General features: G+C 38.1%; 1 protein-coding gene and 2 pseudogenes across 1 annotated transcript; 1 reads left to right on the top strand and 2 right to left on the bottom strand.

The window, feature by feature from the left end:
- Window positions 1-3,660: 3,660 nt before the first annotated feature.
- On the bottom strand, window positions 3,661-104,283 carry RNF145 (ring finger protein 145). The gene is made up of 11 exons (XM_036751812.1): window positions 103,929-104,283; window positions 95,707-95,921; window positions 59,943-60,051; window positions 49,863-49,954; window positions 46,361-46,596; window positions 42,990-43,165; window positions 31,535-31,675; window positions 30,518-30,700; window positions 12,060-12,207; window positions 7,389-7,745; window positions 3,661-5,285 (listed from the first exon to the last, which is right to left on the bottom strand). The coding sequence occupies exons 2-11, from the start codon at window positions 95,888-95,890 to the stop codon at window positions 4,848-4,850; spliced, it is 2,064 nt and encodes a 687-aa protein (XP_036607707.1). The 5' UTR covers window positions 95,891-95,921; window positions 103,929-104,283; the 3' UTR covers window positions 3,661-4,847.
- Window positions 17,125-19,030, bottom strand: LOC118841180 (annotated as a pseudogene).
- On the top strand, window positions 57,617-58,618 carry LOC118844003 (annotated as a pseudogene).
- Window positions 104,284-144,179: the final 39,896 nt, after the last annotated feature.

The raw sequence follows: 144,179 nt of genomic DNA on the forward strand, positions 1-144,179 counted from the left end.
GCATCTTTAATGGAATTTCTTTAATGGACTCTCAGGCATTTCTGAACAAAAGACCATATCTGAGTAGAAATTCTGAAATACAAACCCAAGTGAAGAGAAGCAGAGAAAGGTAAATTAATTTCATAAAAAGTGGCCATATGATACGGTGTTAACATTCTAATAAAGGGAAAAGAAACAAGTGTCCCTTCAGAACCTTTATGGCCTTACTATCTTCAAAGGCTATTTTTAGGGAGTTAAATAAGAAAAAGAGAGGATCTGGGGATAAAATGGTTCTGTTCTGAGGGTTTTTAAGAGGGGAAAGGGAGGGTTAAAAAGGAATACTGTAGAAAAGAGGAGGAAGGGACAGAATTTATTATTTCTCACATTAGAACTGCACAAAAATATAGAAGCATGAAAGAGGGTTTGGGAAGCAAGCATCGGAAGAATCTCACTCTTAATCTAAAACAAAGTAGGGGTTAGCAAAGAGTTGCTATATAAAAACACATGAAACTCATCAGAAAAATAAGGAAAGACGGGAGGGCATAACAACAGAGAAGGAATAGTCTCAAACAAAAACTTCCTGATCCTAAAGGGGCTATTAAGTGGGAGAAAAGGAAAGCAAAAAAATATAGGGTGCTACTCATCAATTAGGGAATGGTTGAACAAACAGTGATATATTGATGTAATAGAATATTATTATACTTTAAGAAATGAAAGAGACAATTTCACAGAATCCTGGGGTAGCATTGACTCAGCGAAGTGAGCAGAACCAGAATAACTGATACGTGGACATTATTTAAAAAGAAAAAAAACCTTAAAGACATTAACTTTAATTAATGCTGTAACCAACTGTGTCCTGAGGACTTATGATGAAGTATGTTACCCATTTCCCAATAAGCAATGGACTTGGAGTGCAGAAAGACTTTTTTCTTTTTTGGACAAGATCGCCATATGGATTCATCCCTTTGCTTGGTTATACTTTTGTTTTGAGGGTTTTTTTTCCTTTCCTTCTTTCTTGGGTTTTAATGAGGGAGTGGGAAGTAGCATCAGTGAAAAGAGAACCACTGAAACTTTTTTTAATGCACAGAAGGAAAAGAAGGAAGTTTAGATGGAAGCACACAAAAGCAGTATAATTTTTAAAGTAACATGGAATCTATAATATACTACTTATTCAGTTTCATGTATAATCCTCTTTGTTTTGCTATATGGGAATGCTTTTTAGTGTAAGTTCAGAATAAAAGAAAAAGATTTTTTAAAAATTCACCATAAACAACAATTAGGATAATGATCATGTCTCTAGATGGAAACTTGTATAGCATTAGGGTGATTTAACCCTAGGGTAAACATTCTCTTTTGCTCTGAGGCACCCATCTATAATACTGAAAAGGAAAGCACAACTCCTGGAGGGTGGAGAGTGAAAAAAAGAGAACAGGAAATTTTTTGGTGAATGAGCAGCCATGTAGGTACTAGATTCACAGGAAGAATGTTGGAGAGAAAGAAGAATTGGTCATCATTTTACCCAACATTTTTATAGCATTTACTATGTGTAAGGCACTGTCCTAAGCACTTTACAATTATTTTCTCAAATGATACTCATAACAACTGTGGGAAGTAGGTGCTATTATTATCCCCATTTTACAGAGGAAATAACTGAGGTAAACAGAACGGAAGTGACTAGTCCAGGGTCACATAGCTATTAAATGTCTGAGGCCAAATTTGAACTCACATCTTCCTGACCCCAGGCCCAGCACTCTATCCACTGTGCCACCTAGCTGACCATGTGCTCAAGATCTTACAATTGTGTCATCTAGGATACATCATTCGAGTTTTATGAATCTACTTCTTGATTTATAAAATGGGAATAACATATGTACCTCAGAGGGCTGTGGTAAGCAGCTTTGTAAGCCTTAAAATACTACATAAATCAGATTATCATTACTGTAACAAACTGCTTCTGATTATGCTGACTGGCTGTTTAGCATCTAGGTTTATGATAGATGTGAAATGTTACTGTATGTTCAAAGTGGGAGAAATTTATTTGAAAACTGCTAAATTACAAAATGTTTGATAAAACATATTTAAAATTCAGAGACAAGAGATAGTAGATTCTAAAAGGAGAAGTGAAAATAACTATTCTACATAGGTCACTGGGGTTAACAAGTTTAAAAAATGCATTAAAAATACAACCCAACATAATATTACACCTTTGGAATTCAAATATTCCCTTCCCATAATGCCAGAATCAGGCACTTTGTTAAGATTGTAGTTGAAATTAAGTGGCTCACAAAAATTCTATTTTCTTTTTAAAAGCTACTTTGTTTATAATACATACACCATTTATTTACAGCTTAAGAAGCCCCCCTTTTCTATCAGGCAAAGCCAAAACATTTCAAAACTATCAGTTAAATTGGCAATCTGACTTACCTCTCCTTTAGAGAACATCATCTTTCCTGTCATAAACAGGTATTAAAAATAAAGTGTATCATTTAAAAGGAAATAGTCCCTGCTAGAGCATGACCGTTCTGGAGTACAGCACAGACCAATGAGCAGAGCTAATACAAGATAGAAGAATGTGCAGGAGTTTCATGTAGCAAGTATTTAAAAATCACATAAACTCATGTTAAGAAAATAAAACCCTACATGTGACTTAGATGAGCATGGCCACAATTTCATGTGTTGAAAAGTAACAGAATAGTGAAGTAAACTTTCATCTGTCTCAGAGATAAAAATTACACCAGATCTCTTAGTTATAAAAGTGATTATTTACTTCAAATACTTTTGAAATGCTATGATTTCATCAATGGAGACACTCGCTCCACCAGTACAAACCAAAACCTTCTCCACAACTTCATGAGTTGATGCAGCCAAAAAACTTAATCAACCAATAGACAACATGCTGATGATGAGCCCCTCTGAAAGAAGCTTACATAGGCCTTAGATGACAGCCATACAGTCAAGCTTAGGACATCTCAAAGAGTTGACAGCTCAGTAGGACTTAACAAAGCTTATATTCTCCTTCCATAACCTTCAAAAATTAGGGTCATCGGCAGATCCCTGATTTACTCTTTTAATTGAACAATACAATTCTGAATCTATACCCTGACAAGGTAGAGGGAAAACTTAGTGGAATCCTATGTCTCATCACAAAGTGGTTAGTAAGTCATAAAGAAGGCAACATGGTTTAAAAGGCAAGGGCGTCTAGAATGATTTGTTATTCTCACTTAAGATAAAATGAATAATCTCTATAGAAAAGCACTGTGTAGATGCAAAAAATCAGGCAGTTCATTAAGAGCCAGTAAACATTAAGTGTGCCTAATTTTCTAAATCTAAAAGGATTATATTAATCAATGCCTCTCTCCTAACATATTATAAAGTAACACTAAAATTTGAAAGGCTCAAATCATGACATAGGAACGCTCCTTTCTAGTTAATCTCAAAGACAGAAAACATTGATTGAGATACCCAGGGGGTGGGGGTGGGGATGTGGTGTGGGGGGGGTGAGAGGCGGAGAGGAAATCAGTGCTAGGTGAATTTTGAAGATGATCATTACAATGAGTCAACATGCAAATATTTAGAAGTGGAAGAAATAAAATCCTAACAATTTTATTTCTGAGACCAGAGAATTTTTTAAAGACCTAACTCACTAAAATGCTTTGCAGCAATAATCACATGAGCAAAACATAAAATCTTCAAATTTAAATTTATTAAGACATTCAGCTATGTCTGTCAGTCTACATCCAAATTTGCTACTAAAAATAAAATAATGTCACATCTCACATTAGGAATACCAACTCTGAAAAACACTTTTTTGAGCCAAGCCTATTGTATAAATAAATGACTAGTTTCTTTTCATATCAAAATTCACATAAAAAAATTGCCAATCCCCCCCACCCCAGTTCTACCAGAAGCCATGATGAATGTAAAAATTTAAATATGACACAACCTTGTCAAAGAAAAGGTGCAAAGTCTATCAACAGCTTTAAAAGTGGCATTTGCGGCATTTGATCATACAATTAATTATGTACTCATTCCCAAAGTGCAAATATTGCCAGAATTTAACACTGTTTTGATTTCTGTTGCAAGAATTAAACATTACACAGAATTGAAAAGTACACCTAAGGCCTTTATCTGTTCCCTAAAGCTCATCCCACTTTAAGCCCCTAAACTATGTAGGACTCCAAAGTGTTCATTAGTGCTTTAGTTTACTTCACACAGGCAACACAGTATACAGTATATTAACAAAAGTTTCATATACATCAAAATATTAATGACTCCATCATAAAGGTCAAGAGTCACAGATTACATGAATGCAAATTGCAATGCCCACATGCCCACCCCGCCCCCACAAACGCCTAAAGCACATATGATGTATTAGCGTGCTTCAATTTTTCCATACAATCAACGCTTTTTACATCTTTGATTTTGCTTCAGTGCTATACAAAATTCAATAATCACCTGACTGAGTTCCATTTAACTGAGGAAAAAAAGGGGACAGGAGGAAGGGCAAATAACTCTCTGATACTCAGGAAAAAGACTAATCTTCCCCATGTAAAGTAAAATGTCCATTCAGCTTCTTCCCATACTGTCTTTATGATTTTATTTTCCTTTTCTTAGCCCTCAGAAAATACTCAATTTTCTGTCTGATTTATCCTCTCAATTCTATGGCAGTTCCTCAAGTAGCTGAGGTTGATTTTCCTTGGCAAAATACCAGCATGGGACACATATATACTTTTTGATTATTATAGATTGCCAAAACTCTCTCTCAATGCCTAGGGTTTGTAAAAGCAGGCGGTCTCTACTGAGAAAAGATTATCTTGGATCCCTGGAATGTCTCTGTTTGCTGTATAACGATCACATGTTCCTAAAATCTAGACATGACTTCTGTCTTGAATTAAATCTCCCTCTAAAACTCCAGGGTGTTCTTCTGTCTTCATATCGTCTTGGTTGACCACAATAGAGCACACCTCAACATGGAGGTTTGGAAGATGTGCCTGGGTTTCAAAAGTCCCCTCCTGGTGACCTATCACTGTGGTCAATTGTTCATTACTGTCTCTAGGGTCTTCTTTCAAACCAGCCCCTCCAGGGTGTTCCTGAACTGAGGGGTCAGTTCCTTCTTGAACCACAATATTTTGCTCTATTCCAGGGTTTGGCTGTGGAGCTGGTTCTGGTCCTAATCCTGGAGGATGGGAGGAATTTTTAAGGTGGCAGTGGCACAGAGGGCAAGTCTCTTGTACATACAACCATTTCTTAAGGCAACCTGCATGGAAGAAATGGCTGCATGGTGTTATCACAGCAGATTTCATGTCCTAAATGAGAGGGAAAGGAAAGATTAGATAATTGTCCATAGCTTCTAACTCTTTGGTGCTGCTTCAAAGTTTCTTTGATCCCAAAATTTCCCTTCCCACATCATTAAAATGAATTAGAATGTGGAGTACCAGGGCTTGGGATAGAATACTTCTTATGTAAGTACTCTTTTCACCACCAGAGGGCCCCCCACACCAATAAAAGAGCTTCAGAGAGTAATTTTAGATGCATGCAGAAACAAAAATGAATGGAACTAAAATGTTTTTTAAAGCTTTCTAAAATGAATTCTGTCTTAGCCTATAGCTGAATGGCTAAATAATTTCAGCAGTATCACATCAATAAAATTATATTTTTAAAAATCAGAAAGAAATAATCTGCATACTTCCATGACAGTACTGAGAATAGACTTACAATGATGGATTTTTTCCATGGGGATAAGATCATGTATAAGGAATTTCCTTTTAACTATAATCATAGCAATAGAATACTAGGGAAAAAACTGGTAGATTTGTTGGATTTCATGAGGACTATAGTATATGCCATGGAATAGTTTTCAAGGCTCTGTCTACACACAAAGCCATTTACTCTGGATATTAATTCTTTTCGAAGAAAGTGTTGAAAGTATGAAATGAAAACCTGTAGTGATCTATGCTGTTAAATAGTTGCCCATTGTTCTTCTTTTTTGTAAATATAAGAGAAATATAATATTTTTTTAAGTGCCAAAACTAGTTCAAGCAATCCTCTATACCAAGAGCTGGTAACACTTGGGAGTTACTTGAAAGCACAGTCATACAAAAAGCAGCAAATAGGAAGCTTAAGCAGTAGCTTATCCTCTTTTTGTGTTATCAGCAGTTGATTTGAGTCTCTCGACAAAAGAAATATTAAAATGGCAAGCAAGAAAAGGGGAAATCTAAACAGTTCTAACAGAAAGTCAAGAACTTCTACAGAGGGCTTCTGCAGCCAAAGGACCACATCTTTTTAACATGCATTTTCCTAATATGTGCAGAAGGGAATAATGTTTGGTGCATGATATTGCAGCTTATTTCCAGTAACTAAGAAAGTTAAAACTAGAACTATTTAAAATCTTTGATATATAACTTTTTGTACATTTCCTACCACCTTCTCCTCAACCATAACTACTAACAAATAAGCCATTTTGAAAAATACAATTTTAGAAACATATTCAAGGTCTAGGAGGCATGTTGTTTCTACTTAGAAAAAACTGAATGACCAATACACTTTAATTATATTTAGAAACAACTTTGGAAAAAAAAAAAGCCTATGCCATGCATGCCTGTTTCCACCTCCTCCCCTTTATGCTACTAGCAGACTAGAAAGGGCAAAATAATTTGGAATATAAGCCATTCTCAACTGGTGACCTCAACTATTGTCCCTGATGCAATGCTGTGTGTATAAGGTACTCTGTTGTTTACGTAGCTAAGTTGTGAGTCCGTTTTCCACTGCAAAGCTGATTTCAACATTAACTTTTAATTTATCTACAGCAGGAGCCAGCAACTTACAGCACATATGCCAAATATGGCAGACAAGCCAATTTTCACTGGCATGCAAATTGGCTGCTAGCATCATGCGCTTCCCTGAAGGGAGAAAAGTTAGGAGGGAAAAAACTTGTGAGAGTCACCAACTACGCACTAAAAGGACCAGCAGTTGGCATGTTCTCACTAACCTCCCTCTTGTGAAATTACATATCTCCTCACCCCCCAGCACACCAGAAGGAAAGGGGGGTCAGAACCTTGGCAAACACCATTTTTCCAAAGTTCCCAATCCCTGATCTATAGTATATGCACTCAAGAGTGAATATAATATACATCTGACCTGTTTTTCCTTCATTTGTGGGTGCACAACAAGTATTGAAAACAATAACAACAATGTATTAGTATCACAGTGGCCAAATGTTAAACTTTTAAATATTTTTAAAAAGACAAAACATTTCCTAAAAGTTGTTTAAGGTGCTTAAAGTTATTTAGTTGCTTAGGAGATATTCATTTCTTCTTGGGAATTTAAATTAAATGGATTTTAATAAAAACCCCAAGAGTAATTATACCACATTTCCCCAACCACTTAGACTTTTATGTTGTGCTGGGTACCTGATAACAGATGGCACAAATATCATTGTGTTTCTCTAGTTGCTCTTTTGTAGCAATGGGCAGCGATTTTATTTTATTCACAGCATCCCTGCGGAGAAGAAAGCTCTTCCACCCCAGCTGGGCCCGAAGCCACACATTGTAATAGGAATGAATAAAGATGATCATGGAGCCCATCACAGTCCATTCTCCAAAGATGGTCTCTGAAACACCATATGCTACAACACAGAGTGCCACAAGAAATTCCAGCAGACGGTAAGTGCCATTCACATAGTAGATGACATCATCCATGTTATCCACTGGCTCTTTTCTGAATTCTTCAACCATAAATAAGACATAAATAAAAAGTGTACCCAGAACCTGAAAGTACAAAGTATAATAAACAAACACTGAAAAATTTTGTTCACTGAATACAAAAAAGAAGCAACAATATTTCTTATTGTTTGTAGGTTGCCACATTTCATCTTGTCAGGGAAAGCTAGGTCACTTAAAATAAGTGCTGCTCTTGATGTTAAATTATACATGTTAATAAAATTATACACGGAAAAATGTGTAGCTTACTATCTGAAACTTAATAGCTTATTATCATTTCCCCAAAATTCTGTTTCTTGCTAAACACAAAGACTTTGGATAGTTAGGAATAGTAAGATAACAGGAAAAATTAGCAGGCAAAAATTTAAACAAAGGTTTAAGTTTCCATAGACCTTCAAAACAAGAAAAATAATTCCAAATTCTCTAGAGGATGTCTTTTCAACTAATTTTGAGTGATATGGTATGATGTTAATGGGACAGGAAGATCTTTCCTGTCCATTAATAGGCCTATGGTGAACTGCTTTGGGCTCTGGCCCAGCTCACGGCTGTGGTGCATCCTGAGTCACACTGAGACTTGAGTCACATGGAGACCACTGTTGGAGGAGATTGCCCAAAAGAAAAAAAAGAGCAGAAGTGAGAACAAGGCAGAGCTGAGGGAGAGAAGCTAGTGTGAGTGGGCAGATGGAGGAATTTTCCTGGGGGAACTTGTTTGTGGGGAGGCCTAACAGAAAGAATGCTTAAGATGTCAGTGCTCCCTGGATTGGTGATGAGTACAGACATTTTTGTTACCATGGTAAATTGTGCTTGCTGGTATGTGAATAAATATTTTGGTTTTGCCTTTAATGAAGAGAGTTAATTATATTTTGCAAATTTACCCTGGAAATACATATGCATATTCATAGCAGCTGCTATGGGTATCGCATTGGCGTTACATATGTGGACTGTACCAATTAATCAACCAACTAGTATTTATTGAGTTAGCGTAATGTGTGCTTAATATAGTAAAGAACACAGTTACAGAAAAAGGTATGAAGGGTCTGCTACCAAAAAAAGCTCCTCCTCCTACTACTAATCCACAGTTAGGATGACAAGAAAAACAGTAACACGGTTAGACAACATAAAGTGCCACCCTTTGCCGGAAAAACTTCAAGTAGAGTATTCTGAGATGTAGATCAAGGGAGGCTGAATCGTGGGCTTGTGGTAAAAGCCACAAGTATGGATGAGCTCTTTAAATAAGAGTGTAAAGAGATTACTACTGAACCTCAGGGAAGACACACAGAGTAGGAATGACAAAGAATCCAGTGAAGAAGACCGAGAAGTAATGTTCACAGGGTTGCGAGAAGAACCAGGTAAATGTAGTATTTACAGAAGCCCAGGGAGAAAAGTCAACAGAGTTAAAACATCAGAAAGGTAAAAGTAAAAGAACATTTGACTCAACAAGAAAATAGTCACTAGTAGTAATCTTTGAGATAGGTGTTTCAGTGGAGCATTAGGGATGCAAAATCAGAGCACATATTTATCAATTTTTAAGGTTAATTTGCTGTCTTAGAATGATGAATCAACCTAACCATTTTAGAAAACAACTTGGAATTATACAAGAAAAGTTACAAAGTTACTCATACTTTCTGATCCAGTAAGATACTTTTAAAAAGTAAAGATCTGTCTTTTAAAAACATTCAAAGCAAAAAGTTAGAGACTACTTGTCCAGTTATTGGAGAATAGCTAAATAAATTATGAAATTTTAATATTTGAGAATATTATTGTACCACAAAGAATGACAAATGTAAAAAACTGAAAGTAATAAGGGAAGACTGGTATAAAGTGACATGGTTAAGAAGGCAAATGTAAAAGAATAATACAACACAGTGACTACAGCTATATAAATGAAGACAATATTAAACAACAATAATACCTTGGCAAAATACAACAGATAATGCTGGTACTAACTTAAAAGTTAAAGGACAAACCTTTCTCATTCCTTATAACAAACAAATTACAAAAGAATACTTGTTATATCTACCACCACTGTCTTGTGCTTCTTTTCTTAACTGTTTTCAGGAAATATACTCTGTTAGTGGGTTTGTGTATTTGTTTAGACTCACCTCCTATGTCAAAACAAAATTTAACATAAAAGATTGTAAGCAGTTTTGGAAGGAGTAGGTGGTAAGGAAAAGAAAAAAGGTTGAGGGAAGAGACCATTCGTTTGAAATGTTCAACCATAAAAGATATTTGGTAACACATTTCATATACAGAAATATTATAGTGTACTAGAAACTGTCTTTCAGTAAATATGGGTCTCTGTACCACAATAAGGCTACTAAATAAGTATAGCAAAACCACTAAACTATAACCTCAAAAGCTTAAAAGGTAGTTTTTTTAAATAAAAATTTTTAATAATAAACTTTATTACATCAAGTAATAAATACATACAAAAATGCAAATAGCAGTTAGCTGTCATCCAGAATTTTAAAAAAATCTATGGCAAATTTAAGAGCGATATCTTACGATAAAAGGCAATGATAAGGTTTCTTAAGTTTTTGCTAGGTTGATTTGGTCCTCTGTATTTACAGCTCATTCATCTTAGACTGACTTTAAAACATGAATAACCATGAAAATTCTTACGTGCAAAAAAATAATAAAATGATAAAATTGTGTAGCCATTTGGGACATAAACTATCAGGTAAAAACATTATGGTTAGCATCTACTCATGAAAAACAAAATTCACATATCTGCTGGAGCTCTGGAAAAGGTTCAAAGAACAATTTGGCTGATGAAACGTGTATACAAAGGAAGAAAATCTTAGTAGGGCAATAAATCTTAAGCTTGCAGCAATGTAAACTGTTAACCAAAAAAAAATATATTACAAGTCCATGAGACATGTATTGCAATTGGATTTATTACAAGACAAATGAACATGCATGTGGTACTCCAGGTGCAATGAGATCCAAACAGAAGCCTGCATATTTATGATATTGCAACAAAGGGAGGAGGGACAGAAATTTCCTCCTAAATGGGAGTGGCATGGGAGGAGGAAAAGAGGAGTAGAGGTGGAGAAAGGACTGATCCCTCCCTGAAGGGGAAGAGAAAGAGGAGGAAAAAGTAGTATTCTTTTCCCATGGGAACTGCTAGATCATGAAGTTAGGATTGTCTGCTGATCTACAAAGACCTCAGCTGCAACAAGCAGTTTCTCAGTCTAGTGTACACTGACTGGTGCTGTCTTGATTCCCAAGGACACACAGTGAGTCCAGCTTGGGGTGCAAACAACATATTATGTCAGCTCGGGTGAACTTCAACTATGACATGTTCAGAGCCTCCTGCATACTCTGGGTCCAATGTTTCTGGAAAACATGGCAACTAAGAAGACAAGTTCAGGAGGCCTACGTCATTCCTAACTACATAAAATGAAAATTCTAATCATCTTTTCTTCTATTCTTATAGAAAGAGGAAGGAAACCAAACTGTTAGAATATTCAAAATAAAGGGGTTTATATTATTTTTTTGAAAGTCACTTGAGTGTTACACTATCTTCTTGACAAAGATACGGAACATCTTAGAAGTGAAATGGGAGATAAAGATTTTGCATTCCACCTCTTCTCTGTCAAGCCAAACAAATCTTTGAGCATGAAGGCTATTTCATTTTAGCCTCTTCACAGCATTTCTGATTCCCACCTATATGGGTCTGAACTCTTTCCTTAGTCTTTGCTGACAGCTAGAAATTCTGCATATTTGCTTTAGGATACCCGTACCCTGAGTATAACCTAGAGATGGAGGTCAGTAATCATTGATCAGCTACTAGTAGTAGATGGACGTCACCATACTAGCAGAAAGAAAGGAGAAGCTCCCAGTGCGGTTTAGGGAAGTTCCCCTCATGTAAGTGTTCAAATTGAGCTTGAAAGATGGCTTAAAAGGTTGCATTTAACATATATTAACATGCTATTAGCCTAGAAGCACAAAGTGCTTAAAAATCGGCAATGTTTCTAATTACAAACGTATTTTTGCAATGTTCTATTTGTTGCTAATATCCTGAAAAAAATAAATTAAACTGATTTTTCCAAGAGTATCTAGTTCTCTATTTTACATGATAGCTCTGTATCATGCCATTTAGAAAAACAGAAATGGGGATAGAGGGGGAAAGTAAGAAGAGGAGGAAAGCTACTTAAAAAGAATACAAATGGCAGTAGAACCAGAACACTAACATCAAATATCCCAATTATTGTAATCAAAATGACAAAAATGCAAAAGAATGGTAACTTACATGATAACTATACAATCTACAATAATTAACCTAAAGGAAATTCATTTTTCATCCCAAAAGAGAAAAAAATCAAGTAAAATGTTACATGAATCTATCCTTGGGCTTACCTGAAGAGAAGTGAGGATGCTACTGGAGATAATGATAAGAAGCCAAAAATCCATGTGGAAAAATTGGCATATCATGTAAGCCATGTAAGCAGGGAACACTAGTAAAAATAAACAAAGGCTAACAGCACGGAAGTGTTTCCATAAGCTCCTACAGATAAAAAAAATACACATTTTTTTTTTTGGTAAGACATCTAGTATTTCACAATTTATCAACAGTAACTATAATATAATATAACATTTGCATAGTGCTTGTCCTTCTGGCTTTCTTGTTTCTATCAATGTAATGGCTGGTATTTCAGAATCATTTTTTATTCCTCTCCCTCCCCCACATCTAAAAATCATGAGATGCTCTACATTTTCTACTTGTGCTATCTCGACTTATATTTTATTCTCTTTCCCACTGCCAATACTGAGTATGGGCTTTTGTATCTTTAAACCTAGATTATTACAACGCTCTTCTAATTGGTAACTTTACTTTTTAATAATGCCCCCTACTCCAATTCGATCAGCACACTGCTACTAGATAATTTTCATGATACAAAATTTTCTTCATTGTCATGCCTCCCTCAAAATTCTTTAGTGGCTCTCCATTTGCCTTTAATATGCCATAGGTGATGCATCTATCATATGAACTCAAGCCACATTTCCTAATTTCCTGTTCTCCTCAATATTAAATCTCTATTTTGGCCAGTAGAGTCTATTTTCTAAATGTGATGTACATGTTCCTCCTTCCTAAAATGTGCTCTTTGCTACCCATGAAGATGTTTTAAAATCTAGCCAAGAACTACATCCTTGAAAATAAATCCTATGGTAAACTCCATGTATAATTCACATGACACTTATATGCATTATACTACATTATCTATTATGTCTTATCTCCCTAAGTATAGTGCATATTCCTTAGCTTCAGGAAATCATACAATCACGAATTTCAACTCAGAAGGGACCCGAGAGGTCATTGATTTCATATTCATTCTTCGTACTTTATACATGAAGAAAGGAAGACTAAGAGAGGTTGAATGACACACCCATGATCACAAAGTTAATATCTGGGGCAGTATCTGAACTCAGTTCTTCCTATCTCCAAGCCCACCACTCTATCCACTGTATTACCTTTGTATTACACATAATATAGCACATCACATCAACTGAAGTGACCTGAGAAAAACAAGGAAGTTCTGCCCTTTATCAAGAAAAGTAGAAAGGAGGTATAGAATTAGACAATTAAACAGAGCCTTGCTTATGATTCAATTTCTGTTTCCATTAGGATTTGATAGTAAGTGCTAATCACCAATCAAGGCAAGTCAGCTTCATATCATAAAGAAAAAAGGGGATAATTCAATATGAAACAGCCTTGTTCAGGAACTGCCCATATAATTAATAGGCATTTAAGTACAAGAGCTACCAACAACCAACTGATGATCTTTCCTCTAACAAGTATGAGGCAGGGAGAGAGGGAGGGGAAGGAATTGTTTAGGGATTTGCAGAAAATATGATTATTTCTGCCAGTACCAAGGAAGAGCTACATATGCAAGAAAAACAACATGATATTCATTCCTAGAGAATATAAGGTGAAATTCAATTCAATGAACATTTATTATGTGACAACTACATGAAGAGCCTTGAGTTAGGCACTCTGGATACAAAAATGAAAATGGTCTCTCCTTTTAAGAAGCTAACATTCTTGGGCAGGGAGGGAGAAGGTATAACAATATAAACACACATAAGTAAATGCAAGGTAATTCAAAAGAGTAAAACAAAATTAACCTTAGGGGATACAGGTAGAAACAGGAAAGGTGGAACTTGGGCAATGTCTTGAAGCAAACTAAGGATTTTAAGAGACACAAGTGATGAAGACATACATTTCAGATATGGAGGGTAACCTGTACAAAGACAGGGTCAGGAGACAAAATGTCAAGGTCAAGGAACAGCCAGTAGTCCAGGTGGACTCAAACAGCGGTCTTGTAAAGCATAATAATATGAGAAAACATTGAAAAGGGTCCTGACAGACTGTAGTAGGCTTTAAAGCTGGGCTGAGGCTTTTATACTTCATCTTAGAGATAAAAGGGAACCACTGAAAATTTTTGTGCCCTAAGCTAACCAGATTCAATTTGTATTGCAGGATGATTTTGTCAACTGTGTGGAGGCTGGACTGGAGAGGGGAAAGACTGAGAGCAGGAAGATCAATTAGGAGGCTACTGTAATTGTCCAGAGAAGAGGTGAGCAAGGCTTAGACTAGAGGTTCATGTTGAAAAAATGGGAATTTTTCCATGGCCAGACATTTTGTGTAGCTACAACTGACAACACTTGGGAGCTAACTACATACCGGAAGTGAGGGAGAGAGAAGTCATGGTTGACTCTAAGATTGTAAACCTGGGTGACTGGAAGGATGATGTTGTCTTCAATAGAAATGATGAAGTCTAGAGAAGGGAGGGGTTTGGAGGAAAAGGAGTAGTTCTACTTCCAACATCTTCAGTTTGAGATGTAGACAGTTATCAGGATATACAGATAAAGATATCCAGAGAGTAGTTGATCATACTGAAGTGAAGTTCAGGAGACATATAGGATGTCTAAATAGATTTGAAAGTCTCTTCACTGAGATAATTACTAAACTCTTCAGAACCAATAAGAGAGAAGAGAGCAGGGCCAGCAGGATTGAGGATAGTGCCTTAAAGGATGTCCACACTTAATGAATAGGAGGAGGATCTCAGTCTATACAAGGAAACTGAGACAGAATGGTCAGGCAGGGAGAAGGAGAACTACGAGAGAAGTCTGTCACAGAAGACAAGAGAGGAAAAAGTCTCCAGAAAGCAGGGGTATTCAACAATACTGAAAGCTGTAGGGAGAGTAATTAAAAGAAGTATGAATAGGCCATTGCATTTAGCAGTTGAGATCTTTTGTAAAGAGAGTAATTTCAATAGACCTATGAGATAAAAAGCCAGATGGCAAAAGGTTGGAAAGTAAACAGGAGATGAAGAGATGGAGTTTAGATGACCTTTACTAAGAGTCTGGCTGTGAAAAAGAGAAGAGATACAGATAAGATGAAAGTTTAAGAAGAGGACTGGGTCAAGTAAAGGTTCTTTAAGATGGGGATAATAAGCTCTACTTATTCAGGCTACTGGAGAAAAGGAAGTTCTTCTTAAAAGAATACAAAGAACTTCAAGTAAGAAATGAAGAAAAAGGACCTGAAGAGCTATAGGGGAATCCTAACTTTTGTTAAAAGATTAGTCAGTTGGAGAATGTTACATTAAAAAAGGAAAGAAGGACCATTGAACTTTTAAAGTTAGGTAATACATATGAATTTTTTCTGTAGATGGGAGTTGAACACTCTCAAGAATAAGGAACTTCTTATGCTACAAAGAATGATGAAATGAATTCACAGGTGTCATAAGAAAGAGGCCACTCAGGAACGACCAGAGAAAGAGGAAAGGCATACTGCAGAATCATTGCTGAAGGGTACTGAATTGGCTATTTATCAACATAAACAGAGAGGTCTAGATATTCCCAGAGGATATACCTGGGAATATGATGAAGAGGCCTACAAGATTTGTCCAACCTAAGGACTTCCTTCTGAAGATTACAAATAGCACAATAAGTAACCTAGAAAACACTGTTAAGAAATTTGAATTTCAGAGCAAAACACTGAAAACATTAGGGGCATGGGTGCCATTTTTTTTTTATCACAGCAGCCAAAGGAAGGGCTTTAGTAGAAAAAAGCAGATTTTGTAAGCGCTTAGGCTCGTTAGTACTGAGATCAGGATTTGGATTTCCAGACCACAGCTAAAAATATAGGAACAATAAGGCTCACAGTCAGGATAAAGTATAACAAGCACTGATAAGAACCTATTAATCTGGAATCTTATGAATCTTTACATTAAAAAGGAAGTGGTAGGGGGGAAGAGAAAACTTCTTCCCCTCCCCTCATCTATCTATATCCATGAAACTAAATAACAGAATAACTACATATAGAAATTCATAGGAAGCAAAAATATAAGAAAGGATCCATTAATAAAACGCATGGCATCAGACAGCTGGCTACACACAAATGCACAACATATGAGTAATAAGCAAGACTAAAGATTATCATGCAAGGAATAGGGCAAATCTGTCAACACAGATATAAGTGAGAATAGGTGCAATGGGATATATGACTGGAATATGGCTCTAAAAGGGTATAATTTATTTAAAAGTCAACTCACAAATTATTTGTTAAGCACTCACTATGTGCCAAGCAATTAGTGCTTAATAAATACTTGGTTTTTCTTTTGATTTTCTATTCATACTTATTTCATTTTCTATTAATATTTCATTTTCTATTCATATTTAATGTTTAGGAAAAATCCAGAATGGATCAAAAGAGCAATTGTCAAGGAAGGAGGTACCTAAAGCAAAGGCTAGGAGGTAGAGAAAACAGGATGGCTTAAGTGAAATGAAGAGCCTCCTTAATCACCTTATTTCAAAAAAATACTTTTAGACAAAACAAAGAAAACACATCTCTTTCAAAATGGCTTCTCCTTCTCTAGCAGCTGGCACTGCATGGGCTATGGAAAGAGAGTCCACTAGTCACAGAAGACAAGTACTTGGCTAACTAGAAAGATCTGTCTCTACTGAGTCTTTTAAGGATTATGATTTCCAACCCTCAATTTCATGATGTAGTTTTGTTTCACTGCTTGGAATTAGTCACTGCTGCATACAATTGTGCTGAACCTTTATAATGATCAGTGAATCCAAACCACTCCATACCCCACTGCCATTTACATGCAACTGGAAAATAAAGATAGGTTGGGGGTGAACATTTAGAACTTTATGTTATCGGAATTACCTGTCAAATGATATTAGCTATATACTCACTAAGTTTACACTTTGAGGAAATTAAATATAGAATACTGCAAAAACACAGTAATTCTGAAGTTTGCCCATTTCTACCCAGGAAGGTTCTTGTGCCCCTTTGTTCCCAAGCTTCACAAATCTTTTCCCAATTTCTGCTCTACTCAAGGGGAGTACTACTCAATTGTTTCCTCTCCTTCTGATCTTCCCCAGAAGGAGAACTTCAGAGCGTTCTCAATCAGATGTCATATTTTTTATATACCATTTCAAAGAAATTTAATGATGCTTGTTGGAGAGTAAGTGTTGCCAGCCTGATATTTTTTCTTGTTTTCTTGTTTCACTAGCTTTGAGAGCTAAGAGCACTATCATTTTAGAGATTTCTTCTTTTAGTTTGTCACACTCATCCGCTAGAAGTTGGTCTTTGAATTCTTCCATCTTTGTTTCAGTATTACGAACAATCCCTTCTGCATATTGACAGCTTCTACATGTTTTTTCTTTCTCCTGTCTTCCCTGGCATACTTCTCTGCATCCTTAACCATATTCTCAACGTCATCTTTGCTTAACCCATTGGAAGACTGGAACACAAAGTTATTCACATTCTGTGCCATCAACTTTTTCAGAAACAAGTATAATCCCAATACCACCAATGCTAACTGTGACTTAAATCTGTGTAACTCCATGCAGAGCTGGTGGAATTACAGTCAAAGAAAACTATCCAAGAAGCTTGTTGTCTACAATGTCAGTCTCTCTCTCTGGCATACGCTTTAATTTCCACTTGTGTCTGACCAATAGCGGCTATAGAAAACACTTGGTCATCTTAGTTAGAACAGTTGTGTTCCTATTGATTAGTTTGGTGAAGACACCTCCTAATGTCTCAATGCCAAGAGAAAGGGGAGTGACACCCAGAAATAGCATATCTGTAGTAACACTGCTGCAACACCTCTTGAATGGCAGCTTCAATAGCCACGGCCTCATCAGGACTGATGGCTTTACTAGGGACCCAATCAAAGAGTTCTTGTACTGTCTGTTGAACCTTAAGCATTCGCATTCTGCTCATGCCACCAACTAGGATGATTTTTCCAATGTCACTCTTGCTGACTTCAGCATCTTGCATGGCCTTCTGGCACTGGGCAATAGTCCTCCTGTTGAGATCAGTGCTGATCCCCTCAAACTGAGCCCAAGTTTGCTTCACCTTCAAGTGTTTGGGCCCAGAAACATCCATAGTCAAATATGGTAAGTTGATATCAGTCTGCACAGAAGAAAAAAAGCTCATGGTTGGCCTTCTCAGAGACTTCCCATACTCACTGAAGAGCCACAATGTCTTTGGTCAGGTCAAGTCCTGTCTCTCTCTTGAACTCCTTCACAATGTGCTGAGAGAAGGCCTGGTGAAAGTCTTCACTACCTAGGAAAGTATCCCTTTTGGTAGATTTCACCTCACATATACCTTTCAGAATTTCCAGGATAGAAATATCAAAAGTTCTACCACTTAAGTTATACATAGTAATGATTTTGTCCTCATTATTTGTATATGCCATTAGCCAAGGCAGCAGCTCATAGGCTCATTAATCACTCGAAGTACATTTAGGGCAGATACTTGCCCATCTTTGGTTGCTGAGAATCACTGAAACAAGCAGGCACAGAGATAACAGCATTGTTGCTGAATAGGAATAAGCTTCCTATGGGCTTCTACATAGGCATCACTATTGGAGGAAGACAATTTTGAAAGGAACATTTTTAATGTCTTTCTGCACTTCAGTATCATCAAATTGATGGTCAACAAGGCACTTGGTAGGATAAAATGTTTGCTTGGGTTGGTGACAACCTCCTGTTTGGCTGGCAATGCCAACAAGGTGCTCACTGTCTACTGTGAAGGCCATAACTGAGAGAATGGTTACTGGCACCTTTGGCATTCTCCAATACCTTTGCTTGATTCCTTTCCATTACTGCCACAAAGGAGTTAGTTGTACTCAAGTTAATACCAGTAATGGCCCCCTTGATTACATGTGATGCATAGTCTCACCTTGAAATATTTGAAAAGCCTAGTGACTAAGACCATTCCAGTCATCCTGGGGGAGGCCAGCAGCTGGGTCCCAGGTGGTAGCTCTGGTGATGCAAGTAACTGTGGTGATGCTGTAGCTGAACATGGTGGATTGGCAGAGAAGTGGACTGATGGTGCTGGGAGGTACACAGCATGGCAGTTTCAGCTTGTTGTTAATGCATGTTGCCAAGCACATACTAAGTACCGGGAATACCCATATAAGGAAATAGAAACATGGTCCACTTCCAAATGGGAAAATGAATATAAGAGGGAAAAAAGACAGTGCATGTCCTCAAGGATTTTACAATCTAAAGAGGGACGACAACACATAAAAGAAAGCTTAAAGTGGGGGATGGGATAAGGGACTGGAAGCATGGGGGTGAAAGAACTCTGGAGAGTCAGAAGCAGAGTATGGAGAGGAATGAGGGTGTCTCTTTAAGATAGAGATTCAGGGGGTAAATGATCCTCAGAGGAAGGAGGCTGAAAGGGCAGAGAAATTTTTCAGTTTAAGAAGGTTGCTGGGGAAGAGTGATCTTCTAAGGTAGAAAACTGATGAGACAGGGTGAAGTAAAAGTCTAGAGAATCAAAGGCAACACCTCAAGAGGACTGAAGAACAAATAGGTAAGAGGAAGAAGGGTAGTATATTTAAGAAAATATACTTGTGTGAGTAAATGTAAGAATATGAGAACATCTGAGTGAAAACTAATGAAGGCAGATACAAAACTAATGCTAATCAAGGACTAAGGACAACCCAAACTATAAAAAAGTAAACAAGAAGTTTGAGGAAAAAATCACAAGCCCATCATGGAAGGATGATATGGTAGTGAGGAAAAGCTTTGATTATCTATACATCTATTGGAATTCTCAGCTAATGACTTCTTGACTTGTCTTAATGATAATTTCATATTTTATTTAATTTTTTTAATATTTAATTTATTTTCAGTTTTCAACATTCATTTCCATAAGTTGTAAATTTTCTCCCCATCCCTCCCTCCTCCCTCTGAGAAAGGCATCAATGAACTGAGCACGCAACTAAAAAAGCTAGATAAAGAACAAATTAAAAATCCCCAATACCAAATTAGAATTTCTGAAAACCAAAGGAGAGACTAATAAAATTGAAATTAAAAAAAAATGCTGAGCTAATAAATAAAACTAAGAGCTGGTTTTACGAAAAAATAAATAAAATAGATAAATCTTTGGTTATTCTAATTAAGAAAAAGAAAGAAGAAAACCAAATTGCCAGTATAAAAAATGAAAAGGGTGAATTCACCACCAATGAAGAAGAAATCAAAACAATAATTAGGAGTTATTTTGTCCATGTGTCAATAAATTTGACAGTCTCAGTGAAATGGATGAACATTCACAAAAATATAAATTGCCCAGATTAACAGAAGAGGAAGTTAAATACTTAAATAATCCCATTTCAGAAAAAGAAATTGAACAAATTATCAATGAACTCCCTAAGAAAAAAATCTCCAGGATCAGATGGATTTACAAATGAATTCTATCAAACATTTAGAGAACAATTAATACCAATACTATACAAACTATTTGGGAAAACAGGCAAAGGAGTCCTACCAAATTCTTTTTATGATACAAATATGGTGCTGATACCTAAAGCGGGAAGAGTCAAAACAGAGAAAGAAAATTATAGGCCAATTTCCCTAATGAATACAGATGCTATAATTAAAAAAAAAATCATTAGCAAAGAGATTATAGCAACTTATCTCAAGGAAAATACACTATAACCTGGTAGGATTTATACCAGGAATGCAAGGCTGGTCCAATATTAGGAAAATTATCATCATAACTGCCCATATCAACAACAAAACTAACAGAAATCATATGATTATCTTAACAGGGGCAGAAAAGGCTTCTGACAAAACACAATATCCATTCCTATTAAAAACACTAGAAAGCACAGGAATAAATGGAGTCTTCCTTAAAATTATAAATAGCACCTACCTAAAACCATCAGCAAGCATTATATGTAACGGGGATAAGCTAGAAGCATTTCCAATAAGATTGGGGGTAACACAAAGATGAGCATTATTGCTATTATTCAATATGGTACTAGAAATGTTAGCTTTAGCAATAAGAGAAGAAAAAGAAATTGAAGGAATTAGAATAGGCAAAGAAGAGACTAAGTTATCACTCTTCGCAGATGATATGATAGTATACTTAGAGAATCCCAGAGAATCAAGTAAAAAACTATTTGAAATAATAAACAAATTTAGCAAAGTTGTAGGATATAAAATAAACCTACATAAATCCTAGAGATTCCTATATATTACTAACAAAGCCCAACAGCAAGAGATAGAAAGAGAACTTCCATTTGAAGTTACTGTAGACATTATGAAATATTTGGGAGTCTACTTGCCAAAACGAACCCAGGAACTATATGAACACAATTACAAAACACTTTTCACACAAATAAAGTCAGATCTAAATAAATGGAAAAATATCAGCTGCTCAAGGGTAGGCCAAGCTAATATAATAAAAATGACAATTCTACCTAAATTAATTTGCTCATTCAGTGCCATACCAATTAAACTACCAAAACTTTATTTTATAGAGCTAGAAAAAATAATACTGAAATTCATCTGGAGGAACAAAAGGTCCAGAATATCAAGGGAATTAATTAAAAGAAATGCAAGGGAAGGTGGCCTAGCTGTACCAGATCTTAAATTGTATTATAAAGCAGCAATCATCAAAACTACTTGGTATTGGCTAAAAAAAATAGAGTGGTAGATCAATAGTGAGTGCTTATCCCAGAAGCTGGAGTCTTTTTATTTATTTATTTTATTTATTTATTTATTTATCAAACAATAGATTACTACTCACTATTTAACAAAAACTGCTGGGAAAACTAGAAAATACTATGGCAGAAACTAGGCACAGACCAACATCTTGCACCCTATACCAAGATAAAGTCAAAGTGGCTACATGATTTAGATACAAAGACTGCTATTATGAGCAAACTAGGAAAGCAAGGCTTAGTTTACTTGAAAGATCTATGGAGAAGGGAAGAGTTTATGACCAAACAAGATAGAAAACATTATGAAATGCAAAATGGATGTTTCTGATTATGTTAAATTGAAAAGTTTTTGCACAAAAAAACCCCAATATAACCAAAATTAGAAGGAAAGCAGAAACTAGGAAACAATTTTTAGAACCAGTGTCTCTGATAAAAGCCTCATTTCTAAAATATATAGAGAACTGAGTCAAATTCAGAACAATAAAATTCATTCTCCCAATTTATTAACGGACAAAGGATATGAACAGGCAGTTTTCAGATGAAGAAATTAATGCTGTCTATAGTTACATGAAAAAATGCTCTAAATCACTATTTAGAGAAATGCAAATCAAAACAACTCTTAGGTACCACATCACACCTATCAGATTGGTTAATATGACAAAACAGGAAAATGATAAATGTTGGAGGGGGTATGGGAAAACTGGGAGACTAATGTACCATTGGTGGAGTTGTGAACTGACCCAAATATTCTGGAGAGCAATTTGGAACTATGCCCAAAGGGCTATAAAACTGTGCATACCCTTTGACCCAGCAATACCACCTCTACATCTGTATCCCAAACAGATCATAAAAATGGGGAAAAAAGAAAACATAAAAAATATATAAAATTTTTTATAACAGCTCGTTTTGTGGTGGTGTAGAATTGGAAATTGAGGGGATGCCCATCATGGGGAATGGCTGAACAAGTTGTAGTATATAAATGTAATGGAATACTATTGTGCTATAAGAAATGATGAGCAGGCAGACTTCAGAAAAACCTGGAAAGATTCATATGAACTGATGATGAGTGAAATGAGCAGGACCAGGAGAATATTGTACACAGTAACAATCACACTGTGTGATGACTAACTTTCATAGACTTGGCTCTTCTCAGCAACGCAGGGATCTAAGACAACTCCAAAAGACTCATGATGGAAAATGCTGTCCACATCCAGAGACAGAACTCTGCAGTCTGAATACAGATGGAAGCATGCTATTTGCTCTTTTTTTATTTTTGTTGTTGTTGTTTTGTTTCTTCTCTCTCATGGTTCCTCCTATGGGTTCTAATTCACCTTTACAACATGACTAATATGAAAATATGTTTAATACGAATGTATATATAGAGCCTTTATCAGACTGCATGACATCTTGGGGAGGGTGGAGGGGAAGGAGGGAGAGAAAATTTAAAACTCAAAAGTTTATAAAACTGAATGCTGAATATTAAAAATAAATAAATAATTGATGAGTTCTTTTAAAAAGAAAAAATCCTTTGGCAGCTATGTAGAGGATGACCTGGAGTGGGGAGAGATTTAAGCCTGGAAGATCAATTAGAAAGTTACTGAAATAGTCCAGGTGAGGGTCTGAACTAGGGTAATGGCTATGTTATGCAAGAGAGTTTATAAAGAAAGTAATTACAAAGTTTGACAACTGCTTGGCTATGTGTTCTGAGCAAGAGAATTGAGGATGTCACCAAGCTTGTAAATTTGGGGTGACTGGAAGGATGGTAGTGACCTCAATAATAATACAGGAGTTTGAAGAAGAGTTTGAGGACAAAATCATAAGTTTTGGACATTCTGAGCTTAAGATGACTCCAGGATAAGTAGTTTGAAATAACCAACAGGCAACTAGTGATGCAAGACTAGAACTCAGAAGAGAGACTAAGTAGATTAGGGAATCATCAAAGAGATAATTGAAACAATAAAAGTCAATGAGATTACCAAGTGAGAGAGGATAAACAGAAAAGATAAGTAGGCCCAGGACAGAGGACCAGAGGACACTAACAGTCAGTGGAGATGACATAAAGAGCCAGCTAAAGAGACTGAGGAGTAATAAGACTCACACTAGGAACCACGAGACAATAGAGTCAGCAAAACCAAGAAAAGAGTACCCAGAAGGAGGCAGCCTACAAAGTCAAATGCTCCAAAGAGGTCAAGAAGGATGAAGACTTGATGTCATGAGATTTAGCAATTAATACAAAATTGGTAACTTTGGAGAATAGCTTCAGTTGAATGATGAGATGAGATGCTAGATTTGTGAAGGGTTTAGGAAAGCGTTAAGACTAGATGGGGGCACTGACTGTAGATGGCTTTTTCAAGGAATTTAGTTGAGAAGGGGATAAGATATTGGACAGTCTGTGGGAATAGTAGGGTCTAGTGTAGATTTTTAAGGATGGGAGAGATTTGTGTGTGTTTGTAACAGGGAAGCAGTAAGTACGTAAAGAGAAGAGAGAAAAGGATAGCTGGGGAAGGTGGTAAGAATGATGTGGGCAATATGTAGAAGACAGGAGTGGATGAGATCAACGGTATATGTGGTACAGTTATATCCAACTCAAATAGAAATAGATCCTTGCAGCTACACACAATGACTTAGAAAACCACATAATGTCGTATTGTATTTTTATTATTTTGCTAAACATTTCCCAATTACATTTTAATCTGGTTCCCTGCAGCCAGAGATGGACACTTCGAAAGGAATACCTTGTCAGGGACTGAAGTAAAGGAGTTGGCAGGGGATGGATGAGGTCAGAGGTAAATGAGATGAAGAGGCGAGGAGTAAGGAAGGAGCTCTCAAAGAACAGCCTCAATTTTTTCCTTCCAGTATGGAGCAAGTTACTTAGCAGGGAAGGGAGTGTCACAGGAAGCTTAATGATAGAAAAGGTTCAAATAGCTGCTCTGTTAAATAAGATAAGGAATTAGGGAGTAAATTTCTTTATGTGATCTTATCATAACGTGAAAAGGTGTACTATTTGCTTACCCCTGCCAAGCCCTCTACATGTACCCTTGATCCTATCCTGTGTTCTCCAAAAAACTGCCCATACCACTATTTTTCTCTTTTCTCTCTCCCTCACTGTTTTCCTCTTGTTCTTCCCCTTTCTCCCCTCTATTTTTTTCTTCTTCTCTCCTTGCCTCCTAGCTACTTAATTGCTGCATAAAAACATGAACAAAATTGAGGCCATTCTCCTCTCCTCATCTCACATCACTCGGGTGCTTTCTGCTACTCTCTCCTCTTTCACCCAACTCAAAGGAAGAGGTCACCCTTCTCCTTGCACAGCAAACCCTCTCCATGTACAAGTGATCCCATCCCATCCCATCTTCTCCAGCAGACTACCTCCTCTATCATCCTGCTCTCTCACTAATCTTCAATATTTCCTTGTAGGCTGCTTCCCTACTACCTACAAATATGCCCATATCTCCCTAATCTTCAAAACAAAATCCTTACTTGATCCATTGATTCCTGCTAAGTCTCTTGGAACATCTCTCCTCCCTTTCATGACAAAACTGCTTGAAAATTCTAACTACAATTAGTATTTTGCTTCTAACGCACTTTTTTCTTAACTCTCTGCAGTCTGGCTTCCTGCTCTCCCCAAAGTTACCTTAACTGCCATATTTCTGCAGCCTTTGATACTGTCAATCACCTCTTCTTGATATTTTATTCTTTTGGGGGTTTTTGCAACGTTGTTCTCTCCTGGTTTTCCTCCTCCCTGTATGACTGCTCCTTCTCAGTTTCCTTAATTGGATCTTCATCCAAGTCATGCCCACCAACCATGACTGCCCCTCCCCTCACAAGGCTCTGTCCTGGGTCCTCTTCTTTTTCTCTTCTATACCATTTTGCTTAGTGGTTGCCTTAGCCCCCATGGACTCAATTTCTATACTAATGACTCTCAAATTTACTTATCCAATCTCTCTTGACTTTAAGTCTCTCACCTCCAACTGCCTGAAAATGGATATCTCATAGAGATTTCAAACTCAACATGCCCAAAACTGAACTCATTATCTTTTCCCCAAAACTCTGACCTCCATACCAAGCTTTCCAATTATCGTTGAGGGTACCACCAATCACCCAGGCTCACAATGTAGGTGTCATCCTCAACCTCTCATTCTCCTTCACCAACTACAATATCCAATCAGTTGCCAAGTCCTACCATTATATAAGGCAGATATACCTCTTTCCTTCTCTAACACTGAAATCACCCTAGTGCAGAAGCTCATTACTTCACTCCCGAGCTACTGCAACAGCCCACTGGTTGGTCTCTCTGCCTCAAGTCTTCCCTCATTCTAACCCAACCTCTACTAAGCTGTCAAAGTAATCTTCCCTAAGCACAGGTCTGACCATGTCACCTTATACTCAAACAACTCCATCACCTCTCAATCACCTCCAGGATCAAATATAAAACTGTTTGGCTGTTAAAGGCCTTTCCACATTTTATATACCTTACTCTCCCCTTTGTGCTCTACAGTCCATTGACACTGGCCTTAGTGTCTCTCACACATTATACATGATCTCTCAACTCCATACATTTTCACAAGATGTACCCCTATAATTGGAATTCTCTCCCTCCTCTCTTATAGATTCCCTGACTTCTTTCAAATCCCAGCTAAAATCAGACTTTCTACAAGAAACACTTCCCAATCTCCCTTACTACTAATATGTTCCTTCTCAGATTATCACAGATTTAGCCTATTTTCATCTTGTTTGTACAGTTGTTTTCATGTTGTCTCTCTGATTAGATAGTGAGTTCCTTGACAGAAGGGACTTCTGTTTTGGCCTTTCTTTGAATCCCCAGAACTTAGTACAATGCCTAGCACACAGCAAAGTGCTTAATAAATGCTTGCTGATTTGACTACTGTGGGCAGTTGACCTAGTATAATTTGTAGTGGACGAGTTAGCAGAGTTTTATGATTTCCTACAGTTCTTTACAGTAGCAAGTCAGAACAAAAGAAGGGGATAGTGGGAGTAATCTAGCACTGGAATTTGGCAAAGCATAATTGGTAATAAGGCAAAGGAACAAAGGGATTTAAGAGAAGAGGAAAGAGTAGAGTTGAACTTGTTCACAAAGGGTTCATGACTGGAAAGGGAGAAGAGTATAGCCTGAGCAGAGATAATGGCCTAGGAAACTTCTGAGGGATAGAGGGATTACACAGGGTGTCCCTAAAGTCTGGACACATAGGCAAAAATGAAATCAATGAAATTTTCAACAATATTTTATTTGATTGGAATACTAACAGACCTCAGACCCCTTGACTTCTTTTTCTGGGGTATGCTAAAGGAGAAGGCGCACTCAATAAAAATCACAGATTCAACACACTTGATTGAACACATAAAGAGTGAATATGCTAAAAATGACAGCAATGTGGAGTTGCTGCATCGAGTTCATGTGAATCTTGCAAAGCACATTAACTTTTGCAACACAAATGATGGAAATCATATTGAAGATGTTATCTGTTAATATTCTAATTAAATGTTGAAAATTTCATTCATTTCATTTCTTGAAAATATGCATTTTTGCCTATGTGTCCAGACTTTAGGAACACCCTGTAGATAACAATAAGCATAAAGAGAAGGTTTAGGAGGCAGTGGGATAAATGGAAGTATAAAAGATTATGATCAGATGACAGAAATTTAGCTTTGGAAACTGGATATAGAACACTTGTGGGTGACAGCAAGATTAAGAGAATGACCTTCCCCATGTGTGGCTGAGATAAAATGGAGGAGAAGGTAATGGGAATTGAGTAGAATGAGGAACTGGGAGGCTAGGGTGTTACATAAAGAATAAATCATACTTCCTTATATCTAAACTTTCTTGTCTATAATGCCATACTCTTTTTTTCCCAAGAAGCAATGGATACACAATCTGACAATATATGCAACATTCTACCCTCATAATCTCCACCAAGGGACAACTTCATTATTTGTCCATTCATAGAACAATTATTATTATTTTGCTGGTATTTTTCAAAGTACTCCTCATCTATTTAATTAGATTATTTATATAATTTTTCATTTACATGTAGAAGTTGAGGCAGCCAGGAGATTAAACGATCTAAGAAACTTAGTGATAAGGCTAAGAACAGAAAATCCAGATCTCCAGGTTTTTTCCCATTAGTATCAAGCAAGGTATAGGGGTCTTCTGATTCAGACCATCAGAAAAGATGAAAATTGCAATAGTCTGGCATTATGGACAATAAAGTTAGCAGTTAAGGGGCAATTTTTTTTGCGTGTATGTCTTTATGTTACAACATTCTAATAAATGGATCTTCAAAACGGATGCTATTCAACACAAAATAAGACTACTTTCTTATCTGTCAATCCAGGATTGTCTGGGTTTTAATTGCTTTCTGGATAAATACATGAAGTTCCTCAGTTCTAAGAACAGAACATTAAAAAAACTTTTGCTATGCACTAGAAGAGGGTGAGTTTGAATTTTTCAGGTTTTCAAAAAATTAATACCGTGATTTTATATGTGGTTTAATTTTTTAAAAAATAAAATTTTATTTCTTTTTAAGAGCAACTTAAGAAATTATGGTGGCCACAAATCTAACCATTCAAAAGTTGCTATTAACTTTAAATTGAATTTCACTTACACAATATCCAAATTAAAGAAAGAAATACAAAATGGTAGCACACTGTACTAAGAGGCAGCCTCAGAGTCAGGAAGACTTGGGTTTAAGTTCTGCTTGGACATGTACTGGCTATGTGACTTTGGGCTAGTCACATAAAATTTCAATGCTCCACGCAAACTCTCTTAGACAATAAATTACAAAGCAGGTGCTGACCTGCACAGATAAGAGTTTCTTCATTGGGAGTTTCCTATACCAATGAAATTATAAGTCTAGAGACTAGACCAAAAGAATAACAAAAAAAAAAACTTAATGTTTATAAGGTAGTTGCAAAATTGTATTAAAAGGTCACTGCTTCAATAAGAACCTAAATTAATCTGAGATCACTTATCAAATAACAAATATTTACTGGCTGCAGTAAAACCTAAATTAATCTCAGATCACTTATCAAATAATAAATATTTACTGAAAACACCTATGACCAGAGAAGTGCTAAATGCCAAAGTACCTTCCACAAAACAAACAAACCTAAAACCTTATCTAGTTGAGATAAGACTAAGGGATATGCATCAATTAAACTGGAGGTTCTGATAAATACAATTAATAAAGATGAGAGCTAAGCATTTTGTTAATTGTTTACTTCTCTTGGCATTTGCTTCTTCTAACCACAGAGGGTACAAAGAAACAACTATTAAGACTGAAGCTCTGTTACAGGATTCAAACATAATCAAACAATTAAAAAATAGCAGTTCCATATCTGTATTTATTTACTTTGGTCTTATCTTAAAAGCTGAAGACTAAAAAAATCAAAGTGTTCCAACTTTTTCTCCTTGTTCCAAATCTAATACATATGTGTTAGGCAAACTTGTAACAAACTGAAGAAGTGAACTATGGACCTAAAAGAAAGTTTTGGCCAACTGTAAGAGATTCTGGATGCTAAAGTGGAAGTTCTCTCCAAGATTGTATTATATTGACATTGAACCAGGTTCAGGATTCTCTTTAAGGTAAATACTTTTTAAAATTAGTTTTATTTTAAGGGAAAATGTATGATTTAAATATTTCTTTGTAACACTGTGGGACTGATTTTGGCTCCAAGTACACAAAAAACTGACATCTGTCAGAGCCCTCAGAGTTATCAAGTTGTTATTTCCCTTCACATCTTACCTCCTAATCATCAGCCCTCAGAATCAAAACTCAAAAACCTATGTTTGTGATAATCAAGATACTTGAAATTTACTCAAGGACTATGTGTATTACTAAGCAATTATTTGGGGATTATTTAAAAAAAAAACTTGTCCTTCCAAATAGTATCTTCCACAGTTCCTTTCTTTTATAATGCAGTAATAGGTTCCTATAATTCTATAATCAATAACTATATAAACCCTCTCAAAAGTATGTATCTAAATAAAGGTTGTATGAAGACTTCATTTTAAGCTATCCTTTCCTGAATTGCTCTGTAACCATCTTATATTACTACATGAACCCAACTATTTTCTTGTCGAATTAAACAAAATAATTTAAACAATAATTTTTTTTTTTTTTGCTGTTTTTGCAGGGTAAAATCTCTATAACAAAGGCAGGCAGGGAAGGGGCCCATTTCCTCATTTAATTTCATCTAGTCTTCACTGGAAGTGCCAAGTACCTAAGGTTACAAGCAAAACATAGCTTGAATAATCTTTAACCCACAACTGCTTAAATGACCAAAAAATACAGTTATCCCCAATCTATCTTTCCTAGTATTTGCCTCTTTGCCTCTTTCTGTCTGTCTCCTCTCTCTTATTTCACTAATTCTCATCCCCTCCTCTAATCTGGTTTCTCTCTTACTTGGTGAAAATAGAGAACTTTATTTTTTATTTGTATTTATTTACTTAACTGCTTTATTTCCTGTTCTTCATTTTAATGGCTAAGTACAATATTTCATATATTTCTTTAAAATAAATTTTTTTATTTGTGTGACTTTCGATAATTATTATTACTGATTTCTTTTGGGTAGGTCAGTGATTCTAAGCTACTTTTAATAGGGCTATTAAAAAAAAGCCAAAGGGGGAAAATGAGCAACATAAAAAAGCCACAAAAAGATAAGGAGAACCACAAAATATATCCTTCTACCTTTTATTTTTCAACTTTTTTTTTTAAAAGAAAACATCAATTTTTATCTCTGGTTGTTCCCTAAATAATCACACTAAATTTATGCTAAAAAAAAGTTTTAAAACAAAAGATTTTCAAGGTTATTTCTTACTTGTCTCTTGATGCTCCCAGCGCCAAAACAATGGGATCTGCAATTTCTAACATAGACTGAAGGATAGAAGCTACCACAATGAAAAGTATAATACTAAGCAGGAATGCCCGATGAACAACTTGCAGTTCTATCAGACCGGTCTGCACTGCCAGAATTAAGAGTGTAACTCCCTCCGTCATCCCCCTATATTGTTTATTTGGGAGAGAATAAAAATAAAAATAAACAGAATTTTAGTTTATTTCCATTAAGTGGAGAAATACTAAACAGATATTTAGATAACAGATGCTAGTGAATACAGATACATTAATAAATTCCAACTAGCCAGAGTTAAAATAAACTACAAATGGTATATTAGTTTGCTACTTCTTTTTGCAAAGAGGACAGAAACACTATACTGTTCAGTGCTCCAGTTTTACTTCATGTATAAAATAAAATTTATTAGTTTAAAAATAAGTTTAGTGTTCTGCCTGATCTTCTTGGTGTTATATTACTTACACGTGCCTGTACTTTGCACACTTAAAAATAACTCTATCTGAATATAAAATACATAGACACAAACACACACACACACGAGAAAACCTGCTATATCACTTATGAGGATGGGGAGAAATAAGACATCAATATCTCCTCAATATAGATATATAGATACAGCTACATCCATCCTCCCAAGTGACACAGCAGGTTTTCTCACCTAGCACTGTCAATGTAAAAACCCCAATTCACTTAGTATCTATTGATTTCAAAGAAATTTGTTAAGATATAAGGCATTTGGGTTCTTCTGGTCCCATGGTAATAAATACTTTTATTTCAGGAAAATTGTGATTTCTTAATACTTTTTGCTAAACATAAAAACATTTGTAAAAGACAATCTTTTTTCTTTCTATATCCATTAAAAGTTTCTAATTAAAGTCATAATTTTTAAATTTAATAATCATTTCTAGGAGCTTAAATGTCTAAGCTATAAGATATTTGTTTCTAAATACATGCTTAGATTTTCTCTAAGAGTACTAAACTCACCGATTCATAGCAGGATCATTCATGAAAGCCCGATAGCCCTGCAAGTAAAACTTGCAGAGTGTCAAAACGCCCAAGGCAACAAAAGAGACTGTGAATACCAAACCCAAAAGTGAGTATGGAGTGCTACAGCATTCAGCAATACTGGAAGGAAGAAGAAAATAAAAACTTTAAGAAATATAAATACTTAAGTCATAATTAAAGTACTGGATCTGAAATGACCCCCTAAACAAGCTACTCAATTTCCTTTGTGTTAAAACATTACAAACCAAAACATTGTATAAGATGAACTCGACACTTTGAGAAAAAAACTAGTTAGTTTACTTATAAAATTTCTCATAGGAAAAAAGAACTGTGATGAAGTGCACTGAAAGCCCTGCTGAATACAAACAATAGAAAATGTACATTGTAGCTTTAAGGAAGCAAAAAAAGGAACTGGAGGAATTAATAAAGTTTCTTTGTTCCCTCCCCTTAACAAAAAACATTTTCCCCTCTATGCAGCCATTTCTTTCTGATTAAAGAAAACATGCTTTTTAAAAATATCATAGAACACTATTAGAACATGTAGTTTTAACTTCATATTTTGGTATATGTAAAATAAAAAATGAAGAAAAGTATTAACAGAAAACATGATGACTTTTTTGGTCTGAGATATGAAATAATGACTTAATGAACATGGAAGGATAACTTCTCTACGAAGGATGGGCTTTGAGTCAGGAAACCTGAGTTTGAATACTAGCTCTGAAGCTTACCAAGTCTGGATTAGATTACTTATTCTCTGAGTCTCCATTTTCTCATCTGTGAAATGGAACTAATATTACTTTCTAATCCATATGGCTAAAAGAAAAACACTTTATAAAAGTAAGCTATTATTATTTATAAAATTTTCTTTAAAAAACTTACTAGTAGATGTAAGCTTTTTGAGGGTGGGGGCTGGCTATTGTTTGTCTTCATATATCCCTAGCACCTAGCACAGTATTCAGCATATAGTAAGCACTTAATACAGGCCTTGGCATAAGGAAGGCCAAAGAACCCTGTCTACAGCCACTTTCTGGTTGTGCAACCCTGAGGAAGCCAATTAACCTCTATATGCTTTAGATTCCTCTATGATTTAGATTTTAAAAATTGGGATAACAGTTTTTCTTGTCAGCATCAAATAAGCACAATATGTAAAGTGCTTTGCAAGCTTTAAAGCTATATAAACGTCAGCTTTAATTTTTTGCTGAAGTGAATCGAGATACCAAATTGAATGGTTGTCCAGTTCAATGGAAAATATATGATTCTCCTTCAAATACCCTAACTAGTCAGTTCCTCAACCTACTTTCCCTCCCATATTCCTCTACCCCACACCTCAACCATATACAAAGACGGTCATAGCCTCAATCTTGCTATCAACCACAAATGTACCACTTTCATATTCAAGAATTCTGAAATTCCCTTATCATACCATAATCTATTGGCCTTTCACCTCTCTCTGCCTTCCCTTACATAATCTTATTCTTTATCCTCACTGTGACCTTCAATCCCTTGATCCCTCAATTCTTTCCCAGGCCACCTCCTTCGCACTAGCCACCCATTCTTCTTCTACCTATCTTGACTCTTTAATGAACAAATTCACTTCTACATTGTGTTCTCCTCTTGAATCCAAAACCCATTATAAAATCACCAATTATGCCCAACCAAGCCACACCCTGGATCACTCCTACCCTTCATCACCTTAATGTCTGCATACATGCTACTGAACAAAAGTGGAGAAAAACACACAACTGTTCTGATGGGATCCACTACAAATTTATGTTACATAATTTCAACTGGCCCTCATTACTGCTAGGCAATCCTACCATACTTCCCTAATCAACTCACTGTCCCACTCTTCAGAGAGACTCTTCCAAACCTTTTCATTCCTCCTATGGCCTCCCAAGGCTCTCCCTCCCTCCACTCTCTTAGCTGAGAATCTTAAATCATATTTTACCAAAAAATTGAGGGCATTTGCCATGAACTCCCTCTTCTCCCCTCTTCTTTATCTCCCATCACTTAGATGCCTTCTTTGCTCTTCTCCTCCTTCACCCGTTTTACATGAAATGGGCTTACTCCTCTACCCCTCTACCTGTCCAAGTGATCCCATTCTATCTCATCCCCTCCAACAGACTGCCCCTTCTTTCACTTTTCTTTTTTGGAGTGGGGAGGCAAGGCAATTGGGATTAAGTGACTTGCCCAAGGTCTCTCACTTATTTACAATCTATTATATCCCCACTCTTTCACTTATTTTCAATCTTTCCCTCTTTACTGGTTCATTCCCTACTACCTACAAACACACCCATGTCTCCCCTATCTTGAAAAAACCCTCACTTGATCCTTCCATTTTAGCTATCATCCTATTTCTCTTCTGTCCTTTGTGGCTCAACTCCTCAAATAGGTTGTCTACAATTGGTGCCTCCATTTTCTCTCTTCTTACTTTCTTCTTAACCCCTTACAATCTGGCTTCCAACCATAACATTCCACCAAAACTGCTCTCTCTCTCTCTAAAGTTACTAATGATGTTAACTTCAATAGCCATTTCTCAATCCTCATTTTCCTTGATATCTCTACAGCCTTTGTTTGATACTGCTATTCACTCTCTCTTCCTTGATATTCTCCTCTCTGGATTTGCGGGATACCACTCTCTCCTGGTTTTCCTCCTACCTGTCTGACAGCTCCTCTGTCTCCTCCTCCAGATCACACCCTTTAACCATAGATGTCCCTTAAAATTTTGTCCTGGGTCATCTTCTCTTCTCCTATACTTCTTTACTTGGTGATCTCATCAGCTTCCATGGATTTAATTGCCATTTCTATGATGATGATTCCCAGACCTACCTATCCTTCCCTAATATCTCTACTGATCTCCAATCTTGTATTTACAACTGCCTTTCAAAACATCTTGAACAGGATGTCCAGAAGACATCTTAAACTTGATAAAAACACAACTCACTATCTTTTCCCCTACTCCTCCCTTCTTCAACTTCACTATTATTGCAAAGGTAAATATTTCACCCAGTCTCTCAGGCTAAAAAACTAGAAGTCATCTGCCACCAGCGGCTGTGGTGCTAAAATGGCCGAATGCCACTGAGAGTGAAAAGAAAAACACGGGCCAAGCAGAAAAGTAAAGAACAGCAAAGAACAGCTCTGTTTATTTAACTGAGGGACAGGGCTTATATACCTTTTAGGCAAGCAGAATCAACAAATCCATTTGCATAATGCATGACTTCCTCATGCTTTTGTTCCCCTTTTGCCATAAACAACATTGTTTTAATAGCCCACAGGTGGTACTCAAAAACAGGGGTTTTTGAGAGAGCAAGTGTGTACCAAGGAGGCTTGAAGAGCTTTCATCCTGAGCAGCACGTGCATGGGAGGGATAGAGAGCCAACATGCGGAGTTATCAGCCCAAGGGCAAGAACAGGCCTCTGGCCTGTATCTTATCCCAGAATGGACTTTCTCAGAGCTGGCCCTCTACAGTAATCCTCAATTCCTCACTATCTCTCACCCCTCCATGTCCAAGTCGTTGCCAGCCTGTTGAATTCATCTTTGCCACATCTCTTGAATACATCTCCTTTCCTCCTCTGACACTCTCAGCACTCTACTGCAGGCCCTCATCATTTCATGCCTAGATCATTACAACAGCCTGCTGGTAGGTCTACCTGCCTCCAGTCTCTCCCCACTCCAATCCATCTCCATTTATCCACTAAAACGATTTTCCTAAAAGGCAGGTCTGATCATGTCACTACCATCACCCCCACTCAATAAACTCCAGTGGTTTTCTATTGCCTCCAGAAGCAAATACAAAACGTTGTTTGGCATTCAAGGCCCTTGATAATCTAGCCCCCTCTGACCTTTCCAGTCTTTTTATACCTTACTCCTCGATGTGAACAGATCTCCTGGCTGCTCCATAAACAAGACAATTCATTTCTCAGCTCTGGGCATTATCTCTAGTTGCCCCCATGCCTGAATACTCTCCCTCTTCTGCTCCAACTACTGACTTCCCTGGCTTCCTTTAAGTCCCAACTAAAATCCCACCTTCTGCAGGAAGCCTTAGCAAACTATTCTTTTTTTTCTGTTCAATTTTTTTTCTCTTTATTTTTTTGGTTAGATTTTAAGTTTTGAACTGTCTCCTTCTCTCTCTCCCTCCCCAACCCACACTAGGGAAGGCCACCATTTGATGCAGATTTATATATACATGTAAAACCATACTATGTGTACTTCTGTTTATCAGTTCTTCCTCTGGAGGTATATAGCATTTATTTTCCTTCATACATACTTTATAGTTGATTTGAGTACTTACAGTACTCAGAATAACTTGGTTGTTCACAATTACTCTTTGACTAATATGGCTATTACTGTATACAATTTTCTCTTGGTTCTGTTCACTTCACTTATCATTATTTCATGCAAGTTTTCCCACATTTTTCTAAAATCAACCAGCTCATCATTTCTTACAGTACAGTAGTATCTAACCTAACAACTCTTAATTTCAGAGTTTTCCTTCTTCTAATTATTTCCTATTTGTCCTGAATATAGCTAATTCTGCAGATATTTGTTTGCATATTGTCTTTTCCCCATTAGGTTGTAAGCACCTTGATGGCAGAGACTATTTTTGCCTCTTTTTGTATCCCTAGCACTTAACACAGTGCCTGGCACATAGCAGCATGTAATGTTTACTGAATTAAATATGCAATCTAGAGTAGTCTTCCTTACTGCTAAATAACTAAATTATTTTTGTGGGAGGTAGTGGATATACCAAATACTAACATATAAGGAAAAAATGAAATTGCCTGTCTTAGGAGATAAGAAATGACTCATTACCAAATTAGCTATGTATTATCAGAGCTCAGACTTGGTAGATCAATAGTCAAAACAGGAAAATAGAAGAAAAATGAGAAGATATAATATACAGTTAAAACAACTCCATCCTAACCTATTTATACAAACTATTGACAGCAAAAATGTGTAAAGAAGATGAATTAACAAATAATGACATGGACTGTTCTAATTCTTACAGAAATTGTTCTCAAATAAGACAACTACCCTAATGAAAAGTACAAGTGAGACGAGAAATAGCCTCAAATAGAAAACACTTGATATCCTTGCCAAGTAGAGATATATTAATAGCCAAAGACAAGGGTTGAGAATATAAGCTCATTTGCAAAGCATTAAAGAAGAGGGTGGTGCCAAAAATAATGATAAAGAAGAAAGGCTACATGTACACCAAAACATAGATCACAGAATGTTTAAATAAATTTTGCTAAGTTAATACAATGGCATGTTACTACTGCCACCTCTACAAAACCTTTATGAGATCAGTCTACACACATATTAGGGACATTCTTGATGGAAATATAAGGAAACTGACAAGTCCTCACAAATGATATTCTATTGCAAACCACAACTTAGGATGACACAAAATGAATGAAAGGTGAAGAGAATAAAAGTATTACTATTTTGTTTATGCTTATTATATTTACTATACATTATGGTTATTTGTTGACAAAAAAAGGATTTGATTACGAACAAAATGCAAACTTAAAAGCACTACTCCAACAGGATGTCTCTTGTTAAAATATTAACATGCAGAACTGCTTGAAGCTACATGCTGTACATGTTAACATATCAAGTACTCTGAGTGTTAACATATCAAGTAAAGCATGAAAAGGGAGATGTATCCTTGCCAAAAGTGTTTGCAATTGAAAGGAAAAATGTCAAGCACAGAGTCCAAATTGCAGGGGGATTACCTATAAACAGTAATTTTACACACACTCCTGTTTATGTATAACACTGCAATTTCAAGTGCTAAGATAATAGTTTCCTAAATTAGATTCACAACTACTCAAAAAATTACACAATTAACACAGGAAAAACAAGCAGATTATAGATTTAGAGTGGAAGAAATCTTAGGAGGTCAACTGGCCCAATCATTTTGCTATATAAATAAAGAAGTTGAGGCCCAAAGAGGTTAAGCACATTGCTGAAGGTCACATATAATAAATGGCAAAGTTAGTGCTCAGATTCAGTTCCTTTGACTCTGAATTCAAGAATCTTCCCACTATAACATAAAGTCATATTTGCTTATTGTCCACACTATGACCACTGAACTCATTCATTAGAACATATATCTGTAGAAGACATAATGCAGAGGGACAATAAGCATAGCTCCAAAATGAATAATGAAAACGGTGGGTTGGAATGAATCTGGGAAATTGTACCCTATTTTCAACTTCAGGCTTCTCCCTGAAATAAAGATCCATCTTTTTAATTGTAATATTCTTCCAAAGGCACAGTAGAGTAGTAGATAATGCTAGACTCAGAATCAGGAAGGTGTGGGTTCAACTAGGAGAGTAACTTATACAGTGACAATAACATTAAAGAGAAAAACAACTTTGAAACACTCAGTGTCTCTAGGCAATTCCCTAAGACTACAATTTGCAAAGCAGGTGCTGATTTGCAATGGTAGAATCAATTTTCTCATCAGGAATTGCTTACACTAATGACCTCCAGTCCAAAATCCAAAATTTCTTCCAGAAATGTATGATTAGAGTCATGAACACTACTACAACCTCCAAATAATCAAAATTGCAGGGGATGTATGGTGTGTATTAAAAAACTGCAACACATAACCAATGACACACAAGAATTAGTGTAAAAGATACAACTAAATAGATACATAACTAGAAAAGCTATTGGGCCAATTATGGAGTCAGACTGAGGCATTTGGTAATTTTCAGACATTTATGGGATGATCCACAGACTCATTAGGTAGATCAAGACATTTATAGAAGTACATGGACAAGTTGTACAGGATGAGAAGATACAGACGGGGTGCAATCTGCACCATAAGAAACAGTACCCACATCATTAAGATCATGCATCCATACAAGTCTTTCATTTGATTAAAAAAAAAAACTGTATAAGTATACAATGAAGGATGGTAGCCAAAACAACAGTTGCTGTTTTAAAAAAGGAAAATAAGAAAGAAAAAAGTTCTGTAGGTTTAAATGGTTAGAATCCTCAATTCTAGTCAGTAATTCAAGTGTGATATGGCACCAAAGTAGCCATTCTGATCTTAGGCTGCATAAAAAAAGCAACAAAAAAGTGTTTAGAATGACGGAGTTTCCTCTGTATTATTGGCCTGGTCAGGGCATATTCAAAACACTATAATCAATCTGAGCAGCACGTCTTAAGATGAACACTGACAAACCAGAATTTTTTGTGGCAAGAGTAATCAAGTAGTGAGGGGACTGATGATCACACTACATATGATCTATGAAGGAATTGTTAATGTTAGGCCTGGAGAAGAGAATACTAAAAGGGGAAGTTTAACACTTGTCTTCAATTATTTAAAGAACTGTCATGTAAAAGAAGAATTAGCCCTGTTTTACTTGGCCACAAAACCAGGAATGACAGACCACAGTTAGAAATCACAAAGGCGGCATGGTAGAGCTGATAGAAAGTTGGCCTCAAAGTCAGAAGGTCCTAGGTCAAAGTTCCAGCTCTGATACATCTTGGCTGTGTGAATCTGAGCAAGTCACTTAACTTCTCAGTGCTCAAGAGAAAACTCTCTAAGTCTATAAAAAGATGTAGGGAAGATATTGGCCTTTGCTAGTAGAGGGAGGTGGCTTGCTTGGGAGTTCTCTGTGCCGATGAAATTACAAGTCCAATCCCTATCATTATCATGTAGAAGAGGGATCAGACTTGTTCTGCTTAGTGCCAGAAGACAGAATATGGAGCAAGGGGTGAGTTACAGAGGTTACAGATTTTTGGCTTAATGCAAGGAAAAATCTCCTAGTAATTACAGCTAACCAATAGTGGGAGAGGCCATCTTCAGACACAGAGAGTTCCTTATTGGTCCTCATACAAAGGCTATATGAACACATGTAAAGATGCTATAAAGGGAATTCTTGCTCAGGTACGGTTTAGTCTACATGACGTCTGTGGCTTTGTTCAACTCAGAGATTCTGTGATTTAAGCCACTAAAGATTCTCATTTTCTACTTAGATAATTAGTCTGACAATCACACCACACACTACAATTTGACTGGCGAAGTAAAAGCAGACATTGCCAAAGATAAACATTTTTTCAAAAGCAACATGGTGTTACTACTAAAGCTTAGTGGGCATTATTTTTTTTTTTCCAATACTTCCAAAGATTTGTGATTTTACCCACTGCTGCAAACTGCAATTTCCCTACATCTTGAGATTCTGTGACTAAAACTTTTCATCACCTGGTGGTTTATCTTTTGGAAAAGGTTTCGCTGGTCTTTAGATGTCAGGCAAATATTCCATCACTGTCTTTATGCAGAACCTTTTTAGAGAAGACTTCCCAGAATTCGTATTCTTCTCATATCACTTTAGAGGACCCAGAGTTGCCTCATTTCAAAGAAAAGGAATCAGCACAGAACTTTAAGAGGAGGGATGTTAAATTAGGTATTAAAATCTGTTTCAGCAGAAATGGGGAGAAAAATCGGTACAAATGGGGAGAAAATTCGTAATTCAAACTCTTGTGAAAATCAATGCTGAAAACTAAATATATTAAATAAATTAAATTAAAAAAATTTGTTTCATCTTGATAGTCTGACTACATGCATATGAAATCTAGTTATCAAAAAGTCAAAATTGTTGTTTCTTTTCAGAAAACAAAACTTCACAGGATCATTGAAATGTTATTCAATGAAAATCACTTTATTATGTACTATAAGCATTTCAACTTTTCCCATAATTCTAGCATTGGTAGACTTCTTCAAACATACCATAGTTGTTTGTGTTTTTTTAATAAATTTTTATTTGTTTCTTTTGCATTTACACCACTTATCCCATCCCATTGCATTACTCCCCTACCCTTCCCAGAGTGCCATTCCTTAAAAGAAAGAAGGAAAAAAGTTCACATTGAAAAAATGTGACATTACATGCAGTTCCACACCCATAGTCTCACATCTCTACAAAGAAAGCATATGCGGAAAGTGGGTGTCTTCTCATAGCCAAGCATCATACTATAATAGTCTTCTAACCCTACTTTTGGGTTCTTTTATTTTGTTCAAAGAAGGGAAATTTACTTTTAAGGTCCCTTTAAAGGATAATTTCTCCTGGTCTAAATATGAATACATTTTGGCATGTTTTACTTTTTACTATTTCACACGAATGAAAACAAATTCGATAATTTATGACAGTCAATCAATCAACAAGCATTTAGAAAATAACTACTACAAAACAATGAATTTAAAAAATAATCCCAATTTGCAAGGAGCTCAAATTCTAATGGACCCTTAGTTAGGTTAGGTGTGGCAGCAGATAAGAGTCCAGGCCTGAAGTCAGGAAGACTCATCTTTCTGAGTTCAAATCTGGCCCTAGACACTTACTAGCTCGATAAGTCACTTAACTTTGTTTGCCTCAGTTTCCTTATCTGTGAGGTAAAGAAGGAAATGGAAAACCCCAAATGGAGTAAACAAAGAGTAAGACAAGACTGAAACAATTAAACAACAAAATAGAAGTTCCAATGGGGAAGACAAGTACATAAATAAATATAATACAGAATGACTATCAAGAGAACAAATGCAAACAGATATAAAGTTGTTAAATACAAGGTATTTTGGAAAAGACAGCACTAGAAGTTCAGGGGAATCGACAAAGGATTTTTCTGAAAGGCAGTGCATGAACTATGACTTGAATGAAGAAAAGGAATTTACAAGGTAGCAGTGAGAACAGAACATGCTTCAGGCCAGGTGGGTAGTGAATGCAAAGAAACAGAAATGGGAGGTGGAAGATCCTATACGACAAAAGAGAGGCGGCCAGTTTGTCTGGATCACAGAGTACTGGAGGAGGAGTAATGTACAATGCAGCTGGAAAGACAGGCTGGGACCAGTTTGTAAAAAGCTTTAAAAGCTAAACAAAGGAGTTTATATTTTATCCTTGAGGCAATAAGGAACTACTGCAATTGATTCAAGTAGAAAAGAGACTTTGGCAGCAAAATACAGGATGGATTTAAGCAGAAGGGCACTGGAGTAGAAACAAGACCAATAAGAAGGTTGCTGGTGCGTTGAAGGGTGTTGATGAGGACCTAAACTAAGGTTTAATAGCTGTGTGTATGTATATGCATGGATGGATACATGAATAGAAAAGTATTTATTAAGCACTTACTATGTGCCAAGCACTGTGTTAAGTGTTAGGGACATAGAAGCAAGCAATATGGTCCCTGCCTCAAGGATCTTACATTTTAAAGGGAAAGACTCAACTTATAAAGGGGAACTGTGGGGAGGACTAGTAAATATGCAACCAGCAGCACTGTTTGGAAATGGCCAGGAGCAAGTGGAGCAGTGGCCTGGTTCCAGGGCAAGATAAGGCAAAAGCTCACCTATCAGAACCCCAAGTTCCTAGGGATAGAGTCCAAGTTCCACTAGTTGGGGAATAAGGAGGCTGGCCAGAATGCAGTAATGAAATTAAAAGTCCAGTTCCTATCTCTTCAGCAACTTAACTATAAGTTACACTACAATATGTATTTTTGTGTCTGCCATAGTAATAAGCACACAGTGGGCATTCAAATATTTGATGAATAAAAAGTCATTTACTTTCTACCCATTAACTGGAATTACAACTGGTCTTTATTATAAGTTACAAATTACAATTTGATTTTCAGCACACACTTGAATCCTCACCTGTCTATTAAAGTGATTATGGGCCAAAGGAAACAACAAATGTCTGCTAGATTCTGGATATCTTTATGTTGGGAGTTCACAGCCCAGCATAGAAGACACAAAGGTAGAATGAGCAAAACCAAGTAAGAAGTAACTGGTTTGGGAAAAGAAAACAACTGACAAGGGGAGGCTAGATGGTGCAGTGAGTAGAGCATCAGCCCTGGAGTCAGGAGGACCTAAATTCAAATCCGGCCTCAGACACCTGACATACTTACTAGCTGTGTGACCCTGGGTAAATCACTTAACCCCAATTGCCCTGCCTTACCCCCTCCAAAAAACCAAAAGAAAGAAAGAAAAAGAAAACAAGTGACATTTGGGAAAATCCAAACCAAATTTTACAAATAATGTTTGACATTTCTTTGGATCAAATATTTAATGAATATGATATGTGTTATTTCACTAACCATGAGATAAGCAAACCGATTTTCCCAATAAAGAAAAAATACTTGTTTTTCATAAGTTAGTTCAATCTGAGTAATAAAAACATTTTAAAAATTGCTATATTTAGTGCTCTTATCCCAGTATGAAAATCATTATTAAACTTATTTCTCTAATGTATTTAATGTACTACAGAGTCTACAACTCACCTGTCATACCAGGGCTACCCATAAAATGTAAAAGCCAAATACTAATGCAACTCTATGATGTGAAACATTTGCTAGAATGAAGAATAACATCAAAGTTTACCATTCCTATATTAGAATTTTGTGTTCCTATGGAAAATGGTATCATATTCCTGCTAATTACCTTGTCAGAAAAAGGAAAAGAAGCCTCTCCCGTGATGCAGGCTGATCTCGTGTGCTGAAATAAGAGTAAATCTGAAGAGCAAATAAAACAAGCCAGAAGACCATGAAAAGAACGGGGACAACAAGCTGATTCCATAAGGACATTCCCAAAGCCAAAAGGCCATATACTTCCACTACCTGAATGTAGAAATAACACAAGTCCAATTAATTCATGAAATCATTTTATATTCAGACAAAATAACAATTATAATCATTATGGAATTACATTTCAAGAGGGAAAATTCTAAAGAAACTTATTTTGATTCAGAGAAAAATGAGCATAGTTTTTCTTTCACTGCAAGACTGCTTTGGTTAACACATTTCTTTAATAAAAATTAAAGGAACTCAACAATTATAAAATCTCTGGTTCTCAGTTTTACAACTACTACCTCATACATTGGCACAATCTAACTCATAACCAAAAACAATACTTCAATAAACTAAAATGACTTTTCTGATCAGTTATGAAGATATTATGACAATATTTTTATTTTAATATCTATAAATAATGATGCTTACTTTAGAACTTCCTTTGATCTCCTTTATGGTTTAGGATAGTGCTTAAAAATTTTAATGATTTTTGTTTCACAACAGATTACAGGGTTTAAAAAAATAGATTGTAGGCCATTATAAAAATAACATGGCTTAAAAAAAAGATTATTATTCCTTTTGTAAAAACTGGTACTGATCTATGATCTATATATAAAATATAAACTCCTAAAAACTATAGATCTACTGATCTACCTGGACATTATTAACTTATAATTAAATTACATAATCTTAAAACATTAAACTCATATTTCAAAAGCTGGATGAGTTAAAAAATATATAAAATAAGCTATTCAATTTACAATAGTTCATAGAAAACATCACCTGTATCTTTTATTACTACTTTACTCAAGCCAAGTATTTTCATAGGAATTTCTACTCTCTGGGTTTCAATTTCCTCCTTTGTACAATAAAAATTTTACACTACCTGATTTCTCAGAGTTCTTCAAACTCCGAAAGCCTATGATTCTAATCCTAACAATATCTTACCCTTCTTATCAAAGTAAGATCACTCAAAAATTACACAATTTCAATTTTTCTTCTATCCAACTTTTTCCAAGACATAAATATCAAAATCTCATACCTAAATCAATTTATTTCTAACCATTGTTTTAATATCACCCACACTATAGTGGTGCAATGTATCCAATAGCAACCAAAAAGAAAGTAGATTCAACCTTTGAAAATGGAGATTTAGTCCTTATGGTTTTCAAGTATGCAATGAAACAGAATAATTTTACCAAAGCAAATCTTAAGGAAAAATGTGTATCTCAAACTAAGTTTTATTGTTTTCAATTACAGTAAATTATAGAACAAAACAATAATATCATCTTTTCTGGTGAGATAAATTGTAATGTTCATGAAGAAATGTTATACTGAATCAATTTTTGTGAATAAGCAAAATTACAAATTCAGTTTTCTTTGTTAAAGTATTTCAAAATCAGTAATTTTCTTGGTTTCTAGAATAAGCTACTACTGATAACTATGATGACAGGGAACTGAATTTCACAAGGTTATACATAGAATTAATGAAATTTGTTCAGAGCTATAAATGAAACTACTAGTGTGCAGATCCTACAAAGCTTGTAGTAATTACTCTAGCTAAAATGAAGTTCCCAACAAACCAATGTTACTCTCAAACTATAAACTAAGTACTTCTATGAACACATAGGACACCCTTCCTTTTCATGGTGGATATAATGTAAACGGGAATCATGACTGCTATGATATACTATAGGAGTAACAGAGAACAAATAAGCCTAGACTACTGGGGACTATTTAAGGAGGAGACCTAGAACAAACACTTCATCATCTGCCATCTTACTACTCACCTGGACTTCATCATTGTCTCTAGAAACTCATCTTATTTGCAAGAATCTCCTTAGTACCCTACCTCCTTGGGTCCCTCCTACCTTCTGACTAGAATGGGAAGACAGCAAAGCTCAGAGACCTCCTCTCAGAATCTCTATTTAAGGACTGGGGCCCAGGGCAGATACTTGATCATTTCCCACTTGGTTTTAGGACTTCATTATGCTCCCAATCTGGTATGCCCCTCCTCCCAACACCTGCTCTTTATTGTCTTCTTATGTGCTGTCTTCCCCCATTGGACTGTGAACTGGACTTTGAGGGTGGGGACTGTCTCTTGCCTTTCTTTGTATTCTTAGAACTTAGCACAGAGCTTGGCATAGTGAGTGCTTAATAAATGTTTTATTAACTAACTAGTAAAAGATTCTCTAGTCCACAATTGTTTGGCAATTCTAATTCCTCCATGCCACTCTGCTCTCTAGCACTCCTATCTCTGCTTCCATCCTGGTGAGGAGAGCCACAGATCTTGTACTTCATAATGTGTTCCCCCAAAAAGGTACCACATAAGGGACATAGGGAGGAGTATTTCTTTTTCACATCGGTGCTTTAGGAAGCCTCAGTCTCTCAGAGACATGACTTCAAACTATCCAGGCTGAGAGAAGAAGGAAAAGACATGATATAGTATATGCTTCTATGGCTGCCAAGGAAGGATTTGCATACCATAAATTCTGGACACTGTACATCAAGAGAGCTTCCTGTATCTTTATGTAGTGGATACACATGCATATAATATACATGCACCTACATACATACATAAAATCAATAAATAGTACATAATAAATTTGTAGGCCACTTTTTAGCACTTCACTTTGTATTCATGACAGTTTTGAGATGACAAAATTGAGATATAACTAGGTTAATTTCTTAAGTATTTAATTTACTATATTTCTGAGATGATGATACATGTTTAGCACTTTCAAAAACATGATTTTAAAATATCAGCTAGATGGTCAAAATTTCTAATTTCTATTATTTGTGACTTGATTTAATCTGTTAGGGATCAAAACACTAAATGGAAGCATTCTGACACAATGGAAATTATATCACACGAAGAATATATATTAGGAAAAGTTTGACTCAAATTAAGTAAATAAAACAACTGAAATGTAGCCCTGCTTTTTACCTACATTAACAATTGAAAAATTACCATGAGAGAAAAAGTTATGCATGGTCATTTTACTTCTAGTAGAATAACCAAAGTTCAGGAAGCAATCAGGCTTTGGCCATCAAGTAACCAACACATCACACAAATCCCCACCAGAATTCTAATTAAGCTTTAAATCACTATCATAATTACATCAAATAATGTTATCACTAAGGTAGATTTGGTTCAAAAAATTTATGAAATGATGATAAATAATTAAATGCCAAGTGCATCTTGTGCTTAGGTAGTATTTCAATCAAATATGTGTTTCTTACCTGGACCAATTCCCTATAGGCAGATTTAGCAAGATTATATGGAACCAAAAGGTTGGATGCAAGAAAATAGAGAACTTCTAATCCAGTAAAAATCATTGCAAACTTGTTAATGACAACAATAGTCTCCAGTGGAACAAGGCAGAGTCGTGCCAGAAGAGGAAGCATGTGAGCAGAAAAGAGCCATATTTGTTTAGTTTTCATCACACATGAGCACAACGTACACACTACCAACTGACCTAAAGGGGAAAAGAAGATGCTAAAATTATTATCATTGAATAAAAATGAACTCAAGGAAAACATTCAACCTAATATTCTACACCAAGATAATGCCTTAATAATAAATCTAGAGTAACTAATGCTTTTTGCATTTGGTCTCTAGGATTATATTCATGTGCTTCAAATGTCAATCTTCTTTGAAAATAATTCCATATTCACATTATACATGAATCTTGCATCCTTCTGTCCTCTGTGAGTTTTTTTTTAAACATTATTAATTTCCATTGATTTTCATAACATCATTCCAAGCTGAAGTCAAGGATAGTAGTGGGGGAAAAAAACTGCAACATCTAATTCAGTATTATAATGCCACTGTTACTTTATTTTTATAACTCTGATTTCAGATGTACTCAACATTTTATGGGTAAAATTGTAGAGTTCACATTTTATGGGTAATATTGTAGAGTTAAGAGATAGAACAGACTCCTCAAGATTACCCTATAAAAATGAGCTAGGAAAAAATTCATATGTCCAATTTTCAAGTCCGAGTTATAGTATTATTAGATTGTACTGCCTCCCCAAATGACTCAGTCATGAAGGTTAAGTTTACATTCTAGTAGAATTTTAAGTTCTTTGAAGACAAACACTGTTTTCTTTTTATATCCCCAGAATCTATATACCTTACAATAATACAGAATAAGTACTTAATACATGTTGGATTTATATGACTTCTTTGAAAATGTTATGGATGATTTTTCGTTTTTAAAAAATATTTTCTAAAACTCTAGTCTGTTTCATAACGCCATAGAGATGGTCTAGGCTCTTCAAGATTATACTAGAGGGGCTGAAGTGTCTTATCATCTAGAGGAGGCCTTGAGGCTATGCTTAGTAATTCTATGTCTGTTGTGTAATGTAAACCTAACTAAATTCAAAAGGCTTGCTAGAAAATCAGTGGCCACTAGGTGAGTTTTTGGCCACACCAGCTCTGAAAGATCAACTAAAAAATTATAGAGGGTTAAAATCTACATCAACCAGTGGAGGAAGTATTCATACTAATGAAATCACAGCTCCTCAAAGTATTGAAGCATTTTTTTACAAATACTGATTTTTACCTCTAAGTATGAGGATATAAAAGAAAATTCATCTGGTTTTGCTTTTAACGTTTTTACACAGGAAGCAGATAAAACATTTTTAAAAATCGAGCTATTCTGAAAAAAAGCATGTGGCCTTATGTCTATAATGAGGTTGTTCTAGGTTTTTATGATCGATAATAAAATTAATAACCTGATCTTTCTGAGAAAATGCTAAATAGAAGCATTCCTAGAAACTAGAGGAAATGAAGTGCTACAAAAATATACTTTAAGACTTTAGGACTTCTAAGACCTAATCATTTGTACCCAAGTATCTCTTACTTTTATGCACTCAAAGCAACAGACTACCTGTCATACACTTGAGCTTCTCTGTACAGCATGATGCAAACTTCCTGCAAGCACAGAAAATTCCCATAAGTCTATGCGAGCATCATGTGGTGATGAGACCCAGGGTTACTGGTTTTGTCTTCTTTCATTGATGAGCATGACTCACATATGATATACTCTTTTAGAGAGTATAATTTGTTATGTGGGAGAAGGCAGGGGCCACAATGCTAATGCAATTCCTCACCCCAGCTCTAAGAAAACAGCTTTTTATTTTCTGATGTTCATTCGAACTGACTGTTCTAAACTGAATAAAAATTACACATTATTAGCTTTCAATTTGATAATATCACCTATTAAAATCATGTCCATGAACCTTATAATAATATTTGATGTTTTCAAATTAGGTAATGTTTCCTTAAAGTTTACCTCAGTGACAGGGGAAGACAGTCACTTTTTAAAAGGGAAAGTGAAACACCTTTGTAGTTATTTTAAAAGCAATGGACTTTTCCTCCCATATTGCTCTATTTTTGTTATAAGCATTTACTAAACACACCTATATGCAGACCACTGAAGTAATCCACATGGAAAATTTAGAGTAATGTTATTAATATCTTTGGATTATGCTAAATTAAAATCTTAACAAATTATACATACTAGGGCTTTTTCTTGCAAAACATTTCCATGACTTTGAAGAGTTCATAAGAACCAATTCAGTGTTTTAAAATTTATGATAATTACCTACATCAGTCTGAAGAAAACTCATTGCAAATATATAGACTCAAACCTAGAGTTACAATTCAATCCATTATCATAAATTGCTTTACTTAAAAATCAATCTTCCCCCTCCATTCCCACCAGTGAGAAGATATGCAGAAAAATGCTTTGATATATCTTATAAAAATACATATTTTATAAATAAAATATTTTACATATATAAAACTATAGTTTTAGCTTATAATTTTCAAATATATAAATGAAATGAAGACTTTTCCCAGCACGGTGATGACAGACAACAATGGTGATATCATATTTTTACAGCACTCATTAAAAAAGGTTTTTTTTACATACTATTTCATTTGATCCTCACAACAGCTATGTAAAGTAGATAGAGAGGTCTTATAATCCCTAATTTTAACAAAGGAGGAAACAGACATTCACAGAAGTAACTTCTGTACAGTCATAAAGCAGCTAGTTTCGTTATGCCAGGACTATAACCCAGGTGTTCAGAATCCTATTTTAGCACTTTTTATTACACCATGCAGTGATCTCCAGACAATCTATAAATAAAAACTGACTTACATAGAGCTTTAAAGTCTGCAAAGAACATTATCTCATGCAAGCTTTACAAAAGCCCTATGAGGTAGTTACTGTAAGTATTAAAGTTAAATAACTTGCTCATGGTCACACAGCATCACAGGCAGGATTTACTTTAGGTCTTTCTGACTCCAAATCTAGCACTCTACCTGCTCCAACATGCTGCCTCCTCCCTCCTAACCATTAACCTAGCACAGGACTGGAGAATCTGAGGCCTCAAGGCCACATATGACCCTCCAGGTCCTCAAGTGCAGACCTTTGACTGAACCCAAACTTCACAGAACAAACCTCCTTAATAGAAAGGATTTGTTCTGTAACACTTTGAGTCAAAAGACCACACCCAAGGACCTAGAAGGCCACAAGTGCCCTCAAGGTGGCACGTTCCCCACCCCGACCTATAAGTATAAAGAAACCTTAAAATATAAAAATTAAAATAGCTCATTAAAATCAAGAACTCATCTTCTCAAGAGAGAAGATTCCTAAATCATAATGTTCACTCGGCTCTAAATAAGTTCTTATCCATTATCTTACCTGTTTTTGCTAATTACACTTACCTATTAGGGCTGTGGTGAAACGATTCATGGACAAAGGCTCTAAGTACATTGGTCCTTCATAGGCTGACTCCAATTCACTTCTAACATAATCCCTAAAACATCCAAATAATGAAATTTTATTTTTATGTACATTCCAAGAACACGACTGAGGTGAAGAAGGGAAATTGACAGAGGCAAAACTGCACTCCACAGCTTAGACAGACAATTTCCTTACAAAATTAGATTATGCTAGTAAAATTCTTTCATACCCTGTCAGTCATTGCATTCCAAGCTCACACTGGACTGATCAACCACTTTAATATAAAAGTAGTTATAAATCATAGGATCGGTTTAGAATTGAAAATTTTATGTATATTAAAATACAGGTTTTATTTGCTTTTAATCAAAAAAAAATCTAGGTCATTTAATTTTGTACCTTATCGGTTAGAGAAACTTAAAAAGCAGGAAAATCTTTGGACATTAAATTAGGAAGATGAGATTTAATAATTTTTCCTTTCAAAAAACAATCTGTTGCATCTAAGCTTCCTTTGGGGGAAAAATATCTCTTCTGCTTCCAACCAGTTATTAGATAGCCTTCCTACTGCTAGGCACTCTAGAGCAGATGTATCAAACTCAAATAGAAAGCAAGCCACTACTCCCCACATAAGGATCCCTATCACCAACACATTGACTTATATTTTTGTTATATTTTTATTTATTGTTAAATGTTTCCCAGTTGGGAGTATATTGTGTAGTGGAACACATGTGCCTCACAGGATGCAGTTTGGTATCACGGCTCTACAGTACTACAGGGCTTGGCATCCAACTCAAATAGAAAAGATGCTAGCAGGCCCCATATTGCTTAGAAAACCACAAATTAACATTATTGATATATGGAGGCAGCTAGGTGGCTCAGCGGATAGATCAGTGGGCCTGGAGTTAGAACACCTGAGTTCAAATACAGCCTCCAACACTCACCCAGTGACCCTGGGCAAGTCACTTTTAACCTGTTTGTCTTTATCCACTGGAGAAGGAATGGCAAAGCACTCCAGTATCTTTACCAAGAAAACCCCATACAGAAAAGGACCTGTCTGTACAAAAATACTTATAATAGCTCTTTCTGTGGTGGTAAAGAATTGGAAATCAAGGGGATGTCCATCAATTGGGAAATGGCTGAACAAGGTGTGGTATATGTTTGTAATGGAATACTAATTGTGCTGTAAGAAATGATGAGCAGGGTGATTTCAGAAAAACTGGGTGTGACTTACATGAACTGATGCAAAGTGAAGTAAGCAGAACCAGGAGAAAATGTACACAGTAACAGCAATATTGTGTGGATGATCAACTGTGAATGACTTAGATGTTCTCAGCAATACAATGGTCTAAGACAATTCCAAAGGACTCATGATGAAAAATGTTATATACCTCCAGAGAAAGAACTGAAGAAGTCTGAATGCAGAATGAAGCATACTATTTTTCACTTGATTTTTTAAATTTTTTTTTTTGGGGGGGGGGTTGAGTCCTCTGTTTTCTTTCACAACATGACTAATAAGGAAATATGTTTTACACCACTGCACATGTATAACCTAACAAATGCTCTTCCTTCTCAATGAGGGGGAATGGGAAGGAGGGAGAAAATTTGGAACTCAAATTTTTTTTTAAAAAAAGAATGTTAGAAATTGCTTTTACATGTAATTGGGGGTACAATAAAATATTGTTTAAAAAAAGGAGGAAAGTTTGAAAAAAGAAAAGAAAGAAAGAAAACTCAATATAGGGTCACAAAGAGTTGGACACCTCTGTTCTTGGACTCTTAGGCAGATCAATCTTCAAACACTCCTTCGTATATTCATGTAGTATTGTGTACATTTTCAATTAATTTACTTCCCATTAGGAAATGAAATGATACTAATTTCAGCAAAACAAAACAAAGACTGGGCTCCTCTATGATCACTTGCTAGCCTGTTGTCAAAGAATATTTTTTTTAAGTGGAAAGCAGTTTTGGAGATCTTGTTCTTTTAAATACACCAAAAGATCTATGATTTGCATCAGTATGGGGTTAATCTCTTCACCAATGCCAATCAATCCTCCTTGATCACCTTCTTGAGTTTCTGTATCTCCCTCATCTCTCACAGAAAAATCTTTGGGTTACGAGACTTGCAAAACTTAGTTGAGATAATCTTTCAGCAATAGAAAAGATGCTGCTTGGCCCCCAAACTATCTGTCTGATAGCTTAGTCTCAATCTCCTTTGATGGATTTTTATCTAGATCATACTCCCTAATACTCGGTCTCCCTCAAGGGTCTATGTTGGGCCTTATTATCATCTCCCTCTATATTATCACATTTGGTGATCTCATCACCTCCCATGAGAGTTCAATTATCATCACTTACAGATGATTTCCAGAGCTATATATCTAGTCTCTCTTCTGAACTACACTCCCACATCAACAACCGCCTTTTGGACATCTCAAAGTGGATGTCCAGTACTAAACTCCTTATCTTTCTCCTCAAATCCTCTCCTCTTCCTGTTGAAAATACCAACATTCTCCAAGTTACCCACCCTTGCAAGCCTTCTCTCACACCTGGACTATTGCAATAGCTTTCTGACCTGTTTTCATGCTCAGTCTCTCCCCAATTCATGCTATCCTCCACTCAGTTACTAAAGTGATCTTCCTAAAAATTCAGATCTGAGTGTTAATCCCCTACTCAATAAACTCCTTCAATAAATTATTTATTATCTCCAGAATCAAATATAAAATCCTGTTTGAATTTTAAAGTTCTTCAAAACCTGATCCCTTCCTACCTTTCCAGTTTTTTTTATATTTGACTCTCTTCCATACACTCTGTGATTCAGCAACACTAGTCTCCTTGCTGTTCCTCTCACAGGAAACACCGTATCTCCGTTCCTTGATTATCTTCCACTTATACTCTATATATCTTATCTGTTCATAGTTATTTACACACTATCTTCCCCATTCAAATGTGAGCTTCCTTAGGTCAAGGACTATGTTTCTGCCTTTCTTTGTATCCTCAATGTTTAACACAGTACCTGGCATAAAATAAGCACTTAATAAATGCTTGGTCACTGACTTGAAGTCTTTCTGGTTTTTTTGACAGAGCTTGTGCACCACTGGAAAAACCTTGAAGAACACAAACGACACTTTTGCGCGATGATAAGCATCAGAGAAACACTTTAGTGGAAGTTAGGGTCATGAGAAGTAACAAATCCAATAACTATTATGCCCAGGGGACGTGATGCAGCAATTTTCTTTTATTCATTTATCCATTCAACAAACATTTATTAAGTGCCTACAATTATATCTCCTGCAATGATGACCATTTCTGATGCTTTAACAAAAACTATTATCAAGAGTTTGTGGTCACTTTCAATCACTCAAAAAAACCCAAAAGCTTTTAAAGTAGCAAATGGAATGAACAATTGTACATGTATAATTTATACATATAATCTAGTTGCTTTATCTTTTGTAATTAGCTTTCATTGCAATACACAAACACGAGTGTAAAATATAACTAATGCTTTATCTACTTTTTATGAAATCTTGATAATTGCTCCTGTGAATAAGTTTATAAAATCAATATTCATTTCATTAAGAGAGTCACTGGTGAACTTATTTTTCTCTCGGGAGATCCTAAATATTCAATGAAAGGGAGAAAAGAGGACCGAAACAAAGATTAGGTCCTTAACTAAAGGCTTAATTCCTATGTCTTATTTCATTCCAATAGACACAACAGTACTCTTTTCTTAATCAACCCCTACTGTCTTGCCACCATGGACAAAACAGAACACAACAAAAACGACAGAGGCTTATTTAACTGAAGCAATGTTTTACAGCATAATTTGAAGGACTGTTTGAAATAATTTAAGCCAAGAATAAGAGAATCTGGGACTGTAATTCTTCAATTCTATTTTTCATAAAGTTCAGTCTTTTTAAGAAACAAGAACTAAAAAACATAAAACAAAAAAATAAGAAGAATTGATGAGATGTCCCAAGAGCAAATTACAAACTTTTAACTCAGAAAACTTGCATAATGACATTTATTATTAGGTTTATCAGAGTAAAATAACTCTTATACTCTTACTCAACTGAATAACAATAGTTTGTTCCTCCCAAGTCTCCTCATTTGAACTATCTGCAGAATGTAAGCAATGCTGAACATTAACCAAAAAAAAAAAAACCACAACTTTTTACAACCTAGTCACCTAGTCACAGTATCCATGACAGTTTGTTCTCTCTTCTGATTTTAAGCTGTTTCTGAATGTGTTAGATGTACTGAAATTGTTTTCTTCAAAATAACCTGCAAGAAAAAGAAATGACTAAAGGAAGGAAGCAATGTGATATGGTGAAAAAAGTACTGGATTTGGAGTCTGAGGACCTAAGTTCAAATTCCACCTCTGTGATTTACTACCCTTGTGATACTGGGCAAGTAAACTAACCTCTCTGGTCCTCAAATTTCCTCATCCTTAAAATGAGGGGATTAGAATGAATGACTCCTAAATTCTCTTCCAACTCTAAATATAAGTCCTATAATATCATGTGATTTTATAATAAACATCCTTTCTTTCAAAGCTCAGATCAAGTACCACCTCCTACAAAGGACCTTGGCTTGATTCCCCTAAGTTACCAGTGACTCCAAAACTGCTTTGTATATTCTTAGTATATACTCTAATCTGAACTTAAAAGCTTACATCACAAAAAATTAGAAAAGAACAAGGTAAGATATTTTTATGGTATAAAAAGGAGAATGCTCATCCAAACAAGGGAGATCACAGAAGATAAAAATAGGAAATCTCTACTTCATGAAATTGAAAAAGCTTTGCACAAAAAAAAAAATAAATGTAGCTTGGGTAAGAAGGGAATTCATGGATTACAGAAAAAATATGTGCATCAAATGTTTCTGACAAAATTCTCACACCCAAGACACAAAGGGAATACAATATATTTCACCAATGGATATGATCAAAGGATATAAAACAACCTTTCTCAAAAGGACTGCAAACTATTACCAACAATATGAAAGAATGCTCTAAATCACGAATAAGAGAAATGAAATAAAAACTACACTAGGTTTTAACCTCACACACTGAAAATCAGTCAAAATTGTAGCCTTGCAATGGCAGGTAGAGGGGAGGAAGACAGAAAAAAGAACAAAGTAAAAAGTGTACAGCAGAGAACAAAAGAAAACTACAAGGAAGCAAAGAAAAGATGGACAGCTTTGACATAAAGAACAGAATTTAATGTATAGGCTTTCTTGAGATGATAAGTTATTACTATATATTCTGAATCCTCTATGTTCTGCTGTGCACATGATGCTTTTCTTTCTTTTTTATATTTAAGTTAATAATGTTTCTTTTTCTTTTCTTAATATGTATTTAAGTTTTAGTATTTGTCTAAAATTTAAAAAAAGTTAGAAAATTTAAAAAAAAAAAGAAAAGCAGTCAAGATGACAAAAAGATGAGAACAGTCTGCAAGATAGGCACATGAATAATACATTGCTAGTGAAACTAACCATTCTGGAAAGCAATTGGAAATTACACTAACAAAAAAAAAACCAAAACCTGAATAAAATATCCACATTCTTTGACACAGATCTCAGTGCCACACAAATCCCAGAGATATTCACAGTAGCATTTTTTTGCAGTAGCAAGGAACAGGAAGTCAATACTCATTGAATAGATGGATAAATACATTCTAAAAGGAAGAATGACCTAATATCAAAGATCATATTATTTTTAAAAAGAGAATAAAAGGAGATCATATACCTCTTACATCTCTGGGTAGGAAATTTATTCTTAGCCAAACAAGGAATAGAGATAATTATAAAAAGTAAACAATAACTCTGATGACGTGAAACTGAAAAACTTCTGCATAGACAGAATTAACGCACCTAGGTTAAGAAGGGAAGCAGTTAAGTGGGGGGAAAAATCTTTATATCAAATATGTGTCTGGCACATAGTAAGTGCTATATATGTTCGTGATTATTGTAAGAGAAATAAATATTAAAATAAGAATAATTCCGGCTGAATGTTGAGGTTGGAAGAATTCCTTCTAATTGAGGAATTAGAAGAGACTGAGGACACAGAAGCACTGACCAAGGCTTTTTCAAGGATTTTAGACACAAAGGAGAGGTGAGACATAGGATGGTAGCTAAAAGGGGGTGAAGTGAAGGTTTTTAGAGAACAGGGAAATGAATGTTATGTAGCTAAAAAAGGCATCATATGATGTTTGTTGTTTTAAAGAAAAAAAGAACAAATAGGGTCAAAGCTCTTGCATTTCTTACAATGAATCCTAACTTTTCAAAAATTTTAGCTCTTGTAGAGGCAGATGTCAAATATAAACCATGGTAACTTTCAAAGACCAAATGCTCCATCCTTAATATTTTACAAATGTATTATAATATTAATAATTAAATGCTGCATCTTATTTGAAGTATATTTTTGCTTAAAATAAAAATAAACCTTTGCCCCCACCCAATAAGAAAAAGAGTCTTTTTAAACATTAGAAAAACAAACCCATAAAGCACTGAAACTTCAAATAAAAAATGACTGTCAGAAAATATTTATTTTCCTCTGGTACAACCTTGCTCTCAGTTTGTCATCTTCCAAAAGCGTAATTTTTGTCCTCTCTGGACAAAGTATGAATAATACATAACTACATTACATAAATGTTGCAGCTGTCATGGTTTCAATCATCACTAAAATTCTATTTTTACTTGGAGGCTAAACATCTGCAGGAAAAGGCAGCATTATTGTTTATGTTAACATGATTTTAACACATTTCACTACTTCACTGGATCCAGGATCTCAAAGGCTGTCCATTTAAAGCGCTGAGTTCTTTACAGAGCACAAACTCTGAAAAGTTCTATAATAGATGTGAAGTACAGTTCCAAAAACAGACTTTTCAGAGGACCAGTCTAGTTCTAAGTATGGAGAGGTTTATTACCAATAGGCTGGGCACTAAGTAATAAGTATTCTGGCTACTAAGACCCATGAAACATTTTAGCATAAAAAGTCTTTAACTTAGTAAAACAGAACATTTATCTTTACTGATAGACAACTGCTCCTTGCTCTAAGTTCAAATGGATATTCTTCCTGTATTTGTTGATATTTTGTATACAATTCTATTAAATTATGAAACAACAGGATCATGATCAAGTGGAATACATTAAGCCATCACTCCTCATGGGCATGTGTAGATAGACTGCTATAGCTTTCAAGGTGACTTCCAATAATGACTGTCTGCAGGTCCATCAGTGTCAATTATGTTCCTATCACTCTATCCTGAGTGATAAGGAAAAATGGGAAAACAAGAGTTCTCTTAGTCTTTATATTTAACTTGTCTATGCAATTCCCTTCATCAAAAGAGGCAAAAAATTCCCCAACATTTCTATAAGCATTAGAACATTATCTGTTTTATATAAGTAAACTTATCCTAGCTAATTTTATTAAGATAATTAGAGGGTCATAAATGTAAAGCTAGAATACCAAACTACTCATTTTACAAATCAGGAAATAGAAGTCCAGCAAGGTTAAATGATTCACTTGAGGTCTTGAAGGTTTCAAGCATCAGAGGTAAGATTTGAACTCTGGTGCCCTGACTCCTGAGTTACCGCTCTTTCTACTTACTACCATACTCCCTTCTTACAAAGCAGTAAAGCAATAATATTTCACCATCACAGCCCCAGACCCAGGTTCACCAACACTCACCACAACTACCCCAGGAGGAGTCTGCAGGACCAAGATTTGTTCGATCCCTCTTCCGGATCCCCCTTCCCAGGAAGGAGTGGAACAAGAGGGTTCAGCCATGCCAGTGACCGTCACTCGGACCACCATGACCACTACTACCACTTCTTCTGGCCTGGGCTCACCCACCATAGTGGGCTCTCCTCGGGCACTAACATTCAGGCTGGGCCTCTTGCACCTGCTGCAACTGGTGTCCACCTGAGTGGCCTTCTCCTTAGTGGTCCATGTGAGTGCCTGGGATGGGGTTATGGGCCACTGGGCCATGTTTGCCTAGTGTTTTTGCTTTGCCATGACACTGGTGATTCTGTTGGTGGAGGTGGGTGGCTTCCAACCCCGATTTCCACTCTCCTGGCGCAATTTCCCCATCGCCTATGCCTGCTATGCCACCCTGCTCTGCCACCCTGCTCTGCCTCTCGGCCTCCATCATCTACCCTACCACCTATGTCCAGTTCATGGGCCAGGGCCAAAGACAAGACCATGCCATTGCAGCTACCTTCTTCTCCTGCGTGGCCTCCCTCGCCTATGCCACTGAGGTGGCCTGGACCAGAGCCCGGCCTGGGGAGGTCACAGGCTACATGGCCACTGTCTCTGGCCTCCTCAAGGTCTTTGAGACTTTTGTAGCCTGTATCATCTTTGCCTTTGCCAGTGACCCATCCATCTACCAGCGTAGCGCTGCCCTGGAATGGTGTCTGGCAGTCTACTGCATCTACTTCATCCTGTCTGCCATGGCCATCCTCCTGAGCCTGGGTGACTGCACAGGCCAATTGCCCATCTCCTTCCCTAGTTTTCTTATAGGCCTGGCCATGCTGGCAGTGGCTCTCTATGCCTCAGCCCTTGTGCTTTGGCCCCTCTATCAGTTTGATGACCAGAAGGGTGGCCGGCCCCGGAGGCGAGAAGATTCGGGCTGCGCCACTCGCCATACCTCTTCTGACAGCTGCCATCCTCATGGCTGTCAACTTCTTGGCCTATGTGGCTGACCTGGTACACTCGGCTCAGCTGGTCTTCATTAGGGTGTGAGGTGGGCACCAGCCTCCTGGCCTCTCCATTCCCAGTCTCCTCCTTTTTTTCTTTCTTTGGTCCTTTTGCCTGCTTTTCTCACTGTCTATATTTCCTTCTTTCCTACCAGCTCTTGGCCTCTTCTTTCTCTCTCTTCTTCTTTCTCCTGCCCTTCTGTCTATCTCAACTCCCCTCTAAGGTGCTAAGCTTCTTACCCCTGGCCCACTTCCCAGTAGCTATTCCAGAGTTACCTGGATACATGTCATCCCTCCCCACTCCCCACCCCCACCCAGGGCCATGGGTTCCCACTGCCAAAGCATGCTGGTCTGCCTGATCCCCTCCCCACCCAGTCCTGTGTGCCTTAGTCTGTGTGAATGTTGGGAGAGCTAGAGAAGGTGGTGGCCTCCTCCTTCATCCTCTTCCTGCCTGACTGGAGGTGGTGGGGGCAGCCTCTCCGTGCCAAATGCACCTCCTCTTCCAAGTGAAAAATGTATCCCAAGAAGTGTCTTAGGATTCTCAGTCAGAGAGTGAAGTCCTCAAGCCCTGCTCCACCTTGGTCTCTGTGATCACAATGCTGTGAACAGCTCCTCCTGGCTACCTGGGGAAAGGGAATGGAGGAGGGGGAGCACTACCCCTCCCCATCTGCCCTGGACCTTTCTGGTCTCAAGAGAATGGCAGTCAAGACCGAGACTCAAAGCAAAGGACGTCTGACCCAGAAACACCAGTAGGGAGGGATTTGGAGGACCAGAGAGAATGTTTTCCTCCCAACCTTCCCCTCTTTGGTGCCCTGTTGGGGTGTGTGTGTGTGTATGTGTGTGTGTGTGTGTGTTTGTGTGTGAGTGAGTGAAGGTTCTTGCGGCCGCTTCTGAGCACTCCACATTGCTTTCTCTGGGGAGATTATGTTGGGCTGTGTTGGATGTGATGGTGTATTACTATGCTGGCCCCTGCCTCCTCCCCACACATCTGCAGTTAGTGTTGGCAATTTTTTTCACCTCAATATAAAGACCACATATTAAAAAATAATAATAATAATAATATTTCACCATAAAGTAGGAACAAAATTTGAGCATAATTTTTAATATTAACCCTCTGCAGGGATTTTCATTTAGAAAGTAATTCTCATATCTCTCTCTCTCCTCTCTGTCTGTCTCACACACACATTTACTCACATACACACCACACTCACTCTCTTTTTCACACATTCCCCCAAAAGCATTTATTTGTTCCAAGAAGTTGTTGAGTTCACAAGTGAAATCATAGGTCTGGACCCCTACAAAGTATTTTATTTCTAAGAATAAACTTCAAGAATTCAAGCTATATATCAAAAATGATATTGCATTCTTACCTGGAGATCTGATGGCCAGCATAAAGTAATAGTGCAGTAAGAAAGTATAGGTAAAGCTGAACCAGATGCTGTCTAGGTAAGGTAAGGAGCACAACACTTAAGATATAACCTGTAGGAGAAATAAAAATAAAAGCTCAAGCAAAATGTAATATTAATTCACTCTTAGTTTAATTTAACATTATTTTAAAGTAACTAAATCTTCTTAAAGTGTTAAAGTCAAAACTCTGAGTCTTCTTAAGTCATTGCTAATGTTTCTATCAAGGGGAAAAAAGTATATGGCCATTCTATCACTATGTTATTTACATAGCTATGAATCATTTCCCAATTCATTAATTGCTAAAGAATAGGAACAGCAATTTTCAAAGGAAGAAATCCATACTGTCAACAACCATATGAAAAATGTTCCAAAATGCTAAAAATTAAAGAAATGCAAATTATATCAACTTTAAGCAACCTCATACACACTAGATTGGCAAAGTTGATCAAAAAAAGGAAAATAACACTTTTTTGAGGGGCTGAAGGAAAACAGGCACAGCAATAATGCTCTTGGTGAAACTGTCAACTGGTCTAGCCATTCTGTAAAGAAATTTGAAATTATGGCCCCAAAGCTACTAGATTGTAAATAGCCTTTCACCCAGTGATATCCCTAACCAGGCCTATACCTACTCCAAAAATATCCAAGAAGGAGAAAAGTCTAAAGATTTTATATTTAAAAAAAAAAAACTCTTACTTGATCTTTCTATCCCTGCTAACTACTGTTCTATTTCTCTCCTGCCCTTTGTAGCTCAACTTCTCGAAAAGATCTAAAATAGGTGCTTCTACTTTCTCTCCTCTCACTCTCTTAACTTTACAAACTTTACAATCTTGCTTCCAACCTTATCATTCCACTGAAACTGCTCTGTCTCTCTCCCTCTAAAGTTGCTAATGATCTCTTAGCTGTCAAATTCAAAAGGCCTTTTCTCAATCCTCATTCTCTTTGACCTCTCGGCAGCCTTTAACACTGTTCTACCTATCTGACCACTCCTCTGTTTCCTTTGCTGGATCCCCATCCAAATCATACCCTTTCACCACAGGTGTCCCTCAGGGTTCTGTCCTGGACAGGCTTCTCTTTGTGCTAAGGCAAAAACATATTCTCCATTACAGGTGCTAAGGCCAAAGATGTTCATTACCAGAGAATTATCCATCAAAGATACAACGAAAGGCAAAAAACAGTCCTGGCTCTTTACTCCCTGCTGGGGCTGAGGGTAGGGCGTGAACAACTAAGCTCCTGCCCCTAAACTGTCTCCCTTAAAAAACTACTCATCTATTTTCATGTTTTCAAATATTTTTTCTAAGATAACTAACAAAATCTACACACATACTAATTCATAATGCTCTCTCATTGTGGATATTCCCCAAAGTGCTGTCCTAGGGCCTCTTCTCTTCTCCCTCTACAACTTTCTCCTGGTAACATCACAAGCTCCCATTGGGTTTAAATATAATCTCTATACAGGTCACTTCCATACCTATATATCCAAACCCAGTCTCTCCCCTGAGCTTCAGTCCAATATCACGAATTATCTATTGGACATTTCAAACTGGATGTCCCAGAGACATTCTAAACTCAACATGTCCAAAATATAATTCATTATCTTTCCCCCTCAATCCTTTCCTCCTCTCCCAGCCCTCTCTATTTCTGTCAACTATTCTTCCAGGTCTAAAACTTCAGCATTATACTCTACTCCTCCCATCCCATGTCTCCAACTGCCAAACCTTGCTGTTTTTACTTTCACAACATCTTTATCATCTGACCACTTTTCTCCACTCACACAGCTACCATCTCAGTTCAGGCACTCATTATCTCCCACCTACATTATTTTAAGAGCTTTCTCATTGGTCTCCTTGCCTCAAGCCTCTCACAATCCCAGCCCATCCTACACACTGGTACCAAAGCAAATTTCTTTAAGTAAAGATCTGACCATGTTACTCTCCTACTCAATCAACACCTACTGCTTCTAGGGTAAGACATATGCCTGTTAAGTTTTTAAAACCATATATAACCTAGCACCAATCTATCTTTCCAACATCACTAGACATTACACCTTCACTCTGAGATTCTGCCAAATTTGGCCTTCTCTGTTCTTCACATGGTACTCCACTTTGAGTCTCCATGTCTCCGCACTGGTTGTTCCATACACCTGGAATGCATCCCCCTCTTACCTCCACCTCAACCTTTAAAATGCAGCTTAAGCATAAAAGCAGCTTAAGCATTAAATCTTCATGAAGCCTTTTGTGATTCTCCTTAATGGCTGGTGTCTTCCCTCCCAAACTACCTCACACTTAACTACTTTGTATATATTTGGTTTTATTCATTTTATATTTACGCTGCATATTTTTATATGTACTTGTTTTCTCGCCCATTAGAAGGTAAGTTACTTAAAAGTGGGATTTCACTCTTTGTGCTTGTATAAGTACAAAGTACCTAGCATCTAACAGGCACTTGATAAATACCTGTTGATTAATTAATTCATTATAAACACGTATCAAATGTTTACTATGTTCAAATCGTATGCATATATCTCCAGTCCTAACCTCACCTAGACTCTGAGCCTATATACCCATCTGCTTGGACATTTCTATTTAGATGTCCCAGGGGATCCATTCATCTTTAGTGGGACCATGTGACCAAATAGAACTCATCTCTTTCTTCACTCCCTTCCAAACTATCTCTCATCTCACTTTACTATTAAGACCAGCACCATAATTCTCTTAATAACCTGGGCTAAGAAGCTAGAAGAATTTAAATCAGCCCAAAAATGTTTATTCCTAAAGTGTATTGATATCTAGCTTTATTATTTTGTATGAACCACCCCTCAACCCCCAACACAAAGTATGATATTCCCTAGAGCAGCTGCAGTGCTCATATGCATTCAACCTAGGGGACCTAATCTAACTATGTTTAGGGGGAAAGAGTATAAAGAGAAGCGGGTTTGACTTTTATACTTTCAATCAACTGTCAATTCACATTTTTAGGCATTTGTTGGGATTTGGGAAAGACTATCACATTCCTTTTAGCCATTAAGAGCTGAGGTGGCAGAGGACTTCAACTTCAAACTCATACATCTTGTAATCAAATAGTTCTTTAGGTGAATTAAAAAGCACTGCAGAGATGTTTTCTACTTTTTGCCAATGCCACCTCATTTATGACCTTAAAAGATAACCTGCATTTCACATTATCTAATCACCAAGCAAGCTCCATGCCTTCATATTTTCATCTATCTTCTCACGTTAAACATTTTAGTTAATGAAACTGTAATTTCATTACTTTGATATTTAAGCTCTCCACATATTTTAATGCATTTTCACTATTTATAGTCAACCCCTGTAGAGTCTTTAAACATTTTCAGACCCAGTGTTAAGATTGTGTCTCCTTAAGTTTGAAATCTGTCACCAAATAGTATATGTAATTATTTGCTAGGTACCAAGTGAAGTGTCCTATGTGGTCATCAGCATATTAAAAATGTGAGGAAATTACACAAATGCAACATCAAGGTTTAATTAAAGAAATATTAGTTATCTATTAAGTACAAGGTAGTATGCTAGGAAGTGAAGACACAAAGACAGAAAGGAATAAGCTGTGGCCTCAACTTACTAAATGTATGTGTAGAGTGTGTAATTTTATGACATCTTTGGTTTTCATCTAAAGTTATTATACATTTTGTTCTATTAACAGGGGCATTTGAAAACTGGTTGTTTAATACAACTGACGTTAGTCTTTGGGGTATTTGGGAGAATTGAAGAATACTATACAGGAAGAGCAAGTAACGAGGGCAAAGGAGAAACTCAGGCAAAGGGAGCTAGGAATACATGAAGAGGGAGAGAATGTTTTCACAGTTTAGAGGATCAGGGAAGCCTTGATGGAAAAAGTGGTACATGGGCTGAGACTTGAAAGAAGATTACTGTTCAGTCATTTTTCAGTTGTGCCCAACTCTTCATGATGCCATTTGGATTTTTTGTTGGCAATGATACTGGCAGAGTGGTTTGCTATTTCCTTCTCCAGCTCATTTTTCAGATGAGAAACTGTAGGGTTCAATGACTTGCTCAATTACACAACTAGTAAGTATCTGAGGCCAGATTTGAACTCAGTATCCACCCACCTACCCGCCCTTGTTCATTGTTGGAATCCTTCAGACTGGAAACTTCCAAGAGTCACACTCCTAGAACAGGGTCATCACTTGCCAATTCCTGGCATCTCACTGCTTGCAACTTGAGATATGGGAAAACAATCAGATACATCTGACTTACCATTCCCTAAAAAGAAAAAACCCACAGCACTTTCTCTAGAGTCAGTCCAGCTACTCTAACATAGAGATAACAAAGGACTTAGTCATTCTACCCATCACCTTGTGGACTAAGCTGGGTATACCCAAGGGCAGAGGTAGGTCTTTGGCATACTGTAAAAACTTAATAAATATTTTTTCACCTATTCTCATGGGATTCACGTCTATATTTTCTTCCTCTTTCTGTCATTCATTACATATGCAACTGAGATTTGATTATAAAACTCTCCCTCAATCCAGTGGTATACTTTACCTAGAATCCTACCTTTCCCTAATGCATATGCCAACACCACTCAAGTAAAGTCTAAAGTTTTTCTCATGTGAGTTGAAAAGCACCAGTAATAAAGGCCTATCATTTTTAACACTACAGACCTTTCTGGAAGCCTCCAAGTCCCAAAACTACTTCAATAAACTAGAGAGGGGTGACAAGGTGTTATGATAATTAGGGTGGGGACTTTTTTGTTTTCTCTTTTAGAATGCTAAGGTAATGAAATACCTTTGATGAGTCTTGCCTTTCAAATGTAATGGCAAGCAACGTGGACTTTTTATTGTCTTTTGTTTCTTTGATTGAATCAAGAGTCTTTGACCAGCTTAAGAAACAAGAAAGCCTAGTACCCATAGTTTTGAGTAGCATGGTTGTGCTGCCCTCTGACCCTGAGAAGGATATATAAGATCTGAGGCTGGCGTTTTGTCTTGGGGCTCTCACTCTCTGGAAAGGTCATGTGATTTGACCAGAGAAGACTCTGGGTAGCTATTGTTAAGAGCATCCCCCCCACCCCACCCCCCCCCGGCTTTTCTTTTTGGTAACTATGTATGTGATGTCTTGATCAGACAAAGCCTGTTTGTTGATCTGTTTGTAGTTTCTGTTTGTATTTGCTCTGAAGTTCAGAGTGCTGATATTTTTCCCCTGAACTAAGTGAATGAGATATATATATATATGTTTAATTAAACTGACATTGTTAAGGTCTGTCAGATTCCTATAAAAAAGTGAATTTGAGCAGATTTGAGAGAGTCAGAAACTGTGAGCAGTCTGAGTGGGGCAAATTTCCAAGCCAGGAGAGTCTGAAAGGCTGAAGGCACGAATCTGTAGGCTTGGAGAGGGCTTGGTGTGGGGAATTGCTCCAGACCAAAGCAGAAGCGGCCGGCCAGGAAATCCACGTGGGAGACAGGCTGGGAGAAAGCTGGGTGCCCGAAACCGGCCTCCCAGGCCTCCCAACACAGGACGGCAGTCTGTGGAACCGAGGAGAGGCAGCGCAAGGCCACCGGCTGTGAAAACACCTACTCCTGAGGCTTGCAGCCCGAAGGGATGAAACGAGGCTTCTTGAACTTCCAGAAGAAATAATGGTGAGGTAAACGGCTCTAATCCCTCCCCCCCCTCACCCAGAGAATTCCTCAGAGAAAAAAAAAAAGAACGCTAGAACAGAGGAGAAAGAAGTGGGGCTTCATTGGTCAAATAGTAGAAGTTCATTAGTCCCAGAGGGGCAGAGTCAGCAGGGGTCAACACCAGGAGCCCAGACATAATCTTGCTCCCCCAGGGGAAGTGCCAGACATCAGCTCAAACAACAAACAGCTGAGACCACTGCTGAAGAGGAACAGTGCTGGAGAGCACCCATAGGGAGTGAGAAGTCAGGGAGCCAGACCCCTCCCCCACACCTCAGGAAACTGAAGGCTATAATTCTAGACTCGCAATCCCCAGAATAAGAAAGCTGGGACAGAAAACCCTGAGTCCCAAAGGCAGAAATTTGTTGTAAAGCCAGGAAAAGGCAAACCAACATGAGAAGAACACAAAAAAAAAAAACCCGAGGACAATAGATTCTTTTTATGGAGACAGGAATGATCAAAATACCAATTTGGAAGAGGACAGCAGTGACACTATAGATCCATCTGATACCTCAAAAGATAATGTGAACTGGTCTCCAGCCCAAAAAGCATTGCTGGAAGAGCTAAAGGAGGATTTTAAAAACCAAATTAGAGAGGAAAAAGAAAACATGGAAAAAATGGAAAAGTCCCTAAAGAATAAGATTGGCGAAATGGCCATGGAGATTCAGAATCTAAAAAGAGAAAATGACACCCTGAGAGGTAAAATCAACCAATTGGAAAAGGAGACTCAAAAGCAAAATGAAAACACTAACTCATTAAAAATTAGACTTCAGCAAGTGGAAGCTAATGAATCTATGAGGCACCAAGAAGTTGTAAAGCAAAATGTTAAGAATGAAAAAATAGAAAAAAATGTGAAATATCTGATTGGGAAAAAAACTGACCTGGAAAACAGATCCAGGAGAGACAATTTAAGAGTTATTGGTCTACTGGAAATCCACGATCAAAAAAGGAACCTTGACACTATCTTCGAAGAAATTATCAAAGACAACTGCCCAGAGGTCCTAGAACCAGAGGGCAAAATAGTCATTGAAAGAATTCACCGATCACCCCCTGAAAGAGATCCCAAACTGAAAACACCAAGAAATATTATACCCAAATTTCAAAACTATAAACTCAAGGAGAAAATACTGCAAGCAGCCAAAAAGAAGAAATTCACATATTGTGGAACTACAGTCAGGATCATGCAGGATCTCTCAGCTTCCACATTAAAAGACAGGAGAAACTGGAATATGATATTCCGAAGGGCAAAGGAGCTGGGACTACAACCAAGGATCAACTGCCCAGCAAAACTAAGCATACTTTTTCAGGCAAGTAGATGGACATTCAATGAAATAAGGGAATTCCAGACCTTCCTGATGAAAAGGCCAGAACTCAATGGAAAATTTGATCTCCAAATACAAAACTCAAGAGAGACATAAAAAGGTAACCAGGGGGAAAAACCCCACAAACCTTATTAACCAAAAAGGGCAGGTTGTTTGCATCTTTATGTGGGATTATATCATCTTATGTATGTTTAATATATATACATATATATGTCAGCCTTGAGAATGGTACAGCTATTATGACAACTGAAAGGGATATACATAGATTGTGAATGCCTGTATAAATTAACTGATATAAAGATAAAAAACATAAGTAAGAGATGTAAAGGGACGGCTATGAGAGAAGAGGTAAGAAGGTAGTAGAAAAGAGTAAATTACACCAAATGAAGCGGCACAAAAACATATTATAGTAGAGGGCAAGAAGGGAGGGAGAAGAGCAGTATTTGAGCTTTACTGTCATCTGATCTGGTTCAAGAAGGGAATAACATACCCTGATAAGTTTAGAAATCTAACTTGTCCTACAGGAAGTAGGAGGGGAAGGCGGGAAAAAAGGGAGGGGGGTGGTCAGAAGGGAGGGGAGAAGTAGCTAGTAGGAAATGGTAAGACAAGGGAGGGGACTAAAGAGGGAGGGTAAACTGAGGAAGGTGGCAGTCAAAAGCAAAACTTTGTTGAGGAGGAGAAGGGGAAAGAGAGAAATAAAAGCATAAACACGGGAAAATAGGATGGAGAAAAAGACACAGATTGAAATCATAACTCTGAACATGAATGGGATGAACACTCTCATAAAACAGAAGCAGATAGCAGAATGGATTAAAAACCATAATCTTACAATATGCTGTTTACAAGAAACACATTTGAAACAGGGGGATACACAAAGGGTAAAGGTAAAAGGCTGGAGTAAAATATATTGTGCCTCAGCTAAAGTGAAAAAAGCAGGTGTAGCAATCCTAATCTCAGACAAAGCAAAAGTAAAGATAGATTTAATTAAAAGAGATAAGGAAGGACATTATATCCTGCTAAAAGGCACCATAAACAATGAAGCAACATCATTGTTCAACATATATGCACCAAGTAGTAAGGCATACAGATTCTTAGAGGAGAGGTTAAGGGAGTTACAGGAAGAAATAGACAGCAAAACTATAATATCGGGAGACCTCAACCTCCCCCTTTCTGAACTTGATAAATCTAACCTCAAAATAAATAAGAAAGAAGTTAAGGAGGCAATCAGAATTTTAGAAAAGGCAGGTATGATTGACCTCTGGAGAAAACTAAATGGGGATAAAAAGGAATACACTTTCTTCTCAGCGGTACACAGCACATACTCAAAAACTGACCATGTACTAGGGCATAAAAACCTCACAATCCAGTGCAGAAAGGCAGAAGAAGTCAAAGCACACTTTTCAGATCATGACGCAATAAGAATTATTTGTAACAAAGAACCATGAAAAATAAGCTAAAATTAATTGTAAACTAAATAATCTAATTCTAAAGAATGAGTGGGCGAAAGAACAAATCAATTAAAAACTTCATTCAACAGAATGACAATAATGAAACAACATACCAAAACTTATGCGATGCAGCAAAAGCAGTTCTTAGGGGAAGTTTTATATCCCTAAATGCTTACATGAATAAAATAGGGAAAAAGGAGATCAATGATCTGGACATACAGCTGAAAAAGCTAGAAAAAAAGCAAAGTGAAAACCCCCAATTAAATACCAAATTAGAAATAATGAAAATCAAAGGAGAGATTAATAAAATTGAAACCAAGAAAACTATTGAATTAATAAATAAAACAAAGAGCTGGTTTTATGAAAAAACCAATAAAATTGATAAACCTTTGGTCAATTTGATTAAAAAAAAGAAAGAAGAAAATCAGATTACCAGTATCAAAAAAGAAAAGGGCGAGTTCACCTCTAATGAAGAGGAAATCAAAACAATAATTAGGAATTATTTTGCCCATAAATTTGACAACCTTAGAGATATAGATGAATATCTACAAAAACATAAACTGCCCAGGTTAACAGAAAAGGAAGTAAAATTTCTAAATAACCCCATCTCAGAAAAATAAATTGAGCATGCCATCGATGAACTCCCTAGGAAAAAATCTACAGGGCCAGATGGTTTTACATGTGAATTCTATCAAACATTTAAAGAACAACTAATTCCAATACTTTGTAGACTATTTGGGAAAATAGGTGAAGAAGGAGTCCTACCAAATTCTTTTTATGACACAAATATGGTACTAATACCCAAACCAGGTAGAGTCAAAACAGAGAAAGAAATTATAGACCAATTTCTCTAATGAATATTGATGCAAAAATTTTAAATAAAATATAAGCAAAAAGATTGCAGCAACTCATCACGAGAATAATACACTATGACCAGGTAGGATTTATTCCAGGAATGCAAGGCTGGTTCAATATTAGGAAATCTATTAGCATAATTGACCATATCAACAACAAAACTAGCAGAAACCATATGATCACCTCAACAGACGCAGAAAAAGCCTTTGATAAAGTACAACACCCATTCCTATTAAAAACACTAGAAAGCGTAGGAATAAGTGGAACCTTCCTCAAAATTATAAATAGCATCTACCTAAAACCATCGACAAGCATTATTTGTAATGGGGGTAAACTAGATGCATTCCCAATAAGATCAGGGGTGAAACAAGGATGTCCATTATCACCCCTATTATTCAATTTGGTACTAGAAACATTAGCTGTAGCAATAAGAGAAGAAAAAGAAATTGAAGGAATTACAATAGGAAAAGAAGAAACTAAATTATCACTTTTTGCAGATGATATGATGATTTATCTAGAGAATCCTAGAGAATCAAGTAAAAAACTACTTGAAATAATAAACAACTTTAGCAAAGTTGCAGGATATAAAATAAACCCACATAAATCCTCAGCATTCCTATACATTACTGACAAAGCCCAACAGCAAGAGATAGAAAGAGAAATTCCATTCAAAGTTACTGAAGGCACTATAAAATATTTGGGAGTCTATTTGCCAAGACAAACCCAGGGCCTATATGAACATAACTATGAAACACTTTTCACGCGAATAAAATCAGATCTAAATAAATGGAGAAATATCAGTTGCTCATGGTTAGGCCGAGCTAATATAATAAAAATGACAATTTTACCTAAATTAATATATCTATTCAGTGCTATACCAATCGAACTACCAAAAATTTTTTTTACTGAGTTGGACAAAATGATAACAAAATTCATTTGGAAAAACAAGAGGTCTAGAGTATCTAGGATATTAATGAAAAGACATGCTAGAGATGGTGGCTTAGCCACACCAGATATTAAACTGTACTACACAGCAGCAGTCATCAAAACTGCCTGGTACTGGGGTTAAGAAACAGGGGTGTGGATCAGTGGAATAGGATAGGTACACAAGTAGGTGAAATCAACAAGTTTAGCAATCTACTCTTTGATAAACCCAAAGAGGCCAGCTTCTGGGCTAATAACTCACTATTTCACAAAAATTGTTGGGAAAATTGGAAAATGGTAGGGCAAAAACTGGGCATAGACCAATATCTTACACCATATACCAAAATAAAGTCAAAATGGGTTCATGATTTAGGAGTAAAGCTGACTCCTGAGGGGGAAGAAATTTTAAATAAAAAGCGGCCAAAGAAGATCCAGAAGAAATACGAGGAGCAGAAGAATGCCAAGATCAGCCCACTTCTGGAGGAACAGTTCCAGCAAGGCAAGGTCCTTGCCTGCATCACCAGTGTGGCAGAGCAGCCAGCTACGTGCTCGAGGGCAAAGAGCTTGAGTTCTACCTGAGAAAAATCAAAGCCAGAAAGGGCAAAAAAACTCTAACTTGGACATTTTCCAATGGACTAAATCCCCAAATTGTTTAAAAAAAAAAAAAAGATTTCACCAACTCCACATAAGCATAAAGCATTGAATAATCAACATCCACCAATAAGTTATTGCAAATTCAAATAAGCTTCAGCCCCACATTAAAATTGTATATCACAACCTCTCTGAATCTCAGTTTCTCCCATATGTAAAAAATGGAGATAATAATACTTGCATTTCAACACTTTATCAAACCCGAAGGATTATGTAATTGTTAATTTGGAAAACGTGTAGAAAATACAGGCAGTGCAATGAAGACCTAATTAGTGCAAGGGTATTGTTGCAAGGAGAGAAGAAAGTACACAAAAAGCAATAGAAAAGCACCACAATACATTGTTGCATTGCTGGTGGAGTTGTGAGATGATCCAGCCATTTTGGACAATAATTTGGAACTATGCCCAAAGGGCCACAGGAATGTTCATACCCTTTGACCCAGCAATACCACTTCTAGGGTTGTATCCCAAAGAAATCACACAAGCGGGAAAAGGACCCATATGTACAAGGATATTTATAGCGGCTCTTTTTGTGGTAGCCAAGAATTGGAAATGAAAGGGATGCCCATCAATTGGGGAATGGCTGAACAAGCTGTGGTATATGAAGGTAATGGAATACTACTGTGCCATAAGAAACGGGGATGATACGGACTTCATGACAACCTGGAAAAACCTACACGACATAATGCTGAGTGAGCAGAGCAGAGCCAGGAGAACATTGTACACAACCATAGATATATGGATTCCATGAGGACCAACCCTGACAGACTTCGCTCTTCTCAGCAACACAAGGTGCAAGGACAACTCCAAAGGACTCACAATGGAGAATGCTATCTACATCCAGAGAAAGAACTATGAAGTTTGAATGCAGATTGAGGCACACTTCATGCTTGCCTTTTTCTTTTCTCTTTTTTTTTTTGTTTTTGGGTTTTGTTTTTTTTTGGTTCTGTTTCTTCTTCCTCACGATTCATTCCATTGGTCATAATGCTTCTCCGCAACTTGACTAGTGGATAAATTAATTCAATACGAAGTTTTACGTGGTAGTTATACGAGATTCCACGCCGTCTTGGGGAGGGAGGGGGAAGAGAGGGGAGAAAATCTGTAACTCAAAATTATGTAGAACCGTCTGTTGTAAGCTAAAAATAAAAATAAAAAAAAAACTGACATTGTTAACCCCTTAAAGTTGCTTTCCTTAGAAAAGCAGATCAAAGAACTTGTGCTAGCAGCCCTGCTATGTGCTCTTGTTGTTGGTCTTGTTATTGGTCTTTCATCTCCACAGCAGCTACTAGCAACGTTGTTGTTATACAAGTTCAGTCATAATTTAGGCATATTATTTTGGCAGCTATATTTGCAGGATTAGAATAAAGAGCAATTGAGCAAAGATAAATCAGGAAGCTATTAAGAGTAATACAGACAAAAAATCATAAGGGGCTGATGCAAGATCACAGGATCATAGATCTAAATCAAGAAGAGTTCTTACAGATGATTTAGTTCACCTCCCTCTTTTTATGATGGCCCAGAAAAGTTAATTGAATTGCATAAGGTCACACTGCTGACCTTAAGAGTTGGGAATCAGAGTGGGGCGGAACCAAGATGGCAGCTGGAAAGCAGAGACTAGCGTGAGCTCCCTGCCAAGTCCCTCCAAAAACCTATAAAAAATGGCTCTGAACCAATTCTAGAACTGCAGAACCCACAAAATAGCAGAGGGAAGCAGGGCTCCAGCCCAGGACAGCCTGGATGGTCTCTAGGTGAGGTCTATCCCACTCGGAGCTGAGAGCGGAGCAGAGCAGAGGCAGCGTGGGCGGCACGGACCAACCAGACCAGGAGCCAGGCGGAGCGTGCCCCAGCACTCTGAATCAGTGAGCTGCAGCAGTTACCAGACTTCTCAACCCACAAACACCAAAGACAACAGAGAAGGTTAGTGGGAAAAGCTGCGGGAGTAGAAGGACTTTGCGGATCAGCCACCACCCCAGGGGCAGGGGAGGTGGCCCAGCTACAGAACTACAGCTGCAGTTGCTTCCGGCCCCAGGCCCACCTGGTGGGAGGAATTAAGTGGCAGATCAGAGCAGGAGTGAAGAGCCTGCTGAAGATCTAAGTCCAGTCCGGGTTGGGGGTTCTTGGGGAAGGAGGAGTGCTGGTGTGGCAGGGCTGGCGCATCCCCCCAAGCTTGGAACATAGTTCTCTTAATTGTACAAGCAGTCATACCCTGCTGAAAAACTCAAGGGTCAAGTGAGTTGGCTGGGAATATGGCCAGGCAGCAAAAACACACCAAGATTCAGTCTCGGACTTTGGAAGCTTTCTTTGGTGACAAAGAAGAACAAAACATACAGCCAGAAGAAGTCAACAAAGTCAAAGAGCCTACAACAAAAGCCTCCAAGAAAAACATGAACTGGTCTCAGGCCATGGAAGAGCTCAAAAAGGATTTGGAAAAGCAAGTTAGAGAAGTAGAGGAAAAATCGGGAAGAGAAATGAGAAGGATGCGAGAAAACCATGAAAAACAAGTCAATGACTTGCTAAAGGAGACCCAAAAAAATACTGAAAAATACACTGAAGAAAACAACACCTTAAAAAATAGACTAACTCAAATGGCAAAAGAGCTCCAAAAAGCCAATGAGGAAAAGAATGCCTTGAAAGGCAGAATTAGCCAAATGGAAAAGGAGGTCCAAAAGACCACTGAAGAAAATACTACCTTAAAAATTAGATTGGAGCAAATGGGAGCTAGTGACTTGATGAGAAATCAAGATATTATAAAATAGAACCAAAGGAATGAAAAAATGGAAGACAATGTGAAATATCTCATTGGAAAAACCACTGACCTGGAAAATAGATCCAGGAGAGAGAATTTAAAAATTATTGGACTACCTGAAAGCCATGATCAAAAAAAGAGCCTCTCATTCTCCCAGTACATTCCTCTCACCCCTTAATTTTATTTTTTAGATATCATCCCTTCATATTCAACTCATACCTGTGCCCTCTGACTATATATATTCTCCTTTTAACTACCTTAATAATGAGAAATGTCTTATGAGTTACAAATACCATCTTCTCTTGTAGGAATGTAAACAGTTTAACATTATTAGGTTCCTTATAATTTCCCTTTCCTGTTTACCTTGTTATGCTTCTTTTGAATCTTGTATCAAAAAGTCAAATTTTCTATTCAGCTCTGGTCTTTTCATCAAGAATGCTTGGAAGTCCTCTATCTCACTAAATATCCATTTCTTTCCCCTGAAGGATTATACTCAGTTTTGCTGGGTAGGTGACTCTTGGTTGTAATCCTAGCTCCTCTGCCCTCTGGAATATCATATTCCAAATCCTTTGATCCTTTAATGTAGAAGCTGCTAAATCTTGTGGTAGCCTGACTCTGGCTCCACCATACTTGAATTGTTTCTCACTGGCTACTTGTAATATTTTCTCCTTGACCTGGGAACTCTGGAATTTGGCTATCATATTCCTGGGAGTTTTCATTTGGGATCTCTTTCAGGAGGTGATTGATGGATTCTTTCAATTTCTATTTTACCCTCTGGTTCTAGAATATCAGGGCAGTTTTCCTTGATAATTTCTTGAAAGAGCATGGCTAGGCTCTTTCTTTGATCATAGCTTTCACGTAGACCAATGGTTTTCAAATTATTTCTCCTGAATCTATCTTCCAGGTTAGTTGTTTTTTCCAGTGAGGTATTTTATGTTGTCTTCTTCTTTTTTTTATTCTTTTGGTTTTGGTTTATGGTTTCTTGATTTCTATAACGTCATTAGCTTCCATTTCCTCCATTCTAATTTTTAAGGAATTATTCTCTTCAGTGAGCTTTAGAACCTCCTTTTCCATTTGGCCAATTCTGCTGTTTAAGGCATACTTCTCCTCATTGGCTTTTTGGACTATTTCTACCATTTGGCCTAGTCTACTTTTTAAGGTGTTATTTTCTTCAGTATTTTTTGTGTCTCCTTTACCAAGCTGCTAACTCATTTTTCATGATTTTCTTGCATCACTCTCATTTCTCTTCCCAATTTTTCCTCTAGTTCTCTTACTTCATTTTCAAAATCCTTTTTGAGCTTTTCCATGGCCTGAGGCCAATTTATATTTTTCGTGGAGGCTTTGGATGTAGGAGCTTTGACTTTGTTGTCTTCTTTTGAGTGTGTTTTTGATCTTCCTTGCTACCATAGTAATAATCATTTTTTTTTCCCCATTGTTTCCTCATTTTCCCTTGATTTTTAACTCTTTGTTAAAGTAGTGCTCTGCTTCCAGGGTGGAAGAAGCACTGTCCCATGCTCTAGGGATTTTGTGCAGCTATTTTCAGAAACACTTCTAGGTACCTGTAAGTTTTCAGTTTTTTCAAGGTGGTAAGATCTAAGGACAGGTTTTTACTATTTTCCTGGCCTGTGCTCTTGTCTACAAGCAAGTACAAGCACTCTTTTTAGCCCTGGAACTATGAGGAGGGTCCTCCCCTCTACTGCAGCCACAAGCTCTGCTATGCTAGTGGTCCTCCTCACCCTGGGACTACCACCCAGGACTACAATCTGATCCAAGTATGGGCAAAGCAACAGAGTTCTGCCTCAGTGCTGACAAAAGACCCCCGTAATCTCCTTCTGAACAATTGTTTGACCCCCTTACTGTCTGTGGGCTGAGAGCTCTGGAAGCAGCTGCCGCCACCACTACTGCTGCTGATTCAGTCACTCCCAAGGTCTGCTCCTGGTGTGCTGTGTCAGGGACTATGCTGGTGTGGCCTGTGCTGGACTGCACTCCACTCTCACCTAAGTGCCCCAGACCTTTCCTGCTAACCTTCTAAGTTGTCTTCAGTGTCTGTGGGCAGAGAGGTCTGGAATCTGCCACTGCTGCCGGTGATTTAGTTGCCCTGAGACCTGCTCCAGGTTTGCTGGGGCCCAGTCTACACTCACCCTAGTGCAACAGACCTTTTCTGCTGACCTTCCAAGTTGTCTTGGGCTGGAAATTTGCTCACTCCATCTTTTTGTGGGATCTGCTGCTCCAGAATTTGTTGTCATTTTTTTAAAGGTATGTGGAAGGGGTTTGGGGGAGAGCTCAGGTGAGTCTCTGCCTTTACTCCACCATTTTGGCTCCACCTAAGACATAGTGCCTTTTTTTTTTCATACAGCGGCATTTATTATTTAAGTTCAAGAACAGGTTATGAAGGGGATGGGGTGGGGGGCCTAGGGGAGAAGGAAGAAGGGAGGAGACAGGCAGACAAGAGCCTCTCATCTGCGTCTGCTCTAGATGGGGTTGATCCTGATTTCTGAGCCTTGGTCCAGGGCACACGACAAAGCATGCAATAAGATGAGGTTCCAAGGGGTACAGGTTTAGGAAAACATGGGGGGGGGGGGTGGCCAGAGTTACACATCCAACCAGAGGTTGGGGCTGGGATTCTCCCTGGATCAGCAACACCTCTTCTTTTTAGGAACTGAAGATAGTGATAAGTTTTATCCCACTTATTTCGGCTCTTATAAAACATTCCTGTAATTAAAAGTCTTTGTGCTAAAGAATTCTTTCATTGCCTCTCTAACTTCTTGTACTTTGCTTCTAGTTTCTTTTAATATGCATCCAACTTGTAAGCTGCCTGCTCAAGAGCTGCTACTTGCTCCTCAATTAAGGTGATCTGATTCCAGATAAGGCTGAAGTGCTGCATATTTCTGGTTTAAGTCCTTTAGGTTTCTATTTATGTTTACTGCAATATCTTTCATTTCTAGATACTTCAAGCTAATCAGTTTGTTCATATTTTCCAGAATTTTATAGTCTTCACGGGTGGCTGTCAGCTCCCCCATCAGATATGTGGCCACTTTGGAGAACATGTCCCGGCACAGCCCCGTGATATCCGCCTCGGCGGGCTCCGTGGCCTCCTTGGCTGTCTCCACCACAGCATCATCTAGGCTGGGGAAGGGAGGAAGGAGAAAAAATGGAGGGAAGGATGGGGGAGAAGAGGGAAAGGGAGGGGGAGGGAGGGGAAGGGAGAGGGGCAGGAGGGGAGGGGAAGGGAGAAAAGGGGAAGAGTGAACAGTGGGAGAGGGAGATATCCATAGTGCCTTTTTTAAATCCTAACACAAAGAAAATTGATAGAGGGATGAAAATTATTTGAAAGTAAGTTATTATTTTTGTGCATTTTATGTGTAGCACGCTTGGTCCTTCTAGTGTAAAACATCTATTACATGCAAGGTACCATGTTGCAGCAGAGCAGCAGTATGGCAAGAATGCTGAATTTGGAGTCAGAGGACCAGGATTCAAATTCTGGCTCTAATACTAGTATTTGCCTTTCCCCTTAACCCAGGGTGTATAACTGTTCATCTACTCTGTTCCTTTCAATGAGATAGAAGACCACCAGGCCTTACCATCTGCCCTAGCTCTGTCATGCAATCTCTCAACACTGTGATCTGACATATCTTACAGGTAGCTTAAAAATCTCTAGGCCTTACCATCCATTCCACTACTGCACCCTTACAATAGGCCTTTCCATTTTTCCTGCAGCTGAATGTTCTTTTATATGTTGTTTCTTCCAATTAGAGTATGAGCTCCTGGACATCAGAGACTGCGCCATCTCTATTTTCTATTCGTATCGCTATCACTTGACACACAGAAAGCACTTTTTCTTTCATTTATTCATTCAAAAAAAGAGAACCAGAAAAAGAAAACCTCAAGTGGTAACCTTCAAAATTAAGGAGAAATTACATTACATTATTCAACTTTTTCCAGGAAAGACTTTGTAATGAGAATTTCAAATGGAGCCAATTTTCTTCATATGCCCTTCCAAAAATAAAACAGGGAAATGACAAAGAGAAGAACCTTGCCCCCCATTAGCTGAAACAGAAAATGAGCAAAGCAAAGAACACTAATATATTTTTTTTAATCTCATGACTTTCTATAACCCAACAGAATATAAAGAGCTCAGAAAAGTAAAAATCATGACAGGAACAAAAGCTAAACTTCAAAGATTTTTTTTTTAAGATTAAGAGAAAATTGTTTTTAAATAACAGCTGAACAGAGAATTAAAGACAATGGAAAAACCAAGCTCAGGAAAGGGCTGTATTATTTTAAGAATTATAAAATATATAGATTTGCTGATGGCAGTGGTATTAGTAAAGATTTCTGGATTTGGAATCAAAGAACATGGATTCAAATACCGGTCCTCTTACTACAAGTGTAATCTTGAGCAAATGACTGATTCTCATTCTCATCATCTGTAAAATGAGAAGATTGAACTAGATGATCTCGAAGACCCCTTTCAACTTATGATACTATGAAAGTAGTAACTATTGCATTCCTTGTATTTGTATCCCCAAAGCCTAGCACGTAGGAGTGCCAGTACCTGGCACATAAGAGGTGTTTAATAAATGCTCACTAAATAACTGAATGAATCCTAAGTGAATAGCCACAAAGTCTATGGCCTCATTTCTATTTTCCCAAGTTTGTGTCATATTATACAATTCTGATATGCTTAAAGGCTTAAATTTCACTCAATTCTGTTAGAAAGAAATGTTCCAGCAAGATTGTTGATGTGGGACAGTTATAATTCTATCTCTCTCATCCTAAGTAGGCCTTCATGGTTAATTTTTAAAGACTCAGCCTTTTTTGGCCACTAGTCCATGTTTCCTAATCCCACTGCCCCACCAGTAACATTACAGCTGCCAGAGCAGGCCCTCTATCTAAAAACTGAAGCCCCCAGCAGTTCTGGACCTTTGGCCAAAAAGCACATCCCACTGATTATGCAGCCCACCACCAAGAATACTGCCATATAGGTTGGTAGAAATGAGGGTAGCCATTTGTGACTTTGTCCTTGACTGAAATGCTATTCATGTGTCCATAATCCCCTATGCTGAGCTATGAAAAACTGTATCATTCTAACACATCCTACTGTTGCTGTGGTGCTATAACACTTGAACCTAAATCTGCATGACATTAAATAACAGACCTTGAAGAGGTCAAACAAAATTTGGAAAACCAAAAAATCTGAACACTATTTTTCAAGAAGTAAAAAAAATATCAACAATGTAGAAAGAGAATCCACTGGCCCCCAACAAGGAAAATCCTAAGAGTCGATTTTCCTAGAAACATTATAATTAAAATCTAATACTATCAGAACAAAGAAAATATCCTCCAGATAAGGAATACTAAACCATAAATATTAATAAGAGAAAATCAAGAGTAAATGGAACATAACAAATGAAATTAAGAAACAAAGGCCATGTAATAAAGTAATTTGTTTTGCATGACTACAGATTTATAATGGGTTTTGTTTTTTCTTGACTTCTCAGTGGAAAGGGGGAGAGAAAGAATTCAGAGCTGAAAATTAAATTTAAATTTTTCTGAAAGGGAGAAAAAAAGAAATATAGTCAATGAACCCAGAATGATCTACCTAACACAATTCAGTATGCTATCCGAAAGATTCCAATATGTATTTAGACAGAAAAATCTGAGATATGCACTAAAAAGAAATCTAAGCAACCACCAACCAAGTCACTGAGCCAAGAGTACTGTAGATAAACAAGTCACATTCCTTAAAACAAGGTTAATCAAAATAAACTGTTTCAAAAGTATTTCATACACAGCAAAAAGAAAAATAACCAATAATAGAGCTTATAATAATACAACTGAAAAGAAGCAAACAAATGATAAATCTAAGAACTATTTTGAATGAACAAAAGTGATAACTAATAAAAATCTAGGGAGCCAGGTGATGCAGTGAATAACATTGTAGTCAGGAGGACCTGAGTTCAAATCCAGCCTCGGATATTGGCTAGCTGTGTGACCCTAGGCAAGTCACTTAACCCCATTTACCTCAGTTCCTCATCTGTAAAATGAACTGAAGAAGGAAATGGCAAACCTTTCCAATATCTTTGCCAAGAAAACCCCAAATAGGGTCACAGAGAGTCAGATATGACAAACAATTCAACATCATCACCATAACACAAGAATACCAGTAAAATAAACAATATAACAAATCAAATTTTTAAAAAATCACATATCATTGGATGCAAAAATGTTTTTGACAAAATATGTTTTTAATTTAAAGCAAGAAATAAAAAGCTCTACTATTATTATGACAATCTATTCCAAACCACATATTAATATTATATACAATGGAGGAAAAAAAGGAGAAAATTTCCCATTAAAAGCAGTTGTAAAAAAAAAAGTCTGTGAGCTCTTAGCATACATTTGACAGTCTCAGAAATATAGGCAATACTAACAGGACATGAAAAGACTCAAGGTAGTCTAACCACATAAACAAAAAGTCTTTCCATTTCCATTTCCCCAAAAATGAAACGCAGCAATAAACAACTTAAACGGAATAATAGGATATAAGATTCCTAGTAAAATTCCAGAATGGGACATTAAAAAAACATTTAATGAACATCTAGAAAAGGAACAGTAATTATAAAGAGCCAGCATGGCTTTATTAAGAACAGGTCATGCCAGAAAAACATTATTTCCTTGTTTGACAGGATCAAAAGAATACTCTGAAGTTTACTAGATTTTGACAAAGTTTTAACAAAGGATTTGATAAATAAGCTTAGACAATAATGTATTAATGTTGATTAGGTACTTGTCAGGAAAAAGAAATCATTTATTGTTGAAAGTGAATTTGGTATCTGGTCTCCAGTAAAGTGCCCCATGTATCTGTGCTTGGCCCCTACGCTGTTTAATATTTTTATGGCACTAAATTTATAAATAACAAAGCAAGGAGGCATAGTTACCGCAGAGAATGACAAAATCGGAATCCCAAAACAGACTAGAGCACTGAGCTAAATGCAACAAAAGAAATTCAACAAGGCTAAATGTGTAATCTTACATTAGGGGTCAAAAATTCAACTTCAGAAGTACAGAACGTGGGAGGCAAAGAGCTGTCTAAGCTATCTGTCTGAACAAGTTGCAAGGATTTTAGTGAATTACAAACTTGACGTGAGTCAGCAGCATGATATTGTAACCAAAAAACACTAACGTCATTTGTGGCTTATATTGAGAGAATCATAGCTTCTGGAAAGAAGGAGATGACAGACCTCCTGTACTCTACCCTGATCAAAGCACACATGGAAATTTATCTTCAGTCTGGTCAACATAGTTCAGAAATGCCATTGGTAAACTTAAATGCATTCAGAGGATCGCGACCAGGGCCTTCAGTATCAGGCTCACAACCTAGGAGTAATCCTGGACTCCTTACCATCTCTCAACCAGCACATCCAATCTGCTGTAAGGCCTGTCAATTTCACCTCTACAATACCTCTCAAATATGCCCCCTTCTCTCCTCTGACTGCCATCACCCCATACCTGGACCATGCAATAACCTGCTGATGGGTCTGCCTGCTTCAAGTTTCTCCCACTCCAATCCGTCCTCCATTCAGCCACTAAAGTGATTTTCCTAAATGTGGGTCTGATCATGCCACTCACCTACTCAATAAACTCCAGTGGCTTGCTATTGCCTACAGGGGCATTTATTTTACAAAATGCTCTGTTTGGTATTCAAAGCCCTTCATAACCTAGCCCCTCCTACCTTTCAAGTCTTCTTATACCTTACTCTTGACATGTAATCTTAAATCCAGTAATGCTGACCTCCTGGATGTTTCACAAACAAGATACTCCATTTCTCTAGCTGTCCCCCATCACTCTGGAACACTCTTGGAACACTCTCCCTCCTCCACTCTTACTACTAACCTTCCTGGCTTTCTTTAAGGTCCAACTAAAATTCTACCTTCTACAGGATGCCTTCTCTAACCCCTCTTAATTCCAATACTTTCCCTCTTTTAATTATTTCCTAATAATCCCGCATATAGCTTGCTTTGTATATATTTATTTGCACGTTGCTTCCCTCAGTAGATTGTAAGTTCCTTGAGGGCAAAGACTGTCTTTCACTTCTTTTTTGTGACCCCAGCACTTAGCACAACACCTAGCACATAAGAAGGCATTTAATAAATGTTCATTGACTTGAATAAGGACCAGTTGAAGGAACTGGGGATGTTTAACCTGTAGGAAAAAGAAACATGATGTGCCTTCAGGTACTTCAGCTACAAGGCTGGCATATGAAAGAGGAACTAGTCTTTTTATCTCTGGCCCCAGAAGGCAGAACCAGGAGAAAAGGGTAGAAGTTGCAAAGAGGCCAATTTAGGTTTTTTATCAGGAGAAAATTCCTATTAGAACAGTCCAAGAGTGAAATAACCAACTTAGGAGGTAGGTAGTACATTCCAATCAGTGAAGGTCTTGGATTCCTTTCATGCATGGGATGAACCAGATGGCATGAGGTCCCTTATAACTATAAAATATTGTGATTCTATGGCTATAAAACCACAAAAATCAACTGTATTTCTAATTTCCAATAATTAAGAGAAACATCATAAAATACTCTTTAGCATAATAGCAAAACAGACTTAAAAGTCAGGCATTAACTTATCAAGATATATGAAGCAACTATGTAAAGACAACTTCAAAATTACCTTTGACAGAAACAAATAATCAATAACTGCCTCCAAGTCCAGTGCCCTTATTCACTACACTCTGTCTCTCACATGTCACTCTATTTCCACTCTCCATGCCTTTACACTGGCCATCCTACATGCTCAGAATGCACTCCCCTCCTTATCTCCGCCTTAGAGAATCCCTCTCTTCCTTTAAGTTGCCACTTAATCAAATTAAGAGCTGTTAAAACCTTAGCTTAAAAAGGCCAAAGTCTCTCACCACATCCAAGGCAATCTCCAGTCATCCTATCTATGAACTGATTTAAACACACGGTATGCAATCTCCCACAAATAGCAAAATAATTTGGTTTTAAGATATAAAGCAAATGAATTTTACAAAATAAACAATTAACCCTCTTGTTAGGATTTGGATAAAGTAATAATCGTGTTCTTGTGATCACAATAAAAATATTATCAAGAAAATAAAATAATCATAAAAAAAGATCAATATTAACCTTCCAAAGGATAATTCAAGAGCAAGGGGCAAAGAGTTATAACACCACTCTCAGAGAAGACTGAGAATTTTATATTTACATACACATTATCGAATGATGCATTAAATGACCCAAGATCATTGCCCAAGAACTACATGAGAATTACTACTAGTTCTAGTTTTAATATTCCCAGAAAAAGATTGAACAGTGGTTCAAGAACTAGATTATCTAAGTACAAAGATAAATTTATCACCAGAACGTTGACTACTAGGTGATGAATTTCTTGATGATAGTTCCCCATAAAACTAATTTTTAAAAGTTGTATACAGTCTACTTAAGCATGAGCAGTAACCTTTTTTGGCCACTTACAAATATTAATTTAACTGTTGGTACTCAATGTAAGATCTTTGTTTAAACCACTATAGTCTCTTTAATGAGATCCAAGATCTCTCAAAAGAGAACAAACTAGCAAACCCATCAAGGAAAAATGTAGCAGATTTTCGAAAAACACCTAGATCATTATACGCAATCATATGTCCAATCTATGAAGCCAGTACCTATCTGCAGATGTACACAGGCAGCTAGGTGAAGCAGTGGAATGAGCAGGGGGCCTGGAGTGTAGAAGACCTGAGTGCAAATGTGACCTTAGATGGGGGGGTGCCAGGACCAACCAGACTAGGAGTCAGGCGGAGCAGACCTTAGGGCCATCAATCACTGAGCTGTGACAGTTACCAGACTTCTCAACCCACAAACACCAAAGCCGAAGGAGCAGGTTAATGGGAAAACTGTTGAATGGGGTGAGAGAAATCCGGCCCTAGCCCCTGGGGTGGCAGAGGTGGTACGGCCCAGCCAGTGGCTGCAGTAGGATGTTCCCGTGGCTGCTTCCAGAGCTCCAGCTACACTTGCTTCCGGCCCCAGGCCCACCTGGTGAGAAGAATTAAGTGGAGGACTTGCTTTGCCCTGCTTGGATCTGGGTCCTAGTTGGCAGTTATTGGGGGAGGAAGAGCACTGGTGTGGCAGAGCTTGCTTGAGGTGACTGTGGAGTAGAAGTAGCTCTGAAAACAGCAGTGCAGCCCCTAAAACTTAGAACAAAGTACTCTCTACCCTTCAAGCAGTCATACCCTGACAAAAAGCTCAAGTAGTTGGCTGGGAACATGACCAGGCAGTGCAAAAGGACTCAGACTCAGACTATAGAATCTTTTTTTGGTGACAAAGAAGATCAAAACATATAGCCAAGTCAACAAAGTCAAAGAGCCTACATCAAAAGCCTCCAAGAAAAATATGAATTGGTCTCAGGCCATGGAAGAGCTCAAAAAGGATTTGGAAAATCAAGTAAAAGAAGTAAAGGAAAAATTGGGAAGAGAAATGAGAGTAATGCAAGAAAAATCATGAAAAACAAGTCAACAGCTTGCTAAAGGAGACCCAAAAAAATACCGAAGAAAATAACATCTTAAAAAATAGACTAACCCAAAGGGCAAAAGAGCTCCAAAAAGCCAATGAGGAGAAGAATGCCTTGAAAGGCAGAATTAGCCAAATGGAAAAGGAGGTCCAAGAGACCACTGAAGAAAATACCACCTTACCCAGCAAAACTGAGTATAATGCTCCAAGGCAAAATACAAACTTTCAATAAAATAGAGGACTTTCGAGCTTTTTCAATGAAAAGACCAGCGCTGAATAGAAAATAGGACTTTCAAATACAAGAATCAAGAGAAGCACGAAAAGGTAAACAAGAAAGAGAAATCATAAGGAACTTACTAAAGTTGAATTGTTTTGTTTACATGCCTACATGGAAAGATGATGTGTGTAATTCATGAGACCTTTCTCAGTATTAGTGCAGTTGAAGGGAATATACATATATAGACAGAGGGCACAGGGTGAGTTGAATATGAAGGGATGATATCTAAAAAAATAAAATAAAATAAAGGGGTGAAAGAGGAATATATTGAGAGAGGGAGAAAGGAAGATATAGAATGGGGTAAATTATCTCACATAAAAGTGGCAAGAAAAAGCAGTTCTGTTGGAAGGGAAGAGGGGGCAGGTGAGAGGGAATGAGTGAATCTTGCTCTCATCAGATTTGACTTGAGGAAGGAATAACAAACACACTCAATTGGGTATCCTACCCCACAGGAAAGTAGGGGGAAGGGGATAAAAAAGGGGGGATGACAGAAGAGAAGGCAGATTGGGGAAGGAGGTAATCAAAAGCAAACACTTTTGAAAAGGGACAAGGTCAAGGGAGAAAATTGAATAAAGGTGGACAAGATAGGATGGAGGGAAATATAGTTAGCCTTTCGTAACATGATTTTTGTGGAAGTGTTTTGCGCAATGACACATATGTGGCCTATGTTGAATTGCTTGCCTTCTTAGGGAGGGTAGATGGGGAAGGAAGAGGGGAGAGAATTTGGAACTCAAAGTTCTAAAAGCAGATGCTCAAAAAAAAAGTTGCATGCAACTGGGAAATAAGATACACAGGCAATAAGGTATAGAAATCTATCCTGCCCTACAAGAAACTAAGGGGAAAGGGTATGGGGGGAGAGTGGGGTGACAGAAGGGAGGGCTGACTGGGGAATGGGGCAATCAAAATATATGCCATCTTGGAGTTGGGCGAGGGCAGAAATGGGGAGAAAATTTGTAATGCAAAATTTTGTGGAAATCAATGTTGAAAACTAAAAATATTAAATAATAAAATATGGGAAAAAAAATGTGACCTTAGATACATCCTAGCTGCTTGACCCTGAGCAAGTAAGTAACCTATCTATCCACCTTACTTTCCTCAACTGTAAAATGAAGATAATCATACCTAATTGTGTTACTGTGAAGACTAAATGAGATCACATTTGTAAAGCACTTGGCAATAGTGCCTAGCACACAGTAGGGGTTTAATTAATGCTTGTTCCTTTCTTTTCTCACCTCCTCCCACCCCCACAAGCAGCTGAACTAGAAATGAATAGTAATTGACTGAGATAGATCAAATTTGGAAAAATGTACAGCACTTTTTATGATCCTAAACTGTTCTCTCCCACAAAATTGCTTTATTTTCTTAACAGTCTTTTGTTCCCTTATTCTAACTCAGTTAAGTGTCAGCCTTGTATTACTACCACCATTTGCTGGCTTTCACGCCTACTCAGATGATGCTAATTGAAGCTGGAGAAAATTAGGAAGTCATTTTGACTGGATCCATTACAAATTTGTTATACAGTCTCAACTGAGCCCTCAAGGTGGCAAGGCACTATCCTACTCACCACAGTAAGCTTTTCCAAACTTTTCCTTCCCTTCTCAATCTACTATAGCTCTCCTTCTTCACACGGGTACTGCTGAGAAATCTGCCCCATTATTTCACTGAAAAAGCTGAGGCCATTCACTGAAAGTTCCTTCTTCTCCCCTTCTTACCTCTCATTGCTCAGATGCCTTACACCACTATCTCCTCCTTCACCCCTGTCTCACGTGAAAGTGTCCCTCCTTCTTCTTACAGCAAACCCTTCTACATGTACTGGTGACCCCATTCCATTCCATTCTCCAGAAGAATGCCCCGTTTAGCATCATCATTCTCTAATTTATCTTCAATCTCTCCCTGTCAATTGGTTGCTTCCCTGCTGTCTATGAATAAGTCCAGGTCTCTCTCATCCTCAAAAGTCTTTCATTTGATCCATCCCCACCAGCAATCATCCCATCTCACCTCCCTTTTGTGGCAAAACTCCTTGAGACAACTGTCTGCAATCAATAGGATACTGCCATTTCCTTTCTTCTTTCTTCAAAAACTGCTCTATCCAAAGTTAACCAATGATCTTTTAATTGCTAAATCTAATAACCTTTTCTGAATCCTCATCCTTCTTGACTCCTATGTAGCCTTCAACACTGTTGATCATGCTGTCCTCGCTAGTCTCTTCTATGTTTCCAGGACACTACTCCATCCTGGGTCTCCTCTGACCTGTAAGACTGCTCCTTTGCAGTCTTCTTTGCTGGATCTACAACCAGGTCATACTTGGGAACAACAGATATCCTCAGGGCTCCATCCTGGGCCCTCTTCTCTTCCCTCTCTATACTATTTCATTCCGCGATCACATCACCTCCCATGAAATCAATTATCATTGCTAGGCTGATGACTCTCAAATCTAGTCCTCTAGTCTCTTCTATTTCTCTTCTGAGCTCCAATCTCATACATGCAACTGCCTATTAAAAATCCCAAACTGAATATCTCAAAAAAATCAACATTTCCAAAACTGATTTCATTATCTTTCCTCAAAAACCTTCACTTTCTAATACTGTCAGAGAAACCACACATCCTTCCCAGTCACCCAGCCTCACAACCAAAGTTTCATCTTTGACTCCACATTTTATCACCCTCTATCTACAATCTGTTGCCAAGGCCTGTCAATTTAACCTTCCTAACATCTCTCATATTCCCCCTTCCCTCCTCTAACACTGCTACCACCCTGGGGTAGGCCCTTACCACCTCACATCTGGACATATTTGCTTGTGGTCTGCCTGTCTCACATCTCTCCCTAATCTAGTACACTCTCCACTCAGCTGTCAAAGTGATCTTCTCAAAGTACATGTTTAACCAAGTCACATCACCACCACCCCTCCCCACCCCCAACAAAATTCAACAGCTCTTTGTTACCTCCAGGATCAAATTTAAAATCCTATTTAACTTTGACCCTTCATAACATGGCCCCCACTCCCTTCTTTTTTTCCTTTTTATTTTTAGTTTGCAACACACGGTTCTACATAATTTTGAGTTCCAGATTTTCTTCCCTCCCCCCCCCCCACCAAGAGAGCATGGAATCCCATATAACTTCCACATATAACTTTGCATTGAATTAATTTACACACTAGTCAAGTTGTGGAGAAGAATTATGACCAATGGAATGAATCATGAGAAAGAAACAGAACCAAAAAAAAAAAACCACAACCCAAAAACAAATACAAAAGAGAGAAAAAAAGGGGGAGAAAAGCCATGAAGTGTGCCTTAATCTGCATTCATACTTCATAGTTCTTCCTCTGGATGTAGATAGCATTCTCCATCATGAGTCCTTTGGAGTTGTCTTTGCACATTGTGTTGCTGAGAAGAGCAAAGTCTGTCAGGGTTAGTCCTCACAGAATCCATATATCTGTGGTTGTGTATAATGTTCTCCTGGCTCTGCTCCGCTCACTTAGCATGTTGTGTAAGTTTTTCCAAGTTGTTATGAAATCTGTATCATCCCCATTTCTTATAGCACAATAGTATTCCATTACCTTATATACCACAGCTTGTCCAGCCATTCCCCAATTGATGGGCATCCCTTTGATTTCCAATTTTTAGCTACCACAAAAAGAGCCACTATAAATATTCTTGTACATATGGGTCCTTTTCCCATTTGTGTGATCTCTTTGGGATACAACCCTAAAAGTGGTATTGCTGGGTCAAAGGGTATGAACATTTTTATAGCCCTTTGGGCATAGTTCCAAATTGCTCTCCAAAATGGCTGGATCAGTTCACAACTGCACCAGCAATGTAACAATGTTTCAATTTTCCCACATCTTCTCCAGCATTTATCATTTTCCTCTTTTGTTATTTTAGCCAATCTGACAGAAGAGATGTGGTATCTAAGAGTTGTTTTGATTTGCATTTCTCTAATCAGTAGTGATTTAGAGCATTTTTTCATATGCCTATAGATATCTTTCATTTCTTCCTCTGAAAACAGTCTGTTCATATCCTTTGACCATTTCTCAAATGGGGAATGACTTGTATTCCTATATATTTGGTTCAGTTCCCTGTATATTTTGGAAATGAGGCCTTTATCAGTGACACTAGTTGTAAAGATTTTCTCCCAATTTTCTGCTTCCCTCCTAATCTTTGTTGCATTGGCTTTTTTGTACAAAAACATTTCAATTTAACATAATCAAAATTACCCCACCCCCTTCTTATAATTTACTCTCCACTATGTGTTCTATAATCCATGACACTGGCCTCTTTGCTGTTTCTGGCACAAGAATTCCATCTAACAACTCCAGGCATTTTCACTGGCTCTCCTCCATGCCTGTAATTGTGCACTTCTTCATCTAAGCCTCCTGGCCTCCTTCAAGTCTCAGCTAAAACATCACCTTCTTTCATTCCTGATCCCGGTCTTAAAGCTACTGCTTCCCCTCTGTAGATTATCTCCAACTAATCCTGTATATATCTTGTCTGTACATAGTTGTTTTCATGCTGTCTCCCTCATTATACCATAAGCTCCTTAAAGGTAGTCACTGAGTAGGCATTTATCAAGCACCTAATGTGCCAGGCACTGTGCTAAGTGCTAGAATATCTTTTGCTTTTCTTTGGATCCCAGCACTTCGCAAGCACTTTATTAATGCCTTTTGATTGACTGACCAATACTATTCCAGTGATAAATCATGGAACACAATCTCAAAAACATAAAAATTGCAGCTTCCCCCAAGAGCACTGGAAAAACACATGGCTTTAAGAAGACACACATACTACTAATCATGACTTGCACGAGAGAAGTAACATAAAAGACATCATGAAAAATGTACAGATGTTCTGGACTGGGACAGACTCAGACCAATCCTCTGGTAAATTAGGTTTGATATGGGAACAAAATAAGACACCTATAGGTCATTCAACAGTTAACAAAAAAAGATTTACTTAGCCATAGCAGAAGGATATTCAACAAGAATCCATAACAGGGATATTTCCCTCAGCTAATTAAGTTGAGCAAAGCTTCCTTGCCTGCCTTGCCCGCCTCGCCCATACTGATCCACCAGCCAAACATCAGAGAGCCCCAGGAGCTCTTTGTGGACACTTTGTACTCTGGCAACCAGGAAGTGATGTCAATAGCGCCAACCAAGATTTGAGGATGATTTGAATTCGTTTTACTCACATGGGGGAAGAGGCTAGGATATTACATTCCTAACACAATGGAAAAGCAGAAAAGAAAAGAATATATGCTGACTACAGCCGGTGAACAGCTCAAGTAATGTACCAATATACCATGAGATAGTAAAATAAAATCCAGAGGAAGGCCTCCAAAACACTGGACAGATAATATATGGAAAATATACAGAAAGATGTGAACAAAAATTGCAAAGGGTAAGAAAGTTCTACACAGGTTTCAACCTGAACCATTGTAGAGGAGTACTAACATTGACAAAATCACATACGCATCAAAGTAAAGTGTTTAAAAAATTTCAAAGCACTATAGTTACCATAATAAAGTCCCAAGACAACAAATAAGCAACACAGACTTCCACTATCCAACTCCATAACAAAGTGGGTTTGAGTATTTTATTTAACTGATGCCCACTGTAGCTTTCTCTTAAAAAAGGAAAATGCATTCAATATAAGAAGTGTTTCTCAATGTATGGATGACAAACATATACCACAACATATACTTTTTTTTGTTTGTTTGTTTTGGGGTTTTTTGGCAGGGCAATTGGGGTTAAGTGACTTGCCCAAGGTCACACAGCTAGTACATGTGTCAAGTGTCTGAGAAAGAATTTGAACTCAGATCCTCCTGACTCCAGGGCCCGTGCTCTACTCATTGTGCCACCTAGCTGCCCCAACACACTATATACTTTTAACCAAGATTTCTTGGATTTTACAAGATCGTTAATACATTATCATCAAAGCCCAATTTATAACCCGGAGAGCCCACTATCAAATCATTCAGCCATATGAACAATCATAACTATGAACCTGCTCTCTGAAATGCTATTTTGTCTATGATCAATTTTTTGTAGAACCATTTAATAAAGTTAGTCAGGGCATACCTATTAGCATATTTCTGGAAAATCTATGTGGAAAAATTCTCCATGTCAAATCCCATTTTTCCTCTAGTTCTTTACTATATATGTTCCTATAAGCACTATGACAAAAACTGGAATTAGTTTCTACTTCTTTCTTGTTTTCCAACCTAACTACTTGCTTTGGTCTCCTGATCAGTAGGCTGCTACATGAAGAGTCAAATATAGTCAAAGCTGCTAAGTTAGGCAACAGACTCCCAGGTAGCCCCCTGATTATACCTCTGGCTCCACAATTTTAGAATCTCGGAATTACATGGGATCTTAGATTTCATTACTTCCAAGCTCCCACTCAATGGAGGACTCTTTTCTATAACATCCCTGTAAGATCTTTTAAAATTTCCAATGATCAAAAACTAACTCCCTCACAAAAAAAACACATTCCATTTTTGGATAATTCCACCCAATAAAAAGTTCTTATTTACAGGAGTTTTAGTGTGCTTCCCTGTAACTTCAATTCAGTGGCTCCAATCCTCACCCCCTGAGCTATGAAGGACCAATCAAAATCATCAACCAGATAGCAGACCTTCAAATATTAAGACAGCTCTCATGTTTCACCCTAAGTATTTTTATCAGCAAGCTAATCATTTCCTTCATTCTTCATAGAACATGGCTAATAAACTTTTATCATCCAGGCTACTATCCTTTGACCACATTCTAATTTATAAACATTTGGCTTAAAATACGGCACCCAGAATTGAACATAAAACTGACTGAGAGAAAAAGCATTTATTAAGCATTTACTACATGTAAAACGCTCGGGAAACAAAGAGAAAAGCAAGATGATCCCTGCTCTCAAGGAGTTTCACATTCTAATAGCAAAAAACAACACATATGGAAAATTTCAGCTACAAATCAGATAAAATAAAAAAACCCACTGGGCCTTAAGGTGCAGCAAAAAAGCCAATGGTAATGCATCTTTTTAGATGTCATTTCCATTAATAATGCCACAGTGGTTTCTGATGTTGAACCATTTGATAGCACCAAGGACTTCAGTGCCAAGTACTTTCTTTCTGAAGTTCCCGATACTTCTGGCTTGCTGAAGAAGAGGAGGCTGCAGCACCTGTAGAGGAAGTTGTCAGGTTTTATCTCCACAAGGCTTGCTTTCCAGGACTACTGCAGCTTCAGTGGCCAGGATGGTGCTGCAATTCCCTGAGCTCTAGGTCTTACTAGCCTATCAGTGGCATGAATATGGTATGTGCTGGGACTATTATCTCACTTGATCTGGATAGTATATTTCCATTAATTTAGCCTAAGACTATATTAGTTTGAGGTAGACTAGTTGAAATGTTGCTTCATAAGGGGGAACCCAGGTCTTTTAAAAATGACATGTTCAGTCTGATCTCCTTATCCTGTAACTGATTATATAAGACCCTAATGTAATTACTGTTTACTGATATTTTCAAAGCATTTGGTTCAGTAAAGCAAAATACAGCCTTAGCAGTTCCTGCCCAAACAGGTGCTTGCCATGAATTTACTAACATCATAAAAGGTTCACTGATAGAGTCAACAACAGAGAAATTTTTTTTTCAATGATCCTCTGATTAGTTATATCAAGTGAAGCAGAAGACAGAGACAAGATCACTAAAATTATATGCCACTGTAGAAGAGTCTAAATCACTGAGAGGATTCCCTATAAATGGTGAGGTCTTCCAGATGCTCTTATTTGCTAATAATATTATGCTGATTAAATCAAGTCTGAGAAGTTTGCAGAGCTTTCCTAAATAAGATCCATAATCATGCAAAAGAATTCAGTCTATCTATCTACAAAGGAAAAACCAGGTGGCTGGAGAACACATATAGTCTAAAATATCAAGCATTTAAGTCCCAGCTTTGACATTTATCCCTATTAAATGTCATTTTTTCTTTGTCTCAGTCTCTCTTCTCCCTTCTTTCCAACTTCCTTCTACCTCTTCAGTAGATAAAAAAAAAAGTACCCTATTCTTCCTAGTTATAACCTTACTACTTTCCTGGAAACTACAACCCTTACCTTACCTAAGATTTGCTTCTTAGTAAGAAGTTAAGGGAAGCCCAAAAAGACAATAGCAAAAACAAATATAAAAAATGTAATATATAATACAGAACTATAGAACTGAGGAAGCATCTAAAACTTAAAGGCAAATACAAACTGCCTCATTTATATACTCATACAAAAGCTATTTAGCTGTGAAATTCCAAGTGTCATTATTCAGTTACTTCTGACTCTTGATGACCTCGTGGATCATAGCAAGTCAATACCGTCCATGGGTTTTCTTGGCAAAGAAGTTGGAGTAGTTTGCAATTTCCTTCTCCCGTGGATTAAGGCAAACAGAGTTAAGTAACTTGCCCGAGGTCGCATAGCTAGTAAGCATGTGAGAGCACATTTGAACTCAGGTCTTCCTGACTCCAGGACAAGCACTCTGTCCACTGAGCCACCTACCTATCCTAAAGCAAACACAGATTAAGTGTCTTGCCCAGGGTCACACAGCTAATAAGTGTCTGAGGCTGGATTTGAACTCAGTTCTTCCTTTTTTCAGACCCAGCGTTCTATTCATTGAACCATCTAGCTGCCCTAAAATTCCATATACTGAGTCACTATAACTAAAAAGAAAAAAAAAACATACATAGTATTTAGATATAGTGGTTAAAAACAAAAACTAAAAAAAACCACACCTGTTCAAGCTGAAAGTATCTATTTTGTGCAATCACTAAAGAAGAGTACATAGCAATAGAACTGACTGTACTAAAGAAGCCTTGGTTCAGTTCCCAGTACTAACAAACCAGGGTGTGAATTTCTGCTGTAGTACAAACCATAAATTTCTAAAATTAATTAACAGTTCAGGATGCAAAGCAAAAGATAGCATGGGACAATCATTAACTGACTCTGAACTAAAACCTGGCAAACCCATCTGAAAAACTATAATGTAAAGTGAACCCTAACCAAGTCTAAATCTGAAATATACAACTGTTCATCATTTTTGTATTCTTAACAAAAAGCCTGCCCTAAGAAGGGTTAGAAATAGAAGTTTAGAGCGCAAGACATTAGAAATCAGTCAGTCCAATCCCTTCATTTTATGAATGAGAGAAGAGATTAAGAGAAGTAAAATGATTTTGTCCGAAGTCACCCAGATAGTTCACAGAACTGGAATAAAAAGCCCCATCTCCCCACACTGCCATTCTAGTACCTTTTCTACTGGACTATAATACCTGCCATTGGCGACCTGAGTGAAATACATGGTTTATAGAACCAGCTATAGCAACCAGAATGTTTAGTTCACAGTTCAAGAACTATGGAAACTCCATCATTAGTTGAAGATGAAACTTTAAAGAAATAATTCAGGGGAAGCTAGGTGGCACAGTGAGTAGAGCACCAGCCCTGGAGTCAGGAGGACCTGAGTTCAAATCCAGCCTCAGGCACTTGACATACGTACTAGCTGTGTGACCTTGGGCAAGTCACTTAACCCCAACTGCCCTGCCTTCCTCCCTCCCAAAAAAAAAAGAACAAGAAATAATTCTACCCACCCCCTTTTACTATTTTGTTCATATTCAAGCCATTTTAAAGGTTCAGATACTACAAGTGCCACAATATTACGCAGTTCTCAAATAATACGCAATAAACGTAAGCTAAGTATAAGTGAGTATAACATTAAGAAAGTGGTATAGGTGACACAAGACAGAGAAGAGGTGCCTATAACATAATTCCCTAACTCCTTTATGGCAAAGGTACCTATAATTACTTTGTTCTCCAAAGATTTCTGTTAACGTCAGTATTTTCTTTGTGTGTTGGTTCATATCTGCCCTTGTGGAACTTAAAATCTAAGGAAAAAATTCAAAGTGTATGTTTAATAAATTATTGACAAACTCAAAGATGAGGTAATAAAACCCTTGCCATAACAATGAAATGAATAATTTCTTAGTGACAGGGGTCACTATATATTATTATGTAAAAGACTATATATTATCACCAAGCTAAGAATGAAGGCTAGGCTGGTTGAGACAAATAAGAGGAAACCTGAAATAGTTTTAATGAGCAGGATATTACTCTTGTCAGATAACTGGTTCAGTTCAATCCCTGTACAACTCTATTCTATCCACTTAGAAAATACATCCCAAGTCACACAACTTCAGATTATACAGGTCTAGCTATATAATTTATCTTTACCTTAAAAAAGCACAATTTGTTAAGAAAGGAGATTAGATGTTCTACAGAAGGTATCAAAATTGAAGCCTGGGACCTCAAAACTCCATATTAAGGAGGAGGAGGACCAGATTAAAATGTAAGTGGGAAATGTTTAATAAAATAAATAAAAATACAAAACAACACAGGTAATGTTAACTTGTCAACATGTCAACAACTAAGTCAATATGCTCTCTGCAGGGATCTATTTCTATTTGAGTTTGACATCCCTGTTCTATAGAAATTCATGACTAATGCTGAAAAACAACTCAAATTCATGTTCCACTGAAAGTAGGTATGAATTACCATTTTTATATATAAAGGGTAACACACTCTTACTATCATTACTTATGATCTACGTATAAGTTAAAGATCATTTACTGTGCCAAGTTATTATTTGACCCCAATTCTAATATCCTATGAGTACAATGTATGATACTGGCTCTCATCTGAGACTCTTTAACTTCTTCTACATACTGTTACCACTATTACCACTTCATAACAATGATAGTTCCAGAACTGGGTTGGGTCCTTTTTTTTTTCTTCTCCTCATATGTGGATTTTTAATATGATATTATTTCACATAATACTACCATCACCATTTATTTGAAGGGAATGTTTTTTCTTGAATTGATGTGGGTGTTTTTGTTCTGTATCTTAGGGGACTCTGAAGTACAAACAAGCGGGAAAATATATTTTGGGCAAAAAAAAAAGAAAATCCTTCTTCATTTTTAATGACAATCAGATCAGATTTCCAAGAGGAAATAAGGTATATTAATGGAAAATATTGTCTTCAATTTACCTAAACCCTGCTAAAATACATGATTTATTCTCCCATTTCCAGTTTTATCCCTCCCAAAAATCAAAATAATACACAATTTATCTGTATTAAACAAAACAGCTAGACTCTATTATTAAAAGCATTCCACTATGACTATACCAGCCATATCAAATGTGGCCAAATCAAGTTAACAATTTATGCACATTCAAAAAAACAGAATCTAAGTAAACTAAAGAGTCCATTTTAAGGCTAGAAAGTAAATAAAGAAAATACTTACCCACATAATGCATATTAAGGGCCAAATACTTATACTGGAAGAGAGGGTTATTATTGAGGCTACTTCTTTGGATCTGCTGGAAAAAAGAGCTGACATCCCATCTGTACAAGACATCCAAAAGCATGATGCTTGGGACCCTCAGGGCCACATTTAACACTGCCTCCAATTTCTCTCTTGCAGCCATATTTTTCTTTTTCAGTAGAGTCAGGACAAATCTAAAATTCATAAAAGATACATACAAAACAAAATCAGCCAATACATCTTTAAGATGTAGATTTGTATATATAGTTACATGTTTGTTAAAAAACAAAACTGTTTATATCTCTCCTGTCAGATTGGCTAACATGACAAAACAGGAAAATGATAAATGCTGGACAGTATGTGGGAAAACTGGAACAGTAATACATTGTTGGTGGAGTTGTGAACAGATTCAGCCATTTTGGAGAACAATTTGGAACTATGTCCAAAGGGCTATAAAAATGTGCATACCCTTTGACCCAGCAATACCATTCCTAGGGCTATATTCCAGAGATCACACAAGTGGGAAAGGGACCTGTATGTACAAAAATATTTATAGCTGCTCTTTTTGTGGTGGCAAAGAATTGGAAATCAAGGAGATGCCCATCAATTGGGGAATGGCTGAACAAGTTGTGGTATATGAATGTAATGGAATACTATTGTGCTATAAGAAATGGGGAAGATAGGACTTAATAACCTGGAAAGACCTACATGATCTGATGCTGAGTGAGAGGAGCAGAACCAGGAGAACGTTATACACAACCACAGACATACTGATTCTGTGATGACTAACTTTGATAGACTTGGCTGTCCTCAGCAATATAAGGCTCAAAGACAGCTCCAAAGGACTCACGATGGAAAAAGCTAGCTACATCCAGAGAAAGAACTGTGGACTCTGAATGCAGACTGAGGCAAACTACGTGCTCTTTTTATTTTGGTTTTGTTTCTTCTCTCTCATGATTCATTCCATTGGTCATAATTCTTCTTTGCAACTTGACCATTGTGTAAATAAGTTTAATGCAAAAGTTTATGTAGAATCTATACTGGACAACATGCCATCTTGGGGGGCAGGGAGGAGGGAAGGGAAGAAAATTTGAAACTCAAGAACATGTGAAACTAAGTGTTGTAAACTAAAAATAAAAAATCTAATTTAAAAAAAAAGCAAAAAAAACCCCCCAAAACAAAACAAAACTGTTTTTAGAGATTCACAATATAAGGTAGCATCCAATGTGACATTCTTCCTTTCTTTCAGCATTTTCTATTCTGATTAAATTTGTGATCCAAAACTATGTCTAAAAGTCCACTGGTTCTAAATCTAAGTAGTAATAAAAAAATGCAACAAATGGCATGCTCTCAAATTTAATTTGACATAAAAATGTATTCCTATATAATCATTTCAGATTCATTTGGATATCGACAAAGTTGCTAAATCACAAGTTATTTTAATGCACAAAAATTAAGCTGCTCAATAATGGACTATTATAACTGTTTTTTGTTTAGCTCTTCCAAAAGCTCCTTTCTACAACCAATTTTCAAGTTCCAACTTATGACTATAGAATTCATAAATACAAAAACAAAAAGTAATGCTCTTCACAATGTTGTTTCCTTGTACCATTAACAATTTCTTTAGTTTTTAGTTTTATATTTACTAAAATCTCTGAAGCCTCTGCAATCAGAATGGAAAAATAACATTCCTGTCAAATAATTTTCCTCCATGCAGACATGCTAATGGCACAAGGTAAGTCAGATATATGTCTGCAAGCTCTCATGACATACGATCTTACCTGTTACTTTTGTGTACGTAGCGGAAGAGGGAAAAATGTTAAAGTCATAAAAGGTATGAAGAGTTGCAGAAAACTGAATGGCTATTTGTAAAGAAGAAATAATGAAAATGTAAATGAGAATAGTTGAGTATAAGCAAGATTGTCTATTTTTAAAAGAAGCTACTCAATGAAATATATTAGCTTTAAATGGAAGAAATATTTCAAATGTTCTGTTCTACTGCAACTTCACTGAAGGAATTAGAGAAAGAGGAAGAAGGGTGAAGAAAAGAAGAAATGACTGAAACAAATGTATTGGCAATTTTAAAAATGAAGATAAATCTGGGACCCATCAACTCTAGCAGTACCCCTTTAATATTTTTGGTTAGAATGTTGAACACATTTGTAGCTTTGGAAATAACTCCAGAATTTACAGAGCAAATGGAAATATTTCTGAAGAAAATTATAGAGCAACAGATTGCAATGCTATGGTAAATATTTGTGTGTGATTCCAACGTATGCCCTAATTTTCAAAGTTTACTCAGTTTAAACAGCGTTAAAGTTGGTATACAATTAACGAAACTTTTTTGGTTGTTATATTATGCTCTATCCAGGGATACAGAACTAGAAACTACTATAGATCCACGTGACCAATAATGCAATGCTGAATATTGTTGTCCTAATTATTTTTAATGTATAGGAAGATTCCTTAATGCATTACCAGCCCTTCTTTCCCAGTAAGGTGAAAATAACACTAGCAATGAAGCAAAGTCAGATAGAGTTGTGATCCTAATCAAAAACTAGAAGAAAATAAAAACTAAAGCAGCCCCTAAAAAGTCCTTAATTCATTTTTCTGGCAGCTATAAGGACCTCAATTGGGTTTCTCAAAACTGCTAGTTGTAGATTTTACCTGCTATACAGTATTTCTATATATATGTAGATGTCAAAGCTATCTAGGATATTTAAAAACAGAAGAAGAAAACACTCCTTAATCTAGTAGCCAGCCAAAATGGAAATTGAATAACATGCACCACGAGATTTAATTTCAGAGTGCAATAGATTTTCTTATTAACATATGAAGTCTGGGTGAAAAATCCCTATATATTGAAAAATAAACATTTAATGCTATTTCCAAATATTTTTATTAAAATTAAAAATTTGAAAAGTTTTTTCCATATTCTAGAATATCTTATAATTTTGTAAAAGGATAAGAAATATATGACGATTAGCAGTGCTAGAAGATTATCAATGGCCTGCCCATGTTTATTTCAGTGTCATCTCCAATTCGCTAAGAGAATCAGAGAATCCTAGATCTAGAGTTAGAAGGTACTTCAGAGTCCATCTCGTCCAACTCCTTTATTTTACAGATAAAGAACGTGATGATCAAAATTAAGTGGCCTACTCAAGATCACTCAGGTAGTTAAGGATCTGAGGTGAGATTTAAACTCAGATTGCTCTAACTTCAGAGCCTTTGGCTTTTAACACTGTACCAAGCTGGTCTTCAACTATTTTCAGCATTTTACTATATCACCTACTCACTTTTGATTAATTCACTTTGGCTTTAACACTTTAATCATGTCAGACATTGTTATTAGTATCATAGCATAATTAAATCTAAAAAGTTTTTTGTTTCATTGCAATTATTATCTACTGAGGAAAAAAATTAGAAATAAAGAATTTAATGTTCAAGAAATAATGAAGTCTTCCCTCTCCAAACCGTTCAGAAGATCACGCTTACTACAGGTCATCTCAGAATGTTAACCTTTTATTATTATCACTATTACTATAATCACTACCTATGACAGACAGAACAAGCAAACTATCAGTCTTCAAAATTATCAATACAGATTTTATGTCAAAATTACTGACAAAATAAGAAAGCTATGTCCAGAAGAGAAAACAAGAGATTGTACACTGATGATGCAAATGTCATAAATACATGAAGAATGATCTTGGATAGAGCACAGGATGCCCATTTTATAATACACCTAACACACAGTAAATGTTTCCTGGTACTTGAGAGGGTTGCCTGAAAGTTTCATGAACAGGCAAACTTCATCCACACAAAGGAAAGTAAAATATTACCCATAAAGTACTATAAAAAGAAAAAGAAAAATAATTTATTCAGAACTCTACCAAATTTAAATCTCCAATTTCTTTACCCACCTACTTCACAAATGCTTGCTGATTCCTACCATGGTTCCAGCCAAGCTGACTCCAAATTCTGTGCAACTTGGTTTGCTGTTTGAGGCATGTACAACTGTAAATTATAGCATTTACTCTTTCTTTGGGGGACAACTCAGCTCTCAAAAGGTGGTTTGTTTTTAAGTATTTCGCCTAAAATTAGAATATGCTGCCACAAGATGCCATGATTATACTTTAGCTGTCTAAAAATCCATATTTTCCATGTGTCACAGAATCACAGGATGAAGATCTAAAGTTGCAAAGGACCTCAGAGGCCATCTAGTCCAACATCATCATAAAAATGAGGAAACTGAGGTCAGGGTTATTAATCAACTAGTCCAAGTAATGCTTGGCCAAAAGGATAATTACCATTCCCCTTCTGACTTTCCAGACTTGGGCCTATGCCAAAGCTACATTTTCAGACTGGAGCCTTCCTAAGTATCTAGAGCTTCCTTACCCTGAAACATCCACCCCTGTAGCGTTCCATCCTGGAACATCCCTCTGCCACAGCAGTACGATTTTCCCTTCTCCCAGTAGTGAATTTCTGCACGGACCTCCATTTTGAAGAAGGGCCTAGGACAGCCAACATTCAATTCCCCATAGAGTTGTGCTTTTGACTCTCCTCTACCCACCCCATACCTTCACTTTCCCCCACTTTTAGCTCCTTTTTGCATGTATTCTTCCTCCATTAAAATGTAAGTTCCTTAAAGGCATGTACTTTCTTTTTTGCTTATACTTCAATCCTTATACCTTAGTACAGTGCCTGACACGTAAGTGCTTAAGAAAAGCTAGATACCTGTTGCCTACCTACATAGTATGCTTTTTAAATTTTTTTTCTTTTAATGAATATTCTTCATTCAAATACCTAAGCATAAACACTAAAGAAAGAATCAATCCTAAAGAATATTATTAAATTAAAAAATCTAGGGTACTTTCCCTACTAACCCTTACGAATAACTGCTTAATCTAACTCTTTATTTTTACGTTTAAAACCCTCTAAAATCTGGCTACCTGTGTAGACTTATTTCATATTATTCTCCTCTATGCACTCAATGTTCCAACCAAACTAGTCTATTTACTGTTTCCTGAACCTAGCATTCCATCTCCAGCTTCCCTGTTTTTATCTTGGCATTCCCCACCCCTCAAATGTGGTTCTTCCACTGTCCCATCATCCCCCACCCCACCCACCCCTTCCCCTTGGCCTCTAAAAATCTTAAGCTTTCTTGAAGAGTTCAGCTTAGATGCCACCTTGGAAGTAAATCTCTTAACAGATCTCCCTTGATCATTAGTGCTTTCTTCTCAAATCATTTTGTCTTTTCTTAACAATTTATGTATTGCTACCTCGAGCAGAATAAGGGCAGAGTTTCCGTTTTATTTTTGTTCTTGTACCCCCGGGGCCTAGCACAAAAGTTTGGGCACAGTAGGGAATAAATAAATGAATTGTTGAACTGAACTGAATGTCTGGATATGTCTGTTGACAATAAGCTATCCTAATCAAATATTGTATAATATATTCATATTACCAAGTCATATATATTCTAAGCCTACAGCTAAAAACAAGTTTTAAATGATTGCGGGGCTTTCAAAACAGACTAACTAAAATCAACTATATTTAAGTTGCCACTAAGGTTGGAGAACCTAAGTCCTCCAGTCAAAATCTCCCAAATCATTTTTTTCCTAAGTGAGGACTATTTTTTCACTCCTGAGTAAAATGTTATCAATATCTTTTTGTTCCGAAATAGGCTTTAAACCTAAGTAATCTTTCATCTACAATGACTGCAGGATAGTGCTAATAAGTATCACTTAACTCATTGAGAAGTACCTTAAAAATCTCTAAAAACAAAACATTGAAATATTTCAGAAATGAGCAAGAGGACTATAGACCAAAGCAAAACTAAAAAAAGAAAGAAAGAAAATAGAGACCAGTAAAACAAAGCCAAATGCACAAATATCAAGACCAAATGCACAGATATCCTGCCCTATCAAACTTAGGTAGACTTTATTTTGGATCTCTTGAAATTTCTTCTTTAAAATGAAAAACAAAAATCTATTAATGTAGTCTTCTAAAATGTATATCTTCTGCAAGAAATATTAAACAATTTTGTGATCCCAATATGGAGATATTTTACATTATCAGACAGCCAAAGAATCAAGATTTTTTAAATCTCAAAATATACAACAGTAACCAAGAATAGAATTCCTAAACTACTTTAAATGTGTATCATATACTTTTAGTAAATGAGGTAGTCATTACTGCTGTCATATCGTTCCAGAGGAAGGGCAGGAGAGGGGAAATAAGTATGTATATATGCACCAATTATGTGCCAAGTTCTATGCTAAGCACTTTTAATATTATCTCATTTGATGTGAAAAATGATGAGAGACCTGGGATCGGACTGTGTTTTCTTGACAAGATACTTATTTTGAAATGTCAAATCATTTTGTTCAATAAAAATTTAGGTTTTATTAAATCATTAACCTGTTTAATTAAAACGTATAACTTCGACCCTCATTTTTGGCTATTTAAAAAAACTTGCAAGGAGAAAACAAAAAGTGAGACTACAAATAGCATGACTGTAAACTATAGTCATAAAGAACTTATATAGCTTTCAAAGTCTACACCTATCTCTGTAGTAACAGTAACTGAATTGTTGTTACAAAGTCAACTGTTTCCATCTATCTCCTCTTGAAGTCTTTCCCAACCAATCATAAAAAGTCCACCCACCTACAAAGTAAATCCCTTAAGAATTAGTTTTTATAGCCCTTCATCTGTCAAAACATTTCACACTGTAAATTCTAAAGATTCAAAGGGGGAGGGGGGGCCCTCTTTTTTTCTTTTCCTTTGTTTTTTTGTTGTTTTTTTTTTAACAAAGGCTGTAAGTCAACTTGGCGGCAAATCCAAAGAAGCCACAACAGGTTCACATCTTGTATAAACTTCTGCACATGCTTTAAATATAGCTGGTCTGCCTCACTCCTACTCCTAGCTTGCTAACTTAGGAAATACCTGAACACAATCAACTACTAGCAATTCTATCGCTTTTCATAATCTCTTCCGAAAAAAATCATTTTTTAAAATGATTCTACTTCTCTCTGAGCTGCAGGATTTTTTTTTTAAACTCAAGGAGACACAGGAAATAGAAATATTGCTATCTCTGCCATAGAGCCATCAGCCTAGGTCACGACTGCAGCTCCAAGAGCTCATCTTTTGGGTTTGAGTCAAGATTCACTTCTGGCACCAAACTCCGTACAGTATTAAAATGAGAGAGATGCACACACAATCCCCTCCTTCCCTTCCAAACCAAACTAGTTTCCTGTTTACGACCGGGTTGCAAAACTAAACCAACCATTAATCTTTGATGCCACAACATTGCAAAGCCCCCTTCCTCTTCCCACACCTCCCTCTACCGATCTCAGATGCGTTTTGAACTCCAGTAACCCCTAGCAAAGCTAGAGCTGCAAAGGCGGCGGCGCAGCCGCCTCGGGGCTGGGGGATTACGCACGGTAAACCTGGGCCAGGAGAGGCAGCCCTGGAACTCCATCGCCAACCGTAGATCCTCCACAGCCGCACAGCCCAAACTCTCCCTTCTCCAGCTGCAGTAAAGGGTTTTAGTGGGAAGCTCTGCCTAAAGAATTCAACTCTCCCCCCGCCCCACCTCCATCGTCCCTTCCCTTCTGGAGAAGGGTATCTCTCCCGATGGCGAGAGGCCCTGGGTGGGAAAGGCTCGGAGTTGGAAGGGGAATTAAGTAAAAATTGGTTTGAGTGGGTTTAAATAGGGGCGTGGGGGGGGGGGGACTGTAAAGAGTGGGTTAAAAAAAAGGACTGGAAAAAGACCCCCTCGGCAGATGAAAGGAAGGGGGGCTGCGAAGGAGCAGAGTCCCCATCAGAAAGCTCCCCCTCGCCTGACCCTCTCCCCAAGTCCCAACATCCAGAGGAGGATAGGAGGGGGCGGCCAGAGGAGGCCTGAGGCCGGGGTAGAGCCGTGCGGGACTGAAGGCGGGATGCGGGATGGAGAGAGCTGGACCCTAGAGCTGGGCCCGGGACGTGAGGGCAGGAAGGAGATGGAGACTGGGCAGGGGAGGGCGGCCAGACCGGGGGCTGCTCGCGGACGCGGGGGAAGGTGAGACGATGCCAAAGAAAGTGAGGAGGGGGAAGGGGCGGAGGAGGACGCCGGCCCAGGGAAGGAGAGACAGCGGGGATTTCCAAGGGGGGGGAGGAAGGGGGAGGGGCAGCAGGATGGGAGGCGGCGGGGCTTCAGTCACCTCAGGGCCGCAGCCTGGCGGGGGGGAGGGGGCGGCAGCGGCGACGCCGCCCGGCAGGCTCTCGGGTTCCCTCCCCGGGTCTCGGTCGGTGTCTGAGGAGGAGGTGGCGGCGACGGCGGGTCCGGGCTCGGTTCAAAGAGGCGGCTCCTCGCCCGGCCTCGGCTGTCCCCTCTTGGGCCGCGGCATGAGCCCGGTGGTCACCATCCTCCGCTGCCGCGGGTACCTCTGACCCCGCACTCCCGGGCCGGGCCCATCAGCAGGCGGCCGCGGCCATGGCCGGTGCCTCCCGGCGTGTCCGCTCCTCAGCTCACTAGCTCCCTCCCGTTTCCCCCCTCCCCCTCCCCCTCCGGGCTCTGCGGCGGCGGCGGCTCCCGCCTCCTTCCCTCCCTCCTGGCTCCGACTGCGCCTGCGCGCCAGCAAGCCAGGCCCCTGATTAGCCCCTCCCCCACTCCCCCCTGCTCCCGGGAGTCCTCGCCCCCTCCCTATTCCCCCCACCCACCACCCCCGTCCTTTCTCCCTTTCCCCCGCTCCCCTCCATCACTGGGCGCTGTGGGCCCCTGTGCTCCCACCCCACGTTGTTGCTAGAGGTATATGAACACCCCCCCTGATGCACAAGCCAGGATGCGTAGCGCATCTGTGGAGTTGTGGAGCACACAACAATGACACGTGGACAAAATTCCCCACTCCCCCTTCTCCTTACCCCCCACCCCGCCCCCACATCGCTAGGACTGGCGCACACTGACATGGGCTCGCCTACGTTCCTGGACCCAACAAACAACGCGTACACACATGCAAAAAAGCGGCGACTTGAGCTATAGGAAAGGTCTATGCGGAGAATATTTTGATTTTCTACCTTTGTTGCGGTTCATTAATTTCTGGGGGGAACAGAGTCACGAGATTATTTGAGGAAACAAAAAAAAAACCCAACAACTTGTATTTGGTTGCAGCTCATCGATCCTTCATTCTTGCCAGGAACTCACCACTTATTCCTGCTTTAGTTCAAATAGCATGGTAACACATTCTGGATGTTGTGTTTAGGTTCTTTATACAGTATAGCCTGAAACAAACTCAGGGTTCCTTATTAAATGAGGATGATGGTGCTAGTGCTAAGAGGTTTTCACCAACCCCATTTTTCTGCTAGCAAAGAAAATACAAGTTTCGATGTTGTTCTCAAAACTTGGAAAGTACTGGTTTTTCATCTTTGGGCGGGGGGGGGGGGGGGGAGAGGGGGGGGAAGGAAAAAAGACAAAAAAATTTTAAAAACCTTTTGTCTTTGAAATAGGTTTTACAAAAGTTTATACTTTTACACAATATGGATGTGATAACCTACATATTCAAAGAAGTCAATAAAGTGAATTTAAGGTTATTTTCAAAAATCTTTATTTCAGAAACATGACCCACTTTATATTTCAGAAATTATGAGCAGCATGGTATAAAAAGGCATCTGGGGAGTTCATCAATGTGTAGAAAACTCCTAGTGTTGAAATTCCCTCAGCTGACAAGGGCAATTTAGTGAGTTCCATTACCCCAGGTCACATAAATAGTATTTGTCAGAGACAGACTGTGAACCCAGGTCTTCCTGACTGGGAGGCTGGCCCTGTCTCCCCTAGAACACTCTGCCTTAGTTAAATAGGATCATAGAAAAGAAAAGGGACTTTGGCTGTTACTTAGTCCAGCCCCCTCATGTTACACATAAGGAAACAGAATCCAAAAAATTAAATAACTTTCCCAGGGACACATAAGTCAAAGTTGAGATTCAACTGTGATGCTAGTTCATGTCTATAAACAATCTAAATTTGCCTCGCTTATTAATTCCCCTGTATATGTGATTTAAATTTCATGGGACTTCTAAAGTTATAAGTGAGACATAGTATGTGTTGATTAACTTTCTTTAGGAGTTTGAAGCTATTTTGTTAAAATTTCAGATCTTTGACTTCTTTTTTAAAATGGTTATCCCATAGCCTCTAGTATTCTATTACTCCAATAGAGAGAGAGAACCATGCTCACCTAGTCTAGATAAAATTATAGAGGTTTGTTTGAAACTTTTCTACGTAAGTCCTTCTCCACCTACAGTCTCAAAGCCACATGTGACCCTCTAGGTCCTCAAGTGCAGCCCTTTGACTGAATCCAAACTTCACAGAACAAAAAAAGTCCAAACTGTGAAGTTTAGATTCAGTCAAAGAGTCGTACTTGAGTACATAGAGGGCCACATGTGGCCTCAAGGCTGCAGGTTCCCCACCCCTGTCCTACTCCAATGGCTCGCTCATCTTAATGCCACAGCAACTAAGGAAAAGAAACATTTACCCTAGAACAGGAGGCCACTATGGATCAAATTCAAACTTCAGTGCTTCAAAAGATCCTTGCTGCTGTTAGTGTTAATATCACCCAAAAATAATTCTTAGTGGTAGTATGCAGTAGAAAGCAAGTTTTAAATAATTACCAAGCGAATTAGAAGATGCTGGGTTCAAATTCTGGCTCTGCTATTTAGTAGTTATATGAACTTGGACAATTCATTTACTTACATGGCTAGGTGACACAGTAAATAGAGCATTGTACCTGGAGTTAGAAAGACCTGATTTCAAATACTACCTCAGACACTTACTAGTTGTGTGACCCTGGGTAAACTGCTTACCTCTGCCTCAGTTTCCTCATCTGTCTCTCTCACCTCTCATATCCAATCTGTTGCTATTTTACTAACATCTCTCACATATGCACCCTTCTCTGCTCCAAAAAAGCCATGTCCCTGGTACAGGCCTTCATCACCTAACACCTTGGCTGTTGCAATATCCTGCTAGTTGGTCTCTCTGCATTAGTCTTTCCCCACTCCAGCCAGTCCACCACTCAGACTAAAGGGCAAGTCTGACTACTCAGATAACTCCAGTAGCTCCCTATCACCTCCAGGATCAAATACAAAATCTTGTATTTGGCATTCAAAGCCCTTCATAACTCACTCTCACTCACTCTCTCCTTCTCTCTCTCCTCTCTTCTCTTCTCTTCTCTTTCTCTCTTCCAATCTTCTCCAGTGACACTGATCTCCTTACTTTTCCTTGAACAAGATACTTCATCTCCCAATCCCTGACATTTTCTATTGCTGTCCATATTTAAAATGCCCTCCCTCCTCATCTTCACCTCTTCTCCTCCTTGGCTTCTTTCATGTCTCAACTAAAATCCCACCTTCCACAAGAAGCCTTTTCAGCACCCCTTCCTTAATTCTGGTGCCTCCCCTTTATTGATTACCTCCAATTTATCCTATGTGTATCTTATTTGTACATAGCTGTTTGCATGTTGTCTGCCCGCCCCCCCCATTTAGATAGTTGGAAATCAGGAACTGTCTTTTGCCCTTCTTTATATTCCCAGAGCTTAGCACAGTGCCTGCCACTTTGACGATTAATAAAGGTTTAGACTAGGCTAAAATGGCACCTATCTCTGAGGGTTGTTGTGAGGATCAAGTGAGGTGATATTTGTAAATCGCTTTGCAAACCTCAAGGTACCACATAAATACTAGCTGTTATTATTGTGTCCATTTCCAAGTCTCAGTTTTCTTGTCTGTAAAATGGGGGGAGGGAGGAGAGGTTGGACTAGAAGACTTCTAAGGTCCCTCCCAAATATAAATCTTATGACCAGTACCAGTCAAGTAGGTAGTCTGTCATACCATATGTTCAACCAAGTAGAAATGTATAGTAGCAAATAGACTTCACCAGAAAAAGCAGCAAGATAAAAAGTATAGTCTTTTTGGCTGTACTCTTTTATGACAACTTTAGTACTCACTCTGCTAAGAAAATGAAGTGGCACAAAAGAACACTATAAAAGATACACAATCCATATTGGTCTGTATTTCAATTGGATTTATTCTTCCGCACTAAACGAGAGAGGCAATTTAATAAAATTTTGCTGAAATACTGTTGTTGAACATCTTTCTAAATGTGTAAGGGGTTAACTCCCAACTCATAGAAAGTACTTCATAAACTGTAAACTATTTTTTTAAGGAAAAAAAATACCTGAGAGGCCTGTAACTCCCACCATCATAAAACAGCACTTGTAAAACATGAAAAGGTCACATGTCTTTTTCACCTTTTATTTTCATAGCTGCTACCCATAAATAAGAAATGCTGATGTTCAAAACAGCAAGCAAGGAAAATTACCCTGTAGTGTGTAATGAAAGGGTTAGTAGTATTATACTGCTGCTAATCCGGTTATTCAAAGACTCCTTATCTTCAAGACGAGATAACCAACTCAAACTATTAAAAAAAAAAACGCAAGAAAAAGAAGGATGAAAACAAAAACTGGATGGGAGAGGGGATATAGAACTCAGCATGAAAGGGCACAATCTTAATTCCTCAGATATTTTGATGACTGCCGTACCCACTGACCAACATGTTATAAAGGAAAGCATGAAGAAAATTTTCTTTGTTACTGGTTGCTCAATAAAGTTCTAGGAAAAGAAAGCTAAGACATTTATCTAAAATAAAATACACCAAGTTGCTATATGGAGAGAAGAGAAAGGTTAAAGGGCAGACCCTTTCAGGCTTCAAAGCTTATCCCCCCACACACTAAGTGATTGTAAAATCAAGCTGTAAATTGCAGCAAAGTTTAGAGAAAGTGTATTTGTTTCAGCAAATCAAGCCCCATTCAGAAAGGCCAGTCACTGCTTTCCATACAAAACTGACTATTTCTAATGGCCTGATCACAGAGAAATAGTCCTTTGTAGCAAATTCTGCTTGAGATAATTGACCTTTAGTCTATTATGCACTGTCATCTGGCTCTGGCAGTATTTCATATAACAGACTTCTCCTGGTACATCATATAATGGAGTCAGGTTGTTGAGAGAACTTGAATATGTGACCTTGAGGATTTGGGGAAAAGGCCAATTTTTCTGCATTCAGCCAATATTTACTAAGTGCCTACTATATGCAAAGCATTGCGCTGTTTGATCCAGTTCTAACACAGTAATGAGACTCAGAGGCAGCCTGGCATAAGAGATAGAAGGCTGGCCTTAGAGATTGGAAGAACTAGATTCATAGTGTACAACAGGCACATGTTATCAGTGTGACCATGAACGAGTCATTTAACCCTTAACTTTATAAAACTGGAAATCACAGAGAAGAGTCTGGTCTATATTGATAGAGTGTTTCCTTTTTAACCATAGATTTAGAATAACAAAGGCTATCAGAGGTCAGATGAGGAAATAGGACAGGGAAGTCATTTGCCCATGGTCACTCAGACCATGTAAGCAACAGAGATGAAATTTGAACTTGAGTTCTGATTCCAAATACAATTATCTTTCCCTTGTACCATGTTGCCTGTCTTCACTGAGAGATTTCTTTTTAAGTGATGACAGGTCTGGACAAAAACTTTTTTTAATATAGATTTTAAACCTGCAAGAGACCAGAGAGATCATCTCCAGCCCATCATTCTACTAGTGCGGAAACAGACCTCCGAAGAATTTAAGTGATATGTCCTAAGTAGCAAATCCAGGACATCAACCTAAGTTCTCCGACTCTAAATTCAATATCCTTTGTCTTTTTTTTTTAACTTTTTTTTTTTTTGCAGGAGGGAAGGCAGGGCTTGTGACTTGCCCAAGGTCACACAGCTAGTAAGCGGGTCAAGTGTTTGAGGCTGGATTTGAACTCAGATTCTCCTGACTCCAGGGCCAGTGCTCTATTCAGTGTGCCACCTAGCTGCCCTTTTTGTCTTGTTCAATGTACTTTTATTTATTTTCGGACAATACCCCAGAATGTTTTATTTTGAAATACTTTAGGTTATTTTCTGCTTTTGTTGAGAATAAAAACCTGTATGAATAATAATTAGCTTCTATATGGTGCTTTACATGTTCTATTATGTGGTTCTGCCCCTATTGTAAACACTTATGCCTTTAACACATAATTCAACTTAATTTCAGTTCAATGAATTGGATGAATTTTATGAATCAAGTGAAATTAAATTAATTCAACTTATTAATTCAAGTCTTTGAAGCTTTTTCTGTGTATAAGACCCATTGTATAGGCACTGTGCTGTACAATCTAAAATATAGTTTTATTTCTGTTATGTACCATTGACATTCTCATTCTCTGTTCTGCTCAAGATAGAGATTATGTAACAGCTTCCTAATAATATTAAAAAATATCCCACTTTCGAAGATATGTGTCAATCACATTTCCATTACTTTTTATCTGCACCAGAAAATAAAATCTTCTCTTTTAGAAAATTCTCTAATACAGAGGTATCAAACATGTGGCCCACAACACTCCTGAATGCAGCCTGAACCAGATTAAAAGGTAGGTCCTATCTGATTTGAACATGTTGACATATTAATAATAATATAAAGTCACATGTGGACCGTAGTTATCCTTATGGTTTAGTGACCCTCATTTCTATTTGAGTTTGACACCACAGCTCTAATAGGTTTCTCTTTTTTCTACCCTATCCAGTTCCTTAAATTTTCATGCAGATATACTAAAAATGATTAATATCTAAGTCTATTATCTGTGTATATTAGACCATATAGCACAGCATCATATACAGACTAAGTTCTCAATATCTATTAAGTCTATCTCCCAAGTTGGAAACCAGCAGCATATACTTTTATTTTTTTGTGAAAATACGTTTTTCTTTTTTAATTATGTTAACTGAATGGTTGAAAAGTATGGGAATAAATAATAGGAAAAGCTGGGTATGTCACAACAAACTGTCCAGTTTTGAAAACATATGCCCTAAGACTTCGGAGATGGGGGCGGGGCGGGTATGTGCAGAATATACATAACTGATATAACAGGCCTGTCCATATGCATGGTAGAACATAAAAAGAGGGATATATGGAAAACTGAACTCTTATGTACAATTAACTTTTCTTTTTAAATAGAATACATAATGTAATAAATTCAGCATATAACTTTTAAAACTTTCCCTGCTTATCTATGAGTCTTTCTGGCCTTCCTTCCATTTTCCTCTGTACATTTAGGGTTTTTTAAAAAATGCTTCAGTGACCTTTTTTTCCTTTTTCTCCTTTCTTCTCTTTTAAATTCTTCTTTTTCTTTCTTTTTTTTTTTTTTTTTTTGGCTTTCCTAACCTTATTCTTCCCTCCCCTCTGAAACTCGAATTGAAAAAAAAAAACCCACAGGAAAAAGAACCTTTTAACAAATATAAGTAGTAAAGCAAAACAAATCCCGGTATCGGCTGTGTCTGAAAATAAAGGATTTTTTCTTAAGCAGCAGCCGCAGCCACTCCTCCCTTGCTCAGTTTCAGCCCTCTTACAATATCTCAATGCAGTTCCTCAATCCTGCACTGTGCTGAAAACTTCTTTGATACTTTTTTGCCATGGACGACAAAAACAAGAGATGATCAGGTATGCCAAAGTGTGGTTTTCAGATCTGACTTCATGCAACTGAACTACAACCTGTTTTTTATACATTGCCAAACCAGGAGTACATGAGCCCGCAAAGTCTTTGGAAAGCATGTGAGAAGAAAGGGAACAGAAGAGAGAAAAGGAACTCAAGGGGTTTTCCCCTTTATAAATCAGGGGACTAGATAACCTTTTAATTTCCTTCTCTAAAATTTAATGAGTCATCAATTCAAGGTAGTGGTAGTAATGGGAAGAGGTTGCTCAAGCAGGTGTGACACTGTGTCCAGAATCAAAGTTTTTATGGGCTTCTCTCTTTTCTATAATGTATCTGTTTTCATTGTTGCCAAACCTGAATCATAAAACAATAGAACAATGAGTAACATTTCAGTCACCTTCCCAGTCAGATCTATTTGAAATCTTTACATAGGGCTATAAAAATAAGAAAAATAGATATAGTCCCTTGATTTCAGAAAACTGTTTTAAAAAACACTCTTTTCATCTTCTGGCTAATTGGGTTTGTAACTTAATTATTCTCTAATTGAATAGGACTCAAACCTAAATCAGGCAGTCATGAATATTTATTGGATACCTGCACTATACAGGTTTTCCCATAGGAAACAAAAGACAAAAAAGATACTTTCCATCATCTTATTGGAATACATACATCTAAAACAACTGAAGACCACCTTTGTTGAAGAACTAAATCAACAAATACAAAATAACATAGAATGATATAGAGAAAAGAAGGTCAAGGAATTCTAGGCCTACCTATGTGACCAAGCAACTATGTGACCTTACTTTCCTCTCTGGGCCTCCATTTTAATAAATAATCCCACAAATTCCTTCCAGCTGTGAAAGAACTATAATACTATCATTTTTACTATAGTACAAAATCATTATGTAGTGCCAAGGGTACTTTCTATAAGAGTACTCTCTCTCTCTCTCTCAATATATATCTATATAAAATATATATAATAATATATATGTGTATGTATATATATATATCACACATATGTATATATGTATGTGTGTTTATATATGTGCATATATGTTGAGGTTTAAGGGTGCTGGGACCCTGAAATAGTGACACACAGGGTCCTGCCTGAATTAATTTGACCCAAGTATTCTTTCAGGCAAAGAAAAACAAAGTTTACTAAAGATCTGCCATATTGGGTAGACTCTTAAGGAATCTGAACATTCGTAAGCTAATATAAGCGGGCCAGATTGAATCTGAGCACTTCCATAGAAACAAGATGGATCTTTTATACAGAAAGACTGTGGGAGGGATCTAGGGGTGGCCAAGTAGTCTAGCGTAACTGGAGGAGGGGTCCAGGGAGGATCTTGATGGGAGGGGCCAGTAAACTGGGTTGACCAAGAGAATGGGATTAAAACTGGGGAAGTAGCCAAAGGCTTTCTGGAGATAACAGACATTGGAGGGCTAGGCTAGGTTAAGGGCAACAGAGAATTCATTCCACATAGCTATAATAAAAGGCTTATAGCCTCCGGGGAATGCCACATCAAGTGGGAAGATTCAAGGACAGTTCAGGGGGGTTCCCAGAGCCTGTACTCCATCATGTACATATACATGTGTGTACACATATACACACATACATATACTATACACACACACACAGGCATGTATGTATAACTACAAATTGAAGAACAATGGGTGATCTATATTGGTAGAAGGAACTTCTACCCTTCCCCGCCCTCCACCTTGGCTACCTATCCAGGACGAGACAACATCCTGAGAACCTCTCCCTGAGTTAAGCCTAGAATGAGCCTTGGGATAGAACTAACATAATTGGTGACTGTAGAATGAGTATATAAAATTTGCCTCACCTCTCTAAAACCACAAAATTTGACTTTCAAATACAAGAATCAAGAGAAGCATGAAAAGTAAACAGGAAAGAGAAATCATAATGAACTTACTAAAGTTGAACTGTTTTTGTTTACATTCCTACATGGAAACATGATGTGTGTAATTCATGAGATCTTTCTCAGTATTAGGGTAGTTGAAGGGAATATACATATATATAGATAGAGGGCACAGAGTGAGTTGAATATGAAGGGATCATATCTAAAAATGAAATAAAATTAAGGGGTGGGAGGAATATATTGGGAGAAAGAGAAAGGGAGAGATAGAATGGGGTAAATTATCTCAAATAAAAGTGGCAAGTAAAAGCTGTTATAATGGAAGGGAAGGGAAGAGGAGGTAGGTGAAAGGGAATGAGTGAATCTTGCTCTCATCAGATTTGACTTAAAGAAGGAATAACATATACACTCAGCCTAGCTCATAGTTTCACCTACTTTGAAACCTGATTGCATTAGCACAGGGAAACCTTTTACCAACTCATAGCACAATCCTTCTGTGATTAAGTAAAGGAAATTCATCATTCTGCACCTGTAGCGTTAATGATACTAGCACACGGAATGGCTATTTGCTAGCACAGGTTCACTCTTAATCTGCTTTATAAAGGAAAGACAGCTTCAAAGGGATTGATGATTTTACTTTGTTCTATCTAGTTTTCTCACAAGGGTTGCTGAGCACCATCTCCTACAGCATTCCCTAATCACCCTTCTCACAGTGGCCAGCAAGAAAGAGGGGGGCAATTCACTGCATCTCAGTGGGGTCAACTGAGACAGGCACAACTTGTGCAGTCCCCTAGGTACTCTCAAGCCTCACTGGGGGCCAGTTGAGGCAAACACAGATTCCTCCCACAGCTTCCCAGCTAGTGCATTCAACCCTAAACGTTCTCCCTCAATAGACAGGGCTCCTTTGCCTAATAATCATACTACACATTTTACATCACCAGATCAGGAGAGCACCAACATCTGGGTTCACAACAGTCTGGGGGCCCCTTGACAACAGCCACACAGAGTCCCATCAGGGAAATCAAAAGGTCTCAGGCAAAGTGTCCTTTCCATGAGTGAGCCCCAAAGCAAAATACCAATCTCCAAAATACATAGACTTTCAACTGATAGGCTCAGAACCAGAAGGTGTGAAAGCTCGTGTGACTCAGCACCTGATTGGTTCAGTACCATCAGGTGTGGAAACTTACCATGATAGCATCTGATGTGTTACACCTGTGAACTGGTCCAGAGTTCTAAGGAGTAAGCCATCCATGATTGACAAAGTAAAATACCTGGGAACAACAGATTGTTATGTCCGTGGATCCTGGGAAACTAACTCCAAGAAATAATAAGTAAAATCCACCTTGCTTATGCTTACAGCACCCAACCTGGACTTAGTTATGGTGGTCCTCAAATGAAAGACCTATGGTCTGTCACTAGGTTTGTACTTAAAATATCTCCAGCAGGGCAAAACCTACTAAAGCTTACATTCCTCTGGAATTTTCTGTCAAGAAGCATTTATTAAGGACTTACTATGTGCTAGGCACTGGGGATACAAAGAAAGGCAAAAACATCATCCCTACCCTCAAGAAAATTACATTCTAATAGAGGAGATAACATGATATTAACTATGTACATATGAATTATATACAGATATATGTACATATAAGACATGTGTACATTACATATTACATATCTTGTGTGTGTGTATATATATGTATATATATACATATATATATACAAGCAGATTACAGATAGAATATTTCACAACTTTGTTTCCTATCCTATGTATTTTAAGTGTGCCTGCTTTAGTTGTCAAGCATTTCAAGAGCCTTTTAAAGTTCTACCTTATTATAGTTCAGAATTCTGAATCCCATTACCATTTTTACCTCTTGGTTTGACTGAATTAAATAATAACTGAATTTCAAACATTCAATCAGGAAGAATAGCCTTGTATGATTGTGAGCCTGGGTGCCTGGAAGGATGGTGGCATTACAGGGTAAGATACAGGTAGTGTCTTCTGATACTACCAACAGAAGATTTTTAGTGCTATCCATACTTAGGACACTGTGCATTTAATAATATGCTTGAAACGCCTTCCTTTAAAAAAATTATTTATTCCAGCTACACTAGCTACCAAAAGCCATAAGGCAAGTAAGTTACAGAGAGAGTAAGAAGTCTTTGCCTAAAAAGTGTTCTAATATACCTGCTACAGTAGAAAATAAAATAATTAACTTTTAAACCTTTTACTCCCTGACATATAATTTGACTATTAGGCCATGCTGCCTCACCAAAAAAAAATATTATTGCTAACGATTATTTTAAAATAATACTCCAAATAGAGTACTTGAATATTTCTGGAGGAAGCAGGTCTTTTGAATCATCAGGCATTTTGCAAGAGCCTGAGATGGCATAAACCATATTTACACACTATAGGGGTGAATCATGCCTTCCACTGATAATCCTACATCCTATAAACACACCAAAGTACAGTGCTCACTGATTGAAAGAATACCAGCAGGAGTCATAAGAAAAGGAATATTGTGATGGAGACTTTTCTTTAAAGTATAGATGTGGTGGTTTCTGTGTGTGCTGCCTTCCTTCTTTCTTTCCCTTCTTCCTTCATAGCTTCTCTCTGAGGGCACAGATTGCATCTATTTTTATGATCTTCACAATGTGTACCACACTGTGCTTGCTTAATAAATATATGGGGATGGTGATAAATAATTATACTAAGGACATGAGAAACTCAAACTATGTATTTACTTATTAATCTAAAAAAGTGTCCTGTAGCATGATAATCAATCACTCTGGAAATAAAACTGGAAAAATGAAAAGGATGTCTTAAATATGGCTTTCTAGTTCCCCCCCCAAAAAAAATTAGGGTTCAAACAGAGAAAAAGTTAGAAAAGGGTATCAGACTTGAACATTTGAACTTGGAATCTATTACTTAAAAGTTCAGAATACTAGGACTGACAAGCCCTAAGGGCAGAGGATAATCTTGTATCCAACAATTACTCTTCCTACCTAAAAAGGGGGGAAAATGAGGACATAGACAAAGTTTTGTATTTAGAAACCAGTCGATGTCGCACTCTCTTTCCTTTTGTCTTTTCAACTGTGTGGCCCTGTTTTGTATCGATCCTAATGATAATCTACATGTGTCAGTACAATATAAGCTTCATAGGTGGGGAGCAAGGACTATTTTTTTTATATCTTTAGTGCCTAGTACAGATATGATATCTAGTAATAAATAATTAATAAATGTTTGTTGAATTAACAAAATCCAGGCAATTTACATTTGTTCAATAAAATAATCCTTTCCTTCAGAAAAAGGCATTGAGTACTAACAATGGTTACTTACCAAAAATGTAAAGTCCTATTGAGAAAGCATCTGATCAAAAGTGTTCTTTGTTATATCTTGGTACATAGTATATATGCTGTGTTGAATTCTTTATGGTGTTATTTTTTAATTGAAAATCAATTTTCTTCAGTCACAAAATGTTCTTGGAATATCTGCCTGACTGTTTTTTTAATACTCGTAAAAAACAACAACAAAAACCCTTTATTTGGACTTTCCACATATCTAATTTAAGGCAATGGCTCTTCTCCAACCATTGCTGCCCTAATTCTGCAGAATCCATAATTATGGAGCTTTTCAAAATTTTAATGAGATACTCCCATGTAAGCAATTCTTTAGAACTCAACAGAGCTTTTGTTTCTGAGGCTATTCTTCCTGATTGAATGTTTGAAATTCAGTTATTATTTAATTCAGTCAAACCAAGAGGTAAAAATGGTAATGGGATTCAGAATTCTGAACTATAATAAGGTAGAACTTTAAAAGGCTCTTGAAATGCTTGACAACTAAAGCAGGCACACTTAAAATACATAGGACAGGAAACAAAGTTGTGAAATATTCTATCTGTAATCTGCTTTAAAGTAATGTTTTTTACATCTAAATTTTATTTTATTTTTTTTGTCAATTACATGTAAACAAAATTTTTTAACATTCTTTTTTTTAGAGGGGAAGGCAGGGCAATTGGGGTTAAGTGACTTGCCCAAGTTCACATAGCTAGTAAGTGTGTCAAGTGTCCGAGGCTGGATTTGAACTCAGGTCCACCTGACTCCAGGCTGGTGTTCTACTCACTGTGCCACATAGCTGCCGCAACATTTGTTTTTTAAAATTTTGAATTCCATATTCTTTCCCTCTCTCCCTAGCTAACTTCTTGAGAAGATAAGCAATTCAATGTAAATTATATGTGTGTAGTCATGCAAAACATTTCCATATTAGCCATGTTACAAAAGAAAACACATTAAAAAAGCCAAAAAAAAATAAAGTTAAAAAAAGGATGCTTCAGTTTATATTCAGACTCCATTATTGCTCAGGAGATTCTGAAAATAGCTAAGATACACAGTTGATCATTGTATAATATTGCTGTACTGTGTCCAATGTTCTCCTGGTTCTAGTCATTTCCTTTGCATCAGCTCATGTAAATCTTCCCAGGTTTTTCTGAAACCCTGCTAGTCATTCTTGTATCATAATAGTATTCCATCACAATCATATGCCACAACTTGTTTGTGTTTTCTAATTCTTTGCCACCACAAAAGGAGCTGCTATAAATATTCCTTTTCCATTTTCTTTGCTCACTTTGGCATACAGACCTAGTAGTGGCATTGCTGGGTCAAAGGGTAGACAGTTTTACAATCCTTGGAGCATAGTTTGAGATTGCTTTCCATAATGGTTGCAGTTCATTACTCCACCAGTAGTTCACTAGCGTACCTAGTGGTACGTACAGTGGTATCTCAGAGTTGTTTTAATTTTCATTTCTCTGCAACAGTGATTTAGAGCCTTTTTTATGACTGTAGGTAACTTTGATTTCTTCTTCTGAAAACTGCCTATTTGTATCCTTCAACCATTTATCAATTGGGGAATGGCTCTTATTTTTATAAATGTGACTCTATTCTATACACAGTATATATGAGGTCTTTGTAAGAGAAGTGCTGTAAAATTTTTTATATTATTTCACTGCATATGGTACCATTTAGCATAATGTAGTTTCCCGGATTATCTCTTTAAGTTAGATCTATTTTTGCTTTTGTTTTGACTAATATCATGATTGCTACCCTTGCCTTTTTTACTTCAGCTAAAACATGTTAGATTTTACTTTATCCTTTTATTTTAACTCTGTGTGTGTTTCTGTTTTAAATGTGTCTCCTGTAAACAATATATTGTTGGATTCTGGTTTTTAATCCATTTTGCTATGTGTTTCCGTTTTTATGGGTGAGTTCATCCCATTCACAGTTATGATTACTTCAAAGGTCTATTTTGTTTCTAACCACTGCCTCCCTAAACCTGCACTCACTTTTATCATCTCCCACCTTTCTCTTATCTCTTTACCCTCCTATTTGCCTATTGGGTAAGTTGTATTTCTATAAACAATTGACTGTGTGTTCTTCCTTCTTTGAGCCAATTCTAACCAGAGTGTAATATTAATTAAGGTGGGACTTTTTTTTTTTTTACTGTTTTCTCTCCAAGAATGCTAAAATAATCAAGTGCCTTTGATTAAGCCTTACTAGGTACAAAGCCCCAGGCCCACACCCTTTTGCTGATTATGTATGAACCCTTCAGGCCCTAAAAAGGGTATATAAACTCAGAGGTTAGTATTTTGTCTGGGGCTCTCAGTCACTTGAAGAGTGTTGATGCGGAGACTCTGGGTAGCTGCTGGAGCCCCTGGCTTTGAAGAAAACCCAGACGTTGATGCTTCTTTTTGGTAACTATGTATGTGATGCCTTGATCAGACAAGGCCTGTCTATTTGAATTGTGTTATTTGATCTGTTAATATTTTCTGTTTGTAATTTCCATTTGCTCTGAAGTTCAGGATGCTAGCTTTTCCTTCCGAACTAGGTAGATTATATATGTGCATTTGATTAAAGTGAAATTATTAACCTCTTAAAGTTGCTTTCCTTAGAAAAGCAAATCAAAGAACCTGTGCTGGCAACTCTTGTTACTGGTCTTGTTGGGTCTTACACCCCTGTTAGCCTGTTAGTTAACAGTTAGGTAACTGTTAGCCACCTTGCTGTTACTGAGAGTCAGCTTCAGGCACTGCCTGCCACCACCCCCAATTTTCCTCTCCATTTTAAAAACTCTTCCTTGTGTGCCTGTTTTATGTGAGAAAAATTTTCCCATTCTATCTCTCCCTTTACTCATTCTCCCAGTGCATTCCTCTTTATCACCCCTTAATTTTTTTTATGGAGAACATTCCAATGTAATCGACTCACACCCATGCCTTCTATTATCTTAACTCCTTTTAACTGCCTTAATAATGATAAGAGTTCTTAGGAGTTACAATTACCATCTTTCCATATGGGAACACAAACAGTTTAACCTTATTGAGTCGTTTATGATTACTCTTTCATGTTCACATTTTTTTTTATGCTTCTCTTAAGTCTTCTATTTGAATTTTAAATATTCTATTCAGCTCTGGTTTTTTCATCAGGAATACTTGAAAGTCTTCTACTTCATTAAATATCCATGTTTTCCCCCTGAAAAACTGAATACTCAGTTTTGTTGGGCAGGCAATTCTTTATTGTAATGGTAGCTCCTTTGCTTTCCAGAATATCATATTCCAAGCCCTCCAATCCTTTAATGTGGATGATCCTGACTGTGGTTCCATAATATTTGAATTTTTTTTTCTGGCTGCTTGAAGTATTTTCTGTGACCTAGAAGCTCTGGAATTTGGCTATAATATTCCTAGGACTCTTTTGGGTGATGATTAGTAGATTCTTTAATTTCTATTTTACCCTCTGGTTCAAGGATATTTGACCAGCTTTTCTTGATAATTTCTTGAAATAAGATGTCAGACTAATCAGACAAGATGGCAGAACAAAGGCAGGGACTTGGATGAGCTCTCTCCCAAATCCCTCCAAATACCTTTAAAAAATGACTAAATATATTCTAGAACAGTAGAACCCACAAAAAGATAGATTGAAACAAATTTCCTGCCCAAGACCACTTGGAAGGTCAGCAGGAAAGGTCTGTTGTACCAGGGTGAGAAAGGAGTATAGTCCAGCTCAGGCCACTCCAGTGCAGTCCAGACACCAGCAAACCAGGAACAGGCCTTGGGAGTGACTGAATCAGGGGCTGCTTCCAGAGCTTTCAGGCCACAGACAGTAAGGGGGTCAAACAACTGGTTAGAAGGAGATTACAGGGGTCTTTTTGGTAGCACTGAGACAGGACTCTGTTGCTTTGCCCATACACAGATCTGGGTTGCAGTCCTGGGTGGCAGTCCCAGAGTGAGGAGGAGCACTAGCACAGCAGAGCTTGTGGCCACAGTAGAAAGAGTCCCTCCTATAGTTCAAGAGAAGAAAAGAGTCTCTGTGGTCACTCATAGATAAGAGCACAGGCCAGGAAAACAGTAAACATCTCTCCTTAGATCCTATCACCTTGGAAAAACTGAAAACTTACAGTTACCTAGAAGTATCTCTGAAAACAGCTGCACAAAACCCCTGAAGCTTTGGGACAGTGCTCCCTCCACCCTGGAAGCAGAGCCCTACTTTAACAAAGAGTTAAAAGTCAACTAATAAGCTGGGAAAATAAGCAATCAATGGAAAAAAAAAAACTCTGACTATGGAAAGTTACTATGGTGACAAGGAAGATCAAAACACACACTCAGAAGATGATAAAGTCAAAGCTCCCATATCCAAAGCCTCCAAGAAAAATATAAATTGGCCTCAGGCCTTGGAAGAGCTCAAAAAGGATTTTGAAAATCAAATAAGAGAGGTAGAGGAAAAATTGGGAAGAGAAATGAGAGTGATGCAAGAAAATCATGAAAAACAAGTTAGCAGCTTAGTAAAAAGAGACACAAAAAATACTGAAAAAAATAACACCTTAAAAAACAGACTAACCCAAATGGCAAAAGAGGTCCAAAAAGTCCATGAGGAGAAGAATGCCTTAAACAGCAGAAGTGGCCAAGTGGAAAAGGAGGTCCAAAAGTTCACTGAAGAAAATAATTCCTTAAAAATTAGAATGGAGGAAATGGAAGTTAATGACATGAGAAAACAAGAAACCATGAAACAAAACAAAAAGAATGAAAAAATAGAAGACAATGTGAAATATCTCATTGGAAAAACAATTGACCTGGAAAATAGATCCAGGTGAGATAATTTTAAAATTATTGGACTTCCTGAAAGCAACGATCAAAAAAGAGCCTAGATAGGATCTTGCAAGAAATTCTCAAGGAAAACTGCCCTGGTATCCTAGAACCAGAGGGTAAAATAGAAATTGAAAGAATCCATCAATCACTTCCTGAAAGAGATCCCAAAATGAAATAAGATGTCTAGGCTTTCTTTGATCATGGCTTTCAGGTAATCTAATAATTCTTAAGTTATCTCCCCTTGACCTATTTTCTAGGTCAGTTGTTTTTCCCATGAGATATTTTACCTTTCCTTCTATTTTTTCATTCTTTGACTTTGTTTTATTGTTTCTTGATGTTTTGTGAAGTCATTAGCATCCTCTTGCCCAATTCTAATTTTTAAGGAATTATTTTCTTTAGTGAGCTTTTTTGCCTCTTTTTCCATTTGGCCAATTCTGTTCTTTAAAGTGTTATTTTCTTCAGCATTCTTTGTGCTTCTTTTACCAAGTGCTACTTGTCTTTTCATAATTTTCTTCCTTTGTTTTCATTTCTTTACCTGAGTTTTCCTCTACCACTCTCATTTGATTTGAAGATAGTGGCTTTTTTTAATCTCTTCCAAGAATTCTTAATGGGCTTGTAGCTACTTTTACTTCATTGTCGTCTTCTGAGTTTGTGTCTTGATCTTCTCCATCAGCATAATAGCTTTTTATAGTCATTTTCTTTTTTTAATGGTTTGCTCATTTTTCCACTCTATTTCTTGATTTGGAACTTCATGTTAATGTTGGGCACTGTTCCCTGCTGTGATGGTGGGGGGGGGAGGGAGAAGCTCTGTTATAAGCTTTAAGGTTTTTCAAACTGCTATTTTCAGAGCTAGTTCTTGGGGTTTTGAAAGATTTCTAAGGTGGTGTGATCTGGGGAGAGGTATAGTCATTGATTTCTTGATCAATACTCTGATCCTTACCCAGGGAGGACCCCTAATCCATTCAAATTGCAAATGATACTGCTCCCCAATGTCCCTTTTCCCTAGGGGCTGGAAGTGATACTACCCCTCAGTGTTTTCACTGCCTCTTGGCCAAAAGTGCTCCTCTCTGCCCTTGAACTGTGACCCAGAAGTGGGTATAGGCAAGAAAGTTGCCTCACAGGGTCTGGTCTTGTATCCAGTGCCAGCATGGTACTGTATCCTGTACCCTGAACCATGTAACGTCTTTCTGACCAGTTGTCAAATCCCTTTACCATCTCCTAAAGCTGCTGCTGCTTCTGTCTCCACCATCTAGTTCCACTGGTGGTGCTTCATTTATGTGGGCCAGCATCCTCCCCCATATCACACATCTCTCTTTCCAACCTCTTATGTTGTCTTGGGCTGGAAGAATGTCTCACTCTGACCTTTTGTTGTCTCTGCCACTCCAGAATTCAATTTGAGGCATTATTTTAAAGGGGAATGTTGGGAGAGCTTGGCTTTCTCTACTCTACCATCTTGACTCCACCTCCAGAAGTCTCTACCTTCTTTCAAGACACATCTTAGGTGGTACCACCTACACGAGGCATGTTATGAATTCCCTAATTAATTCTTCTCTCTTGAAATTACTCTGTATTATTTTGTATATACTTTATCATTCTGAGTAAATATTGTGTATCCTCAGAGATAATAAATAATATATCATATAGTGCTTTATATATATATATATATATATATGTTATATAATGCTTTAAGATTTGTAAAGCACATTATATTATCTCATTTGAGCTCCATAACAACCCAATGAGGTAAGTGCTAGTGATATTATCTTCAGTTTTCAGATGAAGAAATCAAGGTTCAAAGACTCTATAACTTGTTCAGGGTCGCATAATTAAGTAGTAAGTACCTGTATTGATAAAGGTGAAACCCTCACCTTGACCATGACAGGAAAAAATCTCTTCCACTGGGTCACAGGTGTTAGACCTAGGAGTCCTGATATTTTTTAAAAAGATTATTTAGTTTTTAATTTATGTGATAAAACAAGCATTTCCATAACACAGTATAATAAAAAAAGAGATTGCACATGAAACTTCAAATCTATTTGCAAATCTACAACTTGCTATTCCATTTAAATATATAATAGAGTTATCATGTAAATTTCTTTTTTTTCTTTTTTTCCTCCCCCTAACCCCCGCCCCAGAGATGGCTACCATTGTGCACAAATATGTGTGTGTGTGTGTATGTGTACACATAAAATAATTCTATACATATTTCTATTTATCAGTTCTTTCTCTGGATGCAGATAGTGTCTTTCTTCATATGTCCTTTATAGTTAATTTGGATATTTATAATAATCAAATGACTTATTCACTCAAAGTCATTCTTAAAACAATATTGCCATTATTGTATACAATGTTCTCTTGGTTTTGTTCATTTCAGTCTTCATTATTTCATGCAAGTCTTTCCACATTTTTTTAAGATAATTGAGATCATCATTTCTTATAGCATAGAAGTATTCCATCACAATACCACAACTTGTTCAGCCCTTCTCCAATTGATGGACATTCCTGCAATTTCTAGTTCTTTGACATCACAAAGAGAACTGCTATAAACATTTTTAAATGTATAGATTCTTCCAGGAAAACACTGTACACAGTATCAGCAACATTGTATAATGATCAACTATGAAATGACTTGGCTCTTCTCTGCAACACAATGATCCAAGACAAGTACAAAGTACGAAGGAAAATGCTATCTATATCCAGATAAGAAACTAACTGATAGACTCTGAATGAAGATTGAAGCATGTTTTTTTCATTTACTCTATCCTTTCTCATGGCTTTTTCCCCTTTTGATTTGTTTCTTCTTTCACAACTGTGACTAATGTGGAAATGTTTTGCATGATAGCACATGTATAAACTATATCAAACTGCCTACCGTTTTCAGAAGAGGGGAGGGGAGGGAGGGAGAAAAATTTGGAGCTCAAAATCTTATAAAAATGAATGCTAAAATTTTTGTTGACATGTAACTGGGGAAAAAAATAAAATACATATGGATTCTTTTCTTTTTCCCTAATCATATTTGGAAATAGACCTAGTAGTGGTATTACTGAGGCAGTTTAATAACTCTTTGGGCATAATTCTAGGTTGCTCTCCAAAATGGTTGGACCAGTTCACAATTCTACCAACAATGAATTAGTGTCTCAATTTTTCCACATTTCCCTTCAATCATTTTAGTCAATCTGGTAGATATAAAATGATATCTCAAGGTTGTTTTAATTTGCATTTATCTAATCAAAAATGATTTAGAGCATTTTTCATGTGACTTTATTTTAATTTCTTCATTGCAAAACTTGTTCATATCCTTTCACCATTTATCAATTGGGCAATGACTCATATTCTTATAGATTTGACAAAGTTTATACATATATATGTATATACACATATATACCTATACGTATATACATACATACACATACATATGTGTGTGTGTGTGTGTATATATATATATATATATATATATATATATATATATATATATATATGAGATATGAGATCTTTATCTGAGAAACTACCTATAAAAATGTTTTTCCAGTCTTCTACTTTCCTTCTGATCTTGGCTACATTTGTTTTATTAGGAGTCATGGTATTAGCCTTGGTCTGTGGCTAGGGGCTACTAAGGGACACTATAAAAAGGGAATTCCCTGTCACTGAGTCATGGGTTTCAGGTCCTCAGCCCTTGTTCTCTCCAGCGAAGGCAGCAAGTCTTGCCTCTGAAACAGCTGCTGAGGTCCTAGTTCCACCTGGGCAGTGAATTACTATGCCCTGTAGGGGGTGGGGGAAAGAAGGAGCTCTTAATCACTGGGGCATGAGTCCGAACTCTCAGCCCTTGCTCTCTCTGGTGAAAGAAAGAGATCTTTTCTGCAAAGGTGCAGCTACCAAGGGTCCTAGTCCTAGCCCTGGTCAGCAACTAATGGACCTAAAATGAAAGGGCTTCCCTACTGCTGAAGCATGAACTTCAGTGATCCAGCCTATACTTTCCTGTCTGTGGAGGTTCAGCTACCAAGAATAGTAGTCTCAGCCTTGGTCAATAGCTCATAAGCTAAAGTGGAAGGTACTAGTGATCCAGACTCATCCTGCTATTCATCTAAGAGGTTTGATTGGATTCTGACAGGAATGGCCAACTCCAAGAGTCATTCTAGCAGTGCATTGACACCACTGCCAGTGGCCAATGGTGGATGTAAGGAAGGTCTAGAGGACAGCGGCACACTCTATAACATTTATAGGAAAGAATAGGGGAGGGGAGAGAGGAAGAATATTGGTGGGGGCTCACTCAGAGAATTAAATAATACCTCTAGGGAGGAAAAGCTGATCCCTAGGCAGCAGCCAAAGATGGAAAATAAGCATGCTGTCAAAGAACTGGCAGTGATTGCTCCACTGACTAGGGATTTTGCTTTCAGACTCTCTTGAAACCATGTGAGTCACCATACCCTGATGACCTACTAACTAGGTATGTTTCCAGATAGAGCTGAAAGGAGCCAAGACCAGAGAAGCTAAGTGTCACTGTATTCTTGCTGTATATACTTGCGGTATTTGAACAAAGTAAATCTCCTTTGTTTAATGACTCGAGTGACTCTTTTCATTTCCATATCAAACCTGAACGGTGAACTAAGAGGACATTGGGGTTAGAGCCATATTTATAACATTTGGGGTTATCTTGGCAAATTGGGATGAGAGGAGATGGCCTTGAGGCTCATATCATGGTTAAACTGGGGAAAGAGTCCTGCAGATATCAAGAAAGAGAGCCATCCAATCAGATAGAGGGACATTGCTCAGCTCCTTGCTACCAGGGCCCTCCTGATCTTGTATGGTGAGTAATCTCTGTTGAACCGGCAGGTTCCCCTTCAGGCTAATGGATTAGCTCAGAGAGTACTGGACCAGGCTGCCCCAAGGGGGAGGGAAGCCTAGGAGCAGTGGGCGGTGGTAAAGAAAGCACCAGGACCAGAATTCTCTGGATATTATTTACTACTGGATTGCCAATGTAGTCAAACAGAAAGTAAACTAGGCCAGAGAGTTCAGTAGCTAAGGATGGAGCTCTTGGCTTTCAGGGACCATGCAAGGAAAGCAGGAGGAAGACTAACAGAGCTGGTGGTTGTGCAAATGAAGAGATTTCTCTTGATGAGAATGGGGCCCTAGGGGCTCTAGCCAGGAACCCATCCTATCGTGGTCTCTGACACAAATCTTCCAGGGATGTGAGCCAGGAGATTAGAGAAGAGCAGACTCAGATAGAAACTTGAGACAGATAAACCCTAAGCTTATACTACCATTGCTCCCAAGAGGATGGGTTTGTTGACTCCCTACTTGCAGGGAAGGGACAGCTAGGTGATACAGTGGATAAATCACTGGGTTTAGAATTAAGAAGACTCATCCTCATGAGTTCAAATTGTGCCTCAGGCAGTTTACCACAGACCTTAGGCAAGTCATTTAACCCTGTTAGCATTTATAGATAAATAAATCTAAAAGTTATTTTGAAAGAAGAAAATTGATAAGGAATAACCTAGGCAGCTAGGTGAAGGAGGGGATAGCATTCAGGCTCTAGAGTCAGGAGGACCTGGGTTTTATAGCCTCAGACACTAGCTTGAGACCCTGGGCAAGTCATTTAACCCAGTTTTCTCATCTGTAAAATAAACTGCATAAAGAAATGGCAAGCCATTCTAGTACCTTTGCCAAGAAAACCCCAAATGGGAGTCAAAAAGAGTTGAACATGACTGAAATGACTCAACTCTAGTGTAATACCACAGGGATCTATGTTTGGTTCTGTTATTAGGGGCAGTTGGGCAGTGCAGTGAATAGAACACTGGGCCTTCAGTCAGGAAGACTCATTATCATGAGTTCAAATCTGGCCTCAGATACTTATTGGGCTGTGTGATCCTGGATAAGTGACTTAATCCTGTTGGCCTCAGTTTCCTCATCTATAAAATGAACTAGAGAAGGAAATGGTAATCACTCCAGTATTCCTGCCAGGGTCACAAAAAAATCTAATACAACTAAACAATACCCCAAGGGAGCAAAGAGTGGGCAACCCTCCTGACCCCTTAGCTGAGGTGAATGCAGGAGAAAATCAAACAGAACTCCTGAGGAGGCCCTGAAACAATGGCTCCTGAGGGTATGATCTAATGGAACCAAGGCCAAAAGGCTCTCTGCTTTGGACTTCCATAGTCTGGGGGGAATTCTCCAAGGACATACTTTTACAGGGCTAACTATATTTGTTACAACTCTGAAAGCAGAGGGAGTATACTTTCTATCTCCTTTTAGGTGGCAGATAACAGAGTCATCCACACCTAGCCTTGTAAAGATGAAGTGCCCTCACAACCAGCTCAAAGTTGGGGATCTTTAAGGGAGGGAGTGAAGTTCCTAAAGGAAACGAGTTTAATTGATTGGACTTACGCACTTCCCCTTGGTCTTCCACACCCTATACCTGGCTAATTTCTGGATTAATCAGATCATACCTTCTGGGTGGAGCTCCACCTGAATGACTTCAGACTTAAGCTATGGGTTCCCCTTCCCCCCACCAACACAATACAGATCAATTAGTGAAATTTGAGCAAGATGTTTGGACAATTGTGACTTGGATGAATACCGCTATCATTATAAATTGGCACTCTGGAAATGGTGGGGAAGGAGTCATAGAACCCACCTGCTACCCTGCTAGAGGTATATGGTAATACCCTCAGGAAGGAGTTTTTGGGTGTGACTCCTGAAACATGGGGTTGATAAGAAAGCAATTGATGACCAGCCCATTAGGGTGCTAGTAAAACTGTACTGGGAAATTACAGGGTACGACAGGCTCATCAGCCCCACCCAAACTTGAGGTATCCTCCAAAACCCCTGCCCCATTTGGATCATTCATGGGAGGCTACAGAGAGCAGACTTTGGAGGGGAAGAGTGCTATGGGCTCAGGACTTGTTCCAAGCTTTTCAATCAATGAAAAAAAGATCTATTAAGCATCTACTTTGTGTCACTTTGTGTCACTTTGTAGCACTGTGCTAAGGGCTAAGGCACACAAAAAGAGACTGAAGACAGGCATTGCCTTCAAGGAGCTTACGATCTAATGGGGGAGATAACATGCAAACAAATATATACAAAGGAAGCTATAAACTACTGACACTTGCTTTTCTACAATCTACAAAGCAATCCCAGAGACTTATTGGGCTCTTTAGATTTTCAAAAGCCCACATTCCCAATATGGATATCTTGATGGCCCTAATTTATTGAGTCACCCACAAGTCTGTATCTTTCAAGTGGGGCCCAGATCTAGCAACTTGTGCCCTAATGACTCTGTTTCTGAATCTCTGTCCATAGAGACCAATCTGGATGGAGCCTTTGGCAGGCACCAAGGGATGGGCAGAACAAGCCACTGTTAGGTTTCCAGAGCTCTGAACTCCCCAGAGCAGCCACTCATTATACCTCTTTTGAAAAGTAGTTGCTTGCCTCTTACTGGGCACAGATTGCTACTGAACAGATAACACAAGATCATACAATCACCCTTTTTACAGAGTGGCCCATTATAGTCTAGGTGATACAAGATTGTCACTCTAGCAAGAGAGGTAGAATAAAGAAGGCTTCCATTGCTAAATGGAAACAGTACAGTAGAAATCATGCTTGCCTAGATCACTCTGGTATTAGTGGTCTTCACAAAAAGGTGGTGACTATGCCAGGGATTAAGACTTCCAGTCCAGACCCTGGAACCTTGCGTCTTCCACTGGTCCAGTGGACTCCCAACTATAGGATCCTGACTCCTGAGGAATGCTATTTCACCTGGTTAACCGATATTCCACCTGCTACAAGATAGATATACTCAAATAGACTTCAGCATCTACTACTTCATTACAGATAACCCTGATGCAGGAAGAATTGCCAGAAGTGCCCATGCAGAGGTCCTGATGTTCCTGGAGCTGCTCTTGCTCATTACTATCTCACATCAAGAAAAGAAATCTTTGGCTACCGTGCAAGTGTCATCTGTGCTGTGGCTCTGATTTTCTTGGTGATGCTCTATATTAGGAAGGCAGAATTTATGATTTCAAAGAGAATCTCACATGTGCCTGAAAGGTTCAGAACCGCAGGATATAAGGAATTCTCTAGGAAGAAGGCAGGAGAACTAAAGCATGTATTTACACTCCACAGTAACAAGCCCACAAACCAGCGTCCCCATTTTGATATTTTCATCAAAAGCTTCCAGGCCCAATAAGTCCGCCTCACAAGGCTAACCAGGAGGCCACAGAGAAGTGAGATTGTATAAGGCAAAATTGTTTACATGCTTCCCCTGTTCAGTAAGATTACCCACTGGCCTCTAGTCCTGGCTCAGCACTCCTCGCTCCAGGTGGGTCAGCTCTGCTACCGGCAGCTCAGCTTTGGCTGTAGGCGTCTCTGGCTCCAACCAGAAAAGGAAAAGGGATCTTCAAGCTGTCCTCTCCCCTCTTATAGAGTTTTTGACATCATCAAGCACCGCCTGAATGACCAGGGCCAATTGGTTCTTGAGTTGGCCCCTCCCCCTAGGGTAGACGTTAACACCTCCCCTCAGCCGGCCCCAAGACTCATCACGCAGGAAGTTGTCTGCTTCCTGGCATGCTCTCTGGGCTTCCTGCCCCGGAAGAGCAAGCCACAGCATCCAGAGGCTCAATGAGGTAAGCTGAGTCATTCAAAGAAAACAAAGGCCATTCTGGTTACACTCCACCCCTCACAACGTCCTAGGATGCACAATCCAATCATAATTTAAATTAAATTATATATCCCAGAACACTGTGATCCAATTACGCAGGAAACTAAAACATATCATTCACAATAAAGCAAAACACATCATTCAGTGACATTCCCAAACATTGGTTTACGATTCAAATGTGATCCACCCCTAGATCCCAGCAAGATAATCTCTTCAATCAATCATCCCCAAAATAATTAATTTTTTTTTGAGCATCTGCTTTTATTTTTTTTAATTTAATTTAAATTTATTTATTTAACATATTTGGTTTTCAGCATTGATTTTCACAATAGTTTGAATTACAAATTTTCTCCCCATTTCTACCCTCCCCCCCACTCCAAGATGGCTTATATTCTGGTTGCCCTCTTCCCCAGTCAGCCCTCCCCTCTATCATCCCCCTCCCCTCTCATCCCCTCTTCCCTTCCTTTCTTGTAGGGCAAGATAAATTTCTACGCCCCATTGCCTGTGTATCTTATTTTTTAGTTGCATGCAAATACTTTTTTTGTTTTTGAACATCTGATTTTAAAACTTTGAGTTCCAAATTCTCTCCCCTCTTCCCTTCCCACCCACCCTCCCTAAGAAGTCGAGCAATTCAACCTAGGCCACACATGTATCACTATGTATAACCCTTCCACAATACTCATGTTGTGAAAGGCTAACTACATTTTGCTCCTTCCCAACCCATCCCGCTTTATTGAATTTTCTCCCTTGACCCTGTCCCCTTTCCAAAGTGTTTGTTTTGATTACCTCCACCCCCATCTGCCCTCCCCTCCATCATCCCCCCCCTTTTATTTTTTTTTTTATCTTCCTCCCTCTTCTTTCCTGTGGGGTAAGATACCCAACTGAGTATGTATGGTATTCCCCCTCAGGCCAAATCTGATGAGAGCAAGGTTCACTCATTCCCCCCTCACCTGCCCTCTCCCCTCCTCCCACAGAACTGCTTCCTCTTGCCACCTTTATGCGAGATAATCCACCCCATTCTATCTCTCCCTATCTCCCTCTCTCAGTATGATGCTCTCTCATCCCTTAATTTCATTTTATTTCTTTTAGATATCTTCCCTTCATCTTCAACTCACCCTGTGTCTGCTCTCTCTCTTTTACATATATATATATATATATATATATATATATACACACATAAACACACACACATATATATATACACATACATACACATACATACATATACACATAGATATATACATACATACACATTCACTTGTATATATACATAAACATATACATACATATATATGCATATTCCCTTCAACTACCCTAATACTGAGGTCTCATGAATCATACACATCATCTTTCCATGTAGGAATGTAGACATAACAGTTCAACTTTAGTAAGTCCCTTGCAATTTCTGTTTCTTGATTACCTTTTCATGCTTCTCTTGATTCTTGTGTTTGAAAGTCAAATTTTCTATTCAGTTCTGGTCTTTTCATTGAGAAAGCTTGAAAGTCCTCTATTTTATTGAAAATCCATATTTTGCCTTGGAACATGATACTCAGTTTTGCTGGGTAGGTGATTCTAGGTTTTAATCCTAGCTCCATTGACCTCCGGAATATCGCATTCCAAGCCCTTCGATCTCTTAATGTAGAAGCTGCCAGATATGGGTTATTCTGATTGGGTTTCCACAATACTCAAATTGTTTCTTTCTGGCTGCTTGCAGTATTTTCTCCTTGATCTGGGAGCTCTGGAATTTGGTGACAATATTCCTAGAAGATTTCTTTTTGGGATATATTTGAGGAGGCGATCGATGGATTCTTTCAATTTCTATTTTGCCCTGTGGCTCTAGAATATCAGGGCAGTTCTCCTTGATAATTTCTTGAAAGATGGTATCTAGGCTCTTTTTTTGATCATGGCTTTCAGGTAGTCCAATAATTTTTAAATTATCTCTCCTGGATCTATTTTCCAGGTCAGTGGTTTTTCCAAGGAGATATTTTACATTGTCTTCCATTTTTTCATTTCTTTGGTTCTGTTTTATAATATCCTGATTTCTCATCAAGTCACTAGCTTCCATTTGCTCCAATCTAATTTTTAAAGTAGTATTTTCTTCAGTGGTCTTTTGGACCTCCTTTTCCATTTGGCTAATTCTGTCTTTCAAGGCATTCTTCTCCTCATTGGCTTTTTGGAGCTCTTTTGCCATTTGAGTTAGTCTGTTTTTTAAGGTGTTGTTTTCTTCAGTGTACTTTTCAGTATTTTTTTGGGTCTCCTTTAGCAAGTCATTGACTTGTTTTTCATGGTTTTCTCGCATCCTTCTCATTTCTCTTCCCAATTTTTCTTCTACTTCTCTAACATGCTTTTCCAAATCCTTTTTGAGTCCTTCTATGGCCTGGGGCCAGTTCATGTTTTTCTTGTAGGCTTTGGTTGTAGGCTCTATGACTTTGTTGTCTTCTTTAGGCTGTATGTTTTGGTCTTCTTTGTCACCAAAGAAAGAATCCAAAGTCTGAGACTGAATCTGGGCGTGTTTTCGCTGCCTGGCCATATTCCCAACCAACTAACTTGGCCCTTGAGTTTTTCAGTGGGGTATGACTGCTTGTAGACTAACGAGTTCTATGTTCCACGTTTGGGGGGGAGGTGCCAGCTCTGTCAGACCCGCACTCCTCCTTCCCCAAGAACCCCCAGTCCAGACTGGGCTTAGATCTTCAGCAGGCTGTTGCACTCCTGCTCTGATCCGCCACTTAATTCCTCCTACCAGGTGGGCCTGGAGCCGGAAGTAACAACAGCTGTAGCTGCCCCACCTCCGCTGCCCCAGGGACTGGAAGCCGAACCACGAACTCCTTCCACTCCCGCAGCTTTTCCCACTAACCTTCTCCGCAGTCTTTGGTGTTTGTGGGTCGAGGGGTCTGGTAACTGCCGCAGCTCACTGATCCAGGGCGCTAGGGCCCCCTCCGCCCAGCTTCTGGTCTGGATGGTCCACGCCGCTCAGGCTGGGCTCTGCTCCACTCCGTTCCCAGCTCCCAGCTCCCAGCTCCCAGCTCCGTGTGGGATAGACCTCACCCAGAGACCATCCAGGCTGTCCTGGGCTGGAGCCCTGCTTCCCTCTGCTGTTCTGTGGGTTCTGCCATTCTAGAATTGGTTCAGAGCCATTTTTTATAGGTTTTTGGAGGGCCTCGGGTACGGAGCTCACTCTAGTCCCTGCTCACCAGCCGCCATCTTGGCTCCGCCCCCCCCCCAAATAATTATTAATAATTCAAATGTCCACCCCTAGATCTTTGTATCCATTACATAGGATCAATAACATCATAACAATAAAACAATATAGCAAGGATAACACGAAATAAGTACTCAGAACACTATCATCATTCCCCTCCCACCCTCGAACGATTGGGGCTCAAAATCTTGGGGTGGGGGGTGAAGGTCTCATTTTCCATAGCTTCTTCATGCTGAAATTGGATGTAGAGCTGTGCCTGCCCCAAAGAGTAGGTCAGTTCTTTCAGCAAGCTGGCAGGAATTCCAAGAATGCTAGCTACATGCTTAGGCAGTCACCGGAAAGTGCAGGGTACTTAAGCCTAAAGGAGACAGAACTAGCAACAAAGTTAACCAAAACAAAGAACAAAAAGAGTAGGCAAGTATGGGCTATCATCCTTTAAATGAAATCACCTCAAAGAACAACAACAACAAAAAGTAGGCAAGTATGGGCTATTATCCTTCAAATAAAATCATGTCCAGTTTGGTTGAGATTTCAGTTATGCAGAGATCCAATATCAGAGCCAAACTCAGATGGGAAATGTTTCTTTTTAAATGGAACACAATGAGGAAACTAAGCCAAGAGGATCCCACCCTAGATGGAGACTAAGATAGTCCTCCCAGCCTTTCCCCAGATGTACAAGTGAAACCAGGAGGATCCCATCCTAGACAGAGACTAGGATTGTCCTCCCAGCCTTTCCCCAGATGTACAAGCTTTCATCCGTTAATCACACAAAGTCACCTTCCCTCTGAGTGGCTTGTGGCAATTACCAGCATCAGCCATACCTGTGGGGTCCGTGAATCTAACATTATAGCCCTATTCACGATAAAATATATGGTTCAGGGGTACGATTTGGTAATTATCTTCCCCTGAATAGACAACTGTTACAGTGTTGTTCTTCCCATGGGCTATGACTTCTGCAGCCTTTGGAATATCATCTGGCTTCCGTTTTACCCATACCTTAGCTCCCAACTTTATTCTATCAATGGAGCAAGCCCCTTTTGCCCCTCTAGTAGTTATTGTGGGAGGAAGGTCAGTTTTCACAAAGGGTATTTTTTCACAGGGGATAATAATCACTTGAACTATCCTATCATTCCTACCAAATTGTACAGGTTTTTCACCCAAATTCTGGAGTGTCACAACAATTTCTTTTTGATAATTCGAATCTATCACTCCAGCCAATACATGTACTCCTTGAGCTGCTAATCCTGGTTTAGGTAATATCTGTCCAAAATGATTCTTGGGGGTTCTCATACATACTCCAGTAGGGGTTTTTCTTATCTCTTTCTTATTCAACCTAAAATTCTCTATACAATGTAAATAATATCCTGCTGTATTAGGAGGGCAGAGTTTATAATCTCAAAGAGGATCATAAACATGTCTGAAATGTTCGGAACCGCCGGATATAAGAAACTCTCAAAGTAGAAGGCAGAAGAATCAAAACATTTATTTAGGCTCCACAGTAACCAACCCATGAACCAGCAACCCCATTTTGATATATTGATCAAAAGCTTCCAGGCCCAATAAGTACGCCTTGAAAGAGTAACCAGGAGGCTACAGAGAAGCATGATTGCGTAAAGCAAAATCATGTTTCCCCCTCTATGGTAATAAGATTACCCACTGGCCTGAAGTCTTTGTTCAGCTTTCTCCCGTAGGTCAGCTCTGCTACTGGCAGCTCCTGCTTCTGCTGTGTCTGTGGCTGTGGCTGTGACTGCAACTGTAACTGTCGCTGTAACTGTCGCTGTAACTGTCGCTGTAACTGTCGCTGGCTCCAACCGGAAAAGGAAAAGAGGATCTTCAAGCTGTCCTCTCCCCTCTTATAGAGTTTTTTGACATCATCAAGCACTGCCTGAACGACCAGGGCCGATTGGTTCTTGACTTGGCCCCTCCCCCTAGCGTAGCCGTTAACACCTCCCCTCAGCCAGCCCCATGACTCATCACACAGGAAGTTGTCTGCTTCCTGGAATGCTCTTTGGGCTTCCTGCCCCGGAAGAGCAAGCCACAGTGTCCAGAGGCTCAATGAGGTAAGCTGAGTCATTCAAAGAAAACAAAGGCCATTCTGGCTACACCTGCCAAACCAGGTGTTCCTGGACATGGTAGGGGGACATCTTCCCTCACAGTCCAAAATTCAATATTTTGGATCTCACGTGTTTGCTGTTCTCTAATCTGCAAATTTGGGGTCATCATTCTGGCTAGAGGTGTACTCCCCCCTAAGGGCCTATTATTCAAATTATGTAAGGCAATAGAAAAATTATCCTTCCAATGTCGATATGAATTATTAGAGCTTAATTTTCTCAGCTGTTCTTTCAACAATCCGTTCATTCTTTCAATCAGCCCAGATGCTTGTGGGTAATTTGGAATATGATATATCCATTCTATATTATTCAACACACAATATCTTTTCACTTCTTTGCCCTTGAAATGTGACCCATTGTCACTTTGAATCTGCATTGGGGTTCCGTAGTATAAACTTACAATATCTAGGGTTTTACAGGTATTTTTCTGAGTTGTGTCCTTATAAGGACAAGCCACTAGTACACCTGAATAGGTGTCAACACACGTACATACATATTTACATCCTTTATCCTGGGGTAGTGGGCCAATATAATCTATCTGCCACATTTGGGCTGGAACTTTTCCTCTCGCTATTTCTCCAGTTACTATTCTAGGAAGAGTTCGTTCTTTTTCTAATTGACATATACAACACCCCTCTGTTATTTGCTTTAACAATTCATGAGAGATACTGATACCTCGATCCTGTGCCCATTGGTGGGTGGCCTGGACCCCTAAATGGGTGGCAGTCTGGTGGACCCATCTTGCTAAGGCTGGGTCATCAGTTGGAGTTGGAGTAGGGACAATACATTCAGTGGCAATCTTTGCTAGTCAATCCGTGTGTGCATTGTACTCACGTTCTGGTGTGGTCAGGGTCGCGTGAGCATCAACATGAAAAACTGACAAATCCGTAACCAAAGACATGTCCCATATATTTTCCCATAACTCTTTACCCCAAACTTGTTTGCCATGAATCTCCCAATTCTGATTCCTCCATATAGGCATCCAAGTAGCTAATCCATTAGCTACCGCCCATGAGTCAGTAAATATATGACACTGTCCTCCCTTCTCCATTCTGATGGCCTGATGTACTGCCATCAGTTCAGCATATTGGCTACTTCCCCCTATCCCAGAACTTTCCAGAGTTTGCCTAGTACAGGGGTTATAGGCTACTGCTTTCCAATGTCTCTTCTGTCCTAAATATTTTGCTGTCCCGTCAGTAAACCAAGCGTGTTTCTTCTGTTCTACATTTAGTCCATCATACCCATTATTCCATTTCACTAAGGATGGCACCATCTGTTGCTTAGATTCAAGGGATTTTTCATTTCTCTCAGTGCCAATGTTCGCCACCGATTCATGTAAAGCAGAAACTCCACTTTTGCCTGCTCTGGACCTATTCTGAAGATACCATTTCCATTTGATTATGCTTGCCTCTTGTGCATGTCCAATTCTGTGAGAAGCTGGGGTACTCATTACCCAAGTCATAATTGGAATTCCAGGCCTTAATATCACTTCATGACCCAGAGTTAGTTGCTCAGTTTCTACTAAAGCCCAATATGTGGCTAACAGCTGCTTCTCAAAAGGTGTATACTGCACTCCAGATGAGGGCAGTTTCCTTGACCAAAAGCCTAAAGGTACACTCTGGCTCTGTTGTTTTTGCCACAGACTCCAATTTGCATAGTCATCCTGTACAGTCACTTGTAACTCCACTGGCCCATTTTGCATAGGCCATAAGTCCAGAGCTAATTGTATAGCAGCCTTTGCTTCCTCAAAAGCTCTACTTTGTTCAAGGCCCCAGTCGAATTCATATTTCTTTCTGGTGACTTTATACAAGGGTTTTAAAATCTGTCCCAAATGTGGGATGTGGTGTCTCCAATAACCAAATAGCCCTATGAACTTTCTTATTAGTAGGGGTGGGAAAATCCTGAATTTTTTGTCGAGCTTGTGGGAGAATTTCTCGCAATCCTCTATTCCACGTATCCCCAAGAATTTTACAGTTTGAGCTGGCCCTTGAACCTTTGCGGGGTTGGTTTCCCATCCTTTGCTTTTCATATGGTCAATTAATAATGTTAAACTCTCCTCCACTTCTTTTATATTCTTTCCCTGTATCATGATGTCATCTATTTAATGTGTAAGCTGTACACCAGGTAGCTTTAATTCATCCAAATGCTCAGCTACAATCCTGTGGCAAATAGTTGGGCTATGAATATATCCTTGTGGCAGGCGCGTAAATGTATACTGTTGGCCTTGCCAAGTAAAAGCAAACTGGTTCCATTGCTTGGGGTCTATTGGGATCATAAAGAAGGCATTGGCCAAATCAATAACTGCATACCAAGTCCCTTCATGTTTTTGTATTCTCTCTATTAAAGTAACCGTGTCTGGAACAGCAGCATACAAGGGAGGAGTCACTTTGTTCAGCTGTCTATAATCTACTGTCATCCTCCATGTCCCATCTGACTTTCGGACTGGCCAGACAGGGTTGTTCCATTGATCAGTTGTAGGGACTAACACTCCTGCTTCAACACATTCTCTTATAGTGTTGGCAATTTCATCTTTCCCACCTGGCACACGATATTGCCTCAAAGTAATTACTTGGGAAGGTTCGGGCAAAGTGATTGGATCCATCTTGATTTTCCCCACTAAAACTGCATTAATGCCTATTTTCCTCACAGCAAATTGGTATTTTCCTTCAGGTAAATTTAAGGTCATACCCTTCAAAATGTCTATTCCAATGATGTATTCAGGAATAGGCACAATAACCACACCATATTCTTTCTTGGGCAACTGTCCAATTTTCATCATCAATTTAACTTGTCTGGCTGATATTTCAGTCCCTCCTAGTCCTGTGATGGTAATAGGAGTTCCATGGCTGAATTTGTCTGGATTCCCATAGATAAGGGTGGCCTCGGCCCCAGTGTCTATTAATGCCCTAGTTACTGTACTTGACCCATTTTTCCAATATATGGTCAAGTTAATGTGAGGTCTGCAATCCAGCTTCCGTATTTCCTTAATTTGGGCTGGGGGTCGGCCTGTTTCCTAGTATTCCCTAGCATGTGATTCACTTGGGTATGAAGGTTCAACATCTGTAGCATTTGCAGGAGCAGTTCTTATTTCCCTATCTCTCCTGTTATTGAGTCCTTTATCTTGGTACATCCTGTACAATTCATTGGTTGGAATGCCATCTATCATTTCAAAACCTACTCCTGCTCTCAATAGAGCAGTGAACATTTCTTTTCTTGTCACTCCATTTTGGCACCAAGTTTGCTGGCTATTTACCCTTCTCTCTCTCGGAGATCTATCCCTTCCCCAGTCTCCTAAGTCACGTAACTGTAAAATCTTACTTATCACCTCTGTAAGATGGCTCCCTACTTCCCCAAGTAACAGATTCAAAATTAGTTGTTTATAAGCAGGGGGAGCTGTCCTAATTATTAAATTCCTATGAGGGATTCCTATGGGATCATTGTAATATTTGTCTGCAGTTCCTGTCATAATAGCAGTCTTCATTACCTCCTCCTTTAGTCTCATGATACAATCTTTAAGTGAATACCAGGGTCTGTGCTCAGTGGGCCACATAGAATCATTAGTATATCTCTTATTGCATCCCGCAGCAGCTAATGCCAACAGAGTAGTCCTGCTAGCATCATCTCCTCGCTGATGATGTTCCCTAAAAGCTTGTTGAACTAGAGGATCGTGGCTGATACCTATGAATCTCATACAGTCCCTCTTATCTACTAATATTCCACCGGCCCCTTGATCACTGAGCCTTACCATCCAAGATATTAATGTTTCTCCTACTCTTTGGCTGAATCTACTCAAAATATCTGTGACCTCTTGTGGTGAGAAATCTTCCTGAAATTCCCTCGTAACTAAATTGCCACCTCGGGTTTCTGTCCTCCTCTCTACGGGATGAATGCTTGTCTGAGTATTTAACTATCTCCCATTCTCTGTGCAAGGGATGTCCTGAACCCTAGTAGCATTTTCTGTCTCAGCCCCTAACATTGTCTCATTTTCCCCCCACTCACTTCCCCTGCCACCATGGCAAGGACAAAACAGGCAGTCAGGCTTGGTCTGGGCTGAGTTGGGATGCACTCTTGGCTTATTTGGCCTCCTGTTGCTCCTAGCCACATTAATAGAAAAGTTCTCATCTGAGTCAGTGGGTTCTTGAGCAGCAATTTGTTCTCCTGCTATCTGAGATTCCCCTTCTTGCTGTGGGTTAGGAGTGCCCCCATCTCTTTCACTTAATCTCAATCTTTCATATACTAGCTGGTAGGCTGATAACACTATCCAGCTTTGCCTAGATAGTGATGCTCCTGACTGAATCCCAGCCTCTTGTAAACACCTTTCCAAATCCTTAGGATCTTCTCTCTGTAGCCTTGGTTCCCAGTTTTCACAGGGTCCGGCTTTTTTTGCCAATTCCTTTGCTAGGTAGGAATAAAATGGATCCTCCCACCCTGGGATATTCATCTCTTCCTCTGAAGTTCTTCTGCTTCTGAATAGAGATTTTATACCTAGCGATCCCATCCACCTCGTCGCCAAATGTATTAGGAAGGCAGAATTTATGATTTCAAAGAGAATCTCACATGTGCCTGAAAGGTTCAGAACCGCAGGATATAAGGAATTCTCTAGGAAGAAGGCAGGAGAACTAAAGCATGTATTTACACTCCACAGTAACAAGCCCACAAACCAGCATCCCCATTTTGATATTTTCATCAAAAGCTTCCAGGCCCAATAAGTCCACCTCACAAGGCTAACCAGGAAGCCACAGAGAAGTGAGATAGTATAAGGCAAAATCGTATACATGCTTCCCCTGTTCGGTAAGAAGATTACCCACTGGCCTCCAGTCCTGGCTCAGCACTCCTCACTCCAGGTGGGTCAGCTCTGCTACCGGCAGCTCAGCTTTGGCCGTAGGCATCTCTGGCTCCAACCAGAAAAGGAAAAGGGATCTTCAAGCTGTCCTCTCCCCTCTTATAGAGTTTTTGACATCATCAAGCACCGCCTGAATGACCAGGGCCGATTGGTTCTTGAGTTGGCCCCTCCCCCTAGGGTAGACGTTAACACCTCCCCTCAGCCAGCCCCAAGACTCATCACACAGGAAGTTCTCTGATTCCTGGCATGCTCTCTGGGCTTCCTGCCCCGGAAGAGCAAGCCACAGCATCCAGAGGCTCAATGAGGTAAGCTGAGTCATTCAAAGAAAACAAAGGCCATTCTGGTTACATGCTCTGATTCATCACCATCATTTTGCATTAAGAAAACCCACTGTGGACTACAAAGATGTGACCTCACCCATCATATGGGCCAGACTGTGAGACTTTGAGATTTAGTTTTTTCTGAATGGGGAAAGAAAGACTTAGAATTTCTGGCTTTTTTCTCCACGTTTTTGGTCTTGTTTTGTTTGTTTTTGTTTTTGCATTCCCTCCCCCTTTTTCCCTTCCCTTAGTATTACTCATGAAAGGAGGATTGTACAGTCATTAAAATGGTGGAAGGTCTTTGAGAAGATCATCAGGACTTTGATGCCAAGGGTGGTAGGTAAAAGAGCTTCCCTGTGAAATGATTAAAAAGGTTTGAGAGATATAGTTTCTAGGTAATTTAATCATTTTATTAATAAGGCCAGCAGGTTATTAATAAAAGAATGGTCATTTAGCCATCTCTGTTAGACCAAATACAATCATGGCGGTAGGCTCACAGTTTATATATCCTTCAAAGAGTAGGTGTTCAATGAGGGGCTGAGAGTGACATCATATCACCCTTGGATAGAGAAACTATCTTTATACTCAGACCATTCCCAGCTTTGGGCTATCTAGACAAAAGGATCTGTCTCCACCCAAGCTTGAGTAGAACACTTTCCTTGTTACGTTGGTGGAGTCAGACCAAGATTTGAAAAGAGTTAATACAATCTCATCAGTATTGCCCTTCAAGAGACAGAAGTTAAAATCAGGACTTTGGAAAAAGGGGAGAGCTCTGAATCTCCGCAAGATATTGGTTAGTAATAATCATTTCTCTCACCTGGCCTCTTTGACTTCCTCTTCCTGTACAACCTGATTGCCCCCAGCTTCCTTGATAGAGGTTCCTGGACTGGGGGCAAAAAAGAAAAAGATCGTAGCCATATGTGCTAATGCCTCTCAGACTTGGTTCCCTGAGAACATGCGAGTCACCAAACCCTGATGACCTACTGACCAGATGTGCTTCCAGATGAAGATGAGAGAGCCAAGTATGGAGAACCTAAGTGCCACTGTATTCTTGTCATTTATCCTTGCTGTGTTTGAACAAAGTACCTCCTTTATCCAATGACTCATGAATTCTCATTTTATCCTAACATTGAACCAGAATCTGAACTAAGAGGGTGCTGGGGTTAGAGCTATGCCTACAACAGACTCTCAGGTGAGAGAGGGAGGAAGGAGAAAGGGTTCCCTGAGTGTGTGGTGAACAAAAGCCCATCCAATGTTCTGACCCTGATTGTCTCAGGCTTTATGCCAAGAAATGTAAGAGATGGTGACTTATCAGTATACATAGCTAAGGAAGGCCAAGGTATATATAGGGGAAAGGGGGGTGGAAAGAGAGTTCAGAAAACCAGCTAGTAATTTTCCTCAGCAAATTAAAACCGTGTCACAAATCAGAGTTACATGATAGATCCCAGCTTACAAAATGGGGTCTAACAAGCTTCAAAGGATCACGTGCTAATGCATATTTCACAGTACCAGAGGCAGAATCTGATCCCAAGTCTCATGTTCTATTTAATATAGTACCTATAACTTCCCTGAGGACAGAGACGTTTTGTTTTTTTTTATTGTTGTTGTTTTGATCCCTATATTCCCAGGGTCTTCTATATAATAGGCTTAATCAATATATGTTGTTATTGTTGTTAGAGTAATTGCTCTTTTGGGGGGGTCAGGGGAGGAGACCAGGTCATAATTTTGACCAGTTCCTTGGAATATAGTCACATTTGTCTTTCCAACTTGAAGAGTTTTTAAATAAATTCATTATCTGGTATTATATTTTAGACTCAGAACTAAATTTCTTATTAGTCATTCCACTATTTTCCTGAAGTTATAGCAGCTCATATTTATAGCATGCTTTATGGTTATGTTTTAAGTTTATTATCTCAGGTGTTATTCACAATGAACCCCTGAAATAGGCAGGGCAAGCATTATATTCAATTTACAAATGAGAAAACTGAGAGTCTGTAAAGTTGAGTGACTTTCTTGTGGTCACTCAGCTAATAAGTGGCAGAGTGCTAACTTTAAATTCAGCTCTACTCAGTCTGAATTCAAAGTTGTTAGATTTGAAGATCTTTCCCACCTATTAATAGGCCATGTGACTTGCTTACATCACAGGAAGCCTAAGTCATATGTGGTGGGAGGAGCTTGCTGAGAGGAAAAGTAAATTGTGTCACAGGAAATTCTGAGACAGCAGTTCCCACTGTTAGAGCTGAGGAAAAGAGCAGACGTGCTGTGGTGGCTGTGAGTGAGTTTTTGGGAAGGCCCCAGCAGAGGGGGCAAATGGTTTTGGGATGGAGTGATTCTCTGCTGTGGTATTGTGTATCGAATTTTTTGCTACTATGATGCATTGGGCATATTGATTACAGTATCTGGTTATTTGGTGTCTGAATAAATGGTTTACTTCTTCTACCTTCTATGTGGAGAGTCTTCTATATTTTGCGATACAGAACCACATAGGCATTTTGACAATTATCATCTATATTGTGATTATTGCCTTGCTGATACACATGCTAACTCTATAATTAATTTAACAAGATAATTTAGGAACTCCTGTTATAGGAGTAACTAAATCTGTTCTTTTACCTGAATTTTATTGGATGACTGGAGCAACTTATAGCTATGTATACTTTCAAGGGCTTTTAAAAATTACACTTTGTTAAAATACATATAGTGCTAAAATATCATCAAGTACTGTGTCCTTGTGTTGACTAACTTCAGTCCCAGAGAAAAAAATGAAGTGCATTTCCTTCTTTACTTGGAGGGATAAGAGACTATGGATGCAGAATACTTAATTTTCTTTCTATACTTGATATGTTGGTAGGGTTTGCTTAAATGTTTTTCTTTATGTAACATACATAAGCTCTGGGCTTACTCTCCAAACCATACTCACAGTGGTGGATTCCTTAGGTGGTTCCTCAGGAGTTCCGTGAAATCTCCTCAGGAAAAAGAGAAACCCTAAACGGTTGGGGATGATTCTTTTAATTCTATAACTCATCAGCCTCCATTCAATGTGTTTCCCCTAATAGCAATTAGCCACTTATCTGTTCAATATCATCTAATCGGTTATTAGTGATTCAATATCAATTGACCCATTAATAAAAACATTCTCCTGAACCAAGGTAATTCTCTTCTCTAGACAGCAATCACTGGGGCTCAAACTTAAAGTGGTATAGCTACAAAGCATTTCTCCCATCCATTTTCAGAGGCATCATAGACAATTAATGAGTTACTCCCTTTCCTAAAGGATGTTGCGTCTTGGCTTCCTAGTTGATCCTCTGCTGGTCTGGATTATATTCAGGGCTGACTCCTCACGGAGCTTAGCTGCTGAGGCTACAAGTATAGGGACTCCCAAAGCTAGACCTCTGATGGATGTTCTGACCTCTCAGACATCACAAGATCATAGCATGGTCTATTCCTCCTCCAATATTGTTTTACCTAGCATCAGAACAGAAATACACAGAGACAAAATATAAGTGCCATGCATTCATGGTCACATGGAAGCCCAGGTATAGAAATAAGGCTGCTGGTAGCAGTGACTCTTTCCTCTCTCCCCACTGAAGGCTCACCACCAGGACAGATAGAAAGGTCAAATTCTTTCATTGGAGCATTTGTAGGCACTCAGTTCTGCCTCAGAAACCAAAAGCTTTTTCATCACCGCATAGTAATCAAATAGGATATGTTTACTGAATACCTGAACATTTTCTAAAGGGGGGTAGGGAAAACCAGGGGTGTTGTGAAGCTTAAATAAAATA

This window comes from Trichosurus vulpecula, chromosome 3 (genome assembly GCF_011100635.1).
Source record: "Trichosurus vulpecula isolate mTriVul1 chromosome 3, mTriVul1.pri, whole genome shotgun sequence".
Lineage (NCBI taxonomy): Eukaryota > Metazoa > Chordata > Mammalia > Diprotodontia > Phalangeridae > Trichosurus > Trichosurus vulpecula.

Coding starts and splice junctions, on each gene's coding strand:
- RNF145 (XM_036751812.1), bottom strand. CDS start 95,890: ATGGCTGCAAGAGAGAAATTGGAGGCAGTGTTAAATGTGGCCCTGAGG. Junction 43,166..46,360: donor CCTATAGGGAATTGGTCCAG/GTAAGAAACACA, acceptor TTCTACATTCAG/GTAGTGGAAGTATATGGCCT. Junction 12,208..30,517: donor CTGGGAGCATCAAGAGACAA/GTAAGAAATAAC, acceptor TTTTATCTGTAG/GAGCTTATGGAAACACTTCC.